Source organism: Cervus elaphus, chromosome 20 (genome assembly GCF_910594005.1).
Source record: "Cervus elaphus chromosome 20, mCerEla1.1, whole genome shotgun sequence".
Taxonomy (NCBI): Eukaryota; Metazoa; Chordata; class Mammalia; order Artiodactyla; family Cervidae; genus Cervus; species Cervus elaphus.
In genome coordinates this window covers 34,082,385-34,226,563 of record NC_057834.1, presented here as the reverse complement: position 1 = coordinate 34,226,563, position 144,179 = coordinate 34,082,385, and the positions used below count along the sequence as shown (strand labels likewise).

The 144,179-nt window shown below is 39.1% G+C and overlaps 4 protein-coding genes across 4 annotated transcripts; 1 reads left to right on the top strand and 3 right to left on the bottom strand.

Annotated features, from left to right (window-relative positions):
* Nucleotides 1-51,017: 51,017 nt before the first annotated feature.
* On the bottom strand, nt 51,018-62,129 carry AIM2 (absent in melanoma 2). The gene is given in 6 exon segments (XM_043875618.1): nt 51,018-51,248; nt 54,134-54,244; nt 54,246-54,411; nt 59,839-59,875; nt 59,878-59,976; nt 62,072-62,129. Coding segments are annotated over 6 exon segments (702 nt in total).
* A 3,297-nt stretch (nt 62,130-65,426) lies between these two features.
* LOC122677017 (catenin alpha-1-like) lies at nt 65,427-68,845 on the bottom strand. Its single transcript, XM_043876720.1, has one exon. The coding sequence runs from the start codon at nt 68,760-68,762 to the stop codon at nt 66,042-66,044; it is 2,721 nt and encodes a 906-aa protein (XP_043732655.1). The 5' UTR covers nt 68,763-68,845; the 3' UTR covers nt 65,427-66,041.
* Nucleotides 68,846-79,045: 10,200 nt separating this feature from the next.
* Nucleotides 79,046-119,580, bottom strand: LOC122677018 (interferon-activable protein 203-like). Its single transcript, XM_043876721.1, has 9 exons — nt 119,331-119,580; nt 103,240-103,524; nt 102,197-102,330; nt 99,683-99,844; nt 98,041-98,208; nt 93,770-93,964; nt 87,540-87,956; nt 85,883-86,074; nt 79,046-79,203 (listed from the first exon to the last, which is right to left on the bottom strand). The coding sequence occupies exons 2-9, from the start codon at nt 103,502-103,504 to the stop codon at nt 79,165-79,167; spliced, it is 1,572 nt and encodes a 523-aa protein (XP_043732656.1). The 5' UTR covers nt 103,505-103,524; nt 119,331-119,580; the 3' UTR covers nt 79,046-79,164.
* Nucleotides 119,581-132,338: 12,758 nt separating this feature from the next.
* On the top strand, nt 132,339-135,615 carry LOC122677537 (caprin-1-like). Its single transcript, XM_043877670.1, has one exon. The coding sequence runs from the start codon at nt 132,354-132,356 to the stop codon at nt 134,478-134,480; it is 2,127 nt and encodes a 708-aa protein (XP_043733605.1). The 5' UTR covers nt 132,339-132,353; the 3' UTR covers nt 134,481-135,615.
* The last annotated feature ends 8,564 nt before the right edge of the window (nt 135,616-144,179 follow it).

Below are 144,179 nucleotides of genomic sequence, written 5' to 3'. Positions count from 1 at the left end.
TGATGTTCATAAGGACTGTTTTTGATTTGTACTGCCGAATCCGCCTATCTGTACATCATTAGAGGAGTTAATAGAAATGTAAGGTAAAAGGAATAATTGAACAATTTTGTCCCCCTTTTTGAATTGCCATAAAATCTGAGATGACATCATAATTTGAATTTCTCCTTTATAATCTGAATCAATTACTCCAGGGTGAATAGTAATCCCTTTAGAAGTCAAACTAGATCGGCCAAGTAAGAGACCAAAGATTTGGGGGTGGGGCGGGCAAAAAGTCTGGTAGGTATTCTAGAGGGGACTGCTTGAGAGTAAAGGAGAAAATCGTTTAGGGCTGGTATGTCAACAGCAGCACTGCCGGCTGTAGAGGGTTTGAGGAAAAAGATGGATCTTGCCCCTGGTTTTTATTGAAGGGGACCTGGGGAGTCCCTAATAGGTTTTCTTTCAATATCAAGTTTAGATTTACACTATTTGGTCCAATGCATTTCCCTACAGCAGTGGGGGCAGACTTTTGGAAGTTTTTTATGAGCTTTCTTAGGGCAATCCCTTTTTAAATGGTTCTTATCCCTGCATATAAAACACCCCTCATTTCCCTTTTTAAAGCAAGCAGCCATTGTTTTATCTAGCATTTGCATTTTTTTGAGTTTCTGATCCTAGATGGCGACAAGCCTTCAAATAATCAATAATAGTCCCTGTCTCATGAATTGGGGCTATAGACTTTTGACATTCCTGATTTACATTTTCATAAGCAAGTAACTTCTCTAGTTGCCTTTTAGCTTCTTCTCCGATTACAGTATGGGAAATAGCAGTTTCTAATCTAGCTAAAAAATCAGCATAAGTTTCATTAGGTCTTTGTAATATTATAGTGTAGCTACCTGTAGGTTCCCCATGAGGAGTAATTCTATCCCAAGCTTCAAGGGGCACTGTTTTTAATTGTTCATACAACAAAGGAGGGCACTGTATTTGAGCGTCTATTAGCATCAAATTGTCTGGTGCCAGTTAACATTTCAAAAGTAATTTGGTTTTGGGGAGCACCAGTTCGAGCGTTTTTGTTAGCATGATCTCTGGCTATGTATTGAAACCACATTGTCCATTGAAGATATTCTCCCGGTTTAAGGAGAGCTTTTATTAAAGTTCGCCAATCATAGGGAATAAAGGTTCCAATAGAAGATACCATAGCATTTAGAATTTCTCTAGTAAAAGGCGAATGTGGGCCATACATAGCTACAGCCTTTCTCATTTGTTGCATGTGAAAAAGGTTAATACCTTCATATTGAGGTATTATTTGCCCTTGAGCATTAGCATTTCTAAAAACTGGGAAGGCGGAAAAACCATCAGCTTCAGAGACTTGTGATTGCAAAGGCAGCAATTCAGAGAGCCTTTGTCGCAAAGGAGAGTGAGCAGGTAGCAATTTTTTGCAAATATGAGTTTGTGCTAAAGATTTATCATTATTATCCAAAAAAGTATTGCTGGCTTTGGTGTCACAAAGTATCTCAGGAGAGTCGTCAGAACCATTAGGTTCTAGAAAAAGAGAGACTTTTGGATTCACGCCTGTTGTCAGAGGAGGAGCATTTGGAGCAGCCGGGGCAGGGCTTGTAGGAAAATTCTGAAATATTTTGTGTTGTTCTAATTGGGCCTTTTGTAAAGTTTCATCATCTAATTCATATTCATGCAATAAGCATTTTGTCTGTTGTCAAATATCGGGAGGGCTAGAATTGCCTTGAATGAGAAGGCAGTGGCAACCCACTCCAGTGTTCTTGCCTGGAGAATCCCAGGGACAGGGGACCTGGTGGGCTGCCATCTATGGGGTTGCACAGAGTTGGACACGACTGAAGCGACTTAGCAGGAGCAGCAGAACTGCCTTGAAATGGCAGAATTACAGCTTGAATGAGAGCCCATGGGGCCAGAAATCAATTGGAATATTTTTTCCCCACCTGGTGGCTCGTTCAACATTCTCTTTGACCTGATGCCAAATTTCTAAATCAAAACTGCCTTCATGAGGGAACCAGGGATTATGTTCAACTATTGTTTGAAGGCAAGCCTCTACTCGTTGGCGTGAAACCGAAAGTTCCTGAACTTTAAATAGATGATGCAGTAAAGTAGAAAAGTGATGGCTTTCCAGCCGTTTGACCCATGTCCTTGTACTTACCGGCCTCAATAGACTCTGAGTCTTTCCGTCCGAAGTGCTGCATATACCAGGCCCCTGTTCTGGACGCCACATATTGGGGTCCTTTAATGGACCAGAACCTGATGGTCCGGAGTCAATGATAAGAAAGTGAAAGAAGGAAAGAGGCTAATATTCCCTGGGTTACGCAGCTGGCCTTCACCGCTCTAGGGAATCAGCCAGAAATAGAGAGAGAGAGAGAGAGAGAGAGAAAGAAGGACACGGGGACCCAAGTCTCTGGTGGAGCAAGGGTGCTTTATTGAATTCTGTAAGAGTATATATTCCGTATTACAAGGTAGCTTCTTCAGATAAAGATCAAAAGACTTGACTTTACAAGTTACCAAGGAAACAAGGAGCAATAGAGGCTATAAGGCCAAAAGGCAATCCATATCAAAAGAGGGTCATAAATAATCCCTTTAACCAAAGGGAAAAGCTAATGAAGGAAATCCTATGCAAGCATCCCACCTCTATGATCTCAGTCCTGGGAGTGGCTTGCCAGCTCCTCTCGCCCTTGATAGGGACTGATAAAGAATGGAAGGCTCAAGAGAGGAAGCAGCACACAGGAATCCTACTGTTAAACATTTCCTGACACAGTGTGAAAAACACTTATATATGGGACAATTATTTGGAGGAGTACATCAAGTAAAGTTTTTTTCTTTGTTTAATTGCTTCTGTTAAATTGAATGCTACTGCTGCTGCTGCTGTAGCTAAGTCGCTACAGTCCTGTCTGACTCTGTGCGACCCCATAGACGGCAGCCCACCAGGCTCCCCCGCCCCTGGGATTCTCCAGGCAAGAGTACTGGAGTGGGGTGCCATTGCCCTCTCCAATGCATGAAAGTGAAAAGTGAAAGTGAAGTCGCTCAGTCATGTCTGACTCTTAGCGACCCCATGGACTACAGCCCACTAGCCTCCTCTGTCCATGGGATTTTCCAGGCAAGAGTACTGGAGTGGGCTGCCATTGCCTTCTCCGTAAATTGAATACAAGGATGGCCAATTCAGGGATTCTAATAAGCAAGGTGACTTAAGTAGACTTGGACGTGCCTGAACATATCAGTATTTGGACATGCATTGTTTGCACTCACATTTTGCTTTGATTTGAATCATTAAAAATCCCACATGAGACAGATGTGGAGAGAAGAAAGGTAGACAGAGGTGGCACATTCATTGGCTGAGTCTTTGTATGGATGCAAGTAAGACAACAATGAGACTATTAATTTTGGCAACACAGAAATTAGAATGATTACAGAGATTAGCATTGCTGCTATGAAAGAATAGTGTGCAAATTTGCAAAGTGTTTCATATCCTTTTTAGAGAAATCTTACAGGCTGAGTGGAATGATATATTCAAAGAGCTTAAAGAGAAACTGCCAACCAAAAATAGTCTGCCTAGAAAAGTTATCAGTATCATTCAATAGTGAAGGAGAGGCCTCAAAAGCTCAAGATGGCAGAGTAGGACATGTGCTCACTACTTATGAGAATACCAGAATCACATCTAACTGCTGAAAAACCATTGGGGGCGGGGGGGGGGGGGAATAGAAGCTACCAAAAAATTACCTTACATCCAAAATCAAAGAAGTCACAACGAGATGGTAGAAGAAGCACAATCATGATGAAAGCAAATTCTATACCTGCTGGGTGGGTGACAAACTGGAAAACAATTACATCACAGAAGTTCTCCCACTGGAATGAAAGTTCTGAGCCCTACATCAGGATTCCCAGCCTGGGGTGTTGGTAACAGAAGGAGGACCCCCCAGAGAATCTGTCTTTGAAGACCACCAAGGTTTGATCATAGAATTTCACAGGATTGGGGAAAATAGACACACCATTCTTTGAGTTCATGCACCAGGTCCCTTGGATAAAAAGCAGTGACCTCATAAGAGACAGGGCCAGATCTACCTGATATTATTGCTGTCTTCTGCCAAGGCAGGGGATGCTTGAGGCTCACTATGGTAGTAAGGAAACTGGCATCAGCAATTCTGGGGAGTATTCACTGGTGTCAGCCTTACTGGTGGCTACAAATAACCCCATCAAACAGCCTTTAGGCTCCATTGCTGAGAAGCCTCAGGCCAAACAACCAATGGGGCAGGAACACAGCTCTACCTCTCAGCAGACAACTGGTTTAAAGTCTTACTGAACAGACCAATCACAAGTAATGAAATTGAAAGTGAGATTTAACAACTCTCAACAAATAAAAATCCAGGACTGATGGCTTCACAGCTGAATTCTATCAAACATTTACAGAGGCATTAATACCTCTCCTTCTAAAATTATTCCAAAAAATTGCAGAGGAAGGACTACTCCCAAGTTCATTCTATGAGGCCACCATCACCCTGTTACCAAACCCAGGAAAAGATACCACACACACACACACACACACACACACATTACAAGCCAATATTACTGATGAACAAAGACACAAACGTCCTCAAGAAAATACTAGCAATTCAAATTCAACAATATATGAAAAAGATCATACACTATGATCAAGTGGGATTTATTCTGGAGATACAAGGATTCTTCAAAATCCACAAATCAATCAATATGGCACATCACATCAAGAAATTAAAGAACCATATGATCATCTCAATAGATGTAGAAAAAGCTTGACAAAATTCAATACACATTTATGATAAAAGCTCTCCAGAAAGTGGACATAGAAGGAAGTACCTCAACATAATAAAGGCCACATATGACAAACTTAGAGCTAACACCATAGCTGAAAGCATTTCCTCTAAGGTCAGGAATGAGACAAGGATGCCCATTTTCACCATTTGACCACTATTCAACATAGTTTTACAAATCCTAGTCATAGAAATCAGAGGAGAAAAAGAAATAAAAGGAATCTAAATTGGAAAGGAAGGAGTAAAATTGTCACTGTTTGCAGATGACGCAATACAATACATAGAAAATCCTATAGATGTTACCAGAAAACTACTAAAGTTCATCAGTGAATTTAGTAAGTGGCAGGATACAAAATTAATACACAGAAAACTGCTGCATTTCTATACATGAAAAATGAAACATCAGAAAGAGAAATTAAAGAAATAATCCCATTTGCCACTGCATCAAAATAATAAAATACCTAGAAATAAACCTACCTAAGGAGACAAAAGACTCATACCCCAAAAACTGTAAGATGCTGATGAAAGAAATTGAAGACACTACAAACAGAAAAATATACCATATTCCTGGATTGGAAGAGTCAATATTGTGAAAATAACTATACTACCCAAAGTAATCTACAGATTAGATGCAATCTCTATCAAATGACCAATGACATATTTTCTCAGAGTTAGAACAAAAAAATCTTAAATTGTGTATGAAGGCAAAAAGTCCTCAAATAGCCAAAGCAACTTTGAGAAAGAAAAATGGAGGTGGAGAAATCAGACTCCCTGATCTCAGACTGTACTACAAAGCTAAAGCCATCAAAACACTATGGTACTGGCACAAAAACAGAAATATAGATCAACAAAACAAGACAGAAAGTCCAGAAATGAACCCACCCATCTATGGTCAATTAATCCATGATGAAGAAAGACTATACAATGGATAAAAGTCTCTTCAGTAAATGGTGCTAAGAAAGCTTGACATCTACATAACACTCTTTAACAACACATACAAAAACAAACTCAAAATGGATTAAAGACTGAAATGTAAGACCAGATACTTTAAAAGTCCTGGAGAAAAACAGAAGGCAGAATACTCTCTGACATAAATTGCAGCAATATCTTTTTGATCTATCTCCCAGAGTAATGAAAATAAACAAATGGTATCTAATTGAATTCAGTTTTTGAATAGCAAAGGAATCCATAAACAAAACAGAAAGACAACCCACAGAATGGGAGAAAATATTTGCAAATGATGAAACTGACAAGGGATTACTCTCCAAAATTTACAAACAGCTCATGAATCTCAACAACAAAAAGGTAAACAACCTAATTAAGAAATGGGCAGAAGACCTAAAAAGACATTTCTCCAAAGAAGACATATAGATGGCCAATAAACATGAAAATATACACAATGTCACTAATTATTAGAGAAGTGCAAATCAAAACTACAATGAGGTATCACCCCACATTGATCAGAATGGACATAATCAAAAAAATCTAAAAACAGTAAATTCTGGAGAGGGTGTGGAGAAAAGGGAACCCTCTTACACTATTGGTGAGAATGTACATTGATACAGCCACTATGGAGAACACTATGGATGTTCCTTAGAAAGCTAAACATAGGACTACCATATGACCCAGTGATCTCACTCCTGGGCATATACGCAGAGAAAACCATAATTCAAAAAGACACATGTCTCCCAGTGTGCATCGCAGCACTGTTTACAATAGCTAGGACATGGAAGCAACCTAGATGTCCACTGACAGATGAATGGATCCAGAAATTGTGGTACATATATACAATGGAATATTACTCAGCCATAAAAAGAATGAAAAAAATGTCATTTGCAGAAACATGGATGGATCTGAGGATTATCATACTAAGTGAAACAAGTCAGAGAAAAACAAATATCATATGATACCACATATGTGGAATCTAAAAAAAAAAAAAAAATGATACAAATGAACTTATCTACAAACCAGAAACAGATTCATAGACTTAAGAATGAACTTATGGTTACCAGAGTAGAAGATGGGGAGGGATAGACTGGAAGTTTGGGATTGACATGTATACACTGCTATATTTAATAGAAATAACCAACAAGGACTTACTGTAAAAAATAATAAAAAATTTAAAAACACACTAAAAAATGAAGTAGAAACAAAGACTTTTCAGACGAACAAAAGCTAAAGGAATTTATCAACACTAGATCTGCCTTACAAGAAAGATTGAAAGAAGTTCTTCAAGTTGTAGTTAAAGGATGCTAATTAGTAACATGAAAACATAAAACACACTGGAAAAAGCAAATATATAGTCAAAAGCAGAATTATCAAATGCTGTAATATGGTGGTGTCTTAATTGTAATATGGTGTTTCATAGTATAAATGTTAAAAGACAGAGTAATAAAAATAACTATAGCTACTATCAACATAATCTGCTAACAAATATATAACATAAATAAAAGTAAATAGATGAATGAATAAAGAAGATGTGGTATATGTGTATATATAAATATACATATATATAATGATTGAATAATAGCAATAAAAATGAACAAAATCTACTCTTTGCAGAAACATAAAAGGAACTATAGGCATTGTGCTAGGTGAAATAAGTCAGACAGAGAAAAATAAACAAAAGTTTCACTTATATATGAAATCTAAAACATTTAAACTCATAGAAACAGAGAATTGGTTGGTGATTGCCAGGGGTTGAGGTGGTGGGGAAATAGGAAAATATTGAACAAAGGGTACAAACTTCCATACATAAAATGAATAAGTTCTACGGTTCTAAAACACGACACTGTGATAACAGTTGAAATAATGAAAGTCGTTAAGGGAGTAGATCTTAAATAATCTCATCACAAGAAAATAATTATGTGATATGATAGATGTATTATTTAAGGATATGGTGATAACTGTTTGCAATATACATATATCAAGTTAACACATAGTACACCATCAGTTCAGTTCAGTTCAGTTCACTCACTGAGTCGTGTCTGACTTTTTGCAACCCCATGAATCACAGCACTCCAGGCCTCCCTGTCCATCACCAACTCCCAGAGTCCACCCAAACTCATGTCCATCAAGTCGGTGATGCCATCCAGCCATCTCATCCTCCATTGTCCCCTTCTCCTGCCCTCAATCTTCCCCAGCATTAGGGTCTTGTCAAATGAATCAGTTCTTCACATCAGGTGGCCAAATTATTGGAGTTTCAGCTTCAACATCAGTCCTTCCAAAGAACACCCAGGACTGACCTCCTTTAGGATGGACTGGTTGGATCTCCTTGCAGTCCAAGGAACTCTCAAGAGTCTCCTCCAAAACCACAGTTCAAAAGTATCAATTCTTCAGCACTCAGCTTTCTTTATAGTCTGACTCTCATATCCATACTACTGGAAAAACCATAACCTTGACTAGACAGACCTTTGTTGACAAAGTAATGTCTCTACTTTTTAATATGCTGTCTAAGTTGGTCATAACTTTCCTTCCAAGGAATAAGCGTCTTTTAATTTCATGGCTACACACACCATCTGCAATGATTTTGGAGCCCAGAAAAATAAAGTCAGCCACTGTTTCCACTGTTTCCCCATCTATTTGCCATGAAGTGATGGGACTGGATGCCATGATCTTAGTTTTCTGAATGTTGAGCTTTAAGCCAACATTTTTCACTCTCTTTTTTCACTTTCATCAAGAGTCTCTTTAGTTCCTCTTCACTTTCTGCCATAAGGGTGGTGTCATATGCATATCTGAGGCTATTGATATTTCTCCCAGCAATCTTGATTCCAGCTTGTGCTTTATACAGCCCAGCGTTTCTCATGATGTACTCTGCATATAAGTTAAATAAAGCAGGGGGACAATATACTGCCTTGAAGTACTCGTTTTTCTATTTGGAATCAGTCTGCTGTTCCATGTCCAGCTCTAACTGTTGCTTTCTGACCTGCATATAGATTTCTCAAGAGGCAGGTCAGGTGGTCAAGTATTCCCATCTCTTTCAGAATTTTCCAGTTTGCTGTGATCCACACAGTCAAAGGCTTTGGCATAGTCAGTAAAGCAGAAATAGATGTTTTTCTGGAACTCTCTTGCTTTTTCGATGATCCAGCAGATGCTGGCAATTTGATCTCTGGTTCCTCTGCCTTGTCTAAAACTAGCTTGAACATCTGGAAGTTCACAGTTCATGTACAGCTGAAGCCTGACTTAGAGAATTTTGAGCATTACTTTACCAGCATGTGAGATGAGTGCAATTGTGCGGTAGTCTGAGCATTCTTTGGGGTTGCCTTTCTTAGGGATTGGAATGAAAACTGACCTTTTCCAGTCCTGTGGCCACTGCTGAGTTTTCCAAATTTGCTAACATATTGAGTGCAGCACTTCCACAGCATCATCTTCAGGATTTGGAATAGCTCAACTAGAATTCCATCACCTCCACTAGCTTTGTTCTTAGTGGTGCTTCCTATGGCCCACTTGATTTCACATTCCAGGATGTCTGGTTCTAGGTGAGTGATCACATCATTGTGATTATCTCAGTCATGAAGATCTTTTTTATACAGTTCTGTGTATTCTTGCCACCATTTCTTAATATCTTCTGCTTCTGTTTGGTCCATACCATTTCTGTCCTTTATTGAGCCCATCTTGCATGAAATGTTCCCCTGGTATCTCTAATTTTCTTGAAGAGATCTCGAGTCTTTCCCATTCTATTACTTTCCTCTCTTTCTTTGCACTGATCACTGAGGAAGGCTTTCTTATCTCTCCTTGCTATTCTTTGGAACTCTGCATTCAAATGGGTATATCTTTCTTTCTCTCCTTTGCTTTTCACTTCTCTTCATTTCATAGCTATTTGTAAGGCCTCCTCAGATAGCCATTTTGCCTTTTTGCATTTCTTTTTCTTGAAAATGGTCTTGATCCCTGTCTCTTCTACAATGTTACGAACCTCTGTCCATAGTTCATCAGGCACTCTGTCTATCAGATCTAGTCCTGTAAATCTATTTGTACACCTTAAAATTTCACAATATTGTATGTCAATTACACATCATTGAAGTTGAAATAGAAAAATACAGGTGCTGAAGGACATCAACAATACTAAAATAGAGATCCATATATTTACTACCCTTGTCATTGAGGTTGATCCCCAGAAAGACTGAACTTAGAAGAAAGGGCCAAGCAGTGGAGTAGGGATTATTATAGAACCCATTCTCACAAAGCCTAAAGCCTATCTCTGACATGAGTCAGAGTTTGAGTCACTCTTAATCAGTGGGGCTAGGGGAACATCTTGGAATTTACACAGGTATGCCTTGACAAAGTCTAAAACCAAACCCTGACATGAGTCAGAGAAAAGTCAAGCTGTGATCAAAAAAAAAAAAAAAGATACTTGGGCAATCTTCCAGAAAGTCATAACAGTTTCCTAAATGCACTTAATTACAGAATTTAAAATTATAAAGCAAAACATTATAACAAATTCAAGTCAACAATCAAGTTAAATATTTAACCTCTGATTCAATAATTGATAGAAAAGAAGAAAAAAATCAGAAAAAATGCTTAAAAGATTAATACCACTTGCAACCTTTGTGATCTAATTTCCATAAAATATGATCTAAGTTAATACCATAAAAGCAACAGGAATCTGCATGTTCTTTTCAAGTGTACATGCAATGTTTGCCAAAGTAAAATAAAATGCAAGGACTTTCAGTTCGCATCAGTAAAATTTGTCTGAAATCAGAGTATATTTCATGACCACATAGGACTAAATCAGAAATCAACAATGAGATATTTAGCAAAGTCTCAAATATCTCAAAATTATATTATACATTTTATTTTATTTTTTTAACCTTTTTTTTTATTTTTAATATATTAGTTGGAGGCTAATTACTTCACAACATTTCATTTGTATTATACATTTTAAAATAAGCCGTTAGTTAATAGATGCCAAGGGTTACTAGAGACAATAAAATATACTCCATAAAGCCTAGAGGAACAAGACAAACAGATTACTTAAAGGAAAAAGTTTTTAAATGTTCCTATGAAAGAAACAGTAATAACATAATTGATATAAATTTGCATTTTAAAACACTAGGTAAAAAGGGATCAAAGAAAACTATAGTATAAGGGCAGTAAAGGGCTTCCCTGGTGACTCAGGGTAAAGAGTCCACTTGCCAATGCAGGAGACTTGAGTTCAATACCAGGGTTGAGAAGATGCCTTGAAGAAGGAAACGGCAACCTACTCCAGTACTCTTGCCTGGAAAACCCCAGCTGCAGAAGGGCCTGGTGGCTTACAGTTCATGGGGTCCCAAAGGAGTCAGACATAGCTTTTAGTGACTAAACAACAACAAAAAACGCAGTAATAGTATAAGTAGAAATCAATACATGAATTTATTTTGTGTATTGTAAAACACAAATAAACAGACAAAACAAACAGTAGGCAGACAATAAAACAGACAAAAACATAAAGAAAATTAATAAGGTCAAATGTTGATTCTTGTAAAAGATTAAATCAAGTGGTTGTTGTTGTTCAGTCACTAAGTCATGTCCAAATCGTTGTGACCCCATGAACTGCAGCAAGCCAGGCTTACCTGTTCTTCACTATCTCCCAGAGTTTTCTCAAACTCATGTCCATCAAGTCAATGAGGCCATCCAACCATCTCATCCTTTGTCATCCTCTTTTCCTCTTACCCTCAATCTTTCCCAGTATTGGGGTCTTTTTGAATGAGTCAGCTCTTCCAAACAGGTTGCGAAAGTATTGGAGTTCCAGCTTCAGCATCAGTCCTTCCAATGAATAAGCAGGGTTGAATTGATTTCCTTTAGGATTGATTGCTTTGACCGCCTTGCTGTCCAAGGGATCCTCAAGAGTCTTCTCCAGCACCACAGTTTGAAAGCAACAATTCTTTGGTACTCAGCCTTCCTTATGGTCCAACTCTCCCATTTGTAAATGACTATGGGAAAAAGTGTAGCTTTGACTATACAGAACTTTGTTGGCACAGTGATGCCTGCTTTTTAATATACTGTCTAGATTTGTCATAGTTTTTCTTACAAGAAGCAAATGTCTTTTATTTCATGGCTGCAGTCACTGTCTGCAGTGATTTTGGAGCCCAAGAAAATAAACTCTATCACTGTTTCCACTTTCCCCCCATTTGCCATGAAGTTATGGGACCAGATGCCATGATTTTCATTTTTTCAATGTTGAGTTTTAAGCCAGTTTTTTCATTCTCCTCTTTCATCTTCATCAAGAGGCTCTTTAGTTACTCTTCATTTTCTGCCAGCAGGGTGGTATCATCTGTGTACCTGAAGTTATTTATATTTCTCTGGGTAATCTTGATTCCAGCTTGTTCATCATCCAGCCTGGCATTTTGCATGATGTATTCTGCAATACAGCCTTCAGTTCAGTTCAGTTATGTTGCTCAGTCATGTCCGACTATTTGTAACCCCATGGGCCGCAGCACGCCAGGCTTCCCTGTCCATCACCAACTCCCAGAGCTTACTGAAATTCAGATCCATCGAGTCTGTCATCCCTGTCTCCCCCAGCCTTCAATCTTGCCCAGCATCAGTGTCTTTTCCAATGAGTCAGTTCTTCGCATCAGTTGGCCAAAGTATTGGAGTTTCAACTTCAGTATCAGTCCTTCCAATGAATATTCAGGACTGATTTCCTTTAGTATGGAGTGGTTGGATCTCCTTGCAGTCCAAGGGACTCTCAAGAGTCTTCTCCAACACCACAGTTCAAAAACATCAATTCTTTGGTGCTCAGCTTTCTTTATGGTACAAAGCTCACATCCATCCATGACTACTGGAAAAATTATAGCTTTGACTAGACGGACCTTTGTTGGCAAAGTGATGTCTCTGCTTTTTAATATGCTATCTAGGTTGGTCATAACTTTCCATCCAAGGAGTAAACATCATTTAATTTCATGGCTGCAATCACCATCTGCAGTGATTTTGGAGCCCAGAAAAATAAAGTCAGCCACTGTTTCCACAGTTTCCCCATCTGCTTTCCATGAAGTGATGGGACTGGATGCCACAATCTTAGTTTTCTGAATGTTGAGCTTTAAGCCAACATTTTTCACTCTTTTTTGACTTTGCTCAAGAGGCTCTTTATTTCCTCTTCACTTTCTCCCATAAGGGTGGTATCATCTGCATATCTGAGGTTATTGATATTTCTCCCGGAAATCTTGATTCCAGCTTGTGCTTCATCCAGGCCAGCGTTTCTCACGATGTACTCTGCATAAAAGTCAAATAAGCAGGATGACAATATACAGCATTGAGGTACTCCTTTTCCTATTTGGAACCAGTCTGCTGTTCCATGTCTAGTTCTAACTGTTGTTTCCTGACCTGCGTACAGGTTTCTCAAGATGCAGGTCAGGTGGTCTGGTATTTCCATTTCCTTCAGAATTTTCCATAGTTTACTGTGATCCACACAGTCAAAGGCTTTGGCATAGTCAATAAAGCAGAAATAGATGTTTTTCTGGAACTCTCTTGCTTTTTCTATGATCCAGTGGAAGTTGGCAACTTGATCTCTGGTTCCTCTGCCTTTTCTAAAACCAGCTTGAACATCTGGAAGTTCATAGTTCGTGTATTGCTGAAGCCTGGCTTGGAGAATTTTGAGCACTACTTTACTAGTGTGTGAGAAGAGTGCAATTGTGTGGTAGTTTGAACATTCTTTGGCGTTGTCTTTCTTTGGGACTAGGATGAAAACTGACCTTTTCCAGTCCTGTGGCCACTGCTGAGTTTTCCAAATTTGCTGGCATATTGAGTGAAGCACTTTCACAGCATCATCTTTCAGGATTTGAAATAGCTCAGCTGGAATTCCATCACCTCCACTAGCTTTGTTCATAGTGATGCTTCCTAAGGCCCACTGGACTTCACATTCCAGGATGTCTGGCTCTAGGTGAGTGTTAGTGATCACACCATCATGATTATCTGGGTCATGAAGATCTTTTTTGTGTAGTTCTTCTGTGTCTTGCCACCTCTTCTTAATATCTTCTGCTTCTGCTAGGTCTATACCATTTCTGTCATTTATTGAGCCCATCTTTGTATGAAACGTTCCCTTGGTATCTCTAATTTTCATGAAGAGATCTCTAGTCTTTCCCATTCTGTTGTTTTCCCCTATTTCTTTACATTGATTGCTGAGGAAGGCTTTCTTATGTCTTCTTGCTATTCTTTGGAACTCTGCATTCAAATGGATATATCTTTCCTTTTCTCCTTTGCTTTTCGCTTCTCTTCTTTTCACCGCTATTTGTAAGGCCTCCTCACACAACCATTTTGCTTTTTTGCATTTCTTTTTCTTGGGAACTGTCTTGATTCCTGTCTCCTGTACAATGTCACGAACCTCTGTCTATTGTTCATCAGGCTCTCTGTCTATCAGATCTAGTCCCTTAAATCTATTTCTCACTTTCACTGTATAATCATAAGGGATTTGTTTTAGGTCATACCTGAATGGTCTAGTGGTTTCCCCACTTTTTTCCATTTAAGTTTGAATTTGGCAATAACGAGTTCATCCACAGTCAGTTCCTGGTCTTGTTTTTGCTGACTGTCTAGAGCTTCTCCATCTTTGGCTGCAAAGAATATAATCAATCTGATTTTGATGTAGACCATCTGGTGATGTCCATGTATAGTCTTCTCTTGTTTTGTTGAAAGAGGTATGAACAGTATGTAGACTTTTTAATGTTGCCAATCTGACTAGTGTGGGGTGACACTTCATCTTAGTTTTGATTTGTGTTTCTCCAGTAATTAGAGCCATTGAGCATCTTTTCATGAGTCTATTTGCCACCTATATGTCTTTTTTGAATAAATGTCTATTTAGGTCTTCTTCCCATTTTTTGATTTAATTGTTTGTTTTGATATTAAGCTGTATGTGTATTTTGGAAATCAATCCTTTGTGGTAGCATCATTTGCAATTATTTCTCCAATTCAGGTGGTTGTCTCTTCATTTTTTTTTTAGTTTGCCTTGCAAAAGCTTTTAAGTTTAATTAGATCACAGTTAGTTATTTTTGTTTTCATTTACATTACTCTAGGAAACTGATGTTAAAAATATATTGTTGCAATTTATACCAAGAGTGTTCTGCCTCTGCTTTCCTCTAAAAGTTTTAGAGCACACAGTCTTACATTTAGGTCCTTAATCCATTCTGAGTTTATTTTTGTATATGGTATTAAGTAATGACCTAATTTCATTGTTTTAGATGTAAGCTGTCCAGTTTCCCAATACCACTCATTGAAGGAACTGTCTTTCTCCATGGTACTTTCCTGCATCCTTGGTTATAGGTTAATTGACCACAAATCCTTGACTTTATGTAGCAGTACATACTGTTTTGATTACTGTAGTTTTGAAGTAGTCTGAAGTCAGAGACTATGATTCCTCCAGCTCCATTCTTATTTTTCAAGATTATTTTAACTATTTGGGATCTTTTGTGTTTCCATATAAGTTTGAAAATTTTACTTCCAGTTCTGTAAAAAATGTCATTGGGAATTTGATTGGGATTGCATTAAATCTATTTATGGTGTTGAGCGGTATAGTCATCTTAACAATATTGATTCTTCCAACCTAAGAACAAGTTATACCTTTTGATCTGTTTGTGTTGTCTTTAATTTCTTTCATCTGTGTCTTATAGCTTTCATAAAGGATATTTTTAATCATATTGAAGAAAGAAATTTCAGAGAAGCTATTACAGGATATGAAATCAAAGCTAAATATTACAGAATTGTTTGAATCTTCAGACCAGGTAGATTACTTAGTAAATCTAGGCTTCAAGATTTGTTTCAAATATTTGCTCTGTGATTTGCTAGGTGACTAATAATTTAAATGCTAGGAACCTCTGATTCATCATCTGTAGAATGGAAGAAATATCTTTTATCCCAGAGGAAATTTATCAGAGCTCATTCCAGACTTAAATGACCAATGATGCCCCTGAGCATTTCAGAACACAAAGTTACCTGCCTTTAATGAGATACACATACTGGTCTACAATAGAAGTGGTTGATCCTACAGGACAAATCCCATGATCTTTGTCACACTCACATACATAAATCCATGTAGGATGGATTTCTGGAACACTAACAAAGGTTAATACAGACAAACCTTGCTTTATTGTACTTTATTGTGCTTCATAGATACTGTGTTATTTTTACAAATTGGGGGTTTGTAGCAATCCTGTGTAGAGGAAGTCTATTGGTACAATTTTTCCAAAACATTTGTCACTTTCAGTCTTCTTTTCACATTTGGTAATTTTCATAATATTTCAAGCTTTTTCATTATTGTTATATTTGTCATGGTGATCTGTGATCAGTGAGTTTGATATTACTACTGAAATCATTTTGGGGTGCCATGAACTACACACCCTCCTAAGTTGGATAATTTCTTTGATAAATGTTATGGGTGTTCTGACTGCTCCACTGATGGAACATTCCCCTATCTCTCTTTCTCTCCTTGGGACTCCCTATTCCCTGAAACAAAGGAATATTGAAATTAGGCCAGTTAGTAACCCTACAGAGGCCTTTAAATGTTCAGATGAAAGGAAGAGTCACATATCTCTTATGTTAAATCAAAACTAGAAATGGTTAAGTTTAGTAAGGAAGAAAGAAAAGAGGTAAAAAACTAGGCCTCTTGTACCAAATAGACAAGTTGTGAATGGTCAGAATAAATTTTTAAAGAAAATTAAAAATTTTATCTCAGTGAATACATGAATGGTAAGAAAGTAAAACAGTCTTATTGCTGATATGGAAACAGTTTTAGTAGTCTGAATAGAAGGATAAACCAACCACAGTATTCCCAGGGTAAGGCCCTAATGCTCTTCAATTCTATGAAGGCTGAGAGACAGATGAGGGTTAGCAGTTTTTAGCAATAATGTATTTTTTGATTAAAGTATATACATTAATACTCTTGCACACAATAGGCTACAGGATAGTGAAAACATAATTTTTATATGCACTGAGAAAGCAAAAAATTTTTGCAATATTTGTTTTACCACAGTGATCTGGAATTGAACACATAATATCTCTAAGGTATGCCTGCACTCGAATGCAAACAGATCAACTCAAAGGCTGATATATCCAGGCACTCAGAAATGCACATGCTCTTTAGTCTTGACAGTTCTCAGGCTCTCAATTAGTTATACCAAGCCTTCCTTCACAGCATGGCACCAGGAATACCTTTTGCCCCTTCCTTCCACCTTTCCTCCCAGTAAGAACTTTCCCTTCAACTCTTAACCTTGAGTACACTTGCTCCTTCTTCTCTCTTGTTCTCCAAAAGCTCCTGCCTGTCCACATGCACTTATGCTGGATATGAGTGCATATCTCATTTGAGGGTCCCAACTAAGAATTGGAGGTGGTGACTCAAAAGAGGAATTCACTAAAGAAGCTAAGAGAGAGGAGAAGAGCCTTCTAGACTGAAAGAAAAAAAGAGATGTGGCCTATAGCAAGTTGACACAGTGTGAATAAAGGAAGAGATTTTAATCAGGGTCATCTCATTGTTGATCTCTGTCTCTTTCTTCTTCAAGGTCACCAAGTACAAGGTAAGGAAGGAACAACCATTCAAACTTGATTCATATATGGAAACTTGATTAGAGGTCTTCTTCAATATAGAAGCTCTTCTTCTATTTTCATGTCCATGTTCAGATAAGTCCTGGATGTCACTAATATTGGTATTTATCAGATATGCAGATGACACCACCCTTATGGCAGAAAGTGAAGAGGAACTAAAAAAATTCTTGATGAAAGTGAAGGAGGAGAGTGAAAAAGTTGACTTAAAGCTCAACATTCAGAAAACTAAGATCATGGCATCTGGTCCCATCACTTCATGGGAAATAGATGGGGAAACAGTAGAAACAGTGTCAGACTTTATTTTTGGGGGCTCCCAAATCACTGCAGATGGTGACTGCAGCCATGAAATTAAAAGACATTTATTCTTTGGAAGGAAAGTTATGACTACCTAGATAGCATATTTAAAAGCAGAGACATTTCTTTGCCAACAAATGTCCGCCTGGTCAAGGCTATGGTTCTTCCAGTGGTCACGTATGGATGTGAGAGTTGAACTATAAAGAAACCTGAGCACTGAAGAATTGATGCTTTTGAACTGTGGTATTGGAGAAGACTTTTGAGAGTCCCTTGGACTGCAAGGAGATCCAACCAGTCCATCCTAAAGGAGATCAGTCCTGGATGTTCATTGGAAGGACTGATGTTGAAGCTGAAACTGCAACACTTTGTCCACCTCATGCAAAGAGTTGACTCACTGGAAAAGACCCTAATGCTGGGAAGGATTGGGGCAGGAGGAGGAGGGGATGACAGAGTATGAGATGGCTGGTTGGCATCACCACCTCGATAGACATGGGTTTGGGTAGACTCCGGGAGTTGGTGATGGACAGGGAGGCCTGTTGTGCTGCAATTCATGGGGTCACAAAGAGTTGGACATGACTGAGTGACTGAACTGAACTGATTGTGATAAATTTAAGTACAAAAAAAAAAAAAAAATATATATATATATATATATATATATATATATATATATATATATATATATGTTTGAAATATAGCAATATATATACACTAGCTATTAATTCTTATGAATGGGGTGTTAGGGTGCTTTTAACTTTCTTTTTTAATATACTTTTTTGTATCATCTCACTGCCATATTTTAAATCTATAACTTTTATAATTTGGAAAAGTTAAGCATCATTTGTGTTCCCTTAAACGTGTGCCTCCCTTGGAATCTCATTCATAGGTTGTTGCCTAAAAACAAAGTGTCTGTTGTTCTTAAAATCATATTGGGACACCTAAGCCCCAAGCAATATTTGGATTTATACTTTGGGTATGAACTTTCCAGGATATAATTGTGGTCAAGAATGAACAGATTGATGCTTCAACAGTACTGGTGCTTTATAAGGCTAACACAAGTTGAGGCTTTCCAAAGTAGATGGCAGTGTTCATACTCAATTCCACTTTATCTCATGATGGAACAAGACAGAGTCTGGAGCCCATATCCAGATTTCCATCTATTTTGACTGAGTCAGTTCAGTTCAGTCGCTCATTCGTGTCCGACTCTTTGTGACCCCATGAATCGCAGCACACCAGGCCTCCCTGTCCATCACCAGCTCCCGGATTTACTCAAACTCATGCCCATCGAGTGGGTGATGCCATCCAGCCATCTCATCCTCTGTCGTCCCCTTCTCCTCCTGCCTCCAATCCCTCCCAGCATCAGGGTCTTTTCCAATGAGTCAACTCTTCGCATGAGGTGGCCAAAGTATTGGAGTTTCAGCTTCAGCATTAGTCCTTCCAATGAACATCCAGGACTGATCTCCTTTAGGATGGACTGGTTGGATCTCCTTGCAGTCCAAGGGACTCTCAAGAGTCTTCTCCAACACCACAGTTCAAAAGCATCAGTTTTTTGGCGCTCAGCATTCTTCACAGTCCAACTCTCACATCCATACATGACCACTGGAAGAACCATAGCCTTGACCAGATGGACCTTTGTTGGCAAAGTAATGTCTCTGCTTTTTAATATGCTGTCTAGGCTGGTCATAACTTTCCTTCCAAGGAGTAAACATTTTTTAATTTCATGGCTGCAATCACCATCTGCAGTGATTTTGGAGCCCCCAAAAATAAAGTCTGACACTGTTTCCACTGTCTCCCCATCTATTTCCCATGAGGTGATGGGACTAGATGCCATGATCTTAGTATTCTGAATGTTAAGCTTTAAGCCAACTTTTTCACTCTCCTCTTTCACTTTCATCAAGAGGCTTTTTAGTTCTTCTTCACTTTCTGCCATAAGGGTGGTGTCATATGCATATCTGAGTTTATTGATATTTCTCCCAGCAATCTTGATTCCAGCTTGTGCTTCATCCAGCCCAGCATTTCTCATGATGTACTCTACATATAAGTTAAATAAGCAGGGTGACAATATACAACCTTGACATACTCCTTTTCCTATTTGGAACCAATCTGTTGTTCCATGTCCAGTTCTAACTGTTGCTTCCTGACCTGCATACAGGTTTCTCAAGAAGCAGGTCAGGTGGTCTAGTATTCCCATCACTTTCAAAATTTTCCACAGTTTATTGTGATCCACACAGTTGAAGGCTTTGTTGTAGTCAATAAAACAGAAATGGATGTTTTTCTGGAACTCCCTTTTTTATTTTGGATGATCCAGCAGATAATGGCAATTTGATCTCTGGTTCCTCTGCCTTTTCTAAAACCAGCTTGAACATCTGGAAGTTCTCGGTTAACATATTGCTGAAGCCTGCCTTGGAGAATTTTGAGCATTATTTTACTAGCGTGTGAGATGAGTGCAATTGTGTGGTGGTTTGAGCATTCTTTGGGGTTGCCTTTCTTAGGGGTTGGAATGAAAACGGACCTTTTCCAGTCCTGTGGCCACTGCTGAGTTTTCCAAATTTGCTGGCATATTGAGTGAAGCACTTTCACAGCATCATCTTTCAGGATTTGAAATAGCTCAACTAGAGTTCCATCACATCCACTAGCTTTGTTCTTAGTGGTGCTTTCTAAGGACCACTTGACTTCACATTCCAGGATGTCTGGCTCTAGGTGAGTGATCACACCATTGTGATTATCTGGGTCGTGAAGATCTTTTTTGTACAGTTCTTCTGTGTATTCTTGCCACCTCTTCTTAATATCTTCTGCTTCTGTTTGTTCCATACCATTTCTGTCCTTTATTGAGCCCATCTTTGCATGAAATGTTCCCTTGGTATCTCCAATTTTTTTGAAAAGATCTCGAGTCTTTCCCATTCTGTTGTTTTCCTCTATTTCTTTGCATTGATTACTGAGGAAGGCTTTCTTATCTCTCCTTGCTATTCTTTGGAACTCTGCATTCAAATGGGAATATCTTTCTTTTTCTCCTTTCCTTTTCACTTCTCTTCGTTTCACAGCTATTTGTAAGGCCTCCTCAGACAACCATTTTGCCTTTTTGCATTTCTTTTCCATGGAGATGGTCTTGATCCCTGTCTCCTGTACAATGTCACGAACCTCTGTCTATTGTTCATCAGGCTCTCTGTCTATCAGATCTAGTCCCTTAAATCTATTTCTCACTTCCACTGTATAGTCATAAGGGATTTGATTTAGGTCATACCTGAATGGTCTAGTGGTTTCCCCACTTTTTTCCATTTAAGTCTGAATTTGGCAATAAGGAGATCATGATCTGAGCCACAGTCAGTTCCTGGTCTTGTTTTTGCTGACTGTATAGAGCTTCTCCATCTTTGGCTACAAAGAGTATAATCAATCTGATTTCGGTGTTGACCATCTGGTAATGTCCATGTGTAGAGTCTTCTCTTGTGTTGTTGGAAGAGGGTGCTTGCTATGACTGGTGCGTTCTCTTGGCAAAACTCTGTTATCCTTTGCCCTGCTTCATTCTGTACTCCAAGGCCAAATTTTCCTGTTTTTCCAGGTGTTTCTTGACTGCCTACTTTTGCATTCCAGTCTCCTATAATGAAAAGGACGTCTTTTTTGGGTGTTAGTTCTAGGAGGTCTTGTAGGTCTTCATAGAACCGTTCAACTTCAGCTTTTTCACCATTACTGGTTGGGGCATAGGCTTGGATTACCATGACAGTGAATGGCTTGCCTTGGAAACGAACAGAGATCATTCTGTCATTTTTGAGATTGCTTCCAAGTACTGCATTTCGGACTCTTTTGTTGACTATGATGGCTACTCCATTTCTTCTAAGGGATTCCTGCTGACAGTAGTAGATATAATGGTCATCTGAGTTAAATTCACCCATTCCAGTCCCTTTTAGTTCGCTGATTCCTAGGATGTCAACATTCACTCTTGCCATCTCCTGTTTGACCACTTATAAACCAGACATTGGGACTGAGTCACTGTCTAACTTCATGGTGAAGGAAGAGCATTTGTTAGGTGAACTTATGTAAGCAAAATGTCAGTGGAATGTTTAATTCCTTTGAGATTCCAAGTTTTATATAATGTATGCTATTGATATCAAATAAGTCTTATTTAGACCATGGTACTAACCTTTTCTGTGGAGTTGTTTAAAGACAATAAAATTATCTTTTATCAAAAAAAATAAAAATAAAAAAGAAAGAAAGAAAAACAATGAATAGGTTGAACAAGCTGTGCTCCACTCAAAGAAACCCAGGAGGGTGGCAGACTGGCTGAAATCCGATTTGTGCTTCAATTGCCACCCCCTGTTCTAGGGTGGAGTTGCTTTAGTACAAAACAATGCTATCTTTTCAGAATTGGTCTCCTGGAGGGACATAATTTGTGAAATAAGGCAGCTTCTGGTGATTTGCATGAAGTCGCTAGTATATGTTGGAAGTAATTCTAGCCATGTCTGATGTGAAATAACTAGTTCCACTTATTTATTCAGATACCAACAGCTCAGTAGTTCTCTGGCTAAACTTCTGGTCCTCACACGTGTGGTCCTATGAGGAAATTGCTCCAGGCAAAGACTTGCATTAGGCAAACTCTGAAGAATACACTGAAGCATAATTAATTTACTTTAGAACATAATGACAGAAAGTAGATATCTAACAGTGAAATTTACAACGCATTTTTTATTAAAGTGTGGTTGATAGATAATCTTGTAACATCATAATGTACTGTTTCTGTTGTACAACAAAGTGTTTCATTTATACAAAAAAAAAATATGTGCTTTCTCATATTCTTTTCCATTTTGGTTTATTATAGGATACTGAATATAGTTGCCCTACAGTTTATTTCTTGATCACATAATTGGTACTTGGTGTTCACATTTATTTTATGTCACTTAATCTTATACTATGGACTTTCCTGGTGACTCAGATAGTAAAGAATCTGCCTGCAATGCAGGAGACCTGGATTCAATCCCTGAGTTGGGCAGATCCCCAGAAGAAGGGAAAGGCTGACCACACCAGTATTCTTGCCTGGATAATTCGATGGACAGAGGAGCCTGATGGGCTACAGTCCATGGGGTTGCAAAGAGTCAGACACGACTGAGCAACTCACATTTTCACCTTCATCATAATAAGAATGTCTTCCATGCTACTTCATTGTCAATGCTTCTTCCAATCCAAGCTTCTGGAAGTCACTGATGTAGTTTCTCAACTTAATCTTTTCACTTTTCTAGCATTTTCTAAAGTGGAAATTTAATTATATATGATATTTTGTCTAAATTCTGTCACTTAGTATAGTGCATTTAGAATTCATACAGTTGTGTGTATCACTTTATCTTTTTTTATTGCTGTGTAGAATTCAATGTGTGGACCCATCAAAGTTTGCTTATCCATTCCTCAAGTGAGGAACACTTAATTTTTCAGTTGCCTAGGAGATTGATTTTATTTTAGGCTTAATTTGCTGGGCTCAGTGAGTATATGTTTGTGTATAGTGGGTTAAATTGGAAGCTCAAAACTAGGGTAAAGACCGTGGCCTTCTTACCCAAGGTTAATTTTAGCTTGAATTTTTCAGGAAGATAGATTCTTCCTATCAGTTCCTCTTCACTAAACCCAAGACAGCAGAGTTTAGCCTTAAGCTCCTGGAGGCAGAATCAGCAGGTTCCCTCTCTGGGGCTCTTGGTGCCAGCCTATACCAGAAGCAGTCACACAAGGCTAGTTCACTGAGGCTCAGAGTCAGAATATGTTATTGTTTCTCACTTCTAATAAATTTCCTTATACTAACTCTGTCTTCTATTTTCTTTTTTTTAAGTACAGTTCTGTAATCCTGCCCTATGTATTGGCCTTCTGAGTCAATTAATCTAGTTTATCACTCAACCAATAGTAATTCTGTATTTATAACAATAGTCAGTTGGAATAAAAATCATGTGTATAAATATAAAAATAACCTAGAAGGCAAACATTATTTGCATATGAAATCATCCCTTTCTCAGAAACTACAATGACAAAGGGAAATTGAAGCAGGATTGTGACAGCATCTTGAAAAAAAAACACTTTTAATGTATTTCAGTTTTAGAACATTCACTCTATAGCTTTTTAGGTTGGGAGGAGTTAATTTGTTTTAGTTTTTCCTATATAAAATTATTTTGAAAAGGATAATTTTTAAAGTCTTTCCAAGATTATAGTGGAGAATGAACTTTCTGCTAATCAATATAAAATTATATATAATTACCTTCTGGACAACAAACAGCTTATTCACAATTTTTCCAACGGGCTGAATTTGATGCTCATGATCTTCGGGGTTTCACCAGCTTTTCTGATAACGTGCTTTGGGACACTGACTGGTTGGTCACCAATATATTTGCCTTAAGTGTGGAATAAACCACCCCAAATTTAGTGGCTTAGAAAAACAAACATTTATTATCTCTTATAATTCTGTAGATTGTCTGGACAGTTCCTCCGATTTGACGGATTCAGTGAAGCTGAATGATTAAATGATGTTTCTTACACAGGTCTGGAACCTCAGTGCAGGTGCTGGGAAAACGATAATAAATGGGGCCTTATCCCTTGTGGTGCTTCCTCGTCTAAGGGCTAAGCAAGGCTTGTTCACATGAAGGCGGAAAGTTCCCAGCAATAAGAGAAGACAAGGTACAAGCAGCCTTCATACCTGTTTTTTCATCATGCTTTCTAATGCCTCATTGGCTAAAGCAAGTCACACACCTACACTCAGGTATTTACTTAATCACTTTTTGATATATTGTGTGTATATATATAAAACAAAATACTGGTATCCAGAATATATATAATTCTCATACACATGTTTAAAAGGCAGACATATCACCAGATAAGTAGGAAAAAAAAAAAAATGAATTGTCGTTTTGCTAAATAAGATATACAAATGGCATATAACCATATTAACATAAGCATAAATCATATGAACATAAACAGTGCTCAACTTCAAAAGTTGCCAGAGAAATGCATATTAAATACTCTTTTAAAAACGATGAATAGTTTTTAAGTAAATAAACTGTTTTTAAAAAATGTGAACTATGAATTCTCAAACTGCTACAACACTTCAGAAAATAGTCAGGCTATTTTCTGTTGGGCTGCTTGCTAAAATGCAATATATACTAACCTTATTGTACAATAACTATTCACAGGTGTACAGGCAAGAAAAAGACTCACAAACACAGTATTATATACATAATTATGTAACTATGTATGTATGCATATATATAAATGAAAAGACATGTGCATAATACTCATAATATTTAAAATGGGCATAAATGATTATAGCAGCATTATTCATAATGGCCCCAAACAAAAACCAACAGTAGACTCTCTCACATATATATATATGTGTGTGTGTATAAACCTATATATTTAACTTTGTACATACATATATATGCATATACATATTTATATGTACATTGTGGGAGACTTGAGTTCAATCCCTGGGTCAGGAAGATCCCCTCGAGAAGGAAATGGCAACCCACTCCAGTGTTCTTGTCTGGACAATCCCATGGATAGAGAAGCCTGGTAGGCTGCAGTCCACGGGGTCACAAAGAATCGGACACAACTGAGCGACTTCACTTTGTTTCTTTCTCTTTCTTTATGTATATGTATATGTGGCTTCCCTGGTGGCTCAGCAATAAAGAATCTGCCTGCAATGCAGGAGATGCAGAAGACAGGAGTTCAATTCCTCGGTCGGAAAGATCCCCTGGAGGAGGAAGTGATAACCTACTCCAGTATTCTTTCTGGGAAAATCCCATGGAGAGAGAAGCTTGGCGGGCTATGGTTCATAGGGTTGCAAAGAATTGGACCCAATTGAAGCAACTGAATATAAATATATGTTTTATATATATATATATATATAAACCAAAACATGAAATGTTATAGAGCATTAAAGTGAATAAACTACTGCTACAAACTACTTCATGGATTACATTTTGCTAACAATATTTTAAAAAAGGACAAAATAATTTGCACTGTAAAAGTCCTTTTATATTCAAAAACAGGCAAAACTAATATCTGGGATTAGAATTCAAGATAACAGCTATCTTTAAGTGTAAGTCTTAGAGGGAGCACAAAAAGGACTTCAGTGGTGCTAGTAAAATCTACTGCCTAAGATGGTATGTTATCTTCCAGTTATTTTTTGATAATCTGTTGAGCTGTATTCTTAAAATCTGTGTATCTTCTGTGTTTGTGATATACTACAGTGTGTGTGTGTGGTCAGTCACTTCAGTCGTGTCTGACTCTTTGCAACCTTATGGACTGTAACCCACCAGGCTCCTGTCCATGGCATTCTCCAGGCAAGAATACTGGAGTGGCTTGCTGCGTCCTCATCTAGGGGATCTTTCAGACCCAGGGATCAAACCCAGGTCTCCTGCATTGTAGGCAGATTCTTTACCGCTACAGTAAAATGTAGCAAGTAAATACACAGACCTATTCATAAACATATATGCATATATTTACATGTATAATGTGTATATGTACTTATGTATATTTCACCTGGAAACGTAAATTATTAAAACTAGAGTATCCTCCCTGAATGTCTGTCTATTCACTAACCTTTCTTTTCCAATCTGTCACCAAATCATAGTACTTCTCAAATCTCTCTCAATTCAATATATTCTCCTCTATTCCATTTTATAACTAAATCAAAGTTACTATTATTTCTTCCAGGCCTATGATAATAGTTATTCTCCCCAAAGTAAACTGGCTACTCATTTTTTCCCAAATAATTTCCAGAAGGATCACTTTAAAATAAAATCTAGTAATACTCTATAGCTCAAAACATTTTGACCAATCACTTCTCGTTTTTTGGGAAACAAAGAATTCTCATCATGTTCTTCAAGGCCTTACAAGGTCTTCTCTCAAGTGGCATCATACCACATCTTCGGAGATCTTCTGTAATGCAGCCTCGCTGGTTGTCTTTCACACCCTTAAGCAAGTCAAACTCCTGCCACAGGCCTTCTTCACACTGTGTTCCCTCTGACTGAAGATACATTTCATTCCTGTTCATTTTCAGAGTTTAGCCCAAAGTCACTTCTCAAGAGAATCCTCAGTTGACTGGCTCCCACTCTAACCCTGGCTACTGTTAGGTTTCTTTGACACATGCTCTCCAAAGACTGTCTTCCATTCAGTTGGAACTCTTACTTCAGGTTATTAATTCATTAATTTGTGGTCAAGAAAAAGAAATTTCTCTCATTAGAATGTAAGCGCTATAAAACTTGGATTTGTTTTTAACTCCCGGTTTCATCCAGACCTAAAAGAGTTCCTTTACCTATTAGGAACTCAAGATAAACTTACTGAATGGATAAGTGGATGGATGGATGAATGACGACATGGCCCCTCAAGAACACCACCACAGTGCAGGTGGATCATCTGGCTTGGGTGCCCCAGGTCTAGGGCCAAGTTTTATTTCATCATGAAAAGCCAACTTTCAGTCTTGATTTTTAAAATACACTGTTTCAACATGTCTTTTTCTAATTATTTGGGGGTAAGGGGTATGGAACAGCCTTCTTTGTTTTTGTATTGTAGTTCAGATAATTTACCTTTTTTTTTTTTTTTACTTTTGAGCCTACAGCAAAGTGATTCAATTATATAGATAGATAGGTAGGTAGGTAGATAGATAGTGGGGAGAGAGCACTAGATGATGTGGTCAGGCTCTCTCACCCCACAGTCTCTCACTCTTGCTTGCTCCACATTTTGTAAATCATGTTTATGTAACAGCTGAGATCACTTATAGCATGGCACATGTGCAACATGAACTATTCTCTTGGTCATGAGCTGCTTTGTGCGGTATGCCCGTAAGAGCTTCATCACAAAAGCCCTGGCTGCTAGGACATTGGGACTACACTGGAGTGGCATCATGGTTATGTTACATGAGGTATGTCATGGCTAGTTATTGCTACACTGTGGTTATGCTCTGACTGCTGTGTCAGCCAGGAGAGAGGCTGCTATGCCAGCCAGGAAAGAATAAATGTTTGTGTTCCTACAACTCCTTGAGTCTTCTTTCAGCCTCTTAGCTTGTGCCTTGCTTACCCTGGGTTCAACGAACAGTGTGAACAGCAAGACAATTGGCATCACGAACGGGATCAGTGATATATATATACACATATATGACTTTTTAAAGATTCATTTCCATTATAGGTTATTACAAGATGTTGAGTATAAATCCCTGGGCTCCAGATCTCCTCTACTTCACATGAGAGGTTGTGAGAAAGACATTATACAGTAATAAGTGTGCAGACATGCCTGGTTACACAGAAAGAACCAGCAACAGAAGATGAAAGATGAAACCTACAGGAAACAAAACAAAAACTTAGGGGTCGTATGGAGCACAAATTTGCTTCATACAAAGTATACCTAAGAATAATCTAGGATGGAATTTAAAATAAAACAGGAACTTAACTGACTTCTTATATGGGGCATAGAGCTACAAGTCATTCTGTACTGGTAATTTCTCTTAGTGAAATTACCATTTCAGTAATTACCATTTCATTTCATATTGGATCATTTTTACCTAGTCAGGATAATAAAATCCAAGGATCATTGCAATAGCAAAAGGAGGAAAGATTGTAGTGTGGGAAATTTGGTGCTGTCCTGACAGAGAGAAATGAATTCTTCCTTTGAGAAAAAATAAAAGATATTCCTAAGTATTTTCAGCTAATGTTCACCAACACTCACACTCAGAAAACCACAGGGCTTTGGGTTACATGGAGCAATTACGTGTAATCACTGCCATCTTGAGGCCATCGCTACAATCTACCTCTCCTAACTTCACAGAGTGAAGGAAAATGCAAGACACAATCAGTTCCTTGGTAAAGTGCCTTAGAAACTAGATAACAATTTATATCTGTGCAGAGCCATGTGCTTTATAGTTATCATTTAATTATAGTTTATAGTTTATCATTTATAGTTTATAGTTATCATTTAATAGTTTATAGTTATCATTTAATTTTTCTCCTCAATGTGTATTTTCTAACTGGGCTTTCTAAGTCTGGAATAGTGTAGATGAAAGCCAGAAAAATATCTCTGTGGTCAACTCATATTTCTCATAGGATGATTTCAAAAAGAAGAAAGATTGAGAATGTTTGTTAAAATCTAAGAGTTTTATGTAAAAAATATAATTGAAGTAAGTAACTTAGAAACATTTTTCCCAAAAGAAAACAATCCAGCTTTCTATAGTACCATTAATGGAGCTAATCTAGATTTTAAAAGAGAAGTAAAACATGATATATTATAGGGAAACTTAAAACAATCCTGTCCATAGTTCTTCAGGCACTCTGTCTATCAGATCCAATCCCTTGAATCTATTTGTCACTTCCACTGGATAGTCATAAGGTATTTGATTTAAGTCATACCCGAATGGTCTAGTGGTTTTCCCTACTGTTTTCAATTTAAGTCTGAATTTAGCAATAAGAATTTCATGATCTGAGCCATAGTCAGCTCCCGGTCTTGTTTTTGCTGACTGTATAGAGCTTCTCCATGTTTGGCTGTAAAGAATATAATCAGTCTAATTTTGCTGTTGACCATCTGGTGATGTCCATGTGTAGAGTCTTCTCTTGTGTTGTTGGAAGAGGGTGTTTGCTATGACCAGTGCGTTCCCTTGGTAAACTCTGTTACCCTTTGCCCTGCTTCATTCTGTACACCAAGATTAAATTTGCCCATTACTCCAGGCATTTCTTCACTTCCTACTTTTGCATTCAAGGCCCCTATAATGAAAAGGACATCTTTTTTGGGTGTTAGTTCTAAAAGGTCTTGTAGGTCTTCATAGAACCATTTAACTTCAGCTTCTTCAGCATTACTGGTTGGGGCATAGACCTGGATTACCATGATATTGAATGGTTTGCCTTGGAAACGAACAGAGATTATTCTGTTGTTTTTGAGATTGAATCCAAGTACTGCATTTTGGACTCTTTTGTTGACTGTGATGGCTACTCATTTCTTCTAAGGGATTCTTGCCCACAGTAGTAGATTATAATGGTCATCTGAGTTAAATTCACCCATTCCAGTCCATTTTAGCTCACTGATTCCTAAAATGTCAATGTTCAGTTTTGCCATGATTATTTGACCACTTCCAATTTCCCTTGATTCATGGACCTAACATTCCAGGTTCCCATGCAATATTGCTCTTTACAGCATCAGACCTTGCTTCTATCACCAGTCACATCCACAACCAGGTGTTGTGTTAGCTTTGGCTCCATCTCTTCCTTCTATCTGAAGTTATTTCTCCACTGATTTCCAGTAGCATATTGGGCACCTACCGACCTGGGGAGTTCATCTTTCAGTGCCCTATCTTTTTGCCTTTTCATACTGTTCATGGGGTTCTCTAGGCAAGAATACTGAAGTGGTTTGCTTCATACTGAAGTTCCCTTCTCCAGTGGACCATGCTTGTCAGAACTCTCCACCATGACCTGTCCATCTTGGGTGGCCATACACAGCATGGTTCATAGTTTCATTGAGTTAGACAAGGCTGTGGTCCATGTGATCAGATGGGTTAGTTTTCTGTGATTGTGGTTTTCAGTCTGTATGCCCTCTGATGGAGAAGGATGAGAAGCTTCTGGAAGCTTCCTGATGAGAGAGATTGACTGAGGGGGAAACTGGGTCTTATTCTGATGGGCAGAGCCATGCTCAGTAAATCTTTAATCCAATTTTCTGTTGATGGGCGGGGTTGTGTTCCCTCCCTGTTATTTGACCTGAGGCCAAACTATGGCGGAGGTAATGAAGATAATGACAGTTCAGTTCAGTCACTCAGTCCTGTTCCACTCTTTGCAACCCCATGAATCGCAGCACACCAGGCCTCCCTGTCCATCACCAACTCTTGGAGTTTACTCAAACTCATGTCCATCGAGTCGGTGATGCCATCCAGCCATCTCATCCTCTGTTGTACCCTTCTCCTCCTGCCCCCAATCCCTCCCAGCATCAAGGTCTTTTCCAATGAGTCAACTCTTCGCATGAGGTGGCCAAAGTACTGGAGTTTCAGCTTCAGCATCAGTCCTTCCAATGAAGAGTCAGGACTGATCTTTAGGATGGACTGGCTGGATCTCTTTGCATTCCAAGGGATTCTCAAGAGTCTTCTTCAACACCACAATTCAAAAGCATCAGTTTTTTGGTGCTCAGCTTTCTTCACAATCCAAATCTCACATCCATACATGACCACTGGAAAAACCATAGCCTTGAGTAGACGGGTCTTTGTTGGCAAAATAATGGCTCTGCTTTTTAATATGCTATCTAGGTTGGTCATAACTTTTCTTCCAAGGAGTCTTTTAATTTCATGGCTGCAATCACCATCTGCAGTGATTTTGGAGCCCCATCCCCAAAAAAAGTCTGACACTGTTTCTACTGTTTCCCCATTTATTTCCCATGAAGTAATGGAACCAGATGCCATGATCTTAGTTTTCTGAATGTTGAGCTTTAAGTCAACTTTTCACTCTCCTCTTTCACTTTCATCAAGAGGCTTTTTAGTCCTTCTCACTTTCTGCCATAAGGATGGTGTCATCTGCATATCTGAGGTTATTGATATTTCTCCCAGCAATCTTGATTCCAGCTTGTGCTTCCTCTAGCCCAGCATTTCTCATGATGTACTCTGCATATAAGTTAAATAAGCAGGGTGGCAATATATAGCCTTGACGTACTCCTTTTCCTATTTAGAACCAGTCTGTTGTTCCATGTCTAGTTCTAACTGTTGCTTCCTGACCTGCATACATGTTTCTCAAGAGAAAGGTCAGATGGTCTGGTATTCCCATCTCTTTCAGAATTTTCCACAGTTTATTGTGATCCACACAGTCAAAGGCTTTGGCATAGTCAATAAAGCAGAAATATACGTTTTTCTGTAACTCTCTTGCTTTTTCTATGATCCAGCAAATGTTGGCAATTTGATCTCTGGTTTCTCTGCCTTTTCTAAAACCAGCTTGAACATCTGGAAGTTCACAGTTCATGTATTGCTGAAGCCTGCCTTGGAGAATTTTGAGCATTATTTTACTAGCATGTGAGATGAGTGCAATTGTGTGGTAGTTTGAACATTGTTTGGCATTGTCTTTCTTTGGGATTGGAATGAAAACTGACCTTTTCCAGTCCTGTGGCCACTGCTGGATTTTCCAAATTTGCTGGCATTTTGAGTGAAGCACTTTCACAGCATCATCTTTCAGGATTTGAAATAGCTCAACTGGAATTCCATCACTTCCACTAGCTTTGTTCATAGTGATGCTTTCTAAGGCCCACTGGACTTCACACTCCAGGATGTCTGGCTCTAGGTGAGTGATCACACCATCATGATTATCTGGGTCGTGAAGATCTTTTTTGTACAGTTCTTCTGTGTGTTCTTGCCACCTCTTCTTAATATCTTCTGCTCTGTTAGGTCTATACCATTTCTGTCATCCTCGCATGAAATGTTCCCTTGGTATCTCTATTTTTTTTTTTTTTCCGAGGAGATCTCTAGTCTTTCCCATTCTGTTGTTTTCCTCTATTTCTTTGCACTGATCACTGAGGAAGGCTTTCTTATCTCTCCTTGCTATTCCTTGGAACTCTGCATTCAATTGGGAATATCTTTCCTTTTCTCATTTGCTTTTCACTTCTCCTCTTCTCACAGCTATTTGTAAGGCCTCCTCAGACAGCCATTTTGCCTTTTTGCATTTCTTTTTCTTGGGGATGGTCTTGATCCCTGTCTCCTGTACAAGGTCATGAACCTCTGTCCATAGTTCATCAGGCACTCTGTGTATCAGATCTAGTCCCTTAAATCTACTCCTCACTTCCACTGTAGGAGTAGTGGCGGAGATGAGCTACCCCTCGCCCGAGGTCTGGGGCGGCGGCCAAGAAGATCTACCCCACTTCCAAGGAGCGGCGGCTGAGCGGGCACAGGAGAGCTGAGAGGAGCTACCCCAAGTTCAAGGTCAGGAGGGGTGGCTGAGAGGAGATACCTCTTGTCCAAGGTAAGGAGCAGCAACTGCGCTTTGCTGGAGATACCCCAGAGTATCCCCACATCCCAAAGAGACACCCCACGTCCAAGGTAAGAGAAACCCAAGTAAGATGGTAGGTGTTGCGAGAGGGCATCAGAGGGCAGACACACTAAAACCATAATCACAGAAAACTAGCCAATCTGATCACAGGACCACAGTCTTGTCTAACTCAGTGAAACTAAGCCATGCCGTGTGTGGCCACCCAAGATGGTCAGGTCATGGTGGAGAGGTCTGACAGAATGTGGTCCACTGGAGAAGGGAATGGCAAACCACTTCAGTATTCTTGCCTTGAGAACCCCATGAACAGTATGAGAAGGCAAAATGATAGGATACTGAAAGAGGAACTCCCCAGGTCGGTAGGTGCCCAATATGCTACTGGAGATCAATAGAGAAATAACTCCAGAAAGAATGAAGGGATGGAGCCAAAGCAAAAACAATACCCTGTTGTGGATGTAACTGGTATAGAAGCAAGGTGCGATGTTGTAAAGAGCAATATTGCATGGGAACCTGGAATGTTAGGTTCATGAATCAAGGGAAATTGGAAGTGGTCAAATAGGTGATGGCAAGAGTGAACATCAACATTCTAGGAATCAGTGAACTAAAATGGACTGGAATGGGTGAATTTAACTCAGATGACCATTATATATACTACGGTGGGCAGGAATGCCTTAGAAGAAATGGAGTAGCCATCATAGTCAACAAAAGAGTCCAAAATGCAGTACTTGGGTGCAATCTCAAAAACGACAGAATAATCTCTGTTCGTTTCCAAGGCAAGCCATTCAATATCACAGTAATCCAAGTCTATGCCCCAACCAGTAATGCTGAAGAAGCTGAAGTTGAATGGTTTATGAAGAACTACAAGACCTTTTAGAACTAACACCCAAAAAAGATGTCCTTTTCATTATAGGGGACTGGAATGCAAAAGTAGGAAGTCAAGAAACACCTGTAGTAACAGGCAAATTTGGCCTTGGGGTACAGAATGAAGCAGGGGAAAGGCTAATAGAGTTTTGCCAAGAGAACGCACTGGTCATAGCAAACGCCCTCTTCCAACAACACGAGAGGAGACTCTACACATGGACATCACCAGATGGTCAACACCGAAATCAGATTGATTATATTCTTTGTAGCCAAAGATGGAGAAGCTCTATACAGTCAGCAAAAACAAGACCAGGAGCTGACTGTGGCTCAGATCATGAACTACTTATTGCCAAATTCAGACTTAAATTGAAGAAAGTAGGGAAAACCACTAGACCATTCAGGTATGCCCTAAATCAAATCCCTTAACCAAATTACTTTCCATAAAAGTAGAGCAAAACTTTTTAAAATTTATACAGAAATGCAAAAGACCACGAATTGTCAAGCAATTTTGAGAAAGAAAAACAGAGCTGGAGGAGTCAGACTCCCAGACTTCAGACTCTACTCTGAGGCTACAGTAGGAGCGTGGCCACACACACACACACACACACACACACACACACACAATCAGAATTTAATATCAAAAACATTTGTAATTTTTTGATTTGTTTCCTGCCCAAAAGATTTTTTCCCAGGATTAAATGGTTTGCACGTATCACTTTCTATTATATATTCTATATATTTTATTCTTTTTATTTATTTGTCTTTATCTGGTAGAATGTATGTTCCATAAGGATAAAGAACTTTATCTCATTTCCTGTTATGTTCCCAGCATATGTGAGGGTGATTGGCACAGAGTCTAGGCTCAGTGATTAATTTTGTATGACAATCAAAAGAGAGTGCCTTGTTGTAAATAATATTATCATCTTCACTTTAAAAACCTGAGAATTGTAAATCATAACAGGTACGTAATCTGTCCAAGAACACACAGTCGATGGTGGAACCTGGAAAGCCTGCATATGTTTGATTACAGAAGTCATGCTCTTTCTACCATGCCCTGCTGCCTTTAAGGAGAAAAAGGTTAAGGGTTGGTGTGTGGTCCAGCACATCACAGACATGTGGATCTTATGCCTTCTCAAGTTCCCTTCTGGCCAAAGAATTATATTCCCCAGGATGAATCTAAATTGCTCTTAACATATTTTTATGTTTGGATATTGAGATTTCAGGATATATACTAGGGTCTTAAGGAATCACAAAATGGAAAAGATAGTATGGAAGAGGAGGAGCTGGGGCTTAGGGAGGTTGATCTACAGGCAGTCACTAATAATTAAAGGTGAAAGAGAAAAAGAGATAGAGACAAACAATTATCTTCAGTTTCTAGTTTAGAAACTTAAGCGACAAACAAAAATAAATAAGGAGGATCAATTTACCATAGTCTAAGAGATATGCATGGGAGAAGATTAGCATAAGAGATATGCATAGGAGATGCCTATAGGCATTTCAAACATGCTACATCATGTTTGCGATGCCTATAGGCATTTCAAACATGCTACATCATGTTTGCAATGCCTATAGGACTTTAGGGTCAAGATAACTGAGTAACCAGTTGGTGGTCCCTGAGTCTAGAATAACTGCATCTTAGTACAAAAGGTACCTGTCTTTATTAAATACACATTTTTGCACACTTACAAAGATGTGATTGGACCAACACGGCATGACTCTCTCAGTCGCATAAACACAGAAACGTACACACCCACAAAGATCCTCCATTGGATTGTTGGTTACACTAATCAAAGCTAAAGTGTCAATGCAAATAATTCAAGTAGAAATATTGATATAATCAAGCACACAGACAGGTACATGCACATTTGTTCCACTTCCCAGATCCCTTAATTCAAGAATCCCTGTATTCTATCTTGGAGTCACAGCATTTGCACCCAGAATACCCTTATTCTAGGGCTCTGCCTCTCTGCTGCTCCAATCAGGACCTCCCTGCAATGGAGCCATGCTGTGGGTGAGGCAACCATTTCCTCTCCCCTTATCTCCTTTCTGGAACAACTGCCCTATGCAAATGTGTCCATACCGGACATGACTATATCTCTTTTCAGTGTATAAAGAAAAGTGAGAAGATGTAAGAGAGAAGACATTAAAAGAGACAGGCAAGAGAGAACGAACTGCCTTTGAGAGAACAGGAGGAATGGTGTGCTCTATGGGGAGGAGCAACTGTGTGGGTGACAGAAACTGTGGCTTTCTTATCTCTCTTTCAGGATAATCAAATGTAGAAAAGAAAGAAAGGACAAATAAATTTCAATTTAAATCTGGAAGCTGAAGTAAAGAACCTCCTATCAAAAGAATTACATGGTATGCATAATGATTTTATAAAAGTTTAGACTCAGGTAAATAGATGCAGTAGAAATATCCCGGGATATGGAGAGTTTTATATTTGAGTCATGGATTGGGTTGCTTTCTTTTTTAACTTTTCTTCTTTAGACTCTTCAGTATTTTTTTAAATGCTTTTTTGTATTTTATGAAAACATTACATCCCATAGAATCTTATTTTTAAAAAGATGAATAAAACAGAAATACATAGACTAGAAAGTAAAATGTGTCTTCTACTGCACCCTATCCAGCAATAAATATGTGAAGGGTTGGGAACAAAAAATCATTTTGCACACAAAATGTACATAATATACAAAAATGTATTTCCTTTATTAAAGAATATCATGTTCCAAAAGTGTTGAATATCTCCTCCTTAATTGAGATCCTCTCTGCTATCTAGACTAATGATTTAGGGTACAGGTTGACAAACATTTTTCTGTAGAGTTAAATAGAACCTTTTGGCTCAGCAGTCAGAGGGACTCTGTTCCCACTTGGTTACACCTTAAAGCAGACATGAACAATACATAAATGAGTGAGCTATAGGTGTTCCAATGAAACTTTCTTTGCAAAAAGCACATCTTTTCTAAACACAGTATTTTAATTTCTCCCACAGCCTATAAGTTGCCTATATCTTAGTTATGACATCAATCTGGTAGGGATTTTTCCTGAGAATTTTGAATGACCCTGTGAATTAATACTTCAGATGATAAAGTCATTCAAGCTTATCCAGACATTTTCCCCAGAATCAGGATTCTTGTACATTCTACTAGTCAGCCTTCTATGTGATAGCACAAATCACCCATGGTTTGCCACTGCCTACGAGTGAGGAAAAATGCACATTTTTAGCATTCCTTTGCATCATCTATTAAAATGCCAACTGCACAGTGAGAATTATGAAACATTGTTCTGAATTGTGTTTATTGGTAACAATACTGTGTGTTGTACACTGAAGTCTCAACTGAGAACTTTATTCCGCATGAACTGATTTTAAGAAAAGGGGGAGGAAAATGTTCTGAATTATGGCGATTTCTCCCATGTCCTCTAACCTCTGATCTCTGGAGTGGGCTTTCCTGACTTCCCTGAATTCCTTCTTTATGCATTACCTTAACACCAGCTCCATGCATCCTACAGCAGCCTACAGTCAGTGAAAGAAAACAGTGAACACACACATTTTTCTGGACATCCCTCCAGATCCTCCTTGCTTTTTCCTGACTTATCCCTACTTTAGAAAGGTTATTCAGATGGTTTCAAACCCAGACTTCAATACCCCCTCATGACTTTAGTTTGGATGAAAGTGATTGGTTTTATTTTCTTTAGAAGACAGTGGGTCATGTACGAACGTTGAGTGTCTTTTAGGAACCATTTACAGTCGTGATCTCATTCCACTTGCAGGTCATTGGTGAGTATCTACTAAAATGTCTGCTGGCTGGTGTCATTTATTTGATGTCTCAGGGCTTATGGTGCTCTGGAAGGCATCCACTGTCCTTCACAGAAGTAACACCCAAAGGCTTATTGGGACTTCTCATTCCAGAGGTTCAGTGTTCATCCAGAATTTGTAAGGTTTCAACGCTGTCATGATATGAACCCACTGCCCACCTCTGTTTATCCATGACTAATGCAGAAGCCATGATGAGTAACTGTGAATTTAATCAGTGAGGTTAAGTAGATAGAGTCAACAGGGCAATTAGCGCCTCATTTCTTTCTAGTATCTGAGGAAAAATCCACATATTTGTAATAATCTTCTTCTTCTGTCAACCTCCAGGTGTGTTAATCATTAACTAGGTGAGAGTTTTAGGTCCTATTTAAACCAATAGCTAATTTATAGACAAATCACCCTCTTCCAGAAAAGAAAGTGAAGTCCCTCAGTCAGGTCTGACACTCTGCAACCCCATGGACTGTAGCCTACCAGGTTCCTCCATCCATGGGATTTTTCCAGGCAAGAGTACTGGAGTGGGTTGCCATTTCCTTCTCCAGAGGATCTTCCTGACCCAGGGGTTGAACCTAGTTTTCCTGCATTGTGGGCAGACATTTTACCGTCTAATCCAACAGAGAAACCAGAAGTTTCAGTCAAAAAAACAGTAGAGATAGAGGGCTCTTCAAATTTCTCCTTTTGCCACTGCTACTCTGAAAACAGGAAATAAAGGATAAGTAGCCAGCTGACTCACCTTACTTCTCTTATATTTGAGAGCCATTCAAATAAATATAGATTTTTAATGACCCTCATGTAAGTCTGCTGGATAAGAAAAGTCTAATGTTAAAACTTTTCATCTACTGATATTTATAATAAAAATCTTTGAGAGTAACCTTGCCATAATTTTTCATTTTGATTAAGATATTTATAGGAAATAAACTGTCTATTTTCTCTAAGGAAATCAAAATCTAAGGACATTGGTATGAGGAGTCTCAAAGTTGTTTCATAACTTCTTTCTCTCTGGAAAAGAACAGCATGAGGTAACCAGCACTGAATCACATTTTTGGAAAACTAGCCAATGTCCTTTTTCCCTTTCATTTTTCAAAATACTTCTTTTTCCTCTATGCTTCAGGAGATTACAAACTCCTGCAATTCAGTCTCTGAGAGTTTTATCAATTTATCATCCTACATAAACAAAGTGAACATGATTCCTGCATTTCTAAGGAAAACCTCAAGATGTGGATTACTGTTGAAAATATTTCCACTGAGGTAAGACCAGCAGCGATTTCTGTAGAGAACTGTGGGTACCAGGTTAGTAACCTCAAGCTGACAAGGGGAGTTTTAGTCATGAAGAATTTGGGGGAAAGGTTTGGTATCAAGTACATTCAGGAAAGTAAAAGCAGCAGTAGCTTGATTCTAATCTTTACTGCCTAGGCAAATAATAGACATTTCATTCCACCACAACTGAAGCCTGAACAAAGGGAGATGCATTTTGACAATAGAAAATATTAAAATGTATTCCCCAGGTAACTATCAGTGTGAGTTATATTCAGAAACAGAGTTTGGTTTCCTTCCCTGGAAGATGCACAGGAAACTTGGTAGGAGGCCTGGGTAAAAGTCCAATAGGGGCATGATAAAAATATCAGAAAATAACATTCAGTTTAAAAAAATGCAACTGGATATAAAACTGTACTGTACGGCATTATTCTAATTTTAGAAAACACGCGGTCCGCGGAAGGGAGTGAGTGCGCCACACCTGGGGATAGTGCGCCCATCAAGCCCCTCGCTGCCTGGACCGCTCTGACGGGGAAGGCACAGAGAGCAGGCGCAGCTTTTCCTTCCACGCTTTTGTCTAACACCCGAGGGCTGGAACCTAGCGCAGCGCGGGGCGCGCTCCATATAGAACAGCCGGGAGCCTGAGCAGCGCAGAGGGAGAAAGCAGCGTCAGCCCCTTCCGGCAGCGCCAGCCCGCCCCTGCAGGGCCAGCCCCTCCCCGCAGGGCCAGCCCCTCCCCGCAGCGCCAGCCCCGCCCCGCAGCGCCAGCCCCTCCCCGCAGCGTCAGCCCCGCCCCGCAGCGTCAGCCCCGCCCCGCAGCGCAACGGAACTAGCTAACTGAATAAGAGTCCACCTCCGCCCGCCTGTGTCAGGGCGGAAATGAGGCTCTGAAGAGACCGGCAAACAGAAGCCAAATAAACAAAGGGAACCGCTTCAGAAGGGACTGGTGCAACAGATTAAAATCCCTGTAGAAAACACCGACTTCACCGGAAGGGCCCTGTAGATATCGAGAAGTGTAAGCTGGAACGAGGAGCTATCTGAAACTGAGCCGAACCCACACTGACCGCAGCAGCTCCAGAGAAACTCCTAGATATATTTTTACTTTTTTTTTTCTAAGTAAGGAAAAAAAAAAAAATTTTTTTTTCTTTTTATGTTTTTTCTTTTTTATTTTTTCTCTTTTATTTTCCTTTAAAATTCCCTATTACTCCCCCATTACTCCTTAACTTTTATTTACATAGATTTTTACAATTTTTTTAATTAGGGGAAAAAAAAATTTTTTTTTTTTCTTTCTTTCTTTTTTTTTTTCTTTTTTTTTCTTTTTTCTTCTTTTTTTTCCTTTCCGTTTTCTCTTTTATTTTCTATTTTTCTTTTTCTCTTATTTCTTTTAAAGTCCTCTAGTACTCCTCTACTACTCTTCATTTTCATTTTCACTACACTATAACCTTACAAAAAAAAAAAAAAAAAAGAAGCCCTATCTTTAAACCGAAGATTATCCTCTCCCAATCTTGACTCTCTGTTTTCTACCTCAGAACACCTCTATTTCCTCCTTTCCCCTTCTCTTCCCAATCCAATTCTGTGAATCCTTGTAGGTGTCTGAGATACGGAGAACACTCTGGGAACAGACAGCTGCGTAGATCTGTCTCTCTCCTCTTGAGTCCCCCTTTTTCTCCTCCTGCTCATCTCTATCTCCCTCCTCCCTTTTCTCCTGTTCATGTAACTCTGTGAACCTCTCTGGGTGTCCCTAACAGGGGAGAATCTTTTCGCCATTAACCTAGAAGTTTTATTATCAGTGCTGTATAGTTGGAGAAGTCCTGAGACTACAGGAAGAATAAAACTGAAATCCAGAGGCAGGAAACTTAAGCCCAAAACCTGAGAACACCAGAAAACTCCTGACTACATGGAACTTTAAGCAATAAGTGACCGTCCAAAAGCCTCCATACCTACACTGAAACCAACCACCACCCAAGAGCCAGTAAGTTTTAGAGCAAGACATACCACGCAAATTCTCCAGCAACACAGGAACATAGCCCCGAATGTCAACATACAGGCTGCCCAAGGTGACACCTAACACATAGACCCATCTCAAAACTCATTACTGGGCACTCCATTGCTCTCCAAAAAGAAGAAATCAAGTTCCACGCACCAGTACACTGACGCAAGCTTCCCTAACCGGGAAACCTTGACAAGCCAATCGTCTAACCCCACCCACTGGGTAAATCCTCCACAATAAAAAGGAACCACAGACCTCCAGAATACAGAAAGTCCACTCCAGACACAGCAATCTAAACAAGATGAAAAGGCAAAGAAATACCCAACAGGTAAAGGAACATGAAAAATGCCCACCAAGTCAAACAAAAGAGGAGGAGATAGGGAATCTACCTGAAAAAGAATTTAGAATAATGATAATAAAAATGATCCAAAATCTTGAAAACAAAATGGAGTTACAGATAAATAGCCTGGAGACAAAGATTGAAAAGATACAAGAATTGTTTAATAAAGACCTAGAAGAAATAAAAAAGAGTCAATTAAAAATAAACAATGCAATGAATGAGATCAAAAACACTTTGGAGGGAACCAAGAGTAGAATAACGGAGGCAGAAGATAGGATAAGTGAGGTAGAAGATAAAATGGTGGAAATAAATGAAGCAGAGAGGAAAAAAGAAAAAATGATCAAAAGAAATGAGGACAACCTCAGGGACCTCTGGGACACTGTGAAACGCCCCAACATTCGAATCATAGGAGTCCCAGAAGAAGAAGACAAAAAGAAAGGCCATGAGAAAATACTCAAGGAGATAATAGCTGAAAACTTCCCTAAAATGGGGAAGGAAATAGCCACTCAAGTCCAAGAAACCCAGAGAGTCCCAAACAGGATAAACCCAAGGCGAAACACCCCAAAACACATATTAATCAAACTAACAAAGATCAAACACAAAGAACAAATATTAAAAGCAGCAAGGGAAAAACAACAAATAACACACAAAGGGATTCCCATAAGGATAACAGCTGACCTATCAATAGAAACCCTCCAGGCCAGAAGGGAATGGCAGGACGTCCTGAAAGTAATGAAAGAGAATAACCTACAACCTAGATTACTGTATCCAGCAAGGATCTCATTCAGATATGAAGGAGAACTCAAAAGCTTTACAGATAAGCAAAAGCTGAGAGAATTCAGCACCACCAAACCAGCTCTTCAACAAGTGCTAAAGGATCTTCTCTAGACAGGAAATGCAGAAAGGTTGTATAAACGTGAACCCAAAACAACAAAGTAAATGGCAACGGGACCACACCTATCAATAATTACCTTAAATGTAAATGGGTTGAATGCCCCAACCAAAAGACAAAGATTGGCTGAATGGATACAAAAACAAGACCCCCATATATGCTGTCTACAAGAGACCCACCTCAAAACAAGAGACACATACAGACTAAAAGTGAAGGGCTGGAAAAAAATATTTTATGCAAATGGAGACCAAAAGAAAGCAGGAGTCGCAATACTCATATCAGATAAAATAGACTTTCAAATAAAAGCTGTGAAAAGAGACAAAGAAGGACACTACATAATGATCAAAGGATCAATCCAAGAAGAAGATATAACAATTATAAATATATATGCACCCAACATAGGAGCACCGCAATATGTACGGCAAACACTAACGAGTATGAAAGAGGAAATTAATAGTAACACAATAATAGTGGGAGACTTTAATACCCCACTCACAACTATGGATAGATCAACTAAACAGAAAATTAACAAGGAAACACAAACTTTAAATGACACAATGGACCAGCTAGACCTAATTGATATCTATAGGACATTTCACCCCAAAACAAGCAACTTCACCTTTTTCTCAAGTGCACACGGAACCTTCTCCAGAATAGATCACATCCTGGGCCATAAATCTAGTCTTGGAAAATTCAAAAAAATTGAAATCATTCCAGTCATCTTTTCTGACCACAGTGCAGTAAGATTAGATCTCAATTACAGGAAAAAAATTGTTAAAAATTCAAACACATGGAGGCTAAATAACACGCTTCTGAATAACCAACAAATCATAGAAGAAATCAAAAAAGAAATCAAAATATGTATAGAAATGAATGAAAATGAAAACACAACAACCCAAAACCTATGGGACACTGTAAAAGCAGTGCTAAGGGGAAGGTTCATAGCATTACAGGCTTACATCAAGAAACAAGAAAAAAGCCAAATAAATAACCTAACTCTACACCTAAAGCAATTAGAGAAGGAAGAAATGAAGAACCCCAGGGTTAGCAGAAGGAAAGAAATCTTAAAAATTAAGGCAGAAATAAATGCAATAGAAACTAAAGAGACCATAGCAAAAATCAACAAAGCTAAAAGCTGGTTTTTTGAAAAAATAAACAAAATTGACAAACCATTAGCAAGACTCATTAAGAAACAAAGAGAGAAGAACCAAATTAACAAAATTAGAAATGAAAATGGAGAGATCACAACAGACAACACTGAAATACAAAGGATCATAAGAGACTACTACCAGCAGCTCTATGCCAATAAAATGGACAACTTGGATGAAATGGACAAATTCTTAGAAAAGTATAACTTTCCAAAACTGAACCAGGAAGAAATAGAAGATCTTAACAGACCCATCACAGGCAAGGAAATCGAAACTGTAATCAAAAATCTTCCAGCAAACAAAAGCCCAGGACCAGATGGCTTCACAGCTGAATTCTACCAAAAATTTAGAGAAGAGCTAACACCTACCTTACTCAAATTCTTCCAGAAAATTGCAGAAGAAGGTAAACTTCCAAACTCATTCTATGAGGCCACCATCACCCTAATTCCAAAACCTGACAAAGATGCCACAAAAAAAGAAAACTACAGGCCAATATCACTGATGAACATAGATGCAAAAATCCTTAACAAAATTCTAGCAAACAGAATCCAACAACATATTAAAAAAATCATACACCACGACCAAGTGGGCTTTATCCCAGGAATGCAAGGATTCTTCAATATCCGCAAATCAATCAATGTAATACACCACATTAACAAATTGAAAGATAAAAACCATATGATTATCTCAATAGATGCAGAGAAAGCCTTTGACAAAATTCAACACTCATTTATGATTAAAACTCTCCAAAAAGCAGGAATAGAAGGAACATACCTCAACATAATAAAAGCTATATATGACAAACCCACAGCAAGCATCACCCTCAATGGTGAAAAATTGAAAGCATTTCCCCTGAAATCAGGAACAAGACAAGGGTGCCCACTCTCACCACTACTGTTCAACATAGTGTTGGAAGTTTTGGCCACAGCAATCAGAGCAGAAAAAGAAGTAAAAGGAATCCAGATAGGAAAAGAAGAAGTGAAACTCTCACTGTTTGCAGATGACATGATCCTCTACATAGAAAACCCTAAAGACTCTACCAGAAAATTACTAGAGCTAATCAATGAATATAGTAAAGTTGCAGGATATAAAATTAACACACAGAAATCCCTTGCATTCCTATATACTAACAATGAAAAAACAGAAAGAGAAATTAAGGAAACAATACCATTCACCATTGCAACAAAAAGAATAAAATACTTAGGAGTATATCTACCTAAAGAAACAAAAGACCTATACATAGAAAACTATAAAACACTGATGAAAGAAATCAAAGAGGACACAAACAGATGGAGAAACATACCGTGTTCATGGATTGGAAGAATCAATATTGTCAAAATGGCTATTCTACCCAAAGCAATCTATAGACTCAATGCAATCCCTATCAAGCTACCAACGGTGTTTTTCACAGAACTAGACCAAAGAATTTCACAATTTGTATGGAATTAAAAAAAAACCTCGAATAGCCAAAGTAATCTTGAGAAAGAGGAATGGAACTGGAGGAATCAACCTGCCTGACTTCAGACTCTACTACAAAGCCACAGTCATCAAGACAGTATGGTACTGGCAGAAAGACAGAAATATAGATCAATGGAACAGAATAGAAAGCCCAGAGATAAATCCACGAACCTATGGACACCTTATCTTTGACAAAGGAGGCAAGGATATACAAAGGAAAAAAGACAACGTCTTTAACAAGTGGTGCTGGGAAAACTGGTCAATCACTTGTAAAAGAATGAAACTAGAACACTTTCTAACACCATACACAAAAATAAACTCAAAATGGATTAAAGATCTAAATGTAAGACCAGAAACTATAAAACTCCTAGAGGAGAACATAGGCAAAACACTCTCCGACATAAATCACAGCAAGATCCTCTATGACCCACCTCCCAGAATATTGGAAATAAAAGCAAAACTAAACAAATGGGATCTAATGAAACTTAAAAGCTTTTGCACTACAAAAGAAACTATAAGTAAGGTGAAAAGACAGCCGTCAGATTGGGAGAAAATAATAGCAAATGAAGCAACAGACAAAGGATTAATCTCAAAAATATACAAGCAACTCCTGCAGCTCAATTCCAGAAAAATAAATGACCCAATCAAAAAATGGGCCAGAGAACTAAACAGACATTTCTCCAAAGAAGACATACAGATGGCTAACAAACACATGAAAAGGTGCTCAACATCACTCATTATTAGAGAAACGCAAATCAAAACCACAATGAGGTACCATTACACACCAGTCAGGATGGCTGCTATCCAAAAGTCTACAAGCAATAAATGCTGGAGAGGCTGTGGAGAAAAGGGAACCCTCTTACACTGTTGGTGGGAATGCAAACTAGTACAGCCACTATGGAAAACAGTGTGGAGATTCCTTAAAAAACTGGAAATAGAACTGCCATATGACCCAGCAATACCACTTCTGGGCATACACACTGAGGAAACCAGATCTGAAAGAGACACATGCACCCCAATGTTCATCGCAGCACTGTTTATAATAGCCAGGACATGGAAGCAACCTAGATGCCCATCAGCAGATGAATGGATAAGGAAGCTGTGGTACATATACACCATGGAATTTTACTCAGCCGTCAAAAAGAATTCATTTGAACCAGTCCTAATGAGATGGATGAAACTGGAACCCCTTATACAGAGTGAAGTAAGCCAGAAAGATAAAGAACATTACAGCATACTAACACATATATATGGAATTTAGAAAGATGGTAACGATAACCCTATATGCAAAACAGAAAAAGAGACACAGAAATACAGAACAGACTTTTGAACTCTGTGGGAGAAGGTGAGGGTGGGATGTTTCAAAAGAACAGCATGTATACTATCTATGGTGAAACAGATCACCAGCCCAGGTGGGATGCATGAGACAAGTGCTCCGGCCTGGTGCACTGGGAAGACCCAGAGGAATCGGGTGGAGAGGGAGATGGGAGGGGGGATCGGGATGGGGAATAAGTGTAAATCTATGGCTGATTCATATCAATGTATGACAAAACCCACTGAAATGTTGTGAAGCAATTAGCCTCCAACTAATAAAAAAATTTAAAAAAAAAATAAATTAAAAAAAAAAAAAAAGGAAAACACGCACTCATAGAGCAGAGCAATTTTCAATCCCACAAACAGAGATATGCAAAACATTGGTTTTTTACCTCCCTTAAGACAGTTGAGAGACTATTTTTTTTTTTTTTTTTTGGCTCCAAAATCACTGCAGATGGTGACTGCAGCCATGAAATTAAAAGACACTTGCTCCTTGGAAGAAAAGTTATGACCAAACTAGACAGCTTGTTAAAAAGCAGAGACATTACTTTGCCAACAAGCGTGTCTAGTCAAAGCTATGGTTTTCCCAGTAGTCATGTATGGATGTGAGAGTTGGACTATAAAGAAAGCTGAGTGCTGAAGAATTGATGCTTTTGAACTGTGATGTTGGAGAAGACTCTTGAGAGTCCCTTGGACTGCAAGGAGATCCAATCACTTCATCCTAAAGGAAATTAGTCCTGAATATTCATTGGAAGGATTGATGCTGAAGCTGAAACTCCAGTACTTTGGCCACCTGATGCAAAGAACTGACTCACTGGAAAAGACCCTGATGTTGGGAAAGAGTGAAGGCAGGAGGAGAAGAGACAACAGAGGATGAGATGGTTGGATGGCATCACCGACTCTATGGACATGAGTTTGAGTCAGCTCCGGGAGTTGCTGAAGGACAGGGAGGCCTGGCATGCTGCAGTCCATGGGGTGACAGAGTCAGACAAGACTGAGCAGCTGAACTGAACTGAACCGAAGCCAATTTTAGACAAATAACCTTCAGAATAAAAAGACCAAAACAAAAGAAGGAATAAGGGAAGATAAACAGAAGAGAACGTTCCTGAGCTAAAATCTTCCCTATCATTATCATCATCTTCATCATCACTGCATTTCCTCATCACTATGTTTAATGTTTTTGCCATCATTCATTGTTGTTGTCCAGTCACTAAGTCGTGTCCAACTCTTTTCAACCCCATGGACTACAGCACGCCAGGCCTCTCTGTCTCTCTCTATCTCCCGAAGTTTGCCCAAATTCATGTCTACTGAGTTGGTGACGTCATCCAACCATCTCATCTTCTGTCACCCACTTCCCCTTTGCCTTCAATCTTTCCCAGCATCAGGGTCTTTTCAAATGTCAATCCTTTGCATCAGGTGGCCAAAGTATTGGAACTTCAGCTTCAGCATCAGTCCTTCCAATGAATATTCAGGACTGATTTCCTTTAGGATTGACCAGTTTGATCTTCTTGCTGCCCAAGGGGTTCTCAAGAGTCTTCTTGAGCACCACAATTCAAAAGCATCAATTTTTCAGCACTCAGCCTTCTTTACGGTCCAACTCTCACATCCGTACATGACTACTGGAAAGACCATAGCTTTCACTAGATGGACCTTTGTTGGCAAAGTGATGTCTCTGCTTTTTAATACACCATCTAAGTTTGTCATAGCTTTCCTGCCAAGAAGTAAGTGCCTTCTAATTTCATGGCTGCAGTCACCATCCACAGTGATTTTGGAGCACAAGAAGAGAAAGTCTGTCACTGCATCCACCTTTTGGCCTTCTATTTGCCATGAAGTGACGAGACCAGATGCCATGATCTTTGGTTTTGTTTTTGTTTTTTTTTCTGAATGTTGAGTTTTAAGCCAGCTTTTTCACTGTTCTCTTTTACCCTCATCAAGAGGCTCTTACCTCCTCTTCACTTTCTGCCATTAGAGTGGTAGCAGCTGCATATCTGACGCTGCTTCTCCTGGAAGTCTTGATTCCAGTTCATAACTCGTCCAACCCTACATTTCACAGGATGTACTCTGCACAGAAGTTAAATAAACAGAGTGACAATATATGGCCTTGTCATACTCTTTCCTAATTTCAAACCAGTCAGTTGTTCCACGTAAGGTTCTAACTGTTGCTTCTTGACCTGCATACAGGTTTCTCAGGAGACAGGTAAGATGTTCTGGTATTTTCATCTGTTTAAGAATTTTCCACAGTTTGTTGTGACCCACACAGTCAAAGGCTTTCATGTAACCAATGAAGCAGAAGTAGATATTTTCTGGAATTTCCTTGCTTTCTCTATTATCCAGCAATTGTTGGCAATTTGATTTCTGGTTCCTCTGTCTTTTCTAAAACTAACTTATACAAGTTCCTCTTCTTTTTCTAAACCCAACTTGTACATCTGGACCCATCCGTCTTGGGTGACCCGCCACAGCATGGCTCATAGCTTCACTGAGTTATGCAAGCCCCTCTCGCCGTGACAAGGCAATGATCCATGAAGAGGTTTGCCATCATATTTCACATACTTTGGTTTTGTGTATCCCCTAACAACTTATTGCAGGTATAGGTGATTTTACTACTTTTGTCTTTTAACCTTCTCAGTAGCTTTATATGTGGCTGATATATGTCTTGTACATGACTAACGTGACTTAGCATATAGGCATATACATACATACATACACAATACAGCAACATACAACTACCGATTAATTCCTAGGAATGGGATTTTATGCTGCTTTTCATTTTCCTTTCTATACTTATCTGTCTCTCAATGCCTAATTTTGCATCTATAACTTATATAATTTGGAAAAATAATAGACATCATGTTTTTTCCCTAAAAGCATGCCTCCTTAGAAGTCTAATTCATTGGTTTGTTGCTTAAAAACAAATACTCTGTGGCCTGAAAACCAAAGAGGGACACTAAGTCCCAAGCACTATTTGGATTTATACTTTGAGTATGGTCTTTACAGGATATAACTCAGGTCAAGTATGAACAGACTGACTAAGTTGTGCTCTCCTCAGAGAAACCCAAAGGGTTTCTGCAAACCAGCTGCAATCCAGTCTGTGCTTCAATTGCCAACCCCTGTCCTAGGGTGGATTACTTCAGTCCAAAACAATGATATTTTTATTTATTTAAAACTTTTAATTTTGTGTTGGGGTATAGGCAATTAACAATGCTGTGATAGTTTCAGGTGAATAGGGAAGGGAACTCAGCCATACACATACATGAATCCATTCTTCCCTAAACCGCCCCCTCGCCTCCCCATTCAGGCTGTTACATAAGACTGAGAAGAGTTCCATGTGCTATACAGTAGGTCCTTGCTGGTTATCTATTTTAAATATAGCAGTGTGTACATTGTAGAATTGGACTCGTGGAAGGGCCATAATTAGGTAATTTAGTAACCAAATAAGACAGCTTCTGATGTTTTACATGAAGTCAGTACTGTATGTTGGAAGTAACTCTAGCCCTGTCTGATGTAAAATAACTGTTTCCACTTATTTATTCAGGTACAATAGGTCAGTAGCTTTCCAGCTATGCTTTCTGGTCCTCAGTGTGTGGATCCTATGAGGAAGCTGCTCCAGGAAAAGATTTGCATTAGGCAAACACTGAAGAATTTACTTTGAAATACAGTGACAGAAAGTGGATATCTAATACTGAAACTTATAATGCACTTTTTAACTTTTATTTTATTAAAGTTACAGTTGATTTACAATCTGTTAGTTTCTGCTACACAGTAAACTGATTCAGCTGTGCATCTTAATGTTCTGTTTTTGTGTTCTTTTCCATGATGGTTTGTCATAGGACATTAAATGTATCTTCCTTACAGTGTATTTATTCATCACATACTTGATACTTGATATTTTGCAATTATTTCATATCACTTAATTTTAAACTAGCTCTAGATGGTTGATACTGTTTTTCTTTCATAAGAAAAGTGTGGGACAGAAGGTAAGGTCATAGTCTAATGATTAGAACAGTTCCTTCAGAACAAGAATTTCCTCCAAGCTACTGTATTGTCAGTACTTCCTTCAGCCCAAGCTCCTGGAAACCACTAACATTGTAAGAAAACTTTTATAAACTTTACTCATTTCCATAATTTCCTAAAATGGAAATTAAAATATGTATACTATTTTGAACCTGGTTGCTTTCATTTAACATAGTGAGTTTAGGATTCATCTATAAGTTGTGTGTATTGGTTTTTCCTTTTTATTGCTGTGTAGAATTCAATGTGTGGACCCACTAACATTTATTTATCCATCCCCCAAGTGAGAAACAATTGGATTGTTGACACTTTTGCATAGTTACAAATAAAACCACTGCAAATATTCACATGCAGATTTTTGTGTGGTAACCTGTGATATCATTTCAATGAGTGAAACCCTTGGAGTGAGATTGTTGGTCATATGGCAAATGTATTTCAAATATATAAGAAATTGCCAAACAGCTTGCTAAAGTGACTGTAGCAATTTTCATTCCCCAGAGCAATCTGTGAGAATTTCAGTTGCTCTGTATCCTCCTCAGAGTTTAGGATGGTAGGTTCATGTTAATTTTAAAAAACAGTGTAACTCTTTTACAAAGAAGTGTACCATTTAACATTCCACAATTGTATGAGAATTCTAATTCCTCCTCATCCTCACTAACCTTTGATATGGTCAGTCTTTTTAAATTTTTGTCGTTCTAATTGGTGCATAGTGGTATCTCACTGTAGTTTTAATTTGCATTCCCCCAGAGATAAATCAGGTTGAGTATCTTTTTATGTGCATATTTACTGCCTTTTTTTTTTTTTTTTTTTTTTTGGCCTATCTTAAAAACTCAGCTGTTTTTTCTCATAATACTGAGTTCTGAGAATTCTTTATAAATTCTGGGTACAGAATCTTTACTAGCTATGTGGCTAGCAAATATTATGCCTCAATCTATGGCTTGCATTTTCATGTTTTAAAGGTATTGAGAAACGAAGTATTTCCTGCCATATCAGTAAACAAGGATGTCAGTCATCAGTGATTCTGGCCCTCCAGATTCATCCTGACTCAATTTTCCTGGACTATTCAGGATGCAAGATGGCCAGATTGACTCTGAGAAATGTCCTAAATATATCATGTCCTCAAGATACAGCCGGTCTGTGTCTACTTGTAAAAATGTCTTTCAGAAGAATTTGTCCAACTTTGAGGAGACGATCTACATTAGACTTACAGTGTTACCAGTGAACTGTTGGTAGGGCTATATGGGTACCACAGCATGTGTCTCAACCTTATGAAGCCCATGTCCTCTTAACTGTGTGTCTGGGCTGTGTATTTTCCAACAAGGAAGCTCCTAAGCTCTGTGAGCTGTAGGCATACTAAATATCAGGGTCTTCCACATTCTGTTCAATAGCACCTGTCCATTTTGCTGAAAACAAACACAAAACATCACCCCTTTGGAGAGTTGATTTTCCTTGATGAAGTTGCCACCTTAATGAAACTATGAACTCTAGATTTCAGGTGTAGTTTTTCTCCAGTCTTTGATAGCTCTAAGAATATAAGTTGAAGTTTATTCCCTTCCTTGCACTGTATTTTCTTCTCTTTTCCAAGCATCAATGCTTCTATCCTTCCTGTGCTGGCATTTAGGTCACATAATATATGATTCTTCTGTTCTGCTTTCTGCAAAGATAAAACCAACACCAAACTTTTGGTAATCTGATTAAGGAATGCCACATCAATCAGACATCAGAAGTCAGCAACAGCCTCCAGAAATTGATATAAGGCAAAAAAAAAAAAAAATTACAGGCTTGAAACTGGTAGATATATAGTTAATCAGTTCAGTTCAGTTCAGTTGCTCAGTCGTGTCCGACTCTTTGCGACCCCATGAATCACAGCACGCCAGGCCTCCCTGTCCATCACCTACTCCTGGGGTCCACCCAAACTCATGCCATCGAGTCAGTGATGCCATCCAGCCATCTCATCCTCTGTCATCCCCTTCTCCTCCTGCCTCCAATCCCTCCCAGCATCAGGGTCTTTTCCAATGAGTCAACTCTTCGCATGAGATGGCCAAAGTATTGGAGTTTCAGCTTCAGCATCAGTCCTTCCAATGAACACCAGGACTGATCTTTAGAGTGGACTGGTTGGATCTCCTTACAGTCCAAGGGACTCTCAAGAGTCTTCTCCAACACCATACTTCAAAAGCATCAATTCTTCGGTGCTTAGCTTTCTTCACAGTCCAACTCTCACATCCATACATGACCACTGGAAAAACCATTGCCTTGACTAGATGGACCTTTGTTGGCAAAGTAATGTCTCTGCTTTTTAATATGCTGTCTAGGTTGGTCATAACTTTCCTTCCAAGGAGTAAGCATCTTTTAATTTCATGGCTGCAATCACCATCTGCAGTGATTTTGGAGCCCAAAAAAGTAAAGTCTGACACTGTTAATAGATGTTAGTAAATTCAGATAGAGAAGACAGTTTTTACTTAAATCCTATTGCCTCTTTTATGCATCTTTCCAGTCCCAAACTCCCTTCCCTTAGGAGGGCAGGTTGGCCCTGCGAAACAGTAATTAGTGGGGCCAGTAGTCAGAATAAGTAGGGGAAATATATCCCAGAGTTGGAGAACAACCACTTAAAGCAACAAATCCAGGACAGACATGAGCAAATGAGACAAAATCATAAAAAGTCTAAATAAAGTGTTAGGAGTGATGGGAAGCAGAATAAGTCACCCCCAAATATTCCACTTTGACCTGTGGATTTTGAACTAAAGGCTATTGAGACTCAGCAGACTCACAAAAAGCTCTTCTACCTCTCCTTAAAGTACCAAAAAAAATATTTAGATAGGTGACCTGTACCAGAAAGTGAGCTATTACCAAATATAAACATTTATATCAGAAAGGTTTACCTTTTTAAATTTATTTATTTTAATTGGAGGATAATTACAATACTGTGATGGTTTTTGTCATACATCAACATGAATAGGTCACAGGTATACATGCATCTCCTTCCCCCTGGACCACCACACCCCACCCCCAGCTCCCTCCCCACCCCATCCTTCCAGGTTGTCACAGAGCCCCGGCTTTTGGTTCCCTGTGTCATACATCAAACTCTTGCTTGTTTTCTATTTTACATATGGTAATTTGCATGTTTCAATGCTATTCTCTCAAATCATCCCACCCTTTCCAGAAAAGTTTATCTGCATGGCAAGTCAAACATCTGTTTCCTAAACATCTGCTCTTGTCTTCTTCCTATGAATTGTCTTCCTCCCCTTTGAAGCCCCAGATCCCTACCCTCTTCTCCTTAGCTCAGGATGGCGTATAAGCTTCAATTGCCTAGCTGTCTTTGAGTCTGTTTTTTAGGGTCTTCCATATATACAGAATTACACTTTTTTTTCTCTTGTTAACCTTTTATGTCAAGTGAATTATTAGAGCAACCAAAAAAAATCTAGAAAGAAAGAAGAGAAAATTTCTCTTCCCTTACAGGAATAAAGGACAAGAAATCATTCACAGTCAAGTCCAGGTAAAAAGTGAGCAGAGTGCTGATCAGTTACCTAGAAGACTGATGGGATTTTAAGCTTAATGTAATGAGTTCAATAAATACAAAGGTGTATGGTTGGCCAAATCGAAAGCTCAAAGCAAGGATAAAGACCATGGTCTTCTTATCCAAGATTAATTTTAGCTTGAATTTTTCAGGAGGACAGATTCTCACTATCAGTTCCTCTTCACTAAACCTAAGGCAGTAATGCTTAGCCTTAAGCTCCTGGGAGCAGAGTCAGCAGGTTCTCTCTCTGGGGCATTTGGTGTTAGCCTCAGCCAGAAGCAGTCACACAAGGCTAGTTCCCTGAGGCTCAGAGTCAAAATACATTGTTATTTCTCACTTCTAATAAGTCTCCTCATACTAACTCTGTCATCTGTTTTCTTCTTCTATTCATACTCCTTAATCTAGCCTTACTTTCAAGTCAGTTTATCACCAACTATAGCAATTCTGTATTTATAACAATACTCATTTAGAATACAAACCATACATATAAATATGAAATTACCTAGAAGGCAAACATTATTTATGGATGAAGTACTTTTGGGGAGCTTCCCAGGTGGTGCTAGTCGTGAAGAACCCACCTGCCAATGCAGGAGACATAAGAGGCATGGGTTCGATCCCTGGGTTGGGAAGACCACCTGGAGCAGGGCATGGCAACCCACTCCAATATTCTTGCCTGGAGAATCCCATGGACGGAGGAGCCTGGCGGGCTACAGTCCATAAATCACAGAGTCAGACACGACTGAAGAGAATTAGCACTCAGGCAAGTGCTTTTTCAGGAGCTACAAGAAGAAAGGAAATTTGAAACAAGATTATGACATCTTCTTGAAAATAAACACACTTTTAATGTATTTCAGTTTTAGTACATTTACTCTACATCTCTTTTAGTTTTGGGGGTTCATTTGTTTACTTTTTCTACTTAAAAATATTTTAAATGAATCATTTCTAAAATCTCTCCAAGCTCATAGCTGAGAATAAGTTATACTTACTAATCAATTTTAGAAAAGAAAACTGCCTAGACCACAAACAGCCCATTCACAAGTTGTTCCATGGGGCTGAAATTGAAGTTCACCATCTTTTCTGATAATATGCTTTGAGACACTGATCTGGTCAAATTCAATGTCACACACCAGGGAAATTCAGCATCACTTCCAGGAAACAACTGTGCCAATAATATTTTGATATCATAATTATTTTGCTTGGAGTGAATTTACCCTTGAGCTTCTTATTGAAAACTTTTACAGAAAAGAATTCACTCTCAGGAGACACTGCAGCGTGACACATCTCCTGCTTCCCTTTCTTGGGCCTTCATTGCTTCCAGTACCTTGACTCTCACAGGGCCCTACTGAAGCACTCCTGCCTGATGAATTCTTGATGGACCACCATCTGTTTCTGCTAAAGTTTAAGGCGACAGCAGAAAGATACTAGATTGAGTAAAGAAGATACAATTAAGGAGACTTTCCTTCACTCTTTATGATAAACCTCAGAAAGCCATCCAGAGATATGTGGAGTCAAAGGAAGAGACATAGAGGAGATAGAAAGAGATATGAGATCTAGACTGACAAGAGCCTGTTTAGGGAAGATTTCATGTCCTGCATTCAGAAGACATAGTATAATCCCCTTTGGAGGCAGACTCCCTGATCTGTATCCTTGTTTTTCTACTATATTTAAAGAACACATCAGACCTCTGAGACATTGCAAATTAAGGCAAAATGGTGACTCTCATCCAATCTTCTTCTTCTTCTGACTCCATTAGAGCACAAGATGTTCTCAATCCTCCACCAAATATTGTCCTTAATATTCATTTTACTCCGGTAGACAAGCAAAAGGCAAAGGAGAAAAGGAGAGATATACCTGTCTGAACTCAGAGTTCCAAGAGTAGCAAGGAGAGATAAAAAGCCATCCTAAGTGATCAATCAAAGAAATATAAGAAACAATAGAATGGGAATGACTAGAGATCTCTTAAAGAAAAATTGAGATAACAAGGGAACATTTCATTTGAAGATGGGCAAAATAAAGGACAGAAATGGGATGGACCTAACAGAAGTAGAAGATATTAAGAAGAGGTGGCAGGAATACACAGAAGAACTATACCAAGAAGATCTTATTGACCCAGATAATCACGATGGTGTGATCATTCATCTAGAGCCAGACATCCTGGAGTGCAAAGTCAAGTGGGCCTCAGGAAGCATCACTATGAGCAAAGCTAATGGAGGTGATGGAATTCCAGCTGAGCCATTTCAAATCCTAAAAGATGGTGCTGTTAAAGAGCTGCACGCAAATGCCAGCAAATTTGGAAAACTCAGCAGTGGCAACAGGACTGGAAAAGGTCAGTTTTCATTCCAATCCCCCAAAAAGGCAATGCCAAAGAGTGTTCAAACTACTACATGATTGCACTCATCTCACACACGAGCAAAGTAATGCTCAAAATTCTCCAAGCTAGGCTTCAACAGTACATGAACCAAGAACTTCCAGATGTTCAAGCTGGATTTAGAAAAGGCAGAGGAACCAGAGGTCAAATTGCCAAAATCCTTTGGATTACCAAAAAAGCAAAAGAGTTCCAGAAAAACATCTTCTTCTATCATTGAAAAAGCAAGAGGTTTCCAGAAAAACATCTTCTGTTTCATTGACTATGCCAAAGCCTTTGACTGTGTGGATCACAATAAACTGTGGGAAATTCTTAAAGATATGGGAATACCAGACCAATTTCTGCCTTCTGAGAAATCTGTATGCAGGTCAAGAAGCAACAGTTAGAACTGGACATGGAACAATGGACAGGTTTCAAATTGGGAAGGAGTATGTCAAGGCTGTATATTGTCACCTTACTTATTTAACTTATATGCAGAATACATCATGTGAAATGCTGGACTGAATGAAGCATAAGCTGAAATCAAGTTGGTGTTGCAAAAGTCTCTTGAGATTCCCTGGGACAACAAAGGAAATCAGTTCTGTGTGTTCATTGGAAGGACTGATGTTGAAGTTGAAACTCCAATACTTCGGCCACCTAATGCGAAGAAGATTGAAAGCAGGAGGAAAAGGGGACAACAGAGGATGAGATAATTAGATGGCATTGCTGACTCAATGGACATGAGTTCAAGCAAGCTCCGGGAGTTGGTGTTAGACAGGCAAGCCTGGCGTGCTGCAGTCCATGGGGTCACAAAGAGTCATACACAACTGAGCAATTGAACTAAACTGAATGGTAGATAAGTGAGGGAGCTCAATTATCTGCACAACCTTCCCAAATTTTAGAAATGTTCCTCTGCTTGATAAAATGAGAGATTAAGCTAAATATGAGTAAAGGGGATGACCTAAATCAGAGATTCTACAAGTGAGTTATAGGGAGAATTAAAAAGAAGAATCAATGTATGTTTATAAATTTACCCTTAGAAATAACAAGCTACCCACTGAGGTGTATAGAAAAGTATTACATCTTGTTATTTATAATTACAAAAATTGAAATAATTTCTTGTTGTTGTTTAGTCACTCAGTCGTGTCTGACTGTTTGTGACCCCCATGGACTGCAGCATACCAGGCTTCCCTGTCCTTCACTATCTCCTGCAGTTCACTCAAACTCATGTTCATTGAGCGAATCGATGATGCCATCCAACAGTCTCATCCTCAGTCATTCCCTTCTCCTGCCCTCAATCTTTCCCTACATCAGGGTCTTTTCCAATGAGTCAGTTCTTCACATCATGTGCGCAAAGTATTGGAGCTTCAGCTTTAGCATCAGTCCTTCCAATGAATATTCAGGACTGATTTCCTTTAGGATAGACTGATTGGATCTCCTCTCTGTCCAAGGGAGTCTCAAGAGTCTTCTCCAACACCACAGTTCAAAAGCATCAATTTTTCAACACTAAGCCTTCTTTATTGTCCAACTTTCACATCCATATATGACTACTGGAAAAACCATAGCTTTGACTATATGGACCTTTGTTGGCAAAGTGATGTCTCTGCTTTTTAATATGCTGTCTAGGTTTATCATAGCCTTTTTTCCAAGGAGCAAGCATCTTTTAACTGCATGGCTGCAGTCACTGTCCGTAGTAATTTTGGAGCTGAAGAAAATAAAATCTGTCACTGTTTCCATTGTTTCCCCATCTATTTGGCATGAAGTGATGGGACCGGACGCCATGATTTTAGTTTTTTGAGTGCTGAGTTTTTAAGCCAGCTTTTTCATGCTTCTCTTTCACTTTCAAGAAGCTGTTTAGTTCCTCCTCACTTTCTGCCATTAGGCTGATATCATCTGCATATCTGAGGTTATTGATATTTCTCCCAGAAATCTTGATTCCAGCTGTGAGTCATGTAGCCCAGAATGTCAAATGATTTATTCTGCATATAAGTTAAATAATAGAGTGACAATATATAGCCTTGATGTTGTCCTTCCCAATTTTGAATCAGTCCATTGTTTTTGCCTGATTCTAACTGTTGCTTCTTGATTTTCATATAGGTTTCCCAGAAAGCTGGTAAGGTAGTCTGGTATTCCTATCTCTTTCAGAATTTCCCAGTTTGCTGTGATCCACACAGTCAAAGGCTTTAGCGTAGTCAGTGAAGCATGTTCTTTTCTGGAATTCTCTTGCTTCTTCTATGATCCAAACAATGTTGGCAATTTGATTTCTTGGTTCCTCTGCCTTTTCTAAATCTAGCTTATACATCTGGAAGCTCTCAATTCATGTACTGTTGTAGCCTAGCTTCAAAGATTTTGAGCATTACCTTGCTGGCTTGTGAAATGAGTGCAATTATGTGGTAGTTTGAACATTCTTTGATATTGCCCTTCTTTTGGATTGAAATGAAAAATGACCTTTTCCAGTCCTGCTCCTACTGTTGAGTTTTCTAAATTTCCTGCCATACTGAGTGCAGCGCTTTAATAGCATCATATTTTAGGACTTGAAATGGCTCAACTGGAATTCCATCACCTCTACTAGCTTTGTTTGTAGTAATGCTTCCTAAGGCCCCCTTGACTTCACACTCCAGGATATCTGGCTCTAGGTGAGTGATCACACCATTGTGGTTATCTGGATCATTAACACCATTTTTTTCCCTTACAGTTCTTCTGTATATTCTTGCCACTCTTCTTAATGCCTTCTGCTTCTGTTCGGTCCATACTGTCTCTGTCCTTTATTTTGCCCATCTTTGACTGAAATATTCCCTTGCTATCTCTAATTTTCTTGACGAAATCTCTAGTTTCCCATTCTATTGTTTTCCGATATTTCTTTGCATTGTTTATTTAAGAAGGCTTTCTTATCTCTCCTTGCTATTCTTTGGAACTCTGCATTCAGATGGATAGGGATTTAATTAAGTAAAATATATTCTAGTCAAACAATAAAACACTATATAAATACTAAAACTGCCTCAGAGGAATAGTGAGGTAAACTGTTATAACTGACTCAAAAAAGGTAAAGGCCCCAAACAGAATATACAATGTTTTTCTTATTGGGTAAATAAGTCACACATACAAACACATTAGATAGTTACCAATATCAAGTAGGTTTTCTCTAGGTGATAAGATTAATACTAATTTTTTCTTTGTTCTTTTCCAAATTAACTTAGATAAGATATGAGGAGGCGGGTTGTTTTAGAAGCAAATGCTGCTTTTGAAAAGGAATTTGCTGTCTAGAGTCAAAGGAAAATAGAGGGAAAAAATGATGCATACAAGGACAACTGTAGGCGCTTCTGAATGGGATCTCTAACAGGACCTGGAGTGCAGGACGTATCTACTCACTAGAGGACACTGATGGACAGGGACACAGACTATTTTGAACCAATTCAGGAAAATGTTAGATTCACTCAGTCAGTTCGGTCACTCAGTTGGTCCAAATCTTTGCGACCTCATGGGCTGCAGCATGCCAGGCTTCCCTGTCCATCACCAATTCCCGGAGCTCGCTTAAACTCATATTCATCAAGTCAGTGTTGCTATCCAACCATCCCATTCTCTGTCATCCCCTTCTCCTCCTACCTTCTATCTTTCCCAGCATCAAGGTCTTTTCCAATGAGTCAGTTCTTCACATCAGGTGGCCAGTTAGATTCACTCATGTCTACTCAAAGATTTCTCTTTGATATCACTTACGCCTAGTTGGATAATGTGTATTTTCATTGCTGATGACTGGAAGGTACCACGTGCATGTGAATCTTATCTCCTTGTAAACTGAAAGAAATACTATACTATTGAGCCTGGGAAGCCTGCTCCTCTATAGAAAAGATATCATTCCAGAAACCAAGACCCTCTCCAGTCATCACTCTTGCCTGAGGAGGGCTACCTCATCTTAGCACAGGTGCCTAAAGATCTTCCTTTCTGCACCTAAATCATGACAGCTCTGAAAGGCACTCCCAGTCCTGAGCTCCCTGTGGAGTGGCTGGCATCGTCACGACGCAATGGAACTGAAATTCTTGCTCTTCTCCTACATCATTCCTTCACAAGTTCTAATCCTGAGAACACTCTCACAGGGATTGCCTGAAAACCACTATCTCAGAGTTTTCTTTTTATGGAATCTACCCTGTAACAATGTGTTAAGATGCCCAGAGCCTGGCAGAGATTAGGAGCTCAATAGATGTTTAATCCAATGAATCTGAAGCAATTTCTCTTTTTGTTACCCAGGTGTACCATTCATATTATAGCCTTGCTGTCTTTACTTGCATGTTGTGTGACAGAGAACGGAGGACTCCAGTGCAGGACGTGACAAGGACAGTGACTGGTGGATTCTCTGACAAGGACTGAGGCTCCTCCGCTTGCCCATCACACCTAATGTGAGGAGAGACTTCTGGTGGGGCCTGTTCATGACATCGTTTCTGGGAATTGCAGAAGCATCAGGCATCACTTCAGCTTGACTTCTCTCTTTCGCTAGCTTTGTTCCTTTTTTCTGTTTGTATTTCTTATCAACTAGTTAAAAGTAAACAAAGACGTATTAACCCAAAGAGATTGAACATAGACATCTGAGGAAAATGTAAATATTATTTCCCCTCAGGAATAAAGTAAAATTATCTTGAGTCAAAACCTGCCCTGGGATTATACACACACACACACACACACACACACACACACAGACATCCTGCAACTGCATCAGCATATTTTAGCAGTAGGTAAATCCTTCGGATATAGAGGTATAGGAATATAATGACACACGAACTCGTTCTGCCTCTGACAATGATGGGCTTACTTATTAGGAACAAATCCTGGCACAGAAAATAAATACAAAAATTAGAAAATTTTACTTAGAAGAATAATACTCAAGAGCATGAGAAAACATCAAGAAAGAAAAAAAAAAAATGATGAACCAAGAACCTGAAGAGTCATAATCAAGAAAAATGAAGGCAATATAAGCAAAACCACCTATGATAAGATTAGGGAATTAGATATGGGTTTTAAAATAACTAAGATTATCATGCTAAAGAAAGGAAATGATGCACATAATACTGATGAAAATGTCAATAGATCATTTCAACAAAGAATTACCACCTATGAAAGATGGTAATGTATGTTATAAAGATGTATGTACATACAGCCAGTGTATCTTATAAAGATGAAAATACAATATCTGCTTTTAACAACACATTGGAAGGATTGAAGAGAAGGCTGAATACAGCAGATGACGATTGATTATCTAGAAAACTGGTCAATGGAAATCACAAAAACAGAATCAAACAAAGAAACAAAATAGAATGAAAAAGCAGAAGAGAGCATAAAGAAATATGTAGAAAGTGTTCAACATGTCCTGTTTGTGGAATTCCAAGGTGGAAGAGAACAGAGCAGAAGAATATTTGAGGAGATGGTGACTGAGAGTTTGCCAACAGCTTAAAGGGAATCAACGCATAGATTTCAGAAGTTTAGTAAACCATAAGCAGAAAATACACAAAGAAAGCATCAACTCAGTACATTACAGACAAACTGATGGAAAACAAAAACAAAGAGAAGAATCTTAAAAGATCTAAGAAGAAAAGCACACACTGCGTCAAAAGGAAATGTAATAAGCCCAATAGCTGACTTTTCAATAGAAATTATGTTCTAGAAGGTATTATAAGGACATCTTTGAAGTACTGAAAGAATAAGAAAGCAATATAAAGTATTTTCAAAAATGGAAGTCAGATATAAATATTTCTGATAAAATCTACAAGAATGCATTAATCAGAAACCTACTGTAGGATATAACAAAGGGAATTATTCAGACTATAAGAAAGAAACATCACACAGAAGCAAGAAATTAATGAAATAATGAAGAACACTTAAAAAGTCAAATATATGGGTAAATATGAAGAGTATTGACAGTTTAATATCACAACAATGATGAGGACAGTGACACTGATGATGATGATATTGATGACATTGTATGTGACTATAACATGTAGAGGTAAAATATATAATAATAATAATAGCAGTCATTGGAAGGACTGATGTTGAAGCTGAAGCCCCAATACTTTAGCCACTTTGATGCAAAGAACTGACTCATTGGAAAAGACCCTGATGCTGGGAAAGATTGAAGTCAGGAGGAGAAGGGGACGACAGACAATGAGATGGTTAGATGCCATCGCCAACTCAATGGACATGAGTTTGAGCAAGCTCTGGGAGTTGGTGATGGATAGGGAAGCCTGGCATGCTGCAGTCCATGGAATTGCAGTCAAGACACGATTGAGCAACGGAACTGAACTGAAAAATACCACAAAAGGCTGGGAGTGCCTTAGTTAATTTTTGCTGTACAATAAACCACTCCATACTTAATGGCTTAAAATGACAAACATTTATTATCTCTTATAGTTCTGTAGATTGTCCAAGCAGTTTCTCCAATCGTGACTGGCTCAGAGAAATTCAATGATCACATGACATCTCTCACTTGTATGGGACCTCAGCTGAGAGACTGAGAAGACCGTGATAACCGGGGCCTCATCCCTTGTGGTGCCTCACCACCTAAGGGGTAAGCAAGGTTTGTTCACATGAGGACAGAAGGGCTCCCAGGAATAAGACAAGGCAAGCTCCAATGTACAAGCGGTTTTCACGCCTTTCATGTTTCCTAATGCCCCGTTGGCTAAAGCAAATCGCATGCCTACACACAGTTTCAGAGGTTAAGAAACAGAATTTCCATCTCCTGATGAACATCTGCGATGCAAGGTGTGATGGCTGTGTTTACAACATACCACAGCATCACTTCATCCAGTTCCCCAAAAGGGACTATTAAGAGTGTGAAAAGCAAGCCACAGCATGAGAACACAGATGGATTTCCATGTATTGACTGAGATAGTAGTGTATCTAAGGGGTTCACTTTTTAATATTTTATATTTATGTGTGTGTGTGTATATGTGTGTGTGTATATATATATATATATATATATATATATATATATATATATATATACACATATATATAAATATATATATAAAGTACTGGTGTCCAGAATATAAATTGCTCTCATACACACATATTTAAAAGGTAGACACACCACAAGATAAGTAGGCAAAAAAATGAATTGTCACTTGACAAATAAGATATACAAATGGCTAGTAACCATATAAATTGTGCTCAACCTCAAAAGTTATCAGAGAAATTCATATTAAGATACTCTTTAAAATGGCAAATATTTTATAATAAGATTTTTAAAAAACTGTGATCTAAGTAGAAATTTCAAACTGCTACATCACTTCGGAAAATAGTGGGGCACTGTTTGCTAAAATTCAATATATACCAAACTTATTTTCATTAATTATATTCACAGGTATACAGTCAAGTGAAAAATTGACACACATATACAGTATTTTATATATATATATTTCTATGATTGCATATACTGTGTTGTGCTTAGTCGCTCAGCCGAGTCCAACTCTTTATAGCCCCAAGGATTGTAGCCCGTCAGGCTCCTCTGTCCATGGGGATCTCCAGGCAAGAATACTGGAGTGGGTTGCCATGCCCTTCTCCAGAAGATCTTCCCAACCCAGGGACTGGACCAGGTCTCCCACACTACAATCAGATTTGTTACCATCTGAGCCACCACGGAAGCCCAAGAATACTGGACTAGGAAGCCTATCCCTTCTCCAGGAGATCGTCCCAAGCCAGGAATCAAACTGGGGCCTCTTGCATTGCAGACAGATTCTTTACCAACTGAGCTACCAGGGAAGCCCATATGTTTGCATACATATAAATGAAAAGACATGTATATAATGTTCATAATATTTGTAATGAACATGTGATTATAGCAGCAGTATTCATAATGTCCCCAAATAACAATCAACAGTAGACTCTCTCATATATTATATGTGTAAAACTAAGACATGAAATGTTGTACAGAAATTAAAATGAACAAACAACTGCTACAAGCTACTAATGTCATTTGAAAAAAGACACAAAATAGATTAAACTGTAAAATTCTTTTTATATTGAAAAACAGGTACAATAAGTCTCTGCTGTTAGAATTCAAGATAATGGCAATCTTTAAGTGTGTCTTGGGGCAAAAAAGGGACTTCATAGGTGCTAATAAAATTTACCAATCAAGACAGTATATCATGTTACATTTACTTTTTTGATAATTTGTTGAGTTGTAGTCTTAAATCTGTGTACCTTCTTTATTGTTTATATACTACAATAAAAATCAATATAAACATATACACATATATATACATATATATATTCAATGTATAAGGTATATTATATGTATATATATATACTTATATATATGTATATTTCACCTGGTAACTTAACTTATTTGGATAAAACTAAAACATACTCCCTAACAAAGCCTACTCACCAACATTCCATTTCTAATTATCATCGAGTCTTAATACTTCTCAAATCTCTCTCAGTTCAGTATATTTTCCTACATTTCCAAATCAAAGTTACTATTATCTCTTCCAGGCCTATGGTAATAGTTGTTCTCCCCAAAGTCAAATTGGCTACTCATTTTTTGCCAAATGATATCTAGAAGGATCAGTTCAAAATGAACCCTATTAACACTCTATGGTTCAAAACCTTTTGTTCTACCACTTCTGATTTTTCTGGAAATAAAGTATCCTAACCATGTTCTACAGGCCTTACCAGGCGTCACACCACCCTTTGGAGATTCTTGTACCATAGCCACCCCGGTTGTATTTCAAACCCTTAAGTAAGTCAAACTCCTGCCACAGGCCTTTTTCACACTACGTTTCCTCTGACTGAAGATACTTTACATTCCTGGTCATTTTCAGAGTTCAGCACGAAAGTCAAACTCAAGAGAAGCCTCAGCTGACAGCTCCCACTCACCCCTGGCTGTTGTTAGGCCTCCTTGACACGCGCTCTCCAAAGAATGTCTTCCTTTCAGCTGGAAGTCTTATCTCAGATTATTAATTCATTAATTTGTGGTCAAGAAAAAGATGTACCTCTCTCATTAGAATAAAATCTCTGTAAAACTTGGATTTGTTTTTAACTCCCTGTTTTATCACCAGAACCTAAAACAGTTCCTATTACCTATTAGGAACTCAAGAGATATTTACTGAACAGACAAGGGAATGGACGCGTGGATGACAACCTGGCCCCTCAAGACCACCACAGTGCAGCTGTACCATCTGGCTTGGGTACCCCAGGTCAATGGCCAAATTATATTTCAGCATGAAAAGCCAACTTCCAGTCTTGATTTCTAAAGTATCATTTCTCAAGATGTTCTTTTTCAATTATTTGGGGAAGAAGGGGAGGGAAGAACAGGCATTCTTTGTTTTTGCTTTTATTATTGACATATATTTAATTTACAATGTCCTGTTAGTTTCAAGTACAGCAAATTGATTCAGATATATATATTTCAGATTCTTTTCCATTGCAGGTTATTACAAGATATTGAGTATAGTTCCATTTACTCTGCTCTACTTCAAGTGAGGAGAGGTTGTGAGAAGAACATTATACAGTAGTAAATGTGCAGACACTTCTGGTTACACAGAAGGAAACTTCGGCAAAAGATGAAAGATGAAACCTACAAGGAAACAAAACAAAAACTGGTTTCCCACCAGAATAGCTAAGGGTGGCATGGAACACAAACAAATTTGCTACATACAAAATATACCTAAGAATAATCTAAAATGGAATTTTTTTTTTTTTTTTGGTTTCATAGTGGACTTTATTGGGGAAAGTTAGTGTAAAAAACATTCAAATTCATAAAATTTAAATAAAGTAAAATTATACCTTGTAGTTATAGTAATTGCTATAGTAATCACAAATAAGGTAAGTCTAAATTACTGCCTAAGCAAACACTATTTTGTCAGGCTTCTCTCCAAAGCCCAAGGCAGGAAGCACTGCAATTATTAGAAGTGAACCCAATGATGAATTTGCATTTGAAGCTGAAGGAAGGTAAAAAAGCATGTTCTGATTATGGCATCACAACATTCTAGCCTGAAAAAAGCAACTTTATTAATGTCCCACAGCAGAGTACATTAGTAATTGTAACCATGCGTTAAAACCCTCGTTTCACGTTATAAAGAGAGTAATCCATTTTTTTAAGATTACATTGTTTTAATTAGTTTTGTGTGACCTGTCCCTCTAAAGACCTGTCTGGGAATGTTCCTTTCTCCAGGACCTCCTAAGACGCCCAGGATGCTTGCTCCGGGTCGTCTTTGGTCATTTACTACCAGCCAAGTGGCCAGAACTGGGGGAAGCCCCTCCCTGAACCAAGGTGCAGGCAGATACCCTCTCCCAAACCTACTGCTGCCACCACTAGGAGGACAAGCATCTCAATTTGGTCAACAGTGTTACTAACATGTTCATGTGGGAGTCTCTTTGGTTACGGAATTTTTACTTTTAATTATTTAGGAGTATAAAAAATATAGCTAGATATATGCTTCTGAATTCTATGACTGAAACACAAGTACGTCCTTGCAAAATTCACCAGGTTGGCCAGGTCTCAAGAATCTATTTCCCCTATGGAATCTAACATCAGTTTTCTGTTTAGCAAATACACAAGAGTAAAGAACGGTGAGGGATCTTTAGGAGGGCCGGAGGCAGCCTTAAATGCTGTTCATAGCTTTGAACTCACTGAGGGCCTGCACGGGGTTCACATGCTTCTTCTGAGATGCCCTTTTAATCTTGGTCTGCGTCTCATCCTGTTTCTCTCTCTTCACCAAGGGCTTTTTCTCAGGCGCCTTCATCTTCCACGACACAGCAGGGAGGTTGAGGGACGCCATCCCCTGGGACTTCTGGTATTTGGTGGAGGCCACGTACGATGCCTTCACTGTCTGCACCACCGCATTCATCAAGTTCTTTGCAGCTTGGATCAGGGACATGGCGCTGTCCACCCCAGAGACAACCAGCTCCCCGCCAAGGTTCTGCACCTCGGCCTTGACTTTGCTGCAGATGTTGAGCTGGTGGCAGTAGAGGGCAATGCGCTGAAGGTAGGCCAGCAGGTCCTGCTTGCAGGCTGAGTCTGGGCAATGGTCTGCAATGGTGCGGCCAAGCTTATCCATCCTGGAGCCTGCCTCAGCAATTTTCTTGGCGGCACTGATCACATCTGATGTGTTTTTGAGTGGTCCTTTACCTCGGGTGAAGTCCGTCATCTCCATCATGATCATGCACATCTGCTTGGCCAGCACGATGATGTCATTGCCACTGTCGTCCCACTTGGACACCTCAGCATCCAACTTGCTCTTTTCTTCCTGAAAACTAGCCACCTGTTCTGCAATCTTTGCTTTCTGCTCCTGGGGAAGCTGAGCCATGATCGCCCGGGCACTCTGGCCAGCTATTAGCTGGTCATCTTCTGTCTGGACGCTTGTCCTGCTTCTGACATCAAAGTCTTCCGTCTCAAAGTCAGAGTCATCCAGCTCCTCAGGGGTCCTTATCATCAACACTGCTTTCCTGATGTCCCGGATGCCATCGTACACCAGGCGGGAGGCATCGATAAACTCGTTCTCATCCATGGGCTGGGCGGGGTCTGAGCTGAGGGCTTCCACAGCCGCTTCCACTTGCTCAGTAAAACGTGGCATGACTGTGTTGGAGAGCAGCTTGGTTGCTTCCAGCACTTTCTCTGTGTAGACCCCTGGTTCATAGTTGTCCATCTCTGAGGTGACGACATGAATGACCCGGGCAGCCCGGCCTCGAATTGCACCAGCTGTGCGGTCCAGCCCATCCACATCTTTCTCTTGGAGAGCAATGACACATTTGTTCACGTCTTCCAAAATGTGATTCTCTGAGACAGCCAAGAAGTCATCAATGGAAGTAATGTCATCGACAGCATCTGTGAGAACTCGGACTTGTTTTTCCCACTGTTCTTTAAAAAGATCCATGTTCTCTTGGGCCAGTTTACTCTGTGGTTTTGCTGCCAAAGCCAATGCAGCATTGATAACCTGAGGACAGAGGGCTTCTAGCTGGCTTGCAGACATTCGAACAAGCTTTACACCTTCTTCATTGTTTGAGATGGAACAGGCCAAGTTGGCAACCTCAATTAATTTGTTGGCATGTTCACGGAAAACTTGGGCATATTCTTTAACTTCTTTCTCATTTCCATTCTTTGCAGCCTCAATCAATACTAAAAGTGGAACGTTGGTTTCCAGAAATGAATCTGAAACATGGTCCATGACAGCTTTGCGGAGCTGCCTACGCAGGTCTCTGGTCTTCTTGGTCATCTTATCTATTGCAGAATTGAGTGCATCACTTCTTTCTTTACGTCCAGCATTGCCCATGTACTCCGAGAGCAGGTCCTGCAAGGCCTGGCGGACAGCATTGCACTCTGCCACGATTCTCTCACGCCGGTCATCACGTGTGCAGGATGAATCAGCCATCAGGGCAGCCCCACTAATGATGCTTTCCAGGCGCTCCTCCAGGGAAGGCCTAAAGCGCTCCTCGCTGAAGCTCAAGGGGTCCACAATGATTTGTTTATCAAAGTTATTGAGGGCATATGCCAGTTCTCCTCCTCCTCCACCCTGGTGCTGAGAGGCATCATCTGATGCAGTGGCCTGGGCTGCATTAGAAATTCCTGTGACTGCCTGTTGCAGCTGCTTGTATATCAGGTCTCTGTTGGCCTTGTAGGCTGCGACGTCAGGGTGCTGTAGGCATGCCTGGGATGCAGTATAGAGGATTGGAACGTTTTTCTGCAGGATTCCTCTGGCTGCAGCCATCTGATCACGATGGCCCACATCTTTCAGTTCCTGTTGTCTTTTGGCTGCCATAATGTTCAGTTTATCCACTTCAGGTTTCAGGGCTTTATACTGTATTCCCAAGTCCTGTTCAGTGCCAGCATTCCTCAGTTTCAAAATACCATCTTCTACAAGTTTCAGCTGAACAAGTAATTTGTAGACATCTGCCATGTCAGCCAAAATAAGCAGCCGGGTAACAGCAGAGAGCAAAGCCCGAGCTGCCCGAACCATGTTGCCACGCTTCACGGAAGAGCAGGGATCATCTGCAAACTCTCCTGCAGCACTCTTCATCAAATCACCTTGTTTTCGAACATCTTCTACAGCAGCCACAAGCTCCTCCTTGAGAAACTGACTCTCCTTTGCAATTTTATCCCCCTTCTCCAAGAAATTCTCAGTTGCTTGTTCAACAGATGCAGCCAAAACATGGGCCTTCTTAGAACGACCTCTCTTCTTATTAGAGGGCCCCTTGCTATTGGTGTTTACCAAGGTTGTAACCTGGGTAACAAGAGGCTCTAACAGTCTTTCAACTGCCAGAGTCCTGATCTCTAGACTTTTGGGGTCCCATTTGAAGTTTATGTTGCCTGTGTGGACAGCAGTCATTTCTGCGGCGAGCTGGGCGAGCGCTGGAAGATTCCAGAGGCCAGAAGCCGACGGGACGCCGCTTTGTCTCCCCCAGTCCTGTACCGAGCTAGAATGGAATTTAAAATAAAACAGGAACCTAATTGACTTCTTACATGGAGCACAGAGCTACCAGTCATTCTGCACTGGTAATTTTTCTGAAATTTCATTCCTTATTGGATCATTTTTACCTAGTCAGGATAACAAAATTCTAGTATCATTACAATAGCAAATGGAAAAAAGGTTGCAGTAGGGGAAATTTGGTGCTATTTTGAAGAGAGAGGAATAAATTATTCAGCTGAGAGAAAAAATAAAAGACATTCCTAAATATTTTCAAACTATATTCACCAACACCTCTAGATTCCCAGCTCACACACACAAAAATCACAGAGCTTTGGGTTACTTGGAGCTACATGGGTTACTTTGGGTTACATGTAATCACTGCCACCTTGAGGCCATCTCGAAAACCTACATCTTCTAACTTCATAGAGCAGACTAAACTATAATGCAAGACATAATCAGTCCCTTCTGCTAAATGCCTTAGAAACTAGATAATAATTTATATCATTGTAGCATAATGTACTTATGTCATCATTTATATTCATCATTTACATTTATCTCTTCAGTGTGTATTCTCTAACTGGGCTTTCTAAGCCTGGAATAGTGTAGATGAAAGTCAGAAAAAAATCATGTGGTCAACTCAGATATCTTATAAGATGATTTCAAAAAGAAGAAATGTTGAGAAGTTTTATTTACAAAATATATTCGAGTTAAGTAACTTAGATATTTTTATCTCCAAAGAAAATAATCCAGCTTTCTGAGAAGTAAAACATGATAAAATATAGGGAAATTTAAAGTAATTCCATTTGTATAAACTTGTAAGTCACAGCAAAATCAGTCATGAAATTTATTTGAACGCATTTCTGCTAATAGTAATTTTTAACCATAAAAATTTTTTCACTGGAGAATACAATAATAATTTACACCATGGTTGTACTTTTATTCTGGATATATCAATACAGAAACTACAACATCATACAAGCCCTAAATCACTGTCATAACACTAAGAAGCAATAATTTGCCATATTTCGAGCCCCTGGAGGATCTTTATCTCTGTTCCCAAGGTGATCCTATTCTTTACTATAAAAGTTGGTGATCCTAAGACTAGAGTGAAGTGCTTACATCAGTTTTGGCTTTATAAACCTGAAAAGTGGTCTTCCTTTGTCATGGCCGGTAAGTCAGTAAGCAATTCCTCCACCAACTTTCTACAACTTGCATGCGAATAATTCCTGTCTTTTTTTCTTTCTGACAATCATGAGGTGATAACTTAAGCATTTTAAGAAAGCAAGAACATTAATTTGGGTGCATAAGAGCTTCTTCCCATGGGCCCAAAATTCGTAAGGTCCAATATGAAACTCAAAGAAAGGAAATTCTGGATCCAAACACCATTACTCTAATACTTTAAATTATTTCCCTGTACTCAATAAGTCAATATATATCAAGGAAAAAAATACTGTGAAATTTAAATTCTAATTCACTCTGCCCTTTGGCTGAGTAAATCATAGAAAATAATATATTCTAATAATGGAAGAATCTCTAAATTAGACATTTAGGGTAGGGAGATCAGTGTCTTTCAAGAGCAAAGCATCTCATCTCCAAGTTTAGAATAAAATAATATCTGAGAAAATCTTGAGAGTAAGAAGAGGACATCCTGAAACAAAGCAGAGTAGAGGAATCTTACTCTAGGATGCGTCATCAGAGAAGCCCGGCTGGAGAATGATCTGTCTCAGATGAAATGATCAAATAGAGGATGAAAATAGCAGATATTAAAGCAGAGAAGTGGGGAAATATGTGCTGTCCATTATTGTGAGGTTTGGAGAACAATAGTTCCGGTGATCAGTAAGTAGCAGCATCACTTCATGGACTTTCCCTGTGCTGTGCTAAGCAGATGAGCTTAATGGTGACGTTTCCAGGTGTGTACAGAAGTTAGCTGTATCACCCCTGATGCTTCCACAGAGGTTTGCTCTCTTCTCCTGCTCCAACACTGGGTCTCTTTATTCCACTTAAAATAGGGAGATTATTTTTAAGTCACAGATGCCAGAATTGACCAGGGTTGATGATATTAGTTTGGGAAAAAGAAAAGGTAAAAGAAGATAAATTTGAGGTGCAGTCTGCAGAATGGGAGAGAAGAAATACAAGATGGGAGAAGCCTTCAAGTTGGAGAGAAAAGAATTCCACCTTACAATTTAACTGAATTTCCAATTTTGTGCAAGGGTTCCAGCTTTGCTTTCATGTGTAACCGTTGCAACCCTAGCCCAGCTCAGATATAACTTTCACCCTAAATTTTGCACATAACTGCTTGTCACTGCATTTTTTTTTCTGAATTCTTAATCTAACTTCTTTCCTACCCACCATAATATTCTACTCCTGACTTTAAGTTAAAATTTGTTTTCCAGAAATACCTCCTTGCTGTCTCCTGGCAATTCATTCGGTTGGCCATCTTCTGGACCCTAGCTAGTTTCCACACTTTATCTCCTATAAACATGAGTGCCTCATGGCACAAGGATTGACCAAGTAGAACAAACACCTGCTGTGCATGGCCAGTGTAGTCATACAAGAAAATTGTCACTGCATTGACCTTATCTTCCAGCATTTCACTGCAGCCACACTGGCCTCCTCACAGTTCCTCAAGCTTCCAGCAACACTCCTATTTCAAAGACATTTGTAACTGTTGGAAGTTTTTCCTGCCCAAGAGATCTTTTGCTAGGTTTATTTGCTTTGTAATTATCACTTTCTATTATGTATATTTTACTCAATTATGTTTATTTTTCTCTACCCACTAGAATATACACTTCATAAGAGTAAAGATGTTTTTCTATTTCTTTTCATGTTATATTCCCAGCACATGGGAGAGTGACTGGCTCAGAGCATGGGCTCAGTGGTTATTTTTGCATAAATTAATTAACTAATTTAATCTACAGAACAGTGCCCTGATGTAGATAATTTTATTATCTCCATTTTACAAGCCAGGCAATTACAAATCACAGAAACTGTACAATTTGTCCAAGAACACACTGTCAGTGCCAGAGCCTGGATTAATTTCTATTTATTTGATTACAGAAGTCATGCTTTTTCTCCTGTGCTGCCTGTAAGGACTAAAATGTTCATGATTGATGTGTGGCCTACACAGATTCAGATGTGTAGATTTTGTGCCTTCTCAGGTTCCTTTCTGGCCAAAGAATCATATTTTGCATGATGGATCTAGCTCTCAACAGATTTACATTCTTATGTTTGGATCTTGAGTTTCCAGAATGTACACTAGGACTTTAAAGAACTGAAAGACAGAAACAACACTGTGGAAGAGGAGGGATTGGAGCTTAGGGAGGCTGATCCACAGGCACTCACTAACAATTGAAGGTGAAAGAGAGAAAAAAGCAATTATTTCAAGTTTATAGCTTGGAAAATTCGGTGGTAAACAAAAATAAGAAAAGAAGAATTAATTTACCATAGTCTAAGAGGTATGTACTCCTTGGAAGGAAAGTTATGACCAACCTAGATAGCATATTAAAAAGCAGAGACATTACTTTGCCAACAAAGGTCTGTCTAGTCAAGGCTATTGTTTTTCCAGTGGTCACATATGGAAGTGAGAGTTGGACTACAAAGAAAGCTGAGTGCCGAAGAATTGATGCTTTTGAACTGTGGTGTTGGAGAAGACTCTTGAGAGTCCCTTGGACTGCAAGGAGATCCAGCCAGTCCATCCTAAATGAGATCAGTCCTGGATGTTCATTGGAAGGACTGATGCTGAAGCTGAAACTCCAATACTTTGGCCACCTCATGCGAAGAGTTGGCTCTTTGGAAAAGACCCTGATGCTGGGAGGGGTTGGGGGCAGGAGGAGAAGGGGACGACAGAGGATGAGATGACTGGATGGCATCACCGACTCGATGGACATGGGTTTGAGTAAACTCCGAGAGTTGGTGATGGACAGGGAGGCCTGGTGTGCTGCAGTTCATGGGGTTGCAAAGAGTCGGACATGACTGAGTGACTGAACTGAACTGACTGAAGAGGTATGTATGGGAGAAGTTTTGATATATTGAGTTTGAGATGACCTTAGGGCCAAGATTTCTGAGTATCCAGTTGGTTCATGGCCCAACTCACTAAGTTCTTTCCCATGTAATGTGTTCCACATTTTGATTACCTGTTTTATATCCCTGATCATGTATTTTCCTTTTTCCCTCATCACTTCATTACTTCTGATTTAGCTTCATAACAACTTGTCTGAAATAAATTAAGTGGCTGGAGATTTTGAACCATGCAAATGAAAGTAGAGGAAGGAACAAGGTGAGATGAGTGGAGATGAAGCTGGGTGCTGACTCAGTAGGAAGGTTTGTTCTGCTGGAGGCATTAGCATTCCATGGAACTACATTTAGAGAGACAAGACTAGATGGAGTTTGACTCAGGATATGTCAGTACCTAGGACAATCCAATGTAGCAGGAAGTGTCTGTAATTTAAACTGTATGGGAGCACCATAAAAAATATGACTTCAACAGGGTCAGGCAATTGAGTCTTATACACTATCCTGAGCTAAGGAGAAGGAGGTAGGGGTCTGGTCTTCAAAGGGGAGGAAGACAATTCACAGGAAAATGAAAAGAGCAGATGTTTGTTAAATAGGTGTTTGTCCTATCATACAGATAAATCTTTCTGCTGTAGAAAGGTATCTTTAGTAATAGCTCTTTCTGGTAGTGTCCTCATATCTAAATTCTTTTATGTGGTTCAAGGAGAGGTAAAAAACTTTTCCTAAATCTGCTGGGTCTTAATTATCTTCAACTAAAAATCCATAAGTCAAAGTGAAATATTTGGGGGTGACTTATTCTGCTTCCCCTCATTCCTAACTCTTATTTAGACTCTATTGGTTTTGTCTCATTTGCTCATCTCTCTCCTGCATTTGTTGCTTTGAGTGATTGTCCTCCAACTCAGGAATTTCTTTCCCTTAACTATTCCAACTACTCGCCTGACCAATTACTGGTTCACAGGGTCATCCTGGCCTTCTAAGGGAAAGAAGCTTGGGACCTGAAAGATGGACCTAAGAGGCAATAGGATCAAAGTAAAACAGGACTGTCTTCTCTACCTGAATTTACTAACATAAACGCAGCACAGCACACTAACTATATATCTGCCAGTTTCAAGCCTGTAGTTTTTCCCTTATGTCTCTTTCTGGAGGCTGTTACTGGCACTTCTGATGTCTGACTGATGTGGCATTCCTTAAATAGATTACCAAAAGTTGGATTTTGATTTTATCTTTGCAGAAAGCACACCAGAGGAATCATACATTATATAATCTAAATGACAACACAGGAAGGATAGAAGTATTGGTGCTTGGAAAAGAGAACAAAATCCAGTATAAGGAAGGGGATAAACTTCAACTTATATTCTTTGAGCTGTCAAAGACTGGAAAGAAACTACACCTGAAATCTGGAGTTCATAGTTTCATTAAGGTGGGAACTTCATGGAGGAAAGTCAACTCTCCAAAGGAATAATGCTTTGTGTTTGCTTTCAGCAAACTGGACAGGTGCTATTGAACAGGATATGGTGTGGAAGACCCTGATATTTAGTTCTGTGAGCTTAAGAGAATTTAGGAGAACCTAGGAGCCTGCTTTTTTAGAAGATACAGACCCTAGACACACAATTAAGAGGACATGGGCTTCATAAGGCAGAGACACACTGCGATACCCACACAACTCCACAAACAGTTCACTAGTAACAGTGTAAGTCTAATGCAGACAACTACCCAAAGTCGGTTAAATTATTCTGAAAGATGTATCTTAAAAATAGACATAGTCCAGGTATACCTTAAGAACACATTTCTCAGAGGCACTTCAGCCATCCTTACACATAGTCCAGGGAAACTGAGTCAGGGTAAACCCTTACTCCCAACCTTTCATCTCTCCCTTGTACCAGTACATCCTGCTGCCACCACCTGATCTTCATCCCCAGGTCTCAGCACTGTCTGTACTGGCTGCTATCTCCCTTTTTAAGAGTGGGGTAGAGATGTGAGACACTGGGATATGTGCCCTTGTTAAGTAGGAGTGTATATCTCAAGCCAGATAGTAACTTCAGGAGAATTATCCAAGAGTGAACAATGTACTGGGAGGAAGTGAAAGAAAGTAAAAGTGAAAGTCGCTCAGTCATGTCCAATTCTGTGCAACCCCATGGACTGTAGCCCACCAGGCTCCTCTGTCCATGGAATTCTCCAGACAAGAATCTTGGAGTGGGTAGCCATTCCCTTCTCCAGGGCATCTTCCTAACCCGAGGATCAAACCCAGGTCTCCCACTCTGCAGGTGAATTCTTTACCATCTAAGCCACCAGGGAAGCCCACTGGGAGGAAAGGAAGAAGATAATTTTATGAGAAGAAAAGAAAAATGCACTTTAAGAGGACAGAGTCACTGAGAGCAGAGGAGGGATAACTGATCAGCCTCATCTCAACCATGTGTATTTTGTCTCCATCCAGGTTATTAAGGTCAAAAAATTGAATTGAAAGGGATCAATTCAGATCAACTGGTCTAACCAAGCATTTAATTGAAGAATACCTGATATGTACAACCTCTTCAACCAGATTGTGAGTTACTGGAGAGCAACAGCTCACAGGCTCCTTCCTAACTCCTGATGAGTCGGGATAGGATAATTCCTGGATAAACAATTCCAACATTTCAACATGTTATCACAATAAAAGTGTATTTCTCATTTATTGAAGCCCATAGCTGGGTTTAGTTTGAGGTGAGGATAGGGTTCTGCTCTATGTAAATATTCAGGAATATTATAGATGTTCAATATCTATTGAATGAAAAAATAATTAATGAAAAATATGTACTATTTGTAGCTATACAAGTTAATATACATGACAAATAACCAAATTCACAGCAAAAATATCAAAGGTTTAGAGCATGAAAAGAGTCAGCCTCACTGATAATATGAAAAATGAAGCTAATATAAAATTTATTTTCTCATATTTTCTATGTTCTACAAGATAACTGAGGTTCAAAAAGAAGGATTGGAAAATTTTTTCAGTAAAACATCCAATAGTACATATTGGGTTGGCCAAACAGTTATTTTGGGTTTTTATGTAGGGTAATACAGAAAAACCTGAACAAACTTCATGGCCAACCCAATGTTTTAATCTATGTGAGCCCTAAAGTTTCTGTTACAGATGTTTACTTTGCATTGGCTACAAAAGCAGCCATAGACAATCCATAGAGTGTGTGTTTGTGTTCTAATAAAACTGCATGGTAGACACTGAAATTTGAATTTTACATAATTTTCCTGTGTCACATTTGTGTTTTGATTTCCCCCCAAGTATTAAAAAATCTTCATAAGAAAAATTTTGATAATTTAAACTTCATCAAAATAAACATGTCTTTTCAAAAGATACCTTAAAAGCACGAAAAGACAAGCCGTAGATTGAGATGTAATATTTGCTAGTCACATAGCTACTAAGGATCCTAAAACCATAATTTATGAAGGATTCCCATAACTGTTTGTGAGAACAAACAGTTAAATTTTTAAGATGAGCAAAAAAAAGATACACAGGTGGCAAATAAACACATAAAAAGATGATGCTCAAACTAATTTATCTTTAGGGAAATGAAAATTAAAACTACAGTGAGACACCACTATGCAGAAATTAGAATGACTAAAATTTTAAAAGATTGACCATACCAGCAACCGATGAGGACAAGGAGGAGTTAAGACTGTCGTACAATGGTAGCGGGAATATTAAATGGTACACTGCTTTGCAACAGAGTTGGACAGTTTTGTTTGTTTTGTTTTGTTTTGTTTTTTTAATTAACATTCACCTACAGTGCTAAATCCTGAGGTGGATGCAGAGCAACTGAAACTCTCACAGATTGCTCCAGGGAATGAAAAACCTATAGTCACCTTAGAAAACAGTTTGGCAATTTCTTACCTATTTGAAATACATTTACCATACAAACCAACAATGTCACCCCAAAAGTTTTACTCATTGAATGATAACATCAGTTCAGTTCAGTCACTCAGTCGTATCCGACTCTTTGCGACCCCATAAATCGCAGCACGCCAGGCCTCCCTGTCCATCACAAAAATCTGCATGTGAGTATTCACCTCAGTTTTATTTGTAACTATGTAAAAGTGTCAACAATCCAATTGTTCCTCTCTTGGGGAATGGATAAACTTCAGTGAGTACACACATTAAATTCTACACAGCAATAAAAAGAAAAAAAAAATACACACAACTACATAGATGAATCTTAAACACAAAATACAAAGTAAAAACAGCCAGACTCAAAATGCCATACCCACTTTAACTTCCATCTTAGGAAACTTTGGAAAAGGGGAAAGTTTAAGTTAAGAGGGCCTTCCCTGATAATTCAGTTGGTAAAGAATCCACCTCCAATGCAGGAGACCCTGGTTTGATTCCTGGATTGGGAAGATCCACTGGAGAAGGGGTAGGCTACCCACTCCAGTAATCTTGGGCTTTCCTGGTGGCTCAGCTGGTAAAGAATCTGCCTGCAATGCAGGAGACCTGGGCTCAGTCTCTGGGTTGGGAAGATCCCCTGAAGAATGGAAAGGCTACCCACTCCAATATTCTGGGCTGGAGAATTCCATGGACTGTATAGTCCATGGGGTCACAAAGAGTTGGACGCAACTGAGCAACTTTCACTTTAAGCTTTTCTAGATTCCCTACATATGCATTAATATATGCATTTGTTTCTGTCTCTGGAATCTAGGAAAGTAGTGCTGATGAACCGACGTTCAGGGAAGGAATGGAGATGCGGAAGCAGAGAATGGACTTAGGGACACAGCAGGGGCGGGAGAGGGTGGGATGAATTGAGAAAGTAGCATCGAATGTATACAGTATTAAGTGTAAAATGGATAGCTAGTGGGAAGCTGTTGTGTAACACAAGGAGCCCAGATGGTGCTCTTTGATGACCTAGACAGCTGGGATGAGGGAGGGGGATATGTATAACTATTACTGACTCGAGTTGTTGTACCCAGAATCCAGCACAGCACTAAAGCAATTTCCCTCCTATTATAAAATAACTTAAAAAAATAAAAAACTATATTAGTGGTTTCCAGGAGCTTGGATTAGAGAAAACATCGACAATAAAGTGGGATGGGGGAAATTCTTTTTATGATGGAACTGTTCTAGTCATTAAAAACATGATCTTGCCATTCTGTCTCTTTTTATTATTAGCAGAGTTAAAGAAAAAAAAAAAAAAAGAATCCAATCAACCCTCTAGAGCTGGTATAAGATTAAGTGACACAAAGTAATTGCAAAATATCAAGTACCAAATGTGGGATCAACAAATACACTCTAAGAAAACTATACTCAATATCCTGTAATAAACCATAGTGGTTTATTAAATTATACAAAAAGAATACATTAATATGTATAACTGAATCAGTGTGCTGTACAGCAGAAATTAACATTATAAATCAACTGTACCTCAAAAAAATAAATGTAAAAGAACACACTGTAAAATCAGTGTTAGTTACTTTCTGCCACTGTACTGTAAAGTAAATTAATTATTCTTCAGTGTTTGCCTAATCCAAGTCTTTGCCTGGAGCAACTTTCTCATCGGATCCACACATGTGCGGACCGTGAAGTATAACTGGAGAACTACTGAGCTGCTGGTACCTGAATAAATAAGTGGAACCAGTTATTTCACATCAGAGGGGCTAGAGTTACTTTCAAAATGTACTAGTGACTTCTGGCAAATAGCCAAAAGCCGCCTTATTTTGTCAGCAAATTACCCAATTCTGGCCCCTCCAGGAGGTCAATTCTGAAAAGATAACATTGTTTTACTAAAGCAGCTCCACCCTGGGATGGGGGTTGGCAATTGAAGGACAGATGGAATTTCAGTTGGTCTGCTGTCCTCCTGGGTTCTTTGAGCACAGCTTGCTCAATCTGTTCATTCTTGACCAGAGTTATATCCTATAAAGATCACACACAAAGTATAAATTCAAATATTGCTTGAGGCTTAGGTGTCTCTATCTGATTTTCAGGCCGTAGATGACTATTTCCTTTTAAGCAACAAAACAATGAATTAGACTCCTAGGGGTACATACCTTCATGAAAGAAAAATATAATATTTATTTTTTTCCAAGTTATAAAAGTTATAGATTCAAAATGGGACATTTAGATGTTACAGAAAAGTATAAAAAAATGAAAAGCTTTTCATTCCTAACAAGTAACAGCTAATATAGTACACTATATGTTTCTGTGTATATATATATGTATATATATACACACATTTTTGCTTTAATTGTATCTTAGTTCCATAAACATCAATATTAATGACATCCAAGTTTTTAGAAGAACAGCTCTGAGCAGGTTTCCATATATGACTCAGGATTGTGTGGTTGTTCTTTGCTTGACCTTGGTGACCTTGAAGAAGAAAAAGATAAACAATGAGATGAACCTGATTATACATTTCTCCCTTCATTAACACTGTCACATCCCTTTTCCTCTTCCCACCTAAGAGCCTCTTCTCCGACTCTCATCTAGCTTATTTAGTGAATTCCTAACTTTTGAGCCACCACCCCAATTCTTTGTTGGGACCCTCAAATGAGATGTGGACTCATATCCAGCATAAATGCATGTGGACAGGCAGGAGCTGTTGGAGAACAAGAGAAAGGAAGAAGCAATTATACTCAAGGTCAAGAGTTGAAGGGAAAGTTCTTCCTGGGAGGAAAGGTAGAAGGAAGGGGCAAAAGGTATTCTTGGTGCCATGCTGTGAAGGAAGGGTTGGGATATCTCATTGAGAGCCTGAGAACTGGCAAGACTAAAGAGCATGTGCATTTCTGAGTGCCTGGATATGTCAGCCTTTGAGTTTGATCTGTTTGCATTCCAGTGCAGGCATACCTCAGAGATATTATGGGTTCAGTTCCAGACCACTGTCACAAGGAGAATATTGCAATAAAATGACACATAATTTGTTTGCTTTCCCAGTACATATAAAAGTTATGTTTATACAATACTATACTGCAGTCTATTAACTGTGTAAGAGCATCAATGTACATAACTGAATCAAAAAATACTTTATTACTAAAAAACATTAACCATCATCTGAATCTTCAGTGAGTCATAATCTTTTTTTTTTTTTTTTTTTTTCTGGAGAAGGATCTTGCCTGGATATTGATGGCTGCCAACTGATGAAGCTGATGTTTGTTGAACCTTGGGTTAGTGGTGGCAATTTCTTAAATAAGACAATGATGAATTTTGTTGGACTGATTGAGTTTTCCTTTCATGGAAAATCTCTCTGTAGTATGCAGTGCTGTTTGATAGTGTAGAGGAAATTTATCACCCCCAAAAGATGTCTTTCAGGCATGAGGATTAACTTACACTGATTATTTTTAAGAAACAGAAGTCTCTGGAAATCTTTCTTTTCACATCCTCTTTAGTACCTAAAAGATGCTTGCTCCTGGAAGGAAAAGTTATGACCAAACTAGACAGCATATTAAAAAGCAGAGACATTACTTTGCCAACAAAAGTCCGTCTAGTCAAAGATATGGTTTTTCCAGTAGTCATGTATGGATATGATAGTTGGACTATAAAGAAACCTGAACACGAAGAATTGATGCTTTTGAACTGTGGTGTTGGAAAAGACTCTTGAGAGTCCCTTGGACTGCAAGGAGATCCAATCAGTCCATCCTAAAGGAAATCAGTCCTGAATATTCATTTGGAAGGACTGATGCTGAAGCTCCAATAATTTGGCCACCTGATGCAAAGAACTGACTCAAAGAAAAGACTCTGATGCTGGGAAAGATTGAAGGCAGGAGGAGAAGGGGATGGCAGAGGATGATATGGTTGGATGGCATCACCGACCCAATGGACGTGAGTTTGGGTAAACTCTGGGAGTTGGTGATGGACAGGGAGGCCTGGCGTGCTGCAGTCTGTGGGGTCACAAAGAGTTGGACACAACTGAGTGACAACTGAACTGAACTTAGCTACCTAGAGAATTTAGATAAAGAGGACGTTCTCAGAATAAAGGTCTCATAAGAGGTATCTGCAAAGAATATGGGCTAAATGTGGTAGAAGAAGCTTTGCAGGGCCCAGAGAGTAGAGTCCACTCTCTGTCCCATCTCTGCGTGTCCAGCAAACATTTGTTTACTAAAACATTCATTCTTCCATCTCTATGTGAATTGTCTTTCTCCCCAGTGGAGGTCTCAAACAACTACCCCTGACATTCTCTTTTATCATTAACTGAAGATGGTATTTAAGTTGAGGGTTTCAGCCATCTTGGTGAGCTATTCATTTTTTCTGGGTCTCTTCATGAATCAGTCAGTTCAGTAGCTCAGTTGTTTCCAATTCTCTGTGAACTCAAGGACTGCAACTTTAATATGCTGTCTAGGTTTGTCATAACTTTTCTTCCAAGGAGCAAGCAAGTACGACATGTATACTCTCCACGTATACATGTTATTAAACTTTTGTTTGCATTTCTCTTATTAATCTATCTCATTTTAATTCTTAGACCAGTCTAAAAAACTTAGAAGGGCAGAAGAAATTTTCTTTCCTCGCCAACAATAGCCATAGTATAACTTTTTTTTTTTCAAAATTAGAGCCAAACTTCTCAAACCCTGCCACTGTTTTATCAACTAAGTTTGTGTAATATTCTAAATCCTTTATGTTTCAACAATATTCACAGCATCATCCTCAGGAGTAGATGACATTTCAAGAAGCTATTTTCTTTGCTCACCCAGAGATGGTTAGATATCATCACCAAGTCAATGGACATGAATTTGAGGAAACTCTGGGAGATAGTGAAGGAGAGGGAGGCCTGGTGTGCCGCAGTCCATTGGGTCACAAAGAGTCAGGCATGTTAGTGACTGAACAAGAACAACAAGAAACAACACCACATCTATTAAAGTTATCATCGAAGTCCAACAATTCAGTCACATCTTCAGGCTCCACTTCTAATTCTAGTTCATTTTCTGTATCTACCACATCTGCCATTACTTCCTTCACTGAAGTCTTGAACCTTTCAAAATCACCCATGAGGACTGGAATTAATTTCCTTCAAATGCTTATTCATCTTGGGATTTTGACCTCTTCCCATGAAATATGAATGTTCTTTATGACATCTAGAATGCTGAATCCTTTCCAAAAGGTTTTTGTTTGACTTTGCCTAGATCTGTCAGAAGAGTCATATCTTTCACTGCGACTATAGCCTTGTGAAATGTATTTCTTAAATCATAATCCATGGGCTGCAGAATGGATGTTATGTTAGCATGATAACAACATTAATTTCTTCATATATCTCCATAGAAGATCTTGGGTGATCAGGTGCATTGTCAATGAGCAGTAATATTTTAAAAAGGAATCTTTTTTTTCTTTTTCTGAACAGTAGGTCTCAGCAGTGGACTTAAAATACTCAGTAAAACATGTTATAAACAGATGTACTGTCCTCCAGGCTGTATTGTGCCATTTACAAGAGCAAAAGCAGAGAAGATTTAGTATTCTTAAGGGCCCTAAGATTTTCAGAACGTAGTCACTGGCTGCACTAGCCCATAACAGTAGAGTCAGGCTGTCCTTTGAAGCTTTTAAGCCAGCACTAACTTCTCTTCTCTGTGAAAGTTCTAGATGATATCTTCTTACAATATAAGACTGCTTCATCTTCCCTGGAAATCTGTTGTTGAGTGTAGCAATCATTAACAATCATCTCTGCTAGGTCTTCTGGATAACTTTCCGCAGCTTCTATATCAGCAACACTTGCTGCCTCACCTTATACATTTACGTTAGAGATAGCTTCTTTCCTTAAACCTAATGAATCAGTTTCTGCTACCTTCAAACTTTCCTTCTGCAGATTTCTTACGTCTCTCAGCCTTCACAGTATTTAAGTGTTAGGGCTTTTCCCTGAGAATGATTTCTATCCAGACCACAAAATTTCCATGTCAACAATAAGGCTGTTTTGTTGTCTTATCATTCATAGATTCACTGGCATAACATTTCTAATTTCTTTAAAAAATTTTTGCATTCACAACTTGTCTGTTAAAAGAGGCCTAACTTTTGACAGCTTTTTTTTCTTTTCTCACTAAGCTTAATCATTTCTAGTTTTTTATTTAATGTGAGAGATGTATAACACTTCCTTTCACTTGAACACCTAGCAGCTTCCTTAGAGTTATTAAATGACCTAATTTCAATATTGTTTTGCCTCAGGGAATTGGGAGACTAAGGGGAGAGAGAGAGATGGGGGAATTGTCCATCAGGGGAGCATTCAGAACACACATAACATTTATCAAAGAAATTCCCCATCTTATACAAGCATGCAGTTCATGACACTCCAAAACGATTTCAATAGTAACATCAAAGATCACTAACCCCAGATAAAAATGACAAATTCAAGAAAAAGCTTGAAATATTAAGAGAATTGCCAAACATGACACAGACACTCTAAGTGAAAAATGTTTTGGAAAAATGACTCCAGGAGACTTGCTCTACACAGGATTGCTACAAATCCTTTATTTGTACAATAAATAAATTTTAAAAAAGCAAATATCTATGAAACACAAGAACGTGAAGTATAATAAAGCAAAGTATGCTCATAGTAGCCTTTGTTAGTATTCAAAGAATTCATTCCACATGAATGTGTGAGTTTGACAAAAACCATGAAATTTGTCCTGTAGGACCAGTCACCTCTGTTGTTGACCAGCATGTGTATCTCACCAAAGGCAGGTAACTTTGTATTCTGAAAGGCTCAGAGACATCCTTGATCATTTATTAATAGATCTGAAATGGGCAAGTAACTACCCTCTGAGATAAAAGATATTTCCTCCATTTTATAGATGATGAATCAGAAGTTTCTAGTGTTTAAGTCATTAGTCAACTAGCAAATCATAGATCCAGTATTTGAAATAAACTTAAAAAGTCAAAATTTAATAATTAATCCACCTGATCTGAAAATTCGAACAACTTTACAATATTTAGCTTAGATATAGCTTTTGATAGGCTTTCTGAAGTTTCTCTCTTTAATATGATTAAAAATATCCTTAAATAAAAACTATTAGATGTTAATGAAGGAAACTGAAGATGACACAAACAGATGGAAAGATATACCATGTTCTTGGATTAGAAGAATCAATATTGTTCAAATGACTATACTACCTAAGGCAATGTACAGATTTAATGCAACCCCTATCAAATTACCAGTAGCATTTTTCACAGAACTCCAAAAAGTTTATAATTTGCATAAAACCACAAAAGACCACAAATAGCCAAAATGATCTTGAGAAATAAAAATGGAGCTGGACAAATCATGCTCCCTGACTACAGACAATACTACAAAGCTATAGTCATTAGAATAGTATGGTACTGCCACACACACACACAAAAAATATAGATAGATAGATAGATAGACAGACAGACAGACAGATAGATAGATAGATAGAGCAATTGATCCATCGATCAATGGCACAAGCTAGAAAGCCCAGAAAGCAGCCTACACACTTATGACCAATTAATTGATGATAAAGGAGGCAAAAATATACAATGGAGAAGACAGTCTCTTCAGTAAGTGGTGATGGGAAAACTTAATAGGTATGTCTAAAAGAATCAAACCAGAACATTCTCTAACACCATTAAAAATTAAACTCAGGATGGATTAAGGACTTAAATGTAAGTCTGGATACACTAAAAGTGCTATCAGAAATATAGGCAGAATAATCTTTGAAGTAAGTTGAAGCAATATTTTTTGAATCAGTCCCCTAGAGTAATGGAAATAAAAACAAAAATAACCAAACGAGACCTAATTAAACTTAAAAGATTTTGCATAGCAAAGGAAACCATAAATAAAACAAAAAGACAACCCACAGACTGGGAGAAAGTGTTTGCAATGGATGCTAACAACAGGGATTAATTTACAAAATATACAAACAGCTCATACAGCTTAATATCAAATAACAAACCCAATCAAGACATGGGCAGAGGACCTAAATAGGCATTTCTGTAAAGACATATAGATGGAGAATAGACTCATGAAAAGATGCTCAATATTGCTTATCATTGGAGAAATGAAAATCAAAAATACAATGACTATCACCTCACACCAGTCAGAATGGCAATCACTAAAAAGTCTGCAAGTAACAAATGCTGGAGAGGATGTGGAGAAAAAGAAACCCTCTTACACTGTTGGTGTGAACATAAATTGGTGCATCCACTCTGGAGAACAGTATGGAGGTTCCTTAAAAAACTAGAAATAGAGTTACCATATCATCGTACAATCACACTCCTGGGCAAATATCTGGAGAAAACTAATTTGAAGAGATACATGCAGCCCAATGTTCATAGCAGCACTATTTACAATAGCCAAGACATGAAAGCAACCTATATGACAGATGAATGAATAAAGAAGATGGGGGGTAACAATGGAATGCTACTCAGCCATAAAAAGGATAAAGTAATGCCATTTGCAGTAACATGGATGAACCTAGTGATTGTCATACTGAGTGAAGTAAGTCAGACAAAGAAGGACAAATATATGGTATTACTTACATGTGGATTCTAAAAAGAAAGAAAGAAAGAAAGATACAAATGAACTTACCAAACAGGAAAAGACTGACAGACACAGAAAAAAATTTATGGTTACCAAAGGGGATAGTGGTGGGAGGAGGGGAAATAAATTAAGAGCTTGGGATTGATATATACACATTACAGTATATAAAATAGGTAAACAACAAGTATCTACTGTATAGCTCAGAGAATTATACTTTATTTCTTATAATAACCTATAATGGAAAAGAATCTAAAATAAATATATATATATATGTATATATATATATTTATATATATGCGTGTGTGTGTGAATACAATATATAAATATATGTGTGTGTGTGAGTAACCGAATCCCTTTGCTGTACACTTTAAACTAACCTACACTTTAAATTAACTATATTTCAGTACAAAAAAATAAGTTTAAAACTACCCTTAAAAAAAGAATGATGAAAATGAACTTTACACCCGCTAATGACAAGGGTTAGCTATTCCACATGCTGGACTCTGTAATAGCAGCGGTATCGTTTTCTTAAAGACTTCCACTTTGGAACAACGATGACCCACCAGAAGATCTCACCTTGATGAAACTATGAATTACAGATCTCAGCTGCCTCTTATTCCCAGTGTTTGCCAATTCAAAGCACACAAGTGTGAGTCTATCACCTTCTTCACAGTTGATACTGGTCAGCCGCTGTCCATAAACCATGACTTCCATCACTCCTGTATCATCTTGTATTACATAATATATGAATTCATTATATACCAACTTCTGCAAAAGAAAATTAGCATTCATCTTTTGAGAACTGGATCAGGAATTACCACAACTTTGAAAAATGGAGGGTGTTAGTGGACACTTTTCTCTCAGAACAGTTAATATGAGCTGGAGGTCTAGTATTACAGGTTTCAAACAGAGTGAGATATCTTGTTCAGTTTATCCTCCCATTTAAATTCTCTATCTTTTCTTCCTTTAGGTGTTTGTGTGCTGGGTCATTCTAGAAAAAGGGATTACTTTCCTAATTTTTCCTGCTTCCATCTAAGAATAGCTGAGATTTCTTAAGGAACTTAGATGTGGTGTGGTCTGATAAGCATTAGAGGCTTTTTTGGATTTCCCTAAGAACAGAGAAGAAAGGCTATTCCTGTCTTATGATGAATCTAAAAAAAATTGCTACAAATCCTCCTTCAGTTGATTTTTATTTCAATATGTAATTCTTTCCTTTATCTTTTGTATGTATTCATTCTTCCCTAATCTGCCCAAGTCTTGACTATAGATCATCTCATTCCACTGTTCTAGTTTCTATGTCACTTACTTTACTCATCAATTCTGCTAATGCTCATGTATGCACAGTCTCTATAACAGAGTGCACAAAAAACAGGGGATAAGTAAACAGCCACCCTAGAAGACATATATAATGGAATATGAAACATATTACATAAAAGTTAGGTTACATACATACTACATAAAAGTTACATAAAAGTTAGGTCAGCTAAGTTTAGTATTTCTATGAAGTGTTGGGACTGAAATACCTACTCTGATTGTAAGAATTCACCTAAATTCTACCTTTTACTGTCCATATTAATAAATTTTAAAATGAAGTGACTTGGTTTCCCACATTTTTTCAATATCCATATCTCTCATCTTAATTAATGCTAAAGTTTTTGGCTCAACAATTTTTTGATGAAAGAATGTGAAGATGTGAGAACACTTTACGGTTCAGATGATCAGAATCTTAGCTAATCGTTGATGACAGCAGACTCTAGGGCATAGCAGTGTATTTATTTCTCATCTTGTTTGTCACAGTTGAAATCCAAGCTTGAAAGAACAATTCTTTATTCACAAATTAACCTAAACTGCCACTGAAATAGGTGAGGTAGAACTAAAAAAAAAAAAAAAAAATCATAAGAAGTGCTCTATGATAACATGTTAATAATATGTTAGTAGATAAGTATAAATATAAATTCTGCACAGGGTGGCTGTGAATGGATCAGTACAACTCATAAAATACTATGATTTCTGGTGAATCACTTTCTTAAAAACTTGCATGTTGTTATGGCAAGAAGAATGTTAAGAAATTATCAGCCCTATATTCTGAAGTGAAAGACTGCACCCAACTATCCCTGGTCAGAAGGGCTTTGAGTTCCTGTATTTATGAAGTTAACTATATTCATTTGGCAGTTAAGACTTTTGAATTCTGGGACTGTAAAAGAAATATTGCAAAACAATGATGTGGACTTACCTTATGCACCAGAAAAACACCATTCACAAATGTTCCTGGGTCTTGCAGATGAAGATGACTGATTTTAGGAGTTGCCTTTGCCTTTTGAATTAGGCTTTTAGAGATCTCCATCTTTCGTTCAGGGTTAACATCAGACACAGATAAGACATTGAACACTTCCAGGAATCCATTGCGGCCAATATAATCTGATATGGCAATGACTTTATTGGGGATGAACTTCTCCTTCAGGGCAACATTGTAAACCTTCACTTGGAAGAACTGACTCTCAGTAGCCACTGTGGCATGGAACATCTCCTTGCTTCCTGTGACATCATATGTAAATGGTTCCGTTGCCTTCAGCACCATCACTTCTTTGGGGCCCCTCTGGAAGCCCTCCTCTCTGGAAGCTTCTTTAGGTACAGACTTCAATCTTGGTTTCTACTTAGAAGTACACACCAAAAACAGGCACAGTTAAGAAAAGGAATGCAGCTTCATTCCCCAATGAAAACCATCTATGGCTTAATGTTGAACCTCAATAAATAACATAATTGGGTAGAGTTTGAGGAAAAGAAAAAGAAACTAGACCAACGTCACTGACATAGTATAAATAAACTAATGGAATAATGGAGAAGATGTCATCGGTGATTTCTCTGTTTTTTTATGAGTGTGGTAGGAAGAATATTTTCCTTTAAAAAGTGTTAGCTCAAAAGAAAAAGTACTCTTTTCCCAAGCAGAGCTATGTAGAGTACAAGGGCAGCAGACAGTAGCAATGCTGCTGTGTGGTGATTCCTAGTAGAGATGAGAATGAAAAAAATCATCTTAAATTTTCCCATTAACTTATTTTAGTGCACAAGTTAAGATACAAATCATGATGAAATAGTGATACTGTGCAGGCCTTGAGGGGCTCCTGGGCACAAGGCTTTTGTGTCCCCCATTTCTTTGACTATAAGGAAGCAGCCTTTATTCAACCTCCATGACCTTCCCTGAGTTCAAGCAACTGTTAATTGAGGAAGGAAGTAAATGGGAGACCAAAAAGAAAGCATCAAGAGTAGCCTTGGGGCAAGGTACTGTTTCCCCATCAGAGGATACAAACAAAAATATCTTTATTTTGCAGATACTGAATCCTCCTCCAGATGGGAAAAGTTAATTAATGATTAACAATGATATGCTGCCTACAAGCATGTAGATCCCAGACCAGCGGGACTTGAAGGTTGTTGGTGCTGACTCCTACTTAGCTCATCACCAACCCATTAGAAGAATGTCCATGAGCTTATCATGCCTTCTTTTACTATAAAACTTGTCACTATCTTCCTCAAGTTGAGACATATGGGTTTGCGGGCATTAGCCCACTGTGTTCCCCTTTGCCAGGCAAAACAATAAAGCTATCTTTTTCTACGTCACCCAAAACTCTGTCTCTGAGATTTGGTTCAGCACAGGTGTACAGAGAAGTTGAGTTTTCTGCATCAGTAGCACTGAGAGTAGAGAATGGCTCCAGTTAGAATCCACTGATGTCATCCCTGTTGGTGTTCAGTCACTAAGTCACATTCAACTCTTTGCAACCCAATGAACTGCAGCATGCCAGACTCCTCTGTCCTTCACTGCCTCCTGGATTTGCTCAAATTCATGTCCATTGAGTTGGTGATGTTATCTGACCATCTCATCCTCAGCCACCACCTTATCCTTTGCCTTCAATCTTTCCCAGCATCAGAGTCTTTTCCAATGGGTCAGCTCTTCACACCAAGTGGTCAAAATATTGGAGCTTCTGCTTCAGCAACAGTCCTTCCAGTGAATATTCAGGGTTGATTTTCTTTAGGATTGACTGGTCCGATCTTCTTCCTGTCCAAGGGACTCTGAAGATCTCTAGCACCACAATTCAAAAGCATCAATTCTTTGGCACTCAGCCTGCTTTATGATCCAACTCTCATATCCATACACGACTACTGGAAAAATTATAGTTTTGATCTTTGGCAGCAAAGTGATGTCTCTGCTTTTTAATACAGTGTCTGGGTTTCCCATAGCTTTCCTTCCAAGGAGCAAGTGTATTTCATGGTTGCAGTCACCATCCATGGTGATTTTAGAGCCCAAGAAAATAAAATCTGTCACTGCTTCTATTTTTTCCCCCTTCTATTTCCTATGAAGTGATGGGATTGGATGCCATGATCTTAGTTTTTTGAATGTTGAGTTTTGAGCCAGATTTTTCACTCTCCTCTTTCACCCTCATCAAGAGGATCTTTCCTCTTCAATTTCTGCCATTAGAGTGGTATCATCTGCCCATCTGAGGTTGTTGATATTGCTCCTGGCAGTCTTAATTCCAGCTTGTGTTACATCCAGCCTGGCTTTTGGCGTGATGCACTCTGCCCAGAAGGTAATAAACAGGGTGGCAGGATGCAGTCTTGTTATACTCTTTTCCCAATTTTGAACCCATTAGTTGTTTCATGTCCAGTTCTATAAAAACTGTTGCTTCTTGGCCCACATATAGGTTTCTCAGGAGACAGGTAAGGAGGTATGGTATTCCCATCTCTCTAGTATTCTCCACAGTTTTTTGTGATCCACGGTCAAAGTCTTCAGCATGGTCAATGAACCAGAAGTAGATTTTTTTTTTTTTTTTGGAATTCCCTTGCTTTTTCCATGATACAAAGAATGTTGACAATTTGATCTCTGGTTCCTCTGCCTCTTTGAAACTCAGCTTCTACATCTAGAATTTCTCAGTTCATGTATGGTTGAAACCTAGCTTGAAGGATTTGGATCATAATTGTGCTAACATGTATGGTAGTTTGAACATTCTTTGGCATTGCCCTTCTTTGGAATTGGGATGAAAACTGAACTTTTCCAGTTCTGTGGCCACTGCTATGTTTTCCAAATTTGCTAACATATTGAGTGCAGCACTTTAACAGCATCAGCTTTCAGGATTTTAAATAGCTTAGTTGGAATTCTGTCACCTCCACTAGCTTTGTTTGTAGTATGCTCCCTAAGGCCCAGTTGACTTCTTACTTCAGGATGTCTGGCTGTAGGTGAGTGACCACATCATCATGGTTATCTGGGTCATTAAGATCTTTCTTGTGTAGTTCTTCTGTGTATTCTTACTACCTCTTCTTAATCTCTTCTGCTTCTCTTAGGTCCTTATCATTCCTGTCCTTTATTGTGCCCATTTTTGCATGAAATATTTCCTTGATATCTTGAATTTTCTTAAAGAGATCTCTAGTCTCTCCCATTCCATTGTTTTCCACTATTTCTTTGCATTGTTCATTTTAAAAGGCCTTCTTATCTCTCCTTGCTATTCTCCAGAACTCTCCAATCAGTTGGGCATATCTTTCCCTTTCTCCTTTGCCCATCACTTCTCTTCTTTCCTCAGCTATTTGTAAAGCCTCCTCAGACAATCACTTTGCTTTCTTGCATTTCTTTTTCTTTGGGATGATTTTGAACACTGCCTCCTATACACCCCAGTAGATGTGACAATTTAAAGACCAAAATTAGACAGTCCTTCTTCAGGAAAGCAGTTATGTTGAAAAAGTATTAATAAAACAGTAATTGGAAGAATCTCATGAATTTTCTGAATGTGGAAATGTCCTGGATAAAGGACATTTTGAAGAGTAACAAAATCAGCCACCCCAAAATATGTTTCCTTGGCACAAGATTATTTTAAACTGATTATTTTTACAAAACAGCATACATAGAGGAAGCTCTAAAACCAGAAATGAAGATGCCTTTTTGTAAGGGAAATTTGTATTTATAAATTAAATCTCCATTTCTAAGTGTGTCTATCTCTGTGTATCAGGAAGAGAAGGAGGACTCTAAACCTTGGGAGAATATTATCACTAGAGAAGAAACTGACTTAAACCTGCATAATAAGCATTACCCTTGTTCACCCTAATTTTCCTGGTAACTTTCCTATAACTGACCTCCCACACTTTTTTTTCTTTTGTCTTTCACTAAAGATGGTATTTTAAATTGGTGGCTTAGGCCTCCTCAGGGAGTTACTTATTTTTTCTGGGTATCTTCTATGTATAGATGAGGTACATCTGTTTGTAAACTTCTGCTTGTTTGTTTTTTTTTTTTTTTTTCTTGTTAATCTCTGTTTTAACAAAGATACCACTCCAATGGCAGAAAGTGAAGAGGAACTAAAGAATCTCTTGATGCATATGAAAGAGGAGATTGGAAAAGCCAGCTTAAAACTAAATATTAAAAAAAAAAAAAAAAAAAACTAAGATCATGGCATCTGGCCCCATTACTTCATGGCAAATAGAAGGGGGAAAGGTGGAAGCAGTGACAGATTTCCTCTTCTTGGGCTCTAAAATCACTGCGGTTGGTGACTGCACCCATGAAATCAGAAGATGATTGCTTCTTGGCAGAAAGCAGTGACAAACCTAGACAGTGTGTTGAAAAGCAGAGACATCACTCTGCTGACAAAGTTCCATACAGTCAAGATTATGGTCTTCCCAATGGTCACATATGGTTGTGAGAGCTGGATCGTAAAGAAGGCAGAGTGCCAAAGAATTGATGCCTTTGAACTGTGGTGCTGGAGAAGACTCTTGAGAGTCCCTTGGACAACAAGGAGATCAAACTAGTCAATCTTAAAGGAAATCTACCCTGAATACTCATTGGAAGGACTGATGCTGAGGCTGAATCTCCAGTATTTTGGTCACCTGATGTGAATAGCCAACTCATTGGAAAAGTCCCTGATGCTGGGAAAGATTGAGGGCAGCAGGAAGCTGCTCTCTTCTAGGACATCAGAGGATGAGATGGCTGGATGGCTGGATGGCATCACTGATGCAATGGACAAAAACCTGGGCAAACTCCAGGAGGTGGCGGGGGACAGGGAGGCCTGATGTGTTGCAATCCATGGGGTCACAAAGAATCAGACACGACTGGGCACCTGAACAACAACAATCTTTGTTTTAAAAAAGGGATCTCAGCTAAGAGCTCAGAAGGGTGGAGGGGAAATTATTTTTCCTCCTTTACACACTCCTGATAGAATAATGGCAGGACCCTGAGGAGAAGAATGCCAAAAGGGAAGTCAGGTGCCAAGGAGCTTTTCTATGACCTTCTATCTACCCAGTGGGTTGCACCATTTCTGAGTTTTAGAAGAGCAGTTTGAATTGGAAGGGAGGCCACCGATCTGTAAGAGGAAGTATGAAGGCAAAGGCAGGCTATGAGAGCCCTAGGGACCAGTTCATGGAGACAGGACAGCCACCTCCACACACCAGCTGTGCTCCTTGTGGTCTGATCTATACAAGCGTACAAGCTATGACCTGTGGGTCACGGGGCTCAACTCTGATAACATTTTCATCACTGTGGCCAATTCTCCCCATATCCAAATGCTCATTCCCAGGACAAGTTAATCAGTAACAACAAATTTCTTTCTAGTAATATGAGCAGCATCTTGAGAAGAAGTACACAGGACTTAAGAAAAAAATTATGTTCTATACACAGGGTCATGAAAGTAGACCTGATGACACAGGTTCTTATTATGTTCATTGTATGTATGTGGAATACTGAAATAGCCTAAGGTCAAATAGCAAAGAATTATTGTTTAATTTATAAAATAATCATGCAAGTATCTTTTATGTTGAAATAATAATTTAAGTCTACATTTCTTGAATAGCATTTCAAGATGAAAGAAAAAGACTGAATTATAGAAAAATATGTGTAATGGGATCAACCTGAAACAAATTGATATTCTTTGTATACACATAACAAAAGGTACAATCAGAAAGTCTATTTACCAAAAGAGAGTGTTTGATAGAGGGGAGATTTCAGACAGTTAACACTAATTATCTTTGTCCATGTATCTGCATTTCCTAAATTTCTGCATCCTAATATGGATGATATTATTTCCAAAAGAAAAAAAGAAAAAGATGATAGTGCTGTGTTTCTATATTTCTCTACCCTATTGCACCCTAAGTTCTCTCTTTCATAGTGAGAAAACTATAAGGAAACTTTCTTTCTTTCATAGTATTGAAGGAAACACAAAAATAAAATTAAACAAATTACTAATTACACCCACTACTGAAGAGGGATGATTTAGGTGCACACTAGGCCATAGATTATCCTAAAGCAAAGGACAGCGTAGTGAGAGTCAGAATTTGAATGCCAGTAGGGTCTCAAAGTACACACTCAGTAACAACATGTGTGACCTAATTAATAAAGAACTGGACGCTGTAAGAGATCAGTGAGAAGTTCTTTTATGGTTCTATTGGTCCCTGTCATTATATTGCAGGAAGAGGGAAATACTGAAAATGAGAATCTGGTACCTTAGCTGAGGAACTGCTGGATGTGGTTGGTGGCAGCTTCTGAGGAGTCTGGAAGTAACTCGCAATTGTGATTTTGCTGCCTGTTGGAATTTCCGGAAGCTTACTCTGCTCCGGGGATAGTTTCATCCTGGGGTCAGCAGTTCTAGTGGTTATGTCTTCTATTTTTCCAATTGAAAGACGTGCAGTTTCTTCTTTCTGGTTAATGATTTTCAATATCATATGAACAATACCATTTCTCTCTTACCCTCTATCTGTCTCTGTATCTGTCTGTCTTTCTCTCTCACAGACACACCACAGTATCCACACTCTACCAATTTTCTCTGGAATAACAAATTTTTCTGGAATAAGAGCACATCTTGTGACACTCCCAATACCTCCCCAGCTTGGAGCCCCACTAGGATTGCAAACTTCTCTCCGCAGATGTTAAAACGCAGGTAATTGCAATGTCATTGGTCTGTTCTGGAATTCTGGCTCTACCTCTGCTGCAACTTCACTAAGACAACACTTGGAGTAATATAATAGTGGAAAATTCTATCAGGTTATAATGGTCTCAGAACAGCATAGACTGCATTCATGAACATTTTTACTCATTAAGTCTTTCATTACCTCATGTATTTACCAAATAAGCAAAATGGTTTCCATCCTCTACTCTTCAAATCTAGGAAACCCAGGTCTCCATTCATTTGAATGCTTTGTTTGTCAACATACCAGAGATATTCTCTCAAAGTCATAAACCCTTAGGCGGGATTCTGTTGTCTGCATAGTCTCTATCAGGCCACCAAATCTTTCATCGCTATGAACGATGCACAAATCCATTTGCAATTTCACCCAGGGTACAGACCCATACATATACAATTTTAGTACTTGAATTTTTACACTTGTTTAAGCCAGGGCAGGAAGTGTTTATGAAATAATTTATCTTGACTATTTCACACACTATTTCTGGTGTGTGAAAGACTATTTCTAACATTCTACAGTATAGAGGGCTTCACCAGTGCCTCAGCGGTAAAGAATTTGCCTGAAATGCAGGAGGTGCAGGAGACACAGATTCTATCCCTGGGTCAGGAAGATCCCCTGGAGGAGGGCATAGCAGCTCACTCCAGTATTCTTGCCTAGAGAATCCCATGGACAGAGGACCTGGCAGGCCATAGTCCATAGGGTCACAAAGCATCAGACACAACTGAAACAGCATAACACGCACAGTATAGAATTGCCACAGTTCTTACCACTTCAAGCATTCATTTAACCAATTCGTAAAGTATCAGTTGTTGATAAAACTTTAGATGAGGGACCTGATTAAAATGACTGTCTCTGACATGTAGCTTCTTGATTAGGATACTCTCTCACCTCGCTTGTCACCTCATTTCTCATTAGAAGGCTTGAGAGCCTAGGATATGCAAACAAATCTGAGACATAACATTATCTGATATAAATTTTTAGAGGTAAATTTCAGATATTGTAGCAGTCTATCCTCTGACTGTGGGAGCAATATATGCCATTAAATGCTCATGTTTTAGAATTCAATTAGGCTAGATTTGAATCCTGGCTCTAATGTTTATTTTCTGCATGGCTTAGGAGAAGCTTTTTAACCTCTAGGAACTTCAGTATTTTCATATGTCAAGTGGGATTAACAATAGCATCCTCATGTGGTGTTATAAAGAATAAATGAGATAATGTACACAAAGAACCCACATCTTAAAAGTCTAGCACCATTAAGTGCTCATACATAGAAATATCACTGCATTATTATTTTACAGTAGACATAGGGGTTTCTATTTCTGCTCCGATCCACAGATGTTTCATGCTTAATCCTGGGCTTCTTGATGGAAACCCCAGATAGAAGTGGTATTGGAAGCACTTTATTAAAGAAACTTTTCTATTCACCTCTACTACTAATTTAATCACATTGACAAGAGCATCGTGATTGGTTTTCACAATCAGTTAAAACAAAAACTTCCATCATAAAAGCAGGATTTAGATCCCTAAAATATACTATTTGGATGGATAATATTTAAAGATAATAATTATTTTTTTTTTCCCTTGGCTTATTTCCTTCACAACTCTACCTGGTTCTTAAATCATGCCAATATGTGGTATTTGCTTTCAGGGAGACACAGCAGGAGGAATCAAAGAAAATACTGGTCTGGTCTCTGAATCCCAAATGTAGCCTATATCACAGAAAAAATAGTTGGGAGACCCTATGATGAAGGAGCAAGGCTTTCCTGCTCTTTCCCAGCAGAATGGCCAGATCCTTTTGTTCCATGCTTCCTACTGAAGTGGCTGGGCCCCAAAGGAGAAATATCTGCAAGGTGTGTCTAGGTGTATGAGGCCAAGGGGATAGACAGGGCTCTCTGGGATTCCTATGCTCCCAGGAATTTGGGGGGCAGGAGAATGATTCATATGAAAGTAGAAATGACTATTTCACGAGTTTAGGCAGATGCGACCTTAGAGAGTGTCAATTCTAAGCCTGTATGATAGAAAAGTAGAGTTGACTTGTGGTGTAAATGCATGTCATTGTCATAGCAGACTAACAGTGGGTCTGAGGTTTCAATGACTAGACCACGGCCATCTGGACCTAGAGGCAAACAGGCACAGATTACTAGCTCTATCCCATAAATAAAACAAAGAGAGGCTACGTAAGGCATTACTAATTATCAGAGTTAACAGTAATAAAAACAATAACACGTTAAAACTTGAACAATTTTGTCAAAAGAAATGTCTTCAACTGGTATGCTTGGATTCATAGAGAGGGCTTCAGTCTGGGCAGCTTGGAACTTGGGTGACAAACTATTTTCGTGATTTAAATGCTGCTTTGGCCTATCCCTCCTGTCACTTGCTTATTTGCTGCAGGGATAGGTGTTGTACCCCAGTGTGATGGTGGCCACAAGGGTCATATCAGGACGGAATAAAGGCAGGTGAGGATAGGAGTTGATGCACATGTGTGTGTGCTCACTTTTCCATCCTGATCTGGTCTTATCCTGGGCCTAGGGCACGATGAATGAAAAACGCTGCCGGCTCTATCAGTAAACTGAGGATGCTGTGGCCATCAAGCCATCACATCACAGCTGCCCAAACTGCAAGTCCTGAGGGAACTCAGGATAGACGCAGAATGCCCTCCATCAAGCAGTCAACTGCTGCAGCCAATCCTGACGGCGCACCCTCAGGAGACTCAGGGTGATGAAGCACAGGATACTCGCCCCAGATAGCTGAACTTTATAGCAAAGGGATTATTTCAGTGAGTTCAGACCCTTGCATCTTTCTGTATATAAAAATGTGTTAAATTTCTTAACTTGAGATATCAGGTTCTCTTTACAAACAGTAACATTTTGAAGTTCTGACTGCCTGCTCTTTGTTACAAGATTCCCGTATAACCTGCCTCCCCACCTTGCTTCTTCGGAGCAGCTCTCTCAGAGCTATCTGAGAATATGTGTCCCCATTGTAAGTTCTCATATTTGTCTGCTGAATAAAACATAACTCTTAACTTTTAGGTTGTGCATTTTTTCAGTTGACAGGCACCTTATAATTTATATTATAGTCCAGTAACAAAGAAAAATGTACATTTATTATAGCTGCTGCTGCTGCTGCTAAGTGGCTTCGTCGTGTCCGACTCTGTGCAACCCCATAGACGGCAGCCCACCAGGCTCCTCTGTTCCTGGGATTCTCCAGACAAGAACACTGGAGTGGGCTGTCATTTCCTTCTCCGATTATAGTTGCAATAAATGCTAAAAAAGGGAAAGTAAACTGACCTTTGAAAGCAAACAAGAGGAATACCTAATATATTCTGAGAGCGGGCAGGTATCAGTGAGGACTTGCCCTAGGAAGAGATTAAAGTTTTCAACTCAAGACAAGTGATTTCAAACATGGAAAGTGTCTATGTCAAAACATCTGACCTGAGAAGGAGCACCGGACTTTGAAAATAAACCCTGTCATGTGGTCAGTGAGCAAATGGGAAGAGGGCCAAAGGAAAGTGGAATGTATGAAGTAAAGACACACTCATTTTGACCTGTTTGGTCACCTTTCCCTCCTCTTTCTATTCAATACAAGAGAGTAAACCTCTCAAAATTGGAGGTTTCATGAACTCATGCTTTGGAAAATAGCCAAATTAACAAGGAGTTAGAATAGAGTGGAATCACAAACTAAACACTGATAAATGAAGGAGTGATTATAATAAATAATAAATGGGATAATGGGAATAAATGGGAAATTCAAAGATGATAATTCTTGTACTTATGTTGTAAGAAGTACAAGGAATAGAATCAAAATGCTGGTACCTTGCTTGAGAAATTGCGGAATGGTGTCGGTGGAAACATTGGAGTGATCTGCTTACTGCTCACAGTTGGGGACAAGCTGGTTGCTGAAGTTCCTGGAAGCTGACTCTGGTTAGGAGATATCATCTTTACTTTTACGTCCTTAGGTTTGGTGACTGTGTCACTTTTTTTCTGGAGGGAAATAGATTTTTTTCTTAGTTCTTGAAAATGATTTTCAAAATCACACAGAATACAGCATCTTTTCTCTTTTTAAATGTTGAATCTGAACTTTTTAATTTTTTCTGAACTAATAGCACATATTCAGATACCTGTATTACTTATCCTTTACTGATCTCAACTAGGATTACAAATTTTACTCTCCAAATGCTAAAAGCTCAGACAAAATTTCATTGGTTTGGGGATGGAATTTGAGTCCTACATCTGATGCAAACTGGCCAAAGCAAGTAGATAACCTTCCCCAGCTATAAGAGAAGCAAATCTCAGCCCAAAGTTGGCTGCACTTAAGGATGTCTCTTAACTATGACTTTCTCATCAAGAAAAGACACAAGTGGGTTTCTAATATCTATTCTACGCTTCTACAAACCTACCAATCTTCTGAGAAAGATTACTGGGAGAAACATGGACTCTTGTAACTAATAAGAACAATGACAACAACCACAACAAAGCCACAAATTTAAAGTCCCCTTATCTAGGGGTTCTGTCCTCAAGTGGAATGTGTGGGGGTGGTGATGAGGATATAGCCGGAGTTAGAGGGCAGCTTGAGTCTTGGGAAAGAAACTGTGTGGTTTAAATCTTGCCCTTGTCAACCGCTGACACTTATCTTGGGGGAATCTTTCCCTGCCCATTCATCTCAGACACACGCTCCATAGTCCCAGGTTTCATGTAACCCAGGGCAAAATAAAAATCAGGCTGGGATAGAGGTTGATGCCTATAACTGTGGACTCACTTTCCCACCCCTGTCTTGTATTCCTTTTTGATAAAGTACCTATACTCCAAGATCATTGTCTAGAAGGGAAGGAAAACAAATTTATTACAGTCATGATACATACTATAAAGGAATAATAAAGGGTTCTATAAAGGCAATAAAAAATGAGACTATCTATAAGTTTTGGGGAGGGGTTGTCTCAGTGAGGACATGCTGAGGAAGGAATTCAGGCTGGTACCTGATGGTTGAATTAATTTAGCCATTAAAGCAACATGAATCATGAATGCAAATCAAGGAATTAGCCTGTGTGCAAATACCTGACATGGGAAGGAGAATAGAATGCTGAGAACTAATCTAGAGGTGTGGTTAAGATAAAATGGGTGAAAGGAAACCGAAATGTAGGGGATAAACATACCCTTATATTCCTGTCTAATTGCCTGGCCACCTCCATAAGACCATCACATTTGTAAGGTCAGCAATTATTCATAAATGTAAAAATTTCCAAAAGTCCAAGGATTTAGAATACACTGAGGCCTCAACATCTTTTTAATTCATTTATTTAATTGGCCTCAATATTTTATTTGATAAGTTTTTGGGTGATTTGATTGCATAAAGAAGTTTGTATCTAGGAAGGGAATACTGAGAGATTCTTTCTGGGTCATGAGTATTCTTATAACATGATGTAGGGAGGGATACATATTAGGAATAGGAAAATGGTACCTTGGTTGAGGAACTGCTGGATGGCTTTGGTGGAGGCATCTGAGGAGTCTTGGGAAGGCGCGCGGTTGACGTTGTGCTCGTTACCGACAATCCTGGAAGCTGACTCTGCTCCTCGGTTAGCTTCATCCTCTTAGATTCATTAGTTTTGGTGGTTTTCTTTTTCTGAAAGTAGGATTTTCCCTGCCTGGTTAGTAGTTTTCAATGAGAAATGAAATACATCTTCACTACTGAGAAAATCAACTTTTTATTACTATATTCTAGTTATACTCATTCTAGTTAATCTCATTCTCTGTTGCCCACTTCTCCTCCTGCCCTCAATCTTTCCCAGCATCAGGGTCTTTTCCAAAGAGTCAGCTCCTTGAATCAGGTAGCCAAAGTACTGGAGCTTCAGCTTCAGCATCAGTCCTTCCAATTAATTTTCAGGGTTGACTTCACTTAAGATTGACTAGTTTGACCTCTTTGCTGTCCAAGAGACTCTCAAAAGTCTTCTTCAGCACCACAGTTTCAAAGCATCAGTTCTTCAGCACTCAGACATCTTTGTGGTCCAACTCTCACATCTGTACATGACTACTGGAAAAACCATAGGTTTGACTATAAGGACCTTTGTCAGCAAAGTGATGTCTTGGCTTTTTAATATGCTATCTCGGTTTGCCATAGCTTTTCTTCCAAGGAGCAAGCATCTTTTAATTTCATGGCTTTGGTCACCATCAACAGTGACTTTGGAGCCCAAGAAAATAAAATCTCTCACTGTTTCCACTTTTTCCCCATCTATTTGCCATGAAGTGGTGGTATAGGATGCCATGATCTTCATTTTCTGAATGTCAAGTTTTAAGCCAGCTTTGTCACTCTCCTCTTTCACCTTCATCAAGAGGCTCTTTAGTTCCTCTTCACTTTCTGCCATAAGGGTGATGTCATCTGCATATCTGAGGTTATTTGTTTCTCCTGTCAATCTTGATTCCAGCTTGTGCTTCATTCAACCTGGCATTTCTCATGATGTACTCTGCATATAAGTTAAATAAGCAGGGTGACAACATACAGCCTTGTGGTTCTCCTTTCCCAAATTTGAACCAGCCGTTTGTTCCATGTCCAGTTCTAACTATTGCTTCATTTCCTGCATACAGTTTTCTCCGTAGGCGGGTAATGTGGTCTGGTATTCCCATCTCACTAAGAATATTCCAGTTTGTTATGATTCACACAGTCAAAGTGGGGGAGGGCTGGCAGCGACAGAGAGGGATGACATGCATGTGCAGCAAGCGCTGTGGGACAAGGGCGTCCCAGGCGGCACAGTGGAAAGAATCCGCCGGCCAGTGCAGGAGATGCAGAAGACATGGTTTCAATTGCTGGGTCAAGAAGATCCCCTAGAGAAGGAAATGGCAAGTGACTCCAGTATTCTTGCCTGGAGAATCCCATGTACTGAGAAGCCTAGTGGGCTATAGCCCATAGGGTCACAAAGAGTCAGACACAACTGAGTGACTGAGCATGCACACGGTCAAAGGCTTTAGCATAGTTAATGAAGCAGAGTTCAAAGTTTAAAGTGTTAATCACTCAGTCATGTCCAACTCTTGTTGGCCCCATGGACTGTAGCCCACCAGGCTCCTTTGTCCTTGGGATTCTCCAGGCAAGAATACGGAAGTGGTTTGCCATTCATTTCTCCAGAGGATTGTCCCAACCCCGGAATCAAACTCAGGTCTCCTGCATTGAAGGCAGATTCTTTACCATCTGAGCTTTTTTTTTTTTTTTTCTTTTTTAGAATTCCCTTGCTTTTTCAATGATCCAGCAGTATTTGGCAGTTTAATCTCTGGTTCTTCTGCCTTTTCTAAATCTGGTTTGTACAACTGGAAGTTCTTGGTTCACATGCTGCTGAAGCCTAGCTTGAAGGATTTTGAGCATAATCTTGGTGGCATGTGAAATGAGCGCAATTGTACAGTAATTTGAACATTCTTTGGCATTATCTTTCTTTGGGACTGGAATGAAAACCAACTTTTTCCAGTCCTTTGGCCACGGCAGAGTTTTCCAAATTTGCTGGCATAACGAGTGCTGTCCTTTAACAGCATCATCTTTAAGGATTTGAAATAGCTCAGCTGGAATTACATCACCTCCTAGCTTTGCTCATAGCAAGGCTTCCTAAGCCCACTTGACTTCACACTCCAGGATGTCTCACTCTAGGTGAGTGACCATACCATTGTGATTATCTGGGTAGGCTTTGGCAAACTTCAGTAAACTGTTTTCCTAATCGGATTGCTGTTTTAATACACTTCTAGAAGAGGAGTAATGATTCCATATTTCCATCATTCAGAATTATATTATACAAATTAAAGTGCACAGTAGTTCAGAAACATAATGGTTAGTCAGTACCTATTAATTTACTGACTCTGAAACTCATTTTCACTCTGCCCCTGGATCCCCTTTTCTCTGATTCTTCTACTTGTACATTGAGAAATGAATAAAGAACTAAGTGTTCGTAAAAAGAGCCATAGGAAAAAAACTCCTTCTGTGGGACCTTAGCCATCCTACCTTCACAGGTGTATCCTTGACTGATTCAGGTCCCAAAGATTCACTTGCGGTGGATGTGGATTGGCCAAGACTGGACTTATCCTGCTTGCGTTTTTGCACTGGAGTTGCTCCTTTTTCCTTGTTTTTCTTTAAAACTGATGCAGTAAAAGAGAACATGGTAAATCCAAAGGAGCTGGTCGAGATACATGAAGCACCTTCGATACTGTTTCCTCTCAGTTCCTGCTGGTGGATCTGGGTATGGTTGTATCTACCTCTACTGCATTAGCCTCACTTGGCCAAAGGTGGCCAAAAGTAGCAACACAGGTACAGATTCTGACTTGAACGCCCTCAGTGGTTTCCTTTCTTGTCCCCTGTACAACAAGCATACTCTTTCTATCCTCTGGACTCATCTATCTCAGCCGAATCCTTTTACAACTCTTGTATTCTTTATCTTCCTCTTAATAAACTAAAATTTCATGATGCTAGTCATGGGTCAATACCTATATAAGATCTATTTGAATTATTGAAACCAAAGAAGGAAAATATAATCTAACTTGTGATGGGACAAAATGGTGATAGTGGATTTCACTTTTTCAAATATGTCTTCTAATCCAGTGGTTTTATAAGAGGTGAGTTCTTCTCATCTCTGAGAGGTAGATTTTTGCTTAAGTACTGTTTCATATTTATTTCTAGAAAGTATAAAAATGATGAAGTAAATGTGATAATAGAGCATGCATATTAACTGATTTAAATATTTCAAAAACCTACATGTTCTAATTTTGTTTCATCATTGTCTAAACTTTCTAATGCATGGAAGCCTCAGACTTTCTCATCAACTTCTACTATTTTCTTTGCTCACACCCCCAGAATACACCCTTTAAAACACATCAGATTTCTTTGGAGGAAACACGTCCTCTAAGTTGTTAATTTTTGGCATCTAAAATTCTACCACTGTCATGGCTACTCAGTCCCAAGTTGGGAAAGAGAGGTCTAAACTTTGACCAATTCAAGGTCAAAGTTGAGGTCAGTGAGAGAGAGTGAGAAATAAGAATTCTTCCAGTTACCTTTTAACTTCTCATTTCTAAGAGTTTTGGCAAGGTCTTTAATTTCATCTATTTCTTTGACCAACTCTATTAGCTTGTTAACACAGGCAGGTCCTGGGAACTTCACTTCCATCAAGTTAGCAATTTTAACTCTGTCGTATTCATCTTGCATTTTGCTATTCAGTTTTAAATCCTCAGCCAGTAAAGACTTAATCATGTTAAAACATTTATCATTGATGTGCTGAAATCCTTTTAGCAGGATAATTTTCTTGTAGTCATTCCCCATCTGTCAAGTTAGGGATGTGCCTACAAGAGAAAAATAACATACAGTGTTACACCTTTATATAGACCACACACTGGGGTGGGGGGATGGTTTCAGGAAGATCTGAGCACATTACATTTATTGTGCATTTTGTTTCTATTATTATGCTGTGATATATAATGAAATAATTATATAATTCACCATAATGCAGAATCAGTGAGAGACCTGAGCTTGTTTTCCTGCAACTAACAGACTTCCCAGGTGGTGCTAGTGGTAAAGAACTTGCCTACAAATGCAGAAGACATAAGAGACATGGGTTCAGTCTCTGGGTTAGGAAGATCCCTTGGAGGATGGCATGGCAACCCACTCCAGTGCTCTTGCCTGGAGAATCCCATGGACAGAGGAGCCTGGTGGGCTATGGTCTATAGGGCTGTAGAGAGTTGTACACAACTAAAACAACTTAGCACGTTAGTACATAGATAGTCCCATTTGGGAGTGATGAGAAACAGTGACATTCAGAGTCTGCTGCTGATTCTCAGTCTACTCTGTAATCTCATTTTGGTTCCAGCCACTGTAGAAAACTCTGCTCCACAAAGATAGGATGTTGGAAATGGAAGCAGGCTTTTCAATGCTTTTGAGGCAATCTCCAGATATCCCACCAGAATGTATGGAGATTTGAAGTTTGGAGAAGGACATGGCAACCCACTTCAGTAGACTCTTCAGTCTGGATTAGGTACCAGGGTGACTCATTAATCCCAACAATAGTGCATCAATATCTTCTGCTATTTCACCAGCTTGTCCAGTTATGATACTAGCTGAGAGAATAACACGTGTCCCCTTTTGAACTGCAGCCTCTCTTAAAAGTTAACAACAAATGTCAGCAGCAGGCAGGATCAACTCTTCACCAGTAATATAGTAAAGGGCTTCTTAGCTTTAGCAATGCGGTTAGCCACTATAGCTTTAGCAATGTGGTTAGCCACTAAGAATGATCTTCTCAGTTCAGACATATTTGATGAAGTGGTGGCCTTCAAGAATTGTTTCTTTTCTTTGTGTAATATATTTTTCTTTTGAAAAAATCCAAAGGCTTGATGTTTAATGCAGGGTACTTTTTATCTCTGTGGCAAGAAAGTTTTAAAGGTTTCATGGCTTTGTTGGATAGTTAGTCACCACATATTATACAAAGCAGGCTTGGAGAATGTGAATTACCTGTGCAATGAGCTTGTAATTTAAGAGGACTTGGTACTTTCCTTTAAATGCAGTTTTCTTTCTGCCTACAATCTTAGAGTCTTCTGCTGTCTCATCATTGGGTCTTTCCAACTTTTCAAAGTGGCTCTCCAGTGACATTTGTATTTCAATCATTTTGGCACGGGTTAACTTATGGACTTACCAAAATTGTGACCAAGACTAGCACACAGTGAGGAAAAGAGACCTGAATGTAGTGGCAAATAAAATAATAGGCAGGCCATATGAGGACTAAAATAAGTGTTGAATTCAGACTTAAAGCCGGCCATCAGGTGCAGCTGTAAACTTAAACGACATCAACTCACTTGCCACTAAAATCCTGCCACCAGATGCAGCTTGCCATTTGCCATTCACTAAAAGGGTTTTGATATGTCTGCAAGCAAATGCTTTATTATGTTCTCTGTGCAGTCAAACCTCTCTGCTGAAGACAGTCTGCATTTGCAGCCGCTCTGCAGCACTAGCGTCACCATCTCAGCTCCACCTCAGATCATCAGGCGTTAGATTCTCATGAGGAAAACACAACCTGGATCCCTCACAAACAGAATTCACAGGAGGGTTTGTGCTCCTAGAGCTTACAGCTCTGGTGACCAGAAGGGATGAACTGGAGGGGCAAATAGGGTATGTTCAACAAAAGGTTATTTCTCTAAGGTCAGGAAATGTAACAAATGTAGCAAATACATGGAAATAAAGGAGGAAGTTAGACAAAATGAGGCTACAGAAGGATATGTTTCAAATGATGAAAGGAGCTAAAACTTCAGAAGAAGTAAGTGAAATGGAGATAAGCAATCTACCCAATAAATAGCTCATAAAGATGACAGCAAAGATGCTCAAAAAAAAAAAAAAAAAAAACTCGGGAGAAGACGGAATGTACAGAGTGAGAAATTAGAAGTTTTTAACAAAAAATTAGAAAATATAAAGAACAATCAAAGAGAGGATGAAGAGTGAAATAATTGAAATGAAAAATACAGCAGAAGGAGTCAATGGTACATCAAATGATACAGTGGAAAAGACCATTGAGCTGGAAGACAGAATAATGGAAATCACTGAAGCTGAACAGAATAAAAAAAGAAAAAAATTGAGGACAGTTTAAGAGAACTCTGGAAGAATATCAAGCATGTTATCATTCATCATATCATTATAGTGGGTCCCAGGAGGAGAATAGAGAGAAAGGGGGGCAAAGAATGTATTTAAAGATATAATAGCTAAATAGCTAAAAACTTCCCTAACTCCAGTAAGGAAACAGACATCTGGGTCCAGGAAGCATATGGAGTCCCCAAAAGAGTAAACCCAAAGGGGACCACACTAAGATACATTGTAATTAAGTTGGCAAAGATTAAAGGTAAGGAGAAAATATTAAAATCAGCAAGGTTAAAACAACATATATAAAAGGGAATTCCCTTAAGGCTGAATTGTCCACAGAAACTCTGCAGATGGGAAGAGAGGGGCATGATATGTTTAGAATGATGAGAAAAAAAAAATCTATAACCAAGAATACTCTAGCTGGCAAAGCATTTATTCAGATTTCACGGAAACATTAAAAGTTTCATAGGCAAGCAGAAGATAAAAGAGTTCAGCACCAGCAAACCAGCTTTAAAACAAATGCTAAAGGGACTTTCCCAAGTAAAAATAAAAGAAACATGAAACATAAAAGGAAAAATCTTATTAGTAAAGGTAAATATACAGCAAAGGTAACATATCAAGCTAGTAGGAAGGTTAAGAGGTAAAAGTTGTCAAATCATCTATATATGCAATAAGATGTTAAAGGATATACGAAACAAAAAGTTGTGAAATATGATGTCAAAATTTTAAACATGGCAGTGGGGAGGAAATGCTATGTTGTTAAAATGTATTTAAACTTAGATCAGTAACTTATAATAATCATATATATATGAACTAGACAAAGATATCCACTCTCCCCATTTTTATTTAACATATTATTAGAAGTCCTAGTCACAACAATCAAACAAGAAACAAAGAAATAAAAGGAATTCAAATTGCAAAGGAAAATTTAAAATTGTCACTGCTTGCAGATGAGATAAAGACACTACAAAAAAACCTACTAAAACTCATCAATAAATTCACTTAAGTTGAAGGATACAAAATTAATATACAGGAGGAAATTTCAAGATGGTGGAGGAGCAAGATGGAGAGATCACCTTCCTCCCCACATTTACATTAAAAAAAAATACATCTACATATGGAACAACTCTTGCAGAAGACTTTTGGACACTGGCAGAAGACCCCAGACTTCCAAAAAGGCAAGCTTACCTCCACAGAATGAGGGAGGAGAGAAGCTATAGAAAAATGAAGAGACAAAGGACTTGGGACAGGGACCTGTGCCTTGGGGAGGAAGCCAAGAAGGACGAGAAGTTTCTGCATACTCGGAAACCCCTTCATGGGCAGGGATGGGCAGAGCTTCAGAGCCTCAGAGAGTAACACACCAACAGGTCCTCAGTAGGTAGAATGGAGATGATTCACCACAGAGATCATTGCTGATCAGCACTTTCCAGTCGAGACTGTTTGCACGCTCACTGCAGTGAGTGGGAGCTGGGTGCTGAAGCTCACGTTTTGGGGGTTGGACCCTAGGGAGACGACTGGGGTTGAGTTGCTGTGAAGATACTCTGAGGGGGCGAGTATGTCAGCTTAGGGAGTCCAGAGAAAAGCCTGGGCCTGCCACAGAGGCAACAGACTCTCTAACTTTGCATGCTGGCAGATCGAGGACATCGCCTTTGTCAGTGCCATAAGTGGCATGAGTCAAGGCTATGGATTGCAACCTGAGGTAGATATCCCAAAGCCGGAGTAAGTGCCAGAGGTGAGACTACACATAACTGCATTTGTGATTCCAGAGGGGGAACACGGGCCGCTTGGCCACCACCAGGGCCAGGGTAGGTGCCAGAGGCAGAGGACAGGAGGCCACTGCAGTTTCAGCCTCAGGGCTCACAGCTTCCTCCAAGCTGCGTTCAGGTACAAATCACTGCTCACACCCTCCTGGGAATCTGTGCAACTTGGCCCTGCTGAGGGACCCAAGATCTGGGACCAATTCCCCTGGGGAAACACATGACCCACCTCAGACTGTGGCCACTTGCTGCAGATCTCAGCCACAGTGGGCACTTCCCACATACCATGCTGTGTCTGACATACCTCTCCCTCTTCCCAGTCCAACTGAGTAAGTGAGCCTTAATAAGCTGCTACTTTTGCCCCGTTGTGTCTGGGGAGGGAACAGACACCAGGGTCTCAGTCACATCTGACTTTACAACCCCTTGGACTGCAGCACACCAGGCCTCCCTGTCCGTCACCAACTCCCAGAGTTTACTCAAACTCATTTCCATTGAGTCGGTGATGTAATCCAATCACCTTATCCTCGGTCATCCCTTTTTCCTCCTACCTTCAATCTTTCCCAGCATCAGGGTCTTTCCAAATGAGTCAGTTCTTTGCATCAGGTGGCCAAAGTATTGAAGTTTCAGCTTCAACATCAGTCCTTCCAACGAATATTCAAGACTCATTTCCTTTAGTACTGCCTGGTTGGATATCCTTGCAGTCCAAGGAACTCTCAAAAGTCTTCTCAACACCACAGTTCAAAAGCTTCAATTCTTTGGTGCTCAGCTTTCTTTATAGTCCAACTCTCATATCCACACATGACCACTGGAGAAACCATAGCCTTGACTAGATGGAGGTTTTTTGGCAAAGTAATGTCTCTGCTTTTTAATATGCTATCTAGGTGGGTCATAACATTTTCCAAGGAGTAAGCATCTTTTAATTTCATGGTTGCAATCACCATCTGCAGTGATTTTGGAGCCCAGAAAAATAAAGTCTGACACTGTTTCCACTGTTTCCCCACATATTTGCCATGAAGTGATGGAACTGGATCCCATGATCTTAGTTTCCTGAATGTTGAGCTTTAAGCCAACTTTTTCACTCTCCTCTTTCACTTTCATCAAGAGGCTTTTTAGTTCTTCTTCACTTTCTGCCATAAGGGTGATGTCATCTGCATATCTGAAGTTATTGGTATTTCTCCTGGCAATCTTGATTCCAGCTTGTGCTTCATCCAGCCCAACATTTCTCATGATGCACTGTGCATAAAAGTTAAATAAGCAGGGTGACAATATACAGCCTTGACATACTCCTTTTCCTATTTGGAACCAGTCTGTTGTTTCATGTCCAGTTCTGACTGTTGCTTCCTCACCTGCATACAGGTTTCTCAAGAGGCAGGTCACGTGGTCTGGTATTCCCATCTCTTTCAGAATTTTACACAATTTGTGGTGATCTACACAGTCAAAGGCATAGTCAACAAAGCAGAAAGAGATGTTTTTCTGAAACTCTCTTGCTTTCTTGATGATCCAGAATATGTTGGAAATTTGATCTCTGATTCCTCTGCTTTTTCTAAAACCAGCTTGAACATCTGGAATTTCATGGTTCATGTATTGTTGAAGCCTGGCTAGGAGAATTTTGAGCATCACTTTACTAGTGTGTGAGATGAGTACAATTGTGCAACAGTTTGAACATTCTTTGACATTCCCTTTCTTTGGGATTGGAATGAAAACTGACCTTTTCCAGTCCTGGGGCCACTGCTGCGTTTTCCATATTTGCTGGCATATTGAGTGAAGCACTTTCACAGCATCATCTTTCAGGATTTGAAATAGCTCAACTGGAATTCCATCACCTCCACTAGCTTTGTTTGTAGTGATGGTTCCTAAGGCCCACTTGACTTCACATTCCAGGATGTCTGGTTCTAGGTAAATGATCACACCATTGTGATTATCTGGGTCATGAAGATCTTTATTGCACGGTTCTTCTGTGTATTCCTGCCACCTCTTCTTAATACCTTCTGCTTCTGTTAGGTCCATACCATTTCTGTTCTTTATTGAGCCCATTTTTGCATGAAATGTTCCCTTAGTATCTCTTAAATTTCTTGAAGAGATCTCTAGTCTTTCCCATTATGTTGTTTTCCTCTATTTCTTTGCACTGATCGCTGAAGAAGGCTTTCTTACCTCTCCTGGCTATTCTTTGGAACTCTGCATTCAGATGGGAATATCTTTCCTTTTCTCCTTTGCTGTTTGCTTCGCTTCTTTACACAGCTATTTGTAAGGCCTCCTCAGACAACCATTTTGATTGTTTGCATTTCTTTTTCTTGCAGATGGTCTTGATCCCTGTCTCCTGTACAATGTCACTAACCTCCATCCACAGTTCATCAGGCACTCTGTCTATCAGATCTAGTCCCTTAAATCTAGATTTAAGAGGACAGGGCCAAAACCAAAGCTGAGCACCAGAGGTTGTGTGACCAAGGAAGAGGAAGGGAAATTATGCCTGTAGCCACAGGTGCAGTGGATTAAGTATCCACAATTAGCTGGAGACTGTGGACTTTGGGGGCAATTATGGGATTTGGAAGCAAGTACAAGATGGAATTAGGCCAGATGTGAGTCTGAACTGACTCCACAGTGCCCACAGCATGTCCAGAGACCACCTCCCTAGAAATATTGGAGGACTTCCTGAGTAGGCAGATTGGCTGATGCTCACCGTGTGGTGAGGACAACAGAAGACTGAGGAGGACATTATTACTATACCTTTTTTTTTTTTTCTTTTTTCTTCTATCTCTTTCTGTGCTGTGTAACTTGTGGAGTCTTGGGTCTATAGTAAGGGTTTGGGACTGAACCCCTGAGGTGGAAGACCAGAGTATAGGACATTGGATCACCAGAGAACTTCTGACCCCATGGAATATTAATCAGTGAGAAGTCTCTTAAAGGTCTCCATTTCAGCCCTAAGACCAAGCCCCACCCAAAGGCTAGCAAGTTCAGCGTCAGATGCCTCATACCAAATCATCAGTTAAACAAGAATACAACATCGCCCATTAGCAGCAGGCTGCCCAAGGCCATGCCAAACCAAACAACCCAAAAAAAACAAACCACTGAACGTGGCACTGCCCTCCAGAGAGACGAGACCCAGCTGCACTCACCAGGACAGACACCAATCTCCCCAAGAGGAAACTCTCTCAAGGCACAGAGACATCCCCACCCACTGGGGCAGACTTCACAAACAAGAGGAACATGACCTTGCAACCAGCAGAAAGGAGAGGGCAAATACAATAAATCAAACAAGTTGAAGAAAGAGAGAAACATGCAGCAGATGAGGGAATATTGTAAAAACCCATAAGACCAAATGAATAAAGAAACAGGCAATCTACCTAAAAAAGAATTCAGAGTAATGGTAGTAAAGATAATCCAAAATCTTCCAAATAAAATGGAGGCACAGATAAATAGAAGAGGCACAGATTGAGAAGATACAAAAAATGCTTAACAAGGATCTCGAAGAAATAACGAATAGACAATCAGCAATGAGCTACACAATAACTGATATTAAAAATGCACTCAAGGGAACCAAAAAAATAACCAAGATAGAAGAACAGATAAGTGAACTGGAAGATAGAATGGTGGCAATAACTGAAGTCGAGCAGAATAAAGAAAAAAGAAATGAGGACAGCCTCATAAACCTCTGGGACAACATTAGCCACACTGACATTTGAATTACAGGGGTCCTAGAAGAAGAGAACATGAAAAAGAAAGAGTATGAAAAAAATATTTGAGTTTATGGTTGAAAACTTCCCAAACACAGGAAAGTAAATAGCCGCCCAAGTCCAGGAAGCCCAGAATCCCATACACGATAAATACAAAGAGAAGCACATCAAGATATGTATTAATCAAACTAACAAAAATTAAACACAAAGAAAAAATATTAAAAGTAGCAAAGGAAAAGCAACAAATAACATATATGGGGATTTCCATAAGGCTACCAGCTGATCTTTCAACAGAAACTCTACAGGCCAGAAGGGAGTGGCAGGATATTCTTAAAATGATGAAAGGAAAAATATCAATGATCAAGATTACTCTACCCAGCAAAGCTATCATTCAGATTTGATGGAGAAATCAAAAGTTTTACAGATAAGCAAAGTTAAGACAACTCAGAACCACTAAATCAGCTTTACAATAGATGCTAAAGGAACTTCTCTAGACAAGGAACACAAGAGAAAGAAAAGACCTACAAAAACAAAGTAAAAAAATAAAAAAACTAAAGTAAATGATGGTAGTAGGATCATACATATCAATAATTAGTGTAAATGTAAATGAACCAATTGCTCCAACCAAACTGGTTGAACTGATACAAAAACAAGGTTCCTATATATACCAAGAGACCCACTTCAAACCTAGGGACACATACAGACTGAAAGTGAGGGATGGAAAACAGTATTCTATGAAAATGGAAAAAGTGGGGGTGGCAATACTCATATCAGATAAAAATAGACTTTAACATAAAGATCATTACAAGAGACAGGAAGGACACTACATTATGATCAAGGGATCAATCTGAGAAGAAAATATAATAAATATATACACATACAACATAGGAGCACCTCAGTATATAAGGGAAATGCTAATAACTACAAAATGGGAAATTGACAGTAACACAGTAATATCAGGGGACTTTTAACACTCTACTCACCAACAGACAGATCATCCAGGCAGAAAATTTATAGAGAGATACAAGCTTTAAATGATACACTGGACCCTAATAGATAGCTATAAGACATTTCATCCAAAAACATTAGTTTTCACTTTTTTTCTCAAGTGCACACAGAACATTGTCCAGGATAGATAATACCTCAGGTCACAAATCAAGCCTTGATAAATTAAAAAAAAATAAAACTGCATTGAGCATTTTTTCTGACCACAACGCCATAAGATTAGATATCAACTACAAGGGGTTAAAAAAAAAAAAAAACTGCAAACAACACAAACACATAGAGACTAAACAAAATGCTTCTGAACAACCAAGAGGTCACTGGGAAATCAAAGGGGAAATAAAAAATACCTAGAAACAAATAATGAGGAAAACTTTATAACTCAAAACCTATGGGATGCAACAAAAGCAGTGCTAAGAGGGAAGCTTACAACAATACAAGCCTACAAAAAACAAGAAAAACATTAAATAAACAACTTAACCATACACTTAAATCAACTAGGAAAAGAAGAACAAAAAAATCCAAAGTTAGTAGAAGGAAATAAATCATAAAGCTCAGAGCAGAAATAAATGAAAAGGAAATGAGGGAGACAATAGCAGAGATCAACAAAAACTAAAAGCTAGTCCTTTGAAAAGATTTAAAAAAATTGACAAACCACTAGCCTGACTCATCAAGACAATAAGGGAGAAGGCTCAAATCAGTAAAATTAAAAATGAAAAAGTGGAAGTTGCAACAGACAATGCAGACATGCAAAGGATCATAAGAAACTGCTATAAGCAACTATACACCAATAAAATGGACAACCTGACAGAAATGGACAAATTCTTTGAAAAGTAAAACCTTCCAGATTGAACCAGGAAGAAATAGAAAATATTAACAGACCCATGAGCACTGAAATTGAAACCATGATCAAAAATCTTTCAATAAACTAAAGCCCAGGGACAGATGGCTTTATAAGTAAGTTCTACCAAGCACCTAGAGAAGAGCTAATATGTAACCCGCTCAAACTCTACCAGAAAATTGCAAAGGAAGGAAACATCCCACTCATTCTACAAGGTTACCATTACTCTGACACAAAAACAAGACAAAGATACCACCAAAAAAGAAAATTATAGGCCAATATCAGTGATGAACAGAGATGCAAATATCCCCAACAAAATTCTAGCAAAGAGAATCCAAAAAGACATTAAAAGGATCATACAACATGATTAAGTGGGGTTTATCCCAGGGATGCAAGGATTCTTCAATATACACAAATCAATGTGATGCATCATATTAACAAACTGAAAGTTAAAAACCATATGATCATCTCAATAGATGTAGAGAAAGCTTTTCAACAAAATTCAATATCCATTTATGATAAAAGCTCTCCAGAAAGTAGGCATAGAAGGAACCTATCCCAACATAATAAAGGCCGTATATGACAAACCCACAGCAAATATTATTCTCGATGGTGAAAAACTAAAATTATTTCCTCTAAGATCAGGACAAGACAAGGATACCCCCTCTCACAACCATTATTCAACATAGTTTTGGAAGTCTTAGCCACGGTAATGAGAGAAGAAAAAGAAATAAAAAGAATCCAGATTGGAAAAGGAATAAAACTCTCATTGTTGCAGAAGACATGATACGATACATGCAAGTGTGTGTGCTAAGTCGTTTTAGTTGAATCCAACTCTTAAGTGACCCTGTGAACTGTAGCCCACGTGGCTTCTCTGCCCATGGGATTTTCCAGCCAAGAATATTGAAGTAGGTTGTCATGCCTTTCCACAGGGGATCTTCCCAACCCAGGGATTGAATCTGTGTCTCTTACATCTCCTGCATTGGCAAGCAGACTCTTTACCACTAGGACCACATGGGAAGCCTGATGCTATACATAGGAAACTCTAAAGATGCCACCAGAAAGCTACTAGAGCTAATCAATGAATATAGTAAAATTGCAGGATATAAAATTAACACACAGAAATCCCTTGCATTCCTATATACTAACCAAAAAAAAAAAAAAAAAATCAGAAAGAGAAATGAAGGAAACAATTCCATTCACCTTTACAACAAAAAGGATAAAATACAATAGGAATGAACCACCTAAAGAGACAAAAGACCTGTATGCAGAAAACTATAACACACTGATGAAAGAAATCAAAGATGACACAAACAGATGAATATTCTTAAACTGGAAGAATCAATGTTGTGAAAATGACTATACTACCCAAAGCAATCTACAGATTCAATGCAATCCCTATCAAACTACCAAAGGTATTTTTCACAGAATAGAACAAAAAACTTGTTGAAACTAGAACACCTTTTAACACCATTTGTTGTTATTTTTTAGTCGCTAAGTCATGTCTGACTTTTTGTGACCCCCATGAAAAGCAGCACACCAGGATTCCCTGTCTTTCACTATCTCCCAGAATTTGCTCAAGCTCCAACTCTGCATCTGAGTCAGTTGTAGTGAGATGGATGAACCTAGAGCCTATTATACAGAGTGAAGTAAGTTAGAAAGAGAAAAACAAATATCATATGTTAATGCATATATGTGGAATCTAGAAAGATGGTACCAATCACTTTTGTACCCAAGGCAACATACAGATCCAGTGCAATCCCGATCAAATTACCAATGGCATTTTTCACAGAACAAAAAATTCAAAAACTTGTATGGAAGCACAAGAGGCCTCAAATAGCCAGAACAATTTAAAGAAAGAAGAACAATCCTGGAGGTACAACACTCCCTGATATGAAAGTATACTATAAAGCTACACTAATCAAAACAGTAGAGTGATGGAACAAAGACATATACCTAGATCAATGGAATAAAACAGATTCCAGAAATGAATCCACACTTTAAGGGTAATTAATCTGATAAAAGTGGCAAGAATTACAATGCATAAAAGACAGTCTCAACAAGTGGTGTTGAGAAAAGTGGACAGCTATGTGAAAAAAATCAAACAGGTCTACTTTCTGACACCATGTACACAAATAAATTCAAAATGAATTAAAGACTTAAATGGAAGACTTAAAAGCATAAAACTTCTAGAAGAAAACTAGCACCATACTCCTTGACAGCAGTCTTCACTATAGTTTTTTGGATGTATCTTTTCAGGTTAGGGAAACAAAAATTAAAATAAAAAGATAGGATTTCATCAAACTCAAAATCTTTTGCACAGCAAAGGGAACTATCAACAAAACCACAAGGCCACCTACTGAATGGGAGACTTTATTTGTAAATGATATATCTGATAATGGGTTGATATCCAAAATATACAAATAATTCATACAACTCAACATCAAACAAGCAAGCAACACAGTTGAAAAATCAGTAGAGGGACTGAAGGAATATCTTTCTGAGGAAAACATACAGATGGCCAACAGGCTCATGAAAAGTTGTTTAACATTACTAATCACCAGGGAAATGCAGTCAAAATTACAGTGAGATATCATCTCACATCTGTCAGAATAATTATTATGTCAAACAGTGACAAATAACAAGTCTTCATGAGGATGCAGAGAACCCTTGTGCACTGTTGGTGGGAATGTAAGTTGGTGTACCCACTATGGAAAAAAACATGGAGATTTGCAAAAAATAAAGAATAAAACTACCATATGGCCCAGAAATACCACTCCTGAGTGCCTACCCAAACAAAATAAAAATAGTATTAGAAAACATACACACACCCCAATGTTCATGGCAGAACTATTTGCAATAACCAAAATACAGAAACAACCTAAATGCCCATCAGTGGATGAATAGGTAAAGAAGACATGGCAAATACATGTGATGGGTTATTACTCAGTCATTAAAAAAATGCAATCTTGCTATGTACAACAACATGGATGGACCTAGAGGATATTATTCTAAGTGAAATAAGCCAGACAGAAAGAGACAAATAAAAAAATTGAAAAAAAGAAAGAAAAAGACAAATATTTTATGATTTCGTGTGATGTACAATTTAAAAAAATCAAATGAACAAATATATCAAAAACAAACAATTATAGGTACAGAGAACAAATAGGTATTCTCCAGAGGCAGGGTATAGCAGAAGCAAAGAAATAAGTGAGGGAGATTAACATGTGTAAACTTCCAGTTGCAAAATAAATGAGTCATGTGTAGAGAATGTACATAATGTAGTAAAATGTACAGTGTAGGGAATATAATCAATAAGAACGTAACATGGTGACAAGTATGTATGGTGACAATCATAGCTAGACTTCTGGTGATTGATTTGAAATGTATAGAAATATCATTTAGAAAGATGGTACTGATGATCCTACGTGTGGGGCAGCAACGGAGACACAGATGTAAAGAGCAAATTTTGGACTCAGTGGGAGAAGGTGAGGTTGGGATGATTTGAGAGAATAGCACTGAAACATGGATATTATCATATGTAAAATAGATGGCCAGTGCAAGTTTGATGCATGAAGCAGGGCATCCAATGCTCTGGGACAACCCAGAGGGACAGGGTGAGGAGGGAAGTGGGAGTGGGGTTCAGGATGGGGGGGACACATGTATACTTGTGGCCGATTCAGGTTGATGTATGGCAAAAGACATCACAATATTGTAAAGTAATTATTCTCCAATTAAAATAAATAAATTTAAAATAAAAAAAGAAATATCAAATCACTGTGTCATGTTATAGCAACAAACACAATTTCTTAGGTCAGTTATACTGCAAAAATAGGCAAACTCATAGCAAAAGATGGTAAACCAGTAATCAGGGTGTGGTGGGGGGAAGGGGAATGGAATGAAGGTGGGCGAAAGCTACAAACTTCCAAAGCTATAGGATAAATAAGTACTAGGGATGTAATGTATAACATGATAAATATAGTTACGACTGTTGCATGTTATATGTGAAAGTTATTGTGAGAGTAAACTGAGTTCTCATCACAAGAAAAAACAAATTTTTGTACATCTTTGATTTTGCACCTATAAGAGATGACGGATGCTCATTAAAGTTATCGTGCGTATTACTTCATGGTGGTGTATGTCAATTCTGGCTCAAAAAAACTGGAAGAAAAATAATAAAATGCAGACTTTAGCCCCTTCACCCCAAATAATAAATTAGATTCATTAATTATATAGCATTTTCTGAATTTTCCAGATTGGAATTTCACAACATATCTAGTCCCAGGGGTATCAGACAAAGTATTGCTAATCTGCCTTGAGGGAAAAATAATTTTTAGAGTAGGATTTTTAATCTAGTCAAAATGATACTTAAATATGAGGACTTCAATAACTATTTTCCTGTATTCAAGCCTTAGTAGTTTTGACAGATGGAGCACATGGAGACATCTATTGGAAGTAACTAGTCAATAAAAGGGTAATATGTAAGGAAGATGGAGCTTCCCAGGGAGCTCAATGGTAAAGGATCTGCCTGCCAATGCAGGAGATGCAAGAGACACAGGTTTGGTTCCTGGATCAGACAGATTCCCTGGAGAAGGGGACAACTACCCAATCCAGTATACTTGCCTGTAAAATTCCATGGACAGAGGAGCCTAGTGGATGCTAGTCCATGGGATCACAAAAAGTCATGACTGAGCAACTGAGCATACACACCACATATAAGGAAGTCAAGAAAAACTGTAAGCTGAAAGGTAAATAAAAGTGAAAACTTAACCTGATTAGGTGTGTCTATGTCTTAAAATTAATAAAGTCTGAAGAAAAAAGAAGGAGGAAGTATATCAACATGGTGGAGGGAGGGAGGAAAGACAAAGAATGTGATAGAACACTAACATATTTGTCTTAAATGTTAAGTAAGATAGATAGGGGTATGAGTAAAAAGCAAAACCAAAATCACTAACTCCTCCCCCTCAAAAAAAGATCAAAAAAGGAGAATATAGAAGTATCATAAATTGAAATGAATAGAAGAAACAAGACAATATATGTTAACTGTCAGCATAGACACAAAGAATTTAACTGGTTAAACTCAAGTGAAAACTTGGTCAACTTGGATTTAGGAAATCTGCCAATGTATTTTTAACAGATCATTCGATGGTGGAAAAATAAAAGAAAAATACTTTATCATAAAATATGTTAAAGAGTACCTAAATATGAAAAGAGTACCTAAAATATGTAAAGAGTACCTAAAAGAAAAGCAGTTTATCTATGTAGTCTAGCTTTAAACAGATCTGAAATAAAAAAGTATCATCAGAGCACAACACAAGGACAAAAGTTACAACTCCTAGGGAGATACAACAGTTTTAATTGTCTATTTACCTACTAAAAGTAAATATAATAGTATGATTAAGATTGTTTATCTAACATACAGAAGATTCTGAAATGAATATTTAAAAAGTCTTATATTCTAGTAAGAAAAAAAATAAAAATCTTATATTCTAGTCAAGCACATATAAAATATTGCATCAGGTCATCCAGAAAGTCTTTAAACAATTCTAAAAGTAGACAATAGAAATCTGCTTGTAATTGCCTCTCCCTGCATCTCTCCTATGCTGTGAAGCCAAAAAAAAAAAAAAGTTACTAATTTTCAGGAAAGCAGAAAGTAACTCTAAAAGTGAGTGAAATAACAACTCTGGCAGCAGGTATAGAATGAAGTCTGAAAGAAAAATTAACTGTCTTAAGGGAGGTAAAGAAGCCATGTTTTGTATAACTGCATTTGTGGAATTGAAACTTCTCTGCTCTGTGGGTGTGTGTTTTCAAATATTAGGATAATATCACACAATATAGTTTTATGTCTGGTTCTATTTTTTACTCAATATTATTTTATGATATTTTATCATGCCCTTATCTGGACTTTTACCCAGGCCCCCACCATAGCCACTAAGTTTCCTGTGCATCTTTTAGGGAAGGAAAGCAAATACTGTCTCTAAATATAACTCATGCCGATAGTTCCCTGGGGAATACATTTTAATATCTTCTATTGTCAAAATGCATCTCCCTTTGTTCAAGCTTCAGTTGTGGTGGAATGAAATGTCTATTATTTGTCTAGGCAGTAAATGTTTAGAATCAAGTTACTGCTATTTTCACTTTTCTGAATACAGTTGATACCAAGCCATTCCCGCCAAATCCTTCCAACCTCCCCTTGTCCTTTTGAGGTTACCAACCAGATACCCAGAGCTCTCAATAAGAATTTCTACTCATCTTACCTCAGTGGAGATGTCTTCCACAGTAGTCCAGATCTTGAGGTTTTCTTTGGAAATATAAGAATCACTGTTTATTTTAAGTAGGATGATAAATCAGTAAAGCTCTCAGAGACTGAACTGCAGAACTGTGTAATCTCCTGAAGGGCAGCGGGAAAAGAAGTATTTTGAAAGATAACAGGGAAAAAGGGAACTGACTAGTCAAAACCCTTGATTTAGTGCTGGCTACCTTGTACTGTACTTTCCCAGAGAGAGGGACGTTATGAAACAGTATTGAGACTCCTCCCACCAATGTTCTTAGCTTTCGATTTCCTCAGTCAGAGAAAACAATTTATTTCCTGTAAATATCTTACTCAAAAACAAAAAATTATGGCAAGGTTACACTCAAATTTGTTTTTAATTATAAATGTTGGCAGATGAAGAGTTCCAAGATTAGAACTTTCTTATCCAGAAGACTTACATGTGGGTCATTAAAAATCTATATTCACTTGAATGACTCTCACATATAAGAGAGGTGAGGTGAGTCATCTGGCTACTTATGCTTATTTCCTGTTGTTGGTGCAGCAGTGGCAAGAGAAGAAGCTGGAAGAGCCACCTTTCTACTTTCTTCTCTTTTTCTGTCTGAAACTCCTGGGAGTGATTTTTCTATACGTTATCTATTGGTTTAAATAGGACCTAAAACATTCACCCTTATCTCACTCATCTCACATACTAGCAAAGTAATGCTCAAAATTCTCCAAGCCCGGTTTCAACAGTACGTGAACTGTGAACTTCCAGATGTTCAAGCTGGTTTTAGAAAAGGCAGAGGAACCAGAGATCAAATTGTGAACACCCGCTGGATCATTGAAAAAGCAAATGAGTTCCAAAAAGCATCTATTTCTGCTTTATTGCCTATGCCAAAGCCTTTGACTGCATGGATCACAACAATCTGTGGGAAATTCTTAAAGAGATGGTAATACCAGACCACCTGACCCGCCTTCTGAGAAATCTGTATGCAGGTCAAGAAGCAATAGTTAGAACTGGACATGGAACAACAGACTGGTTCCAAATCAGGAAAGGAGTATGTCAAGGTTGTAAATTGTCACCCTGCTTATTTAACTTATATGCAGAGTACATCATGAGAAACACTGGGCTGGATGAAGTACAAGCTGGAATCAAGATTGCCAGGAGAATTATCAATAATGTCAGATATGCAGATGACACCACCCTTATGGCACAAAGCCAAGAACTAAGGAGCCTCTTGATGAAAGTGAAAGACAAGAGTGAAAGAGTTGGCTTAAAGCTCAACATTCAGAAAACTAAGATCATGGCATCCGGTCCCATCACTTCATGGCAAATAGATGGGGAAACAATCGAAACAGTGACAGACTTTATTTTGGGGGAAGCCCAAATCACTGATACTGTTCTGTTCATACTGTTCGTGGGGTTCTCAAGGCAAGAATACTGAAGTGGTTTGCCATTCCCTTCTCCAGTGGACCACGCTTTGTCAGAACTCTCCCCCATGACCCGTCCGTCTTGGGTGACCCTACACGGCATGGCTCATAGTTTCACTGAGTTCAACAAGGATGTGATCCATGTGATTACATGGGTTTGTTTCCTGTGATTGTGGTTTTCAGTCTGTCTGCCCTTTGATGGAGAAGGAAAAGAGGCTTATGGAAGCTTCCTGCTGGGAGAGACTGACAGGAGGAAACTGAATCTTGTTCTGATGGGCTTGGCCATGCTCAGTAAACCTTTAATCCAATTTCCTGTTGCTGGATGGAGCTGTGTTCCCTCCCTGCTATTTACCTGAGACCAAACTGTGGTGGAGGTAATGAAGACAATGGTGACCTCCTTCAAAAGATCCCATGCAAGTACTGCTACACTCACTGCCCCCAACCCTGCAGCAGGCCACCACTGACTCACGCCTACACTGGAGACTCCTGAACACTCACAGGCAAGCCTGGTTCAGTCTCTTGTGGGGTCCCTGCTCCTTTCTCCTGGGTCCTGGTGCACATAAGGTTCTGTTTGTGCTCTCCAAGAGTCTGTTTCCCAGTCCTGTGTAAGTTCTGGCAGCTCTATGGTGGGGTTAATGGCGACCTCTTCCAAGGGGGCTTACGCCATACCAAGTCTGCTGCACCCACAGCCCCCGTCCCTGTGGCAGTCAATTGCTGACTCACACCTCCACAGGAGATGCTTTCAAACACTGAAAGATGAACTCCCCAGGTCAGTAGGTGCCCAATATGCTAGTGGAGAAATAATTCCAGAAAGAATGAAGAGATGGAGCCAAAGCAAAAACAACACCCAGTTCTGGATGTGACTGGTGATGGAAGCAAGGTCTGATGTTGTAAAGGACAATATTGCATAGGAAAATCAAATGTTAGGTCCATGAATCAAGGCAAATTTGAAGTATCAAACAGGAGATGGCAAGAGTGAACATCAAAATTTTAGGAATCAGCAAACTAAAATGGACTGGTATGGGTGAACTTAACTCATATGACCATTATATCTATTATCATGGTCAAGAATCCCTTAGACGTCAAAATTTTAGGAATCAGCAAACTAAAATGGACTGGTATGGGTGAACTTAACTCATATGACCATTATATCTATTATCATGGTCAAGAATCCCTTGGACGTCAAAATTTTAGGAATCAGCAAACTAAAATGGGCTGGTATGGGTGAACTTAACTCATATGACCATTATATCTATTATTATGGGCAAGAATCCCTTGGAAGAAATGGAGTAGCCATCATACTAAACAAAAGAGTCCAAAATGCAGTACTTAGATGCAATCTCAAAAAATGACAGAATGATCTCTGTTCATTTCCAAGGTAAACCATTCAATGTCCAAGTCTATGCCATGACCAGTAATGCTGAAGAGCTGAAGTTGAACAGTTCTATGAAGACCTACAAGACTTTCTAGAACTAACACCCAAAAAAGATGTCCTTTTCATTATTAGGGACTGGAATGCAAAAGTAGGAAGTCAAGAAACACCTGGAGTAACAGGCAAATTTGGCCTTGGAGTACGGAATGAAGCAGGGCAAAGGCTAATAGAGTTTTCCCAAGAGAACACACTGGTCATAGCAAACACCCTCTTCCAACAACATAAGAGAAGACTCTACACATGGATATCACCAGACGGTCAACACTGAAATCAGACTGATTATATTCTTTGCAGCCAAAGATGGAGAAGCTCTATACAGTCAGCAAAAAAAAAAAAAAAAAAAGACAGGGAGCTGACTGTGGCTCAGATCATGAACTCCTTATTGCCAAATTTAGACTTAAATTGAAGAAAGTGGGGAAAATCACTAGACCATTCAGGTATGACCTAAATCAAATCATTTATGATTATATCGTAGAAGTGAGAAATAGATTTAAGGGACTAGATCTGATAGACAGAGTGCCTGATGAACTATGGATGGAGGTTCATGACATTGTACAGAAGACAGGGATCATGACCACCCCCAAGGGAAAGAAATGCAAAAAAAGCAAAATGGCTATCTGAGGAAGCCTTACAAATAGCTGTGAAAAGAAGAGAAGCAAAGGAGAAAAGGAAAGATATACCCATTTGAATTCAGAGTTCCAAAGAATAGCAAGGAGAGATAAGAAAGCCTTCCTCAATGATCAGTGCAAAGAAATGAAGGAAAACAATACAATGGGAAAGACTAGAGATCTCTTCAAAAAAATTAGAGATACCAAGGGAATATTTCATGCAAAGATGGGCTCAATAAAGGACAGAAATAGTATGGACTAACAGAAGCAGAAGGTATTAAGAAGAGGTGGCAAGAATACACAGAAGAACCATACAAAAAAGATCTTCATGACACAGATAATCATGATGCTGTGATCACTCATGTAGAACCAGACATCCTGGAACGTGAAGTCAAGTGGGCCTTAGGAAGCATCACTACAAACAAAGCTAGTGGAGGTGATGGAATTCCAGCTGATCTATTTCAAATCCTAAAAGATGATGCTGTGAAAGTGCTTCACTCAATATGCCAGCAAATATGGAAAACTCAGCAGTGGCCCCAGGACTGGAAAAGGTCAGTTTTCATTCCAATCCCAAAGAAAGGCAATGCCAAAGAATGCTCAAACTACCGCACAATTGCACTCATCTCACATGGAAAGTAATGCTCAAAATTCTCCAAGCTAGGCTTCAATAGTACATGAACCATGAATTTCCAGATGTTCAAGCTGGTTTCAGAAAAGGCAGAGGAACCAGAGATCAAATTGCCAACATCAGTTTGATCATCAAAAAAGCAAGAGAGTCAGAAAAACATCTATTTCTGCTTTATTGACTATGCCAAAGCCTTTGACTGTGTGGATCACAATAAATTGTAGAAAATTCTGAAAGAGACAGGAATACTAGACCACGTGACCTGCCTCTTGAGAAACCTGTATGCAGGTCAGGAAGCAACAGTCAGAACTGGACATGAAACAACAGACTGGTTCCAAATCGGTAAAGGAGTACGTCAAGTCTGTATATTGTCACCCTGCTTATTTAACTTCTACGCAGAGTACATCATGAGAAACGCTGGGCTGGAGGAAGCACAGGCTGGAATCAAGATTGCCAGGAGAAATATCAATAACCTCAGATATGCAGATGACACCACCCTTATGGCAGAAAGTGAAGAAAAACTAAAGAGCCTCTTGATGAAAGTGAAAGAGGAGAGTGAAAAAGTTGGCTTAGAGCTCAACATTCAGCAAACTAAGATCATGGCATCTGGTCCCATCACTTCATGGCAAATAGATGGGGGAACAGTGGAAACAGTGTCAGACTTTATTTTGGGGGACCAAAGTCACTGCAGATGGTGATTGCAGTCATGAAATTAAAAGATGCTTACTCCTTGGAAGAAAAATTATGACCGACCTAGGCAGCATATTAAAAAGCAGAGACATTACTTTGCCAAAAAACGTCCATCTAGTCAAGGCTATGGTTTTTCCAGTAGTCATGTATGGATGTGAGATTGGACTATAAAGAAAGCTGAGTACTGAAGAATTGATGCTTTTGAACTGTGGTGTTGGAGAAGACTCTTGAGAATCCCTTGGACTGCAAGGAGATCCAACCAATCCATCCTAAAGAAGTCAGTCCTGAATATTCATTGGAAGGACTGATGTTGAAGTTGAAACTACTTTGGCCACCTGATACGAAGAACTGACTCATTTGGAAAGACCCTCATGCTGGGAAAGATTGAAGGCTGGAGGAGAAGGGGACGACAGAGGATGAGGTGGTTGGATGGCATCACCAACTCAATGAACATGAGTTTGAGTAAACTCTGGGAGTTGGTGATGGACAGAGAGGCCTAGTGGGCTGCAGTCCATGGGGTCGCAAAGAGTTGGACATGACCGAGCAACTGAACTGAACTGAAATCACTGATGGTGACTGCAGCCATGAAATCAAAAGACACTTGCTCCTTGGAAGAATAGTTATGACTAACCTAAACAGAATATTAAAAAAGCAGAGATATCACTTTGCCAACAAAGGTCCCTCTAGCGAAAGCTCTGGTTTTCCCAGTAGTCATGTATGGAAGTGAGAGCTGGACTATAAAGAAAGCTGAGTGCTTAAGAATTGATGATTTTGAACTGCGGTGTTGGATAAGACTCTTGAGAGTTCCTTGGACTGCAAGGATATCCAACCAGTCAATCCCAAAGGAAATTAGTCCTAAATATTCACTGGAAGAACTGATGCTGAAACTCCAATACTTTGGCTACCTGATGCCAAGAACTGACTCATTGGAAAAGACTCTGATGCTGGGAAAGAATGAAGGCAGAAGAAGGGGATGACAGAGGATGAGATGGCTTGATGGCATCACCGACTTGATGGACATAAGTTTGAGTAAGCTCCGGGAGTTGGTGATGGACAGGTAAGCCTGGCATGCTGCAGTCCATGGGGTCACAAAGAGTTGGACATGACTGAGCAACTGAACTGAAAACATTCACCCAGTTAATGATTGACACGCCTGGAACTTGACAAAGCCTTTATTTCTGTAAAAGATCATTACAAATAGATCAATATTTTGTCAGATAATAGAAAGAAGCGAGTACTAGTTGCCCTTCTGACTATGATTAGCTACTTAACCTCACTGGTTAAATTCATAATTATTTATCACACTTTCTCATGAGTCATGGATAAACATAAGTGGCTAGTGGGTTTATTTCATGGCAACTTTGAAATCTTGCAAATTCTGGAAGGACACTGAACCTCTGGAATGAGACAGGTCTGATAAATATTTTGGTCTATGGTGTTACTTCAGTGAAGGACAGTGGATACCTTCTGGGATACCATACACCCTGAGATGTCAAAGAAACAGCATGAGCCAGCAGACATTATATTGGTTACTCACCAGCTGATCTGCAAGGAGAGTGAGATGACTGCAAATGGGCCCTAAAAGACAGTCAATGTTTGTAGATTAACAGATTGATAACAGATTACTGTTATCAATGCTGAAAACCCTTTGGTCTGCCAAACTAGTTAAGGTTTATAGAATTTCACTCTCAGGAGGATGACATGTATGGCATGGAGGCAGACAGACACTCAGTTGTACAAACCAAGATAATTCAGTTAGAGAGGAGCGATAGGATGGGGGGAGGAAATGTCAGCACAGTTAAGATGTGTGTTACTGTTCTATGGCAGCAAGACACACTCTAGACTCCTCTGAGGGGGGCGTTAGATATTTCATGCCGTGGCCACAACCGGCTTGGAAATTCAGTGGGATTCAATATTAGAGGAAATGACAATAACCAATTTGCAGATTAACATCAATCTTTGGCTTTGGCAATTCAGCTGAATAATATTCATCTCATCCTTTAGGTTTGGCTTTTATGACTCAAACACACACATATGTACATATACATACACATACATGTATGCATTAGCATACATCATGTACATACATATTCACAGAGACAGCAGATCATTCTCTTGGTTTTGTATGCTTAGAAGAAAGTTCTTCTGTCTTATTTTTTTAATTCAAAAAATATTTAACAATAGGTAATATTTAAGGATCTAAAATACAATATGGTGACTATAGCTAATAATACTGTAATGTATACTTGAAGTTTGCTAGGAGATTAAATCTTAAGAATTTTTACAAAAATAGGTAACTTTTAAAGTTTGTGTATGTGTGCTCTTTTCACTCTTAAATATGAATCACCTTCAGAGAAACCTCTAAAGTGAAAGACAAAGAACAAAGCATTCAGAGAAAAGAACTTGAAAGAAACAGAGGAGGCAGAAGGAAACTGCATATACACACACACACATATTTAATCATCAGAGACAGGAGAAGAGATTGTATCACTGAAACAAAAAGATAATGCTAACAAATGTGAAAAAAAATTTTTTTAATTAACAGAAGAGTTTTTAGAGATGTGTCTTTTAAATGTGATAGAACAAATTTACATGTAATAGCATGGTAGAGGATAAATTTGAAGAGTTCCTTTTCAGTGTATACCTAAAAAACAATGAGACAGAGAAAAAGAGAAATGTAGAAGTTTATGCCTGGGTGAATATGAACCAGATCAAGATGGTTATATATAATAGGTGCCCAAGCAAGAGTGAACCAAGGTAATACAGAAAAAAAGAAAAAAATTATCAAAGAAATAATATCTAGCTTGATGAATGTGCTTACAAAAGCACATCATTTTAAAAACCACAAAACATCAACAAGAGAGCAAGTCTTAAAATTTCTGGGAAAAAAAAAAAAAAAAGATCACATACAAGGATTAGTGTTTTGAGACATTTGGTGTTGGCTCACGGAATCACAAGCAAAAAAAGAAAATTCACTCCAGAACCAAAGGAAAGCAGTCACTCAGGTCTTTGCAGCAAAGTAGGAGCGTTACTTAAAGTTAGAAGTTAGAGAGACAACTTCTGACATAAATGCCTTAAAGGAATAGAAAGAGACCCCTCCACCCTTTAAGACATCTCATTATATACCTTTTGACTTGTTCATAGCTTTTGAATAGGATTGGGCAGTTAACACTGGGTCAGTTTGTTTTTCTTAGATCTTGTTACAAAGTCTGAAGGCCGGTCTCTTGACAACATCAAGAAAACCAGCCTCTCTGACTCCTGTTATCAATTAGTCAATTCCCCTAGATCCTGCTTCTGACTTGTGTGAATAGACATAAATCCCAAATGGCCACAAATTCCAGGACCAGGGTGACTATGTGACTGGGCCCATGGACTCAGTATCAACCGCCTAAAGAATGCTATCTATCATAATTCTTTTTAATCATCCTGTAATACTGTTTGAAATCTCATCCATAGTAACATATTCATTTGATGACAAGAAAAATTAAATTAACTTCACTTACTATGATATTCTCTAGTTGTATCCATGTTGCTACAAATGACATTATTCCATTCTTGTTTATGGAAAAGAATATAAAAAAGAGTTTCTATTTGTATGTAACTGAGTCACTTTGCTATAAAGCAGAGTTTAGTGCAACAATGTAAATCAACTATGCTTCAATTTAAAAAATAACAAAAATTTTTTAAATATTAAATTAAAACATAATGGGCCCTACTAAATGCTGATTATAGTACCTTCCCACTTGCTCATCCTAAGGATCTATTAATTTTACACAAAATTTCAAACACAACTTACATTAAGGCATAATAGTATTTCAGAAGTAGGTTTAATTACTTACAACTAAGAGAATTTGGGAAGCTTCCATTAAGGAAAAAGATACTGGAATGGCCTTATCAGAAAGAATCAGATTTCAGTAAGTGGGAATACAAAAAATGGAATCCCGGGTCAACAGAATGAAATAGTCAATTTCAAGGATCATCTACAATAAGTAGAGTCAATAAGCCATATATTCCCTGGAGTCTCTGATTGCCTCTGACACAGAGAGCTAAACTTTATCTCTACACACTAAGTCCTAGATCCTTCCAAATATTTTCTCCAGTAGCCTCACAACATACCATGTGGTAAAGACATTAAACATTAACTACATCTCATCGATAATGGAACTGAAATTGAAAGAGGTTAACGCAATTGCTCAAGGAACAAACTGTGGAAAATTCTTAAAAAAATGGGAATACCAGACCACCTTGCCTGCCTCCTCCTGTGACACCTGTATGCAGGACGAGAAGCAAGTTAGAAACAGACACGGAACAACAGACTGTTGCAAATTGGGAAAGGAGTACAGCAAGGCTGCATACTGTCACCTGCTTATTTAACTTACATGCAGAGTATATCATACGAAATGCCGGACTGGATGAAGCACAAGCTGGAATCAAGACTGCTGGGAGATATATCAATAACTTCAGATAAGCAGATTACACCTCACTTATGACAGAAAGCAAAGAGGAACTAAAGAGCCTCTTGATGAAAGTGAAAGAGGAGAGTGAAAAACCTGGCTTAAAATTCAACATTCAGAAAACTAAGATCATGGCATCCGGTCCCATCACTTCATGGCAAATAGATGGGGAAACAATGGAAACAGTGACAGATACTGTTTTATTTTCTTTGACTCCAAAATCACTGCAGATGGTGACTGTAGTCATGAAATTAAAAGATGTTTGCTCTTGGAAGAAAAGCTATGACAAACTTAGACAGCATATTAAAAAGCAAAAACATTACTTTGTCAAAAATGGTCTATATAGTCAAAGCTATGGTTTTTCCAGTAGTCACGAATGTATGTGAGAGTTGGACCATAAAGAAGTCTGAATGCGAAAGAACTGATGCTTTTGAACTGTGGTGTTGAAGACTCTTGAGAGTCCCTTGGACTGCAAGGAGATCAAACCAGTCAGTCCTGAAGGAAATCAGTCCTGAATATTCTTTGGAAGGACTGATGCTGACACTGAAGCTCCAATACTTTTGCCACCTGATGCAAATAGCTGACTCATTAGAAAAGACTCTGATGCTGGGAAAGACTGTAGGCAGGAGGAGAAGGGGACAACAGAGGATGAGATGGTTAGATGGTATCACTGACTCAATGGACATGAATTTGAGCAAGCTCCAGGAGATGGTGAAGGACAGGGAAGCCTGGCGTGCTGCAGTCCATGGGTCACAAGAAGTTGGACATGCCTGAGTGACTGAACAACAACAGCAACCCAGCAAGTTAGTGGTGGAGACAAAATTTAAAGTCAGTTGTTTTCTGTTAAATGCCCATTCTCTTTATATCACTCTGCCCTGCCTTTTAGAATATTTGCAAATAATTTGTGTATTTGACACACCAATATACAGAAATCTTTTTTGGGGGAGTACAGACAGATCACATAAACAGACTCTAGAGGGGAAGGCCCTGCATTCACCCACATCCACCCTTTCTATGTCTCTCTCACAGCACCGTTTTCCGCTTCAGGTTTCACACAGCTCAACACACAGATAAACATTCTACTAAAGAGGAAGCAACAACCTCAGACTGTTCAAGATCCTTACCAGAAATTGTAACTAGTGTTTTTTTTTGTTTTGTTTTTTTGTTTTTTAGTTTGTCATACAATGTAATGATATAGTGAATCAAAGGGGTTTCATTAAAGGATATTAACCTTTCTGATCACTGGGAAAGCTGAAAGAGCAAAATCAAGTCAAAACTCAGGACTTCCCTGGTGGCCCAGTGGTTAAGAATTCGCCTGGCAATGCAGGGGACAAGGGTTCAATCCCTCCACATAAGGCAGGGGAACTTAGCCCATTCCTTTGCCACAAGTACTGAGTCTGCGTGCAGCAACAACTGAAGCCCTTGCAGCCTATAGAGACTGTACTTTTCAATAAGAGAAGTTTGCAACAAGAAAGCTGCATACCTCAAGGAAGAGAAGCCCCTGCTTGCCACAACTAGAGAAAGCCCGCAAGCAGCAATGACAGCTCGGTGCAGCCTAAATAAAATACTTTTTTTTTTTAAGTCTAAACTCACACAAAAAAATTCCACCATGGTTCACACACCTCTTCATCCCACCCACATTCACACACTCCAAACAAGGCAGCAAAACTGTTTTGAATGAGCAAGCTCAGTACTTCCACCACTGCATACAAGATGTCAAGTCCTGATTTCACCTTACTCATGAAATCTGCAGTACTAATGCCACTCCCATGTAGGGAATTTGACTTTGTGATTACTGCTATCACCTAATACCCTCATATATTTGAAACCAGCTGTATCCGCCAGAAGGAAGCCCCATGTGTATCCTGGTTCTTCTGCTGATGACTTCTAAATCAAGCCTCACTTGGAAGCAGGTGACAGGGCAAACCTATGCCACATGTATCCAACTGGACTGCAAGAGAACTTGAGAGTTTGACTTCTGAGTTGGAAGGTGGGAACATGTGGATTGTTTAAAAGATGTTGGGTAGCCATGAATATGACATGTCTACTCTAAACCCATTCAAAAGACCTAGGAGCCACATCATTCACAGATTTCTAGCTCAAGAACGTAAGAGAATGAATGATGGGCTCATTACAGAGGATGGGAGCACTGTAGGAGGAGTACGTCAGAACAGGTGAAGAGACGTGGTTTTAATGCTCTAAGTGTTGAACTCGAGGCTCCTGTGAGATGTAAATGGAGATGCTTAATTGAATAGATGACCCTGGAGCTTAGATGAAAAGTCAGAACTCTAGATAATAACGTGAACAGAGTCAGAATACAGATGACAATTGATCCTCTGGAACAGGATGAGATACTCAGGGCATGCTGAGTGGGGAAAGGGTAGGCGTTGGAGCCACAGGGAGGTCAGACAGGAAATAGCTGAGCAGAAGAGGAAGTCAGCAAAGAGAACTGAGAAAGAAAGGTCAGGGCAGAACGGAAAGGAAGCAGCAGCTACTGGGGTCTGGAAGGCAAGCCAGAGAACATTTCAAGAAGGGTGGGGTTCAGACCCAGCAGACCCTTCTAGAATCAGTTATTAGGTAATTATTCATTTCCTCCAAATTTTATCCTTCATTCCATAACTTTAGTCTGGTTTGATCTGTTATGTTGGGTCACAATAAACTGAAACAGGGTAGGTAAAAATACAACATGACTGAGGCAACAGTAAAAACTTGAGAGCTGATCCTAAGGCTCTTCCAGCTTCTGAATCATATTCTTTCCCCTATATCCTCAGTGCCTCCTGCTCTTCCTATCTCAGGAACACAGGCCCTTTGTGGTGTGTGGACATCTTTCTGTTCTCTTCCTGGCCATCTTATCCAGAATGCTCTGTGATCAGGCATTCCCCCATAACTCTCTGCCCTAATAGACTAAGCTCAGGCTACCCTTATCATACCTGACCTCCATTTCCTCCTTATCCTTCATTTAGTTCATTTCTATTCACCTCCAGGTCTTTGTTTATATTTCACTTCCTCCAAAATTATTTTCAAGTCCTCCCAGCCTAAATCAGGGTTAAGTAATCCTACTGCCAACCCCCATGAAACTTAGGATTTCCTATATATTAACATTGTGCAAAGAAGTGTCTGGGCTCTGGTTCTGCACAAAATTAAAATCCCTACTCCACTACCTGTGTGAGCTTGGAAATATCTCTTACCCTACTGAGGACCAGTAGGGCCCAATCCACATAGATGCTGTGAAAATTGAGTTCACACATTTAAAGCACAAAGCAAAGTAATTGAAAGATAAAAAGCAGTTGGCAAACACTGTGCATTATTATTGTCAGTATCGTCACTCTCATCGTATTGTTTTATGAGGCCTAATATCTGCCTTCTTCACTGAGATATAAACTCTATCGGGGCATAAATTGAATCTATCTTGTCTATAAAATGAAAGAAAAAAATCATCACTGGGACTGGAATCTAGTAAGACTTGGATGCACATTTGTTAATTATATGATTCCCATACACCACATGTGAAAAATAACCCTCTTTCCACTAGACTTTTAAAATATATGACCTAGTTTAGCAGTAATATTTTAAAAGTTATCAGAAATCTGTTTTGTCAAAATGTTCTTTCAATGATTCTTCTTGAAGATGTGGCAGTTTTGCAAAGTATGAATGATACCTTTGCTACCTATGAATGATAAAGTTCTTAAAAAGGCAAGGTTAAAGATCTGATTCTTGGCAAAGAAGCTTATCCATGTTGTTGTGACATACAGCATTTTAAAATAACAACTAGCTTCACGGTCTCAAGATGCCTTCGGCCACCAGCCACAGCGGAAGCGGCAGCAAGTCGTCTGGACCGCCACCGCCGTCGGGCTCCTCCGGGAATGAGGCGGGGGCCGGGGCCGCCGCGCCGGCTTCTCAACACCCCACGTCCGGCACCGGGGCTGTCCAGACCGAGGCCATGAAGCAGATTCTCGGGGTGATCGACAAGAAACTTCGGAACCTGGAGAAGAAGAAGGGCAAGCTTGATGATTATCAGGAACGAATGAACAAAGGGGAAAGGCTTAATCAAGATCAGCTGGATGCCGTATCTAAGTACCAGGAAGTCACAAATAACTTGGAGTTCGCAAAAGAATTACAGAGGAGTTTCATGGCGTTAAGCCAAGATATTCAGAAAACAATAAAGAAGACAGCACGTCGGGAGCAGCTTATGAGAGAGGAAGCTGAACAGAAACGTTTAAAAACAGTACTTGAGCTGCAATATGTTTTGGATAAACTGGGAGATGATGAAGTGAGAACTGACCTGAAGCAGGGTTTGAATGGAGTGGCAATATTGTCTGAAGAGGAATTGTCGTTGTTAGATGAGTTCTACAAATTAGCAGACCCTGAACGAGACATGAGCTTGAGGTTGAATGAGCAGTATGAACATGCCTCCATTCACCTGTGGGACTTGCTAGAAGGAAAGGAAAAACCTGTATGTGGAACAACTTATAAAGCTCTAAAGGAAATTGTTGAGCGTGTTTTCCAGTCAAACTACTTTGACAGCACCCACAACCACCAGAACGGTCTGTGTGAGGAAGAGGAGGCGGCCTCAGCACCTACAGTTGAAGACCAGGTAGCTGAAGCTGAACCTGAGCCAGCGGAAGAATACACTGAACAAAATGAGGTTGAATCAACAGAGTATGTAAATAGACAATTTATGGCAGAAACACAGTTCAGCAGTGGTGAAAAGGAGCAGGTAGATGAATGGACAGTTGAAACTGTTGAGGTGGTAAACTCACTCCAGCAGCAGCCTCAGGCTGCATCTCCTTCAGTACCGGAACCCCACTCTTTGACCCCAGTGGCTCAAGCCGATCCCCTCGTGAGAAGACAGCGAGTACAGGACCTTATGGCACAAATGCAGGGCCCCTATAACTTCATACAGGATTCAGTGCTGGATTTTGAAAACCAGACACTTGATCCTGCCATTGTATCTGCACAGCCGATGAATCCAGCGCAGAACATGGACATACCCCAGCTGGTTTGCCCTCCAGTTCATTCTGAATCTAGACTTGCTCAACCTAATCAAGTTTCTGTACAACCAGAAGCTACACAGGTTCCTTTGGTTTCATCTACAAATGAGGGATATACAGCATCTCAACCCTTGTACCAACCTCCTCATGTTACTGAGCAACGACCACAAAAGGAACCGATTGATCAGATTCAGGCAACGATCTCTTTAAATACAGACCAGACTACAGCATCATCATCCCTTCCTGCTGCTTCTCAGCCTCAAGTGTTCCAGGCTGGGACAAGCAAACCTTTACATAGCAGTGGAATCAATGTAAATGCAGCTCCATTCCAATCCATGCAAACAGTGTTCAATATGAATGCCCCAGTTCCTCCTGTTAATGAACCAGAAACTTTAAAACAGCAAAATCAGTACCAGGCTAGTTATAACCAGAGCTTTTCCAGTCAGCCTCACCAAGTAGAACAAACAGAGCTTCAGCAAGAACAGCTTCAAACAGTGGTTGGCACTTACCATGGTTCCCAGGACCAGCCCCATCAAGTGACTGGTAACCACCAGCAGCCTCCTCAGCAGAACACTGGATTTCCGCGTAGCAGTCAGCCCTATTACAACAGTCGTGGTGTGTCTCGTGGAGGTTCCCGTGGTGCTCGAGGCTTGATGAATGGATACAGAGGACCTGCTAATGGATTCAGAGGAGGATATGATGGTTACCGCCCTTCATTCTCTACTAACACTCCAAACAGTGGTTATACACAGTCTCAGTTCAGTGCTCCCCGGGACTACTCTGGCTATCAGCGGGATGGATATCAGCAGAATTTCAAGCGAGGCTCTGGGCAGAGTGGACCATGGGGAGCCCCACGAGGTCGTGGAGGGCCCCCAAGACCCAACAGAGGGATGCCGCAAATGAACACTCAGCAAGTGAATTAATCTGATTCACAGGATTATGTTTAATCGCCAAAAACACACTGGCCAGTGTACCATAATATGTTACCAGAAGAGTTATTATCTATTTGTTCTCCCTTTCAGGAAACTTATTGTAAAGGGACTGTTTTCATCCCATAAAGACAGGACTACAATTGTCAGCTTTATATTACCTGGATATGGAAGGAAACTATTTTTACTCTGCATGTTCTGTCCTAAGCGTCATCTTGAGCCTTGCACATGATACTCAGATTCCTCACCCTTGCTTAGGAGTAAAACACAATATACTTTAATGGGGTGATATCTCCATAGTTATTTGAAGTGGCTTGGATAAAGCAAGATTGACTTCTGACATTGGATAAAATCTACAAATCAGCCCTAGAGTCATTCAATGGTAACTGACAAAACTAAAATATTTCCCTTGAAAGGAAGATGGAAGGAGTGGAGTGTGGTTCGGCAGAACAAATGCATTTCACACCTTTTCCGGTTAAATTGGAGCACTGAACATTTAGATGCATACCAAATTATGCATGGGCCCTTAATCACACATACAAGGCTGGGTACCAGCCTTAGGCTTTGACACGGCACTATTCATCCTCTGGCCAGACGACTGTGGTTTAAGACACATGTAAATTGCTTTTTAACAGCTGATACTGTATAAGACAAAGCCAAAATGCAAAACTAGGCTTTGATTGGCACTTTTTGAAAAATATGCAACAATTAAGGGATATAATCTGGATGGCCGCTTCTGTACTTAATGTGAAATATTTAGATACCTTTTGAACACTTAACAGTTCTTTGACAATGACTTTTGTAAGGATTGGTAGTATATATCATTCCTTATGACGTACATTGTCTGTCACTAATCCTTGGATCTTGCTGTATTGTCACCTAAATTGGTACAGGTACTGATGAAAATCTAATGGATAATCGTAACACTCTTGGTCACATGTTTTTCCTGCAGCCTGAAAGTTTTTAAAAGAAAAAGACATCAAATGCCTGCTGCTGCCACCCTTTTAAATTGCTATCTTTTGAAAAGCACCAGTATGTGTTTTAGATTGATTTCCCTATTTTAGGGAAATGACAGTCAATAGTTTCACTTCTGATGGTATAAGCAAACAAATAAAACATGTTTATAAAATAACAACTAAAAGTAAAACATAATACTAAGACATATACAAATTTCAGAAACTTTATAAAAGTTCTAAATTGCCTATGTTAATAACATTTATTCATACAGTATAATCTGAGGAGGTTTATCACTCATTTGACAATGTTTTCTGTGTAATTTAACCTACCCACAAATTCTGGTCGGTTTAATAGTAATATATTTTTTTTTCCTGAGGTGCCTCAGTGGCCCGCTGAAGCATGCCAAAGCTGTGTGTGCTATGCTTAGTCAGTCAGCCGTGTCCGACTCTTTGCAACCCTCTGGCCTGTGGCCTGCCAGGCTCCTCTGTCCATGGGATTCTCCAGGCAAGAATACTGTAGTGGGTTGCCATGCCCTCCTCCAGGGGATCTTCTCAACCCAGGGATCAAACCCAGGTGTCCTGCACTGCATCTGAAGTCAAAAGAACTTTAATTAGAATTTGATAGGAAGTTCCCTCATAGCTCAGTTGGTAAAGAATCCGCCTACAATGCAGGAGACCCCGGTTTGATTCCTCAGTTTGGAAGATCCACTGGAGAAGGGGTAGACTACCCACTACAGTATACCTGGGCTTCCCTTGTGCCTCGGCTGATAAAGAATCCCCCTGCAATGTGGGAGACCTGGGTTCGACCCCTGGGTTGGGAAGATCCCCTGGAGAAGGGAAAGGCTACCCACTCCAGTATTCTGGCCTAGAGAATTTCATGGACTGTATAGATCATGGGGTCACAAAGAGTCGGATACGACTGAGCGGCTTTCACTTTCACATTTCATCAAAATTATCAAAAAGTTAAAAAAGAAAAACATTCGATCAGATAGAATCATAGGTCACTGTGAATATTTAAAAACAAATATAGATCAGTTAAACCCTCATTGGTGGCTCAGTGGATAAAGAATCTGCCTGCAATGCAGGAGCCACAGGAGTCACAGGTTCAATCCCTGGGTCAGGAAGATCCCCTGGAGAAGGGAAGGGCTACCCACTCCAGTATTCTGCCTGGGAAATCCCATGGACGGAGGAGCCTGGTGGGCTACAGTCCATGGGGTCACAAAGAGTCGGACTCGACTGAAGTGACTGAGCACCTAGAGATCAGTTAAAGGCAAAAAAGTTCACACAATCTATTATCAAAAGCAGCATTCTTGTACACTTGTTCTCCTAGCAGAGAGAAACCAAATCTAGTCCTTCACCAGTCTAGTTTTAGTAACAATCCATTTGACCAATTAAGTTTAATCTAGTCTCAGACTGACCATGCTCACAACTCCTTTTTACTCAAAACATATATCCCAATTTCCTACTGTGTAGTGTAATGTTTTAATATTTTCAGTAACTTTAATTACATATTTAAATGAAAATCCCTAACTATTAAAAACCTTAACTTCAGTGAAAAGTGAAAGTGAAGTCGCTCAGCTGTGTTCAACTCTTTGCAATCCCATGGACTGTAGCCCATCAGGATCCTCCATCCATGGGGTTTTCCAGGCAAGAGTACTGGAGTGAGCTGCCATTTCCTTCTCCAGGGGTCTTCAGTGAAAACCAAGAGGCAAATAACTGTTACCAAAATCGAGAGACTATTTTAGATAATTTTCAGAACATAATTGTTACTATAGAGTTTACCTAAAAGCTCTTACCGTATTTGCATTTAGTTCACTCATAAAAATTTTATCATACCAAGTCATGTTTCTTGCTAACAAATTTGCCATAGATACTCTTCAATTCCAAGCAACTCAGATTGATTAAATGAGCTCCAGAGAACCCAGGTAGATCATTTACATCTCAAATTTCTCTTGTATCTGCTTATACAAAACCCAGTCATCTTGGGCTATTTTCAGGGAACTTTCTTTTTTCCCATTCCCAAATATCCACCTCAGTTCAAACAAACAAGCAACAGTAATAGACAGAAAATAGTACATATCATCCTCTCACATTAGTTTGCCCCCCTTGAAGCAAATCAGGAAGGGATTTGGACATAGGTACCAAGACACTATTCACATATATATACATACACCCCCAAGATAAAAGCAATTGCAAAAGGCACACCTCTATAAAATAGCGGAGCCATCAAGGTACTTTACTCTCCAGATCTCAGGGAGTTTTGAGGTGTTTTCTTTCATTTAGCAAACTTAGCTAAGATCTCTCAGTTTTGCAAAAGTACCCCATGGGACTGTAGGATAGAACAGAGCTCTGATCATCCACACTTAATTATTCATGACCAGTATTATTAAATCTCAAGCAAATAGCAATTAAAAGTACAAATTCCAACATAAGTGCACACAAAACAGAAGCAAATGAATCAGTTCTCAAAATGGGTTGAGTCCTACAACACTTTCCCTCTCCAATAGGGTACCCCAATCAACAAATTGGCTAGTCTCATAGAGCGAGAGCCCAAATTGAGAGGGGAAATTGTTCCTGGTTGTACTCAGGAGAGCGACTTACCCTTAAGCAAATGGAGGTCTCCACCCCAACATAATACACACAAAAACACAAACAACAACTAAGCTATGCTGACACAGACAGAAAATCAGAGGAGGTACAGTCTAGAATGCCCATTTCCACTCCCAGACGGAGGCCTTCAAACAAATTGGCCAGACTCTCAAAAGAGTGGATGGCGTGACTCACTGCAAAGGAAGCCTCCCAAATGGGGTGCGGAGAATTCCCAGCATGTGCAAGCCAGAGCTGTTGCCAAAATCTTGGCTCCCTGCCCAATGTCAAATAGAAATGCAGAGATAGAGTTTGGAAGAAATAGAAAGAGTGGCTTTTCTTCTGTCTCCTGAGCAAGAGGAGAGAACACAACAGGCTAGTGACTCAAGAACTGTGCCCACTTCCTAGGGGAATTGAGAGATGTTATATATCCTGGGTCTCGTGGACTAAGGCAGATTATATAGCTCAAAGTAATGAGGTTCTTGCATTCTTCCTCTTCCTGCCTTATTTCAAAACACTCACAGCTGGCATCTGGCAGCCCAGTAATTGGGTCTGTTTGTCTCTGGGTTAAGAGCCTGAGACCTTCTTTCTGAAATGCAAACAGTTATAGGGGGTGAATTGCTACAGGAGAGAGAAGGGAGAGCAAACACCAAGTGCAAGATATAATTGACATAGTATTAGGAGGTGATAGTTTAGCTTCATGAAGGACAGATCTAGTTGCAGACACCACAGATTAGCAATAGTTAAAATAAAACTAGAAGCGATTAACCCTTTCAGGCCCGATTATGTTTTTTCTCTAGCCTGTTCACTGTTCCCTTTACTTTGCTAATTCTCAAGAGAGAAAAAGCTTCATTTAGATTTTTGCTGCAACAGAGCAACTCACCCAACATGTGGACCATGGCTCCAGATGATTCTTGGCTCCAAACAACCTCATGCCATGGGCAGCCGGCACCTGTCAGGGATAGTCCTTCTAAAATCCTCAGAACCAAATGTACACTGGCTGCTGCTGGGGGCTCAGAGAAAGGACTCTGCCAGCCTGGGGTCAACCTTCTATAGGCACAGACTCCTCGGCTGGCTCCATGCATGCCCGAAGCAAAATGAGGCCAAACAAACTGATACATCAGAGTTTGGAGCAGAGAAAGATTTATTGCAGGGCCATGTAAAGAGACAAGGTGGCTCATGCTCTAAAAGGTCCTGAGCTCCCCAAGGGTTTCCACAAAGCCCTTTTAAAAGCTGGGGGGGGGGGGGGGGTTGGAGGGTATGTGATCAGCTTGTGCACAAGTCTCTGACTGGCTGATGTTGGAGTAGCGGGTTGTGTCACGTGGGTAACATTATCAGGTCGTAGGCTCCAGAAGGCCTAGGGCTATGTGCTTATGATCATCAAGCGGTTAACATTTTCCATTTGTGAGTGTAGAGGGGATTTCACATCTGCAAAACAGCTCAGGAAATGTGCCTCAAATACTATTATCTGCGTACTAAATAGAGGAGCTAAAGCAGGGGATATTGGGGGAAGGCTTGTTCTGGGGAGGCCCCATAGGGTCCTGCTCAGTTATGAGAACATCCTTCCACAAGCCTCCTGCAGGCAAATCTCTGAATCTTTTTCAGGGAACCCCCAACCTAAGACAATACTCAACTCAGCGTCAGTGATATTCACAGATACTGTTGAAACAGGAGGGAGGGGGTTAGGGCACAACCTTTGAAAGAATGGCTTAGCCATTGTTGTTTTTGTTGTTGCTATTGTTGTTACTTAGTTGCTAAGTTGTTTCCAACTCTGTAATCTGTTGGGCTCCTCTGTCCTTGCAATTTTCCTGGCAAGAATGCTAGAGTGGGTTGCCATTTCCTTCTCCAAGGGATTTTCCCTACCCAGGAATTGAACCCGTGTCTCTTACACCTCCTGCATTGGCAGGCGGATTCTTTACTGCTGAGGCACCAGCACATAGGACATGACAAGGACTGGTCAGAACAACTAGGTCCAAGATGGCAGGAGATTCCCACCATGACAGTTCTGAGGCCACCTATAAAAGGTCAAAAAGTGAGCTGTAGTCCAATTCCTGAAAATCCCCAACCCTTCTCCCAAAATAATTGGAATAATCCTCCCACCAATTAGTCTATGAAATTACTCAGCCCATAAAAACTAACCACCCCATATTTCAAGACTCTTTTACTCTGTCTCCTTCTGAGATAGCCTACACTGTCTGTGAAGTGTGTTTCTCTCTATATAAATCCACTTCTTACCTGTCACTTCATCTCTGAATTCTTTCATGACAAAGCAAGAACCTCAAATTCACCAGCAACATTGTCACTTTAAATAAGATGCAAGAGTGCAGTGTAAAGATATATATCAGCAAAGCATGTGGATATATAGTTCAGAAACACACCAGGAGGTAAAAGTCATATGGAATTGGGAATCAATCAGTCTGTCCTCATATGCTGCTAGAGTGTGTGACCACTTCACATTTCATAACTTTGTAATTGTCATCACACCATAAAAATTCCCTGCCCTTCAGTTTTTTATTTTAATCTCTAATAGGACTTAATTAGATGTTTTCTTTCACCACTTTAGACCAAGGCCAAAATTTTACCTGAAATCTTCCTAGTGAAAATAGTTAGTCTTTCTTACAAGGTTGTGTTTGAAGGTTTTCTTTTCGTTTTGACCTTGAGCTACTTATCTGGTGTTCTGATATGTTGATTAGACACAGGTCTTTTCGATCAGTATCAACATCAGACATGTGCTAGGCATGGTTCAACTTTAGGAAACCATTGGGACAACAATTTTTGATCCCACTTTGGGATAAAATTCTCTTTTAAGTTGATGATAAAATTTTTCACTAGGAAAAACTTACTCTAATTAACCACATTAGCATAAAGTGTCTCAGTCTCAAAGACTCAAGCCCAAACTCCTCCTGGGATCCTTGTTATTCAGGAACTTCTTATTGACCTTCTTTCCCTTTTAGTTTCTTCTTTAATTGAAAACATGAGAGTAAAGATACACTGTCGTCAGGAAAGATAAATCACTGTTAAATGAGAAACCTCAACACCAACGTTAAACTTACAGAACTTAGTTTGTGTTGTCCTAAGGAAATGTTAAACTTAGGAAGACAATAAAAAAATTAATTAATAAAAGATTAAGGAACTTAAATAACACAGAGAAAAGAATGATGGGATAGAGGTTAAAGTTTCTATATTCAGACATTCTTGGTCTCATGGGTGAAAAGGATAGAAAAATTTTTCTTCAGTCAGATTAACACCATGCATTGTTGTGACCCCTGAAAAAAGCAGGGCAGAATCAGTCCACAGTGACACGCTCCTCATGGTATGCCTTCCTGGGTTCCATCTTTCCTTTTTCATATTACTATGAGCCTTTTCACTGTTCCCATCAGGGAAGAAGAGGAAGAACTCCTGCAATCCTTAAAGATTCACAAGTTACAAGACCATCATACATGCCTGAGGGTGGGCAGCATGAACAAAATTATGTACTTATAAACCAAAATCATTACTTGTATCCTGATTATCTCTATTTTTGGAGCAACCTGGATAGCAGGAACAAAAGCAACCAGCTCAAGGTTTTCCTCCCCAGACACCCTTTTATTTGGAAAGTAACTTAGGAGGCTGAAGTATAAGAGTGTGTATGTGTATGTGTGTGTGTGTGTTAGTTGCTCAGTTGTGTCTGACTTTTTGTCAGACTCCGTGGACTGTAGCCCGCCAAGCTCCTCTTTCCATGGGGATTCTCTCTCCAGGCAAGAATACTGGAGTGGATTGCCACGCCCTCCTCCAGGGGATCTTCCCAACCCAGGGATCAAGCCCAGGTCTTCTGCATTGCAGGCGGATTCTTTACAGTCTGAGCCACCAGGGAAACCCTGTGAACTATAAGAGAGATCCCATAAATGTTGTGCAAGTGTGTGTGTGTGTGTGTGTGTGTGTGTTCATCAGATGCCAGTAACTGCCAAAACAAAGGTGGCTTTGTCCCTCTCCTGAAAATACCCTCTTTAGGAGGTGACCATTAACTGGTTGTGGTGGTGGTGTAGTCACTAAATCACACCCGACTCTTGCGGCCCCATGGACTGTAGCCCGCCAGGCTTCTCTGTCCATGGGATTCTCCAGGCAAGAATACTAGAGTGGGTTGCCATTTCCTGCTCCAATTAAACTGATGTTACCTCTAAAAGTGTTCGGTCATGGAGTGGCTTCAAGGACACAAAGAAGAGAAAGTGAATGGCGTCCCTGATGTTACACAAGAGAACAGGAAGTGAAGAGGGCAATTTGTCCGCAGACACTCACCCTAATGATAACCCTTTTCCTTTCATTCAAATTAAGGAAGGAAACAATTAAAAGGTGAAATTGTTAGGCCACAACAATTAGGTCAGTCTGGATTTTACAATGAATTAAAGATTCTTGACAAAAAAAGAGCAAATAATTAGCAATCCACTTCCTGGAATTGACCTTGAGAAATTAAAAATGTGAATCTTTAAAGATCTAAAGAAATGACTATTCATCCTAACACAATTATAGCAGTAAAATACAAAAATATTTTCTGAACAAAACTAAGAGACAAGTCACCAGGATGGTATTGAAGAATGTAACATAGGGAAAGGTTCACCATGCTGTGCTATCTGAAAAATACTACATAATATATTCAACAATTACCAAATTTCATGAACATATGTGCAGCTGGAGTTTGTGATGGCATGTAACAGTTTTAGCCCTACCTAGACATGAGTCAAACCCCACAAAACATGCCCCACAATCATACAGATTAGAGACTGGCTCCCATTCTCTGCCCACCCCACTTTATCAGACTGAAGCAGGCTGAAACTCTAATCTGGGGGAAGGGGCGAACACAGTAAAGGGAGCATGAGGAGTGAGAACAGAGCCCCATGCAAGCAGCTGAGAGGGGAAAGGTGTATCTTCATGTCCCTGTGTTCTCCAGGCCCAACCACAGCCCTAAGGATAGAAATAATCACAGTGCCTATGTTCAGACTGAGATACTAAGACATAAAGAAGATAGTTTACTTTCCTGAGGTTACAAAGAAGGGTATAAGAATTTGATCCTAGGTAATCATTCTCTAGAGTCTAAAATTTTAACCAAATACCAATTTGCTTCTGCATAAATAAATTACTGGAAAGACATTAACACACACACATACACTCACACACATAGCTTCATAATATTTACAAATAAGGGAGTATTATTGATGACATATATAATTCCACAAGGTCTAACACGTTATTTCAACTCACCTCTTTGGCTATCGGTTCCATTCAGTTCAGTCACTCAGGCATGCCTGACTCCTTGCAACCCCATGGACTGCAGCACGCCAGGCCTCCCTGTCCATCACCAACTCCTAGAGCTTTCTCAAATTCATGACCAATGAGTTGGTGATGCCATCCAACCACCTCATCCTGTTATCCCCTTCTCCCTCTGCCTTCAATCTTTTCCAGAATCAGGGTCTTTTCCTGTGAGTCAGTTCTTTGCATCAGGTGGACAAAGTATTGGAGCTTCAGTTTCAGCATCAGTCCTTCCAATGAACATTCAGGGCTGATTTCCTTTAGGATTGACTGGTTTGATCTTCTTGCAGTCCAAGGGACCCTCAACAGTCTTCTCCAACACCACATTTCAAAAGCATCAGTTCTTCGGCACTCCAACGTCTTTATGGTCCAACTCTCACATCCATACGTGACTACTGGAAAAACCATGGCTTTGTCCATATGGACCTTTGTCAGCAATGTAATATCTCTGCTCTTTAATATGCTTTCTAGGTTGGTCATAGCTTTTCTTCCAAGGAGCAAGTGTCTTTTAATTTCATGGCTGTAGTCACCACCTGCCATGATTCTGGAGCCCAAGAAAATAAAGTCTATCACTGTTTCCATTGTTTCCCCATATAATTGCCATGAAGTGATGGGACTGGATGCCATGATCTTCACTTTTTGAATGTTGAGTTTTAAGCCAGCTTTTTCACTCTCCTCTTTCATTTTCATCAAGAGGCTTTTTAGTTCCTCTTTGCTTTCCATATATAATATTAAAGGATATTCAAATTTCCTCAGGGTCAGTGGAGGTGTGCAGCCAGATACATTAGATTCTAGGGAGGGTGAATGAATTTAATATTTGCTAATTGAAAGACACTTGCTTATTAGAAAGAAAATGATGACAAGCCTA

Excerpts from the sequence above, each read along its gene's own strand:
- LOC122677017 (XM_043876720.1), bottom strand. The coding sequence starts at position 68,762 with ATGACTGCTGTCCACACAGGCAACATAAACTTCAAATGGGACCCCAAA.
- LOC122677018 (XM_043876721.1), bottom strand. The coding sequence starts at position 103,504 with ATGGGGAATGACTACAAGAAAATTATCCTGCTAAAAGGATTTCAGCAC. Across the intron at positions 87,957-93,769 it reads CCAGCAGTTCCTCAGCTAAG|AAACCAAGATTGAAGTCTGT; the intron begins GTACCAGATTCT and ends ACTTCTAAGTAG. Across the intron at positions 86,075-87,539 it reads GTGTTTTTCTGGTGCATAAG|AAGTTGGTATATAATGAATT; the intron begins GTAAGTCCACAT and ends TTTCTTTTGCAG.
- LOC122677537 (XM_043877670.1), top strand. The coding sequence starts at position 132,354 with ATGCCTTCGGCCACCAGCCACAGCGGAAGCGGCAGCAAGTCGTCTGGA.